The sequence below is a fragment of the Aquarana catesbeiana genome, linkage group LG09 (genome assembly GCF_042186555.1).
Source record: "Aquarana catesbeiana isolate 2022-GZ linkage group LG09, ASM4218655v1, whole genome shotgun sequence".
Lineage (NCBI taxonomy): Eukaryota > Metazoa > Chordata > Amphibia > Anura > Ranidae > Aquarana > Aquarana catesbeiana.
Genome location: NC_133332.1, coordinates 35,794,143 through 35,934,563, shown reverse-complemented (window position 1 = coordinate 35,934,563; position 140,421 = coordinate 35,794,143). Strand labels below are relative to the sequence as shown.

At 44.4% G+C, this 140,421-nt stretch overlaps 2 protein-coding genes across 2 annotated transcripts; both read right to left on the bottom strand.

Moving 5' to 3' along the window:
* Positions 1–76,931: 76,931 nt before the first annotated feature.
* Positions 76,932–82,327, bottom strand: LOC141107513 (vacuolar protein-sorting-associated protein 25-like). Its single transcript, XM_073598291.1, has one exon. It carries the CDS (start codon positions 81,831–81,833, stop codon positions 81,306–81,308), a length of 528 nt encoding a protein of 175 aa, XP_073454392.1. The 5' UTR covers positions 81,834–82,327; the 3' UTR covers positions 76,932–81,305.
* Positions 82,328–82,892: 565 nt separating this feature from the next.
* Positions 82,893–137,458, bottom strand: LOC141107511 (major histocompatibility complex class I-related gene protein-like). Its single transcript, XM_073598289.1, has 6 exons — positions 137,329–137,458; positions 128,664–128,915; positions 97,570–97,854; positions 95,825–96,103; positions 92,269–92,385; positions 82,893–83,396 (listed from the first exon to the last, which is right to left on the bottom strand). Exons 1-6 carry the CDS (start codon positions 137,393–137,395, stop codon positions 83,392–83,394), a joined length of 1,005 nt encoding a protein of 334 aa, XP_073454390.1. The 5' UTR covers positions 137,396–137,458; the 3' UTR covers positions 82,893–83,391.
* Positions 137,459–140,421: the final 2,963 nt, after the last annotated feature.

Sequence of the window (140,421 nt, the reverse complement as noted above, 5' to 3'; positions counted from 1 at the left end):
AAGTTTTCACTTGCCATTCAGCCTCACACAAAACGCTGTCTAGAATAGATCTTGTCTATGCCTCAGGCCCTGCGTTACAATATGTACATGGCCTATCTGTGCTTCCCAGGGGACTTACAGACCACGCACCTCTGTGCTTGACACTGATACTGTCTGTTCCACCAGGGACTCGCCTATGGCGCCTATCCAGATTTTGGGCTAATGATGAGAGGTTGCTGGAACCCCTAAGGCTTCCATCTGCAATTTCTGGACGGATAATGCCGAGTCGGCTGCCCTTACTGTTGTATGGGATACATTTAAAGCTTGGGTGCGAGAGGAATATGGGTATAGTATCGCTCGACTTAAGCGTGACTCCACCCACTCCATAGAGGAACTGGAGGCACAGGCGGGTAGACTAGAAGCTGAATATGTTTCCGCTCCTGGAGAGGACCGATATAGGGCGTGGAAGAGGGCTCTACGAGACCTATCCACCACTAGGATGACCCAGACGAACAAGGCCTTGCTGTATTCCGCTCAACGTGTGTTTGAACATGGTGGAAAGAATGGGAGGCTCCTTGCATGGCTGGCAAAAGGGAACATACCTTCAACACCCATAGGCTCCATTAGAGACGCTACTGGCCAGATCCTTACTGCCCCTGGTAATATCAATGACCGTTTTCGAGAAGGTTTACTCCTCTAGAGACGCCGCATCAGACTCCTTCATGCTTTCTTTTTTTGATTCCCTGTCTATTCCTGTTTTGTCTGAGGAAGCGAGGGAGGACCTGGAGGCCGATATCACCCTTGAGGAGATCCAGGTCGCCATGGGACTCCTTAAGGGAGGGAATGCTCCGGGTGCAGACGGGTTACCATCCGAATTCTGCTCCAATTTCTCTGAACTCCTAGCTCCTAAGTTGACTTCAATACTCTCTAAATTTGCAACACTACAGGCCCTACCTGACTCAATGAATGGGGCAATTATTGTACTGGTTCCTAAGCCTGGTAAGGACCCCCTTGACTGTGGATCGTACAGGCCCATCTCTTTACTTAATGTGGACGCCAAGATCTTTGCGAAGGTCTTGGCCACCCGATTACCTCATGTAATAGAAGACCTGGTGGGCATAGATCAGATGGGATTTATGCCAGGCAAGGGCACAGATATAAATATTAGACGTCTATTCCTTAATTTAGCTGTATCACACGACAACCCGGGGTCCAGAGTTATTGCATCTTTAGATGCCGAGAAGGCTTTCGACTCCGTGGAATGGAAATTTTTATGGGAGGCTTTACGTAGATTCGGATTTGGTTCCAAATATATTCATGGAGTACGATTGCTGTACCGTTCTCCCCAAGCTCGGGTTCGTACTAACAACTGGGTCTCAGACCCCTTCGACCTGTTTTGTGGTACGAGGCAGGGCTGCCCGCTCTCCCCCAGCCTGTTTGCCCTAGCACTGGAGCCCCTGGCAATTACCATTAGGTGTGCACCGGACGTCCTGGGCTTGCGGGTGGGTATGTTGGAAGAGTGCCTCTCCCTCTATGCAGACGACGCGCTGCTGTATTTAAATGATGCTGGGCCCTCTCTTCAGGCTGCCCTACGAATTTTTGATTATTTTGGGGGACTTTCGGGGATCAAAATCAATTGGATCAAGTCTGTCCTATTCCCTATAGATGACGGAGCTAACTCTGGACCCATCTCCTCCCCGCTACAATGGGTTAGGGAATTTAAATATCTGGGAGTTGTAATCACAAGAAATCCTTCTGATTTCATTGAAAAAAACCTGGCCCAGGGGGTGCATGCGCGGCGCGAACCAAGGAGGAAGCAAGGGCTGAGAGCTCCGTGAGCCACGGAGACTAACGGCACTTCCCCGGGGCGATCAACACAGGTATTTCACCCAACTCATCCCCGCACCCCCGGCGGAACACTCAGCGCATGACGGGCACTAAAAATCGCCATGGAAAACCGGCCCAAAGATCCTTAACGACCTATTTGTTAAGAGAGAAGGAGAGGAAAATGCAGGCCCAAGATGGCGCCCGGAAAGCACAGTCACAGGCACATTCTCCTACAGCAGCCTCCTCACCACCACACTCCCAGGGAGACAGTGAGTACACATTTCAACTTACTAAGGCTGATCTGGATGAGAGTCTAACTTTAATGTATGACAAGATTGCCCAGAAATTTCAATCAGAGCTCCACAAATCTACTAACACACTGTCCCTGGAGATTGCAGCCCTGGGTAGTAGAACTGATTTACTAGAGACAAAACATGATGAGCTCACCTTGGTGTATTCTGACCTAAGAAAGGAGCATGAGTCCCTATCTGAAACGGTCCTGCAACTCCAAGCCCACATTGAGGACCTCGACAACAGGAACCGCCGCAACAATCTTAGGGTGCGCGGAGTGCCTGAATCGGTCACCGATCTGCTACCCACGGTGCAGAAGATTTTCCAATCCCTCTTACCAGACCCCCCACTGTCGGCCTTCTCCTGTGATAGGATTCATAGGGCCCTTCGCCCCCCCCCCCTCCCCCAGAGAAACCACCAAGGGATATAGTGCTCTGCCTTAAGGACTTCCTGATCAAAGAGGAAATACTTAGAGCCTCAAGGAACACCCCTAATATCCGTCTGGAAGGCACCCCGATTCAAATTTACCCGGATATCTCCCCTACCACCCTGGATAAGCGCAGGAGGATGAAAGAGGTTACATCTGTTCTTCAAACTGCCAGTATTCGCTACCGCTAGGGCTTCCCCTTCAAGCTGCAGGTGCCCCACAACGGCACAACCTACACCGTAACCACACTAGCAGAGGGAAAGGAATTACTGGTGAAGATGGGCCTCCTTGATGCGGCTTCCCTGCCCAGATTACCCTCCACTCCACGTCACTCAGCTATTTGGGCAACCCCTCCACCTAGAAGAGACCGCCGAGATCAACGCCGTGACTGACAACAAGACACACTTTTCTTTTTTCTCTTTTTTTTGTATTTACTTTTTCCCCCTACCCTTGTTTTTCTCACAGGCTACATTCTTTAAAGAATTTTTTCAGACCTTGGATAGGTTCCACTCCCCCCACATGTTAATCGGAGGGGATTTTAATTTAGTAGCCCATTCAGGACTTGATAGAAGCCGAACATGCCCGACATCTAAGGCCTTTCCTAAATCCCTTCAACATTCTCTAAAATCCTCTCAACTCATAGATATTTGGAGAGCCCACAATATCGGCTCTAGGGAATATACGTTCTATTCCCACCCCCATGACAGTTATTGCCGCCTAGATTATATTTTTGGCACCCCCTCCCTGACAATAAACTCTACTACAGCCAACATACATGTTTGCCCCTGGTCGGACCATCACCTTGTATCCACCCATATCTCTTGTTTAGGCCTCCCACATATAGCCAGGTCCTGGCGCCTTAATGACGCACTACTTACTGATCCTGTGATTATGGCTCAGTTGATGGAACATCTCAAAGAATATTTTAGGCTTAATAATGTAGAGAACATTTCTCCTATCTCTCTATGGGCAGCCCATAAGGCTGTGATGAGGGGCCACCTGATCGAGATTTCCACGACCCAAAAACGTCAAAAACAACAGGACACTCACAAACTCACCCTAGAATTGGAACAACTATATCATAGACACACTCAGACCCCTACGCAGGAGTTGCTCCTCCAAATCACTGAAAAAAGGAGAGCCCTAGATGATATACTGTCAGGTCACATTGAGAAATCCCTTAGATGGTCTAAAGCTCGCTTGCTCCTTTACAGTAACTCCGCTTCCATGATGTTTGCGCGAAAGCTTAAACAGTCCACCCAACCGACCCACCTTTACAAATTAAAAGATTGCCACGGCAACTTCACCTCTCATCCAAAATATGTGCTGCAGATTTTCTCCTCCTTCTATCAAAAACTTTTTTCTGGCCCAGACCCTTCGAACCCTCCCCCCATGCAGTCCTGGTTGGATGCCCTCTCGCTTCCTCGACTTTCGGAGGAGCAATTGGGTATCCTAAATGCCCCTTGTTCATCTGAGGAAGTTGCCTCTATTATCTCCTCTCTCAAACCCTCCAAAGCCCCAGGCCCTGATGGCTTCTCTCCTGTTTATTACAAAAAATTCGCTGAATCCCTACTCCCCACACTTACTAATATGTACAATCAAATACTTAAAGGACAGTGTTTCCCTGAAGAAATGCTACTAGCCAACATGTCCCTCATTCCCAAACCCGGCAAAGATCATACCCTCCCCCAAAATTTTCGCCCCATCTCGGTTATAAATAATGATCTAAAAATATTTGGGAGGATTCTGGCTGACAGATTGGCCAAAGTTATTATAACCCTGATATCACCCGATCAAACTGGATTTATCCCATCGAGGCAGATCACAGATAATATCCGTTTAGCCACTAATATCCTACAGGACGCCCATATGAACTCAAACTCAGTATTGCTTTTGAGTTTAGACATAAACAAAGCATTCGACAGTGTCCTCTGGACATATTTGGATACAGTCTTATCTAAGTTTGGTTTTAGTGGGGCATTTATTCATGGCTTCAAAGCCCTTTACCATAACCCGAAAACCCGAATTAAGCTTCCAGGATGTTACTCAGATTATTTTTCTCTGAGGTGTGGCACTAGACAGGGGTGTCCTTTATCCCCGCTTCTGTTTGCGCTGGCTATGGAGCCCCTGTCTAGATCCATCTCTAATGACCCAAACATCAAAGGCTACAGAAAGGGGGATCAGGAATTTAAACTTAGCCTCTACGCGGACGACGTACTGCTATTCATTTCAGACCCCCTACTCTCCCTCCCTAACCTCATGTCCTCCCTTGACTCTTTCTATAAATTATCAGGCCTGGGCGACATCCTCCCCAAACTCCTATTCCTCTTCAGATCCCTACCCCTATATGTTTCTCGATCAGTCCTACAGAAGGTTCAGATGGACCTGCTTAGGTTTATATGGCAAAACAAAAAGCCACGAATGGGACGTGGACTGATGTATAGAGCCCAGAGAAGGGGTGGCTTGGGATGCCCGGATTTATGGAAGTACTTCCTGGCATCTCGGCTTATCCAATTGGCACAGTGGCATTCCATCCCTGCCTCTATACCATGGCTACAATTTGAGCGGGTCTCGGTGACCCCATACTACCTCCCCGGTCTTCTCTGGTCCCGCTCAATCTCCCCCAAAGATATCACCCCATTAACCACTTGACAACTGGGCACTTAAACCCCCCTCGTGACCAGACCAATTTTCAGCTTTCAGCGCTCTCACACTTTGAATGACAATTACTCAGTCATGTAATACTGTACCCAAATGAATTTTTTGTCCTTTTTTTCATACAAATAGAGATTTCTTTTGGTGGTATTTGATCACCTCTGGGTTTTTTATTTTTTGCGCTATAAATGAAAAAAGACCGAAAATTTTGAAAAAAAACGCATTTTTCTTTGTTTTTGTGATAAAATTTTGCAAATTAGTAATTTTTCTTCATAAATTTTGGCCACAATTTATACTGCTACATATCTTTGGTAAAAATAACCCAAATTAGTGGATATTATTTGGTCTTTGTGAAAGTTAGAGAGTCTACAAGTTGTGGTGCAAATCATAAAAAATTGATCACACCTGATGTACTGGTGGCCTATCTCATTTCTTGCCACCCGAACAAGTCAGGAAAGTACAAATACCCCCCAAATGACCCCTTTTTTGAAAGTAGACATTCCAAGGTATTTAGTAAGATGCATGGTGAGGTTTTTGATGTTGTCATTTTTTCCCACAATTCTTTGCAAAATGAAGATTTTTTTTTTTTCCCCCCACAAAATTGTCATTGTAATAGTTATTTCTCTCACATGGCATGTATATACCACAAATGACACCCCAAAATACATTCTGCTACTCCTCCTGAGTATTACGATACCACATGTGTGGGACTTTTTCACAGCCTGGCCACATAGAGAGGCCCAACATGCATGGAGCGCCATCACGTGTTCTAGGAGCAAAAATTACACATCTAATTTGTTGACTACCTATTACACTTTTGAAGGCCCTGGAGAACCAGGACAATGACATGTGACACTGACGTGGCACTGATGACAAATGGCACTGATACGTGGCACTGATGTGGCACTGATGACAGATGGCACTGATACGTGGCACTGACACTGATGTGGCACTGATGACAGATGGCACTAATACATGGCACTGATGACAGATGGCACTAATACATGGCACTGATGACAGATGGCACTAATACGTGGCACTTATGACAGATGGCACTAATACATAGCACTGATGACAGATGGCACTAATACATGGCACTGACAGATGGCACTAATACGTGACACTGATGACAGACGGCACTAATATGTGGCACTGATGACACGTGGCGATGATGACAAATGGCACTGATGACAGATGGCACTAATATGTGGCACTGATGAAAGGTGGCACTAATACGTGGCACTGATGACAGATGGCACTAATACGTGGCACTGATGACTGATGGCACTGATACGTGGCACTCATGACACTGATGACAGATGGCACTGATACGTGGCACTGATGACACGTGACACTGATGACAGATGGCACTATGTGGCACAGATGACAGATGGCACTTATATGTGGCACTGGGGACAGATGGCAGTGGGGACAGATGGCAGGGACATGACAGCAGGGACAGATGGCACTGGGGCAGATGGCACTGGGGCAGATGGCTGGGGCAGATGGCACTGGGGCAGATGGCACTGGGGCAGATGGCTGGGGCAGATGGCAGGGGCAGATGGCACTGGGGCAGATGGCACTGGGGCAGATGGCTGGGGCAGATGGCAGGGGCAGATGGCTGGGGCAGATGGCAGATGGCTGGGGCAGATGGCAGGGGCAGATGGCAGGGGCAGATGGCTGGGGCAGATGGCTGGGTAGGAGCAGATAACTGTGCTGACACTTTTTTTTTTTTCGTTTTTTTTTTCCCTGTTTACTCACCGCCGCAGCGGTTCCGCTCTCCCTGCTCACACGCTGTCTCTGTGTGAGGAGGGAGAGCCGGCGATGAGAGATGATCTCATATGTTTACATATGAGATCATCTCCCATTGGCAGAGCGATCGCACTGTAAACGGCCGCTGTCATTGGCCGTTTACGGCGATCTGTCACTGGCTGTGTCCGAGGGACACGGCCAGCACAAAACTTCCGCGATGCGCGCCCGCGGGAGCGCGCAACGCGGAAGTAAAAGGGAGGACGTCCAGGGACGCCCTCCCGGCAATTGGAGTCCGCGCTGTAGCCGTCTTTCGGCTATAGCGCGGACGCCTAGTGGTTAAACAATATTGTAGGCCAATCACTTTATTTATGGTCTCCCTACCACAAAAAATTTAAACTACAATCAGATGTGCCCCTTTTATCCTCTTTTTTGGGAGAACCCTCATTCTCCCCAAGCTTTTCCTCCTGTTTGCCATATCTTAAATGGATTGAGCTGGGCTTGGTGAACCTCGCGTCTCTGCTGCAGAACGCCTCCTTTTGTTCCTACACTCACCTGCAGCAGACATATAATATGGGCAGATCCGGGTTTCACCAATACCTGCAAATTCGACACTTCTACTCGACTCTTATGATGGGCGGGGTGGAGATGTCGAAAACTCCATTTGAACTTTTATGTGGCGAAGCGGCGAGGGATAAGGGGACCATCTCCGTACTTTATAGATACCTTAATGACTATAACTCCCCTCAAAAATCCTTAGCAATGGTGGCATGGGAGGTAGAGATGGCCCAAGAGGTCCCTGACGGAGAGTGGCAAGACATGATAGACAACATGCACAAAAGCACTCGATCGGTGTCAATTAAGGAAATGGTACTCAAACTTCAAACTAGATGGTACTACACTCCGGACCGTCTTCATAGAATGTATCCCCTGGTCTCTGGCACATGTTTTAGAGGATGCCAGGACAGGGGTACATTGCTGCACACGTTCTGGAGCTGCAAAGCCTTAGACACCGTTTGGCACAAGACTACATCTCTCATTAGGCTTCTCTCCGGAATATCGCTTACTCTGACATGTCAAATGTGTCTGCTGTTTGCGGAGCTTCCAGATGTTCCCCTCCCCCTACAAAAATTAATCCACACACTTTTTAGTGCGATTCATTGAGCAATAGCATTGAACTGGAAGCGCCCCCAAGTATCCTGGTCACAGGTGATTTCTCGTATGGAGTCCATCAGGTCTATGGAGAGAATACATCATACTCTCTTAGACTCCATGCATATATTTGACCGAAAGTGGAACATCTGGACAGCCCATCTGCTTAGTAACAGTCTGGAGGACCCCTCGGTACCCACGGCTGACCCTCATTAATGCAAATCTTAATTCTACTTGTTAGAACATGCCGATGGGATACTCCTGGGCCTTCACAGCATATTTGATCTTTATGATAATAGAAACATCATTTTTTGTTCCCTGACAGTAAACTCATTTTATTAGAAGTGCACATTTATCACGATTGTATGCCTCCTGTTTTTTTTTTTTCTTTTTTCTTTCACTGTCTGTCCTTTTATTTCCTTTTTGTTTTACTACCTCTGTTTTATGGGCTTATTTAGTACAATTATGAGAACTATGGTTCACACTGTGTGTGATATAACATTTCTCTGTTGTGGGCTTTCTAGCCATCTTGATTCATGTCACCACAGTGCCTGTACACCCAGATGTTATATTTTCCTACAATAAAAGTGTTTGAAAACGAAAAAAACCTGGCCCCTGTTCTAAATGTACAAAATGTGCTGCCTGGGAGAACCTGCCTCTAAATCTATTGGGTCGCATTAGCCTCCTTAAAATGATAATACTGCCTAAATGTAACTACTTGTTCAGGAACTGCCCGGTCTGGGTCGCCGTTACGTTTTTTAAGGATATCAACCGTATAGTGGGATCCTTTATTTGGTCGGGGGGAACCCTAGATTGGCACGCTCTACGTTGTGGTTGCCTGTGGATTTGGGTGGACTTGCCCTCCCCAATTTTCAGACATATTTTTGGGCGGCTATGTTGGTGACAGTACAGTGGTGGTTTCAGGGCTCTAGATCCAATGCTGCAATCTGTCTCGAGGCGAATGTCTTGGGCTCCCTGACTGACCTTCGCAACTTTCCCTATAGAGGACCCAAGGCATACTGTAAGGTGCCTGGGCCTACTGGGGCGATTTGGAAGGTATGGGAGGCGGCTAGGCGAAGATATCTAAAACCTGACCAATTGTCTCCAGCTCAACCTTTATGGGAGAACCCACGGTTGAAACACTTCCGTATGATACCAGACCCGCAGGTCTGGGCCAGATATGGAATAACCATGTTAGAACACGTAATGGCTGGGGGACAACTGCTCCCCTTACAGGAGCTTACAGCTAAATTTGGTCTACCCCGATAGATGTGTTTCCGATATTTACAGCTGAGACATGCGGCCAGGGCTCAATTCCTGCAAACCCCCCTGCTACAAACAGACCCCATTGAAGACCTCCTGTCTCCTGGAGATTTGACTAAACCCCTATCCTCTATTTACACTGCTTTACTGGGAAGAGATTCCCCCAAGATGAATGAACTATGGGAGAGGTGGCGGGCTGATATACCTTCGCTGGATAGGGAGGGATGGGAGGACTGTCTAGAATATGGCCCAAAACTAGTGATAGCATCTAAGGACAAACTGATTCAGGTTAAATTTATACATAGGACATACTATACCCCACAGAGACTACATCGCATATTCCCTGAAAGAGACCCCATGTGTCCTAAATGCAAAGTGCACATAGGTACATTTATACATATGTTCTGGGAGTGCCCGGTTGTTGCAATATTTTGGACTAAGATAGTTGAAGAAATCAACTCCAGGCTGCAAACCTCTATTCCACTCCTACCAGCCATGGCGTTGCTGGGGATACATGATGACGATGAGCAGAGGCCCTATCACCTTAAAATACTAATTTCTTTCCTTCTTTTCTATGCCAAGAAAGAGATACTCATGAAATGGATAGATTCTTCCCCTCCATCTTTCTAAGCCTGGGAGGCACAGATTGAGGCAGTAATTCCCATGTATAAAATGACATATATAAACCGTGGTTGTCCATGGAAATTTGAAAAAGTGTGGGCTCCGTGGATGGCCTCGTACAGGTACACAGCTTACTAAGATCATCTGATTTAAGAGGGGGGATTTTGGAGGATGAGAGGGTGGACGGTATTTCCTGTGAATGGTACTATTATCCCTGTGTACTAATTGTGGATTTTGTACATTATATAACCTATCCTTAAGTTTGTATTCTATGAAGGAAGTGTATTGTACTGTGTCGATTGATATTCTGTAAATCCAATTTATTTTTTACAACAATAAAGCACCACTGTTTGTTAAAAAAAAATATATATATTGTACAGGGAACGCGCACTGGGGCGGGGATGGTAGAAGGATGATTAGCATTCGGGGGAGAGTAGAAGGAGCGGCAGTGCAGAGGGCTGGAGAGGCGGAGTTCCGATCTCAGCCGAGAAACAGGGGGAACAGATTTCGACAGGGAAACCATTCTCGGCACAACGCCGGTACACGCGGGAGAGAGCGGGTATTATATGTGATCTGCCTGAGCGGGAGGATTATTAGAAAAAAGCGGATAACAGTGAAGGAGATGATCACATTCTCTGGTCTCACATGTGACCTAAACTTATCTAGTGTAATCATAAAATGTAATGCATGCCAGAAACCTGTGCAGATACAGGCACTGCCCCTTTTGCATCATCCAGGAGGAAACTGCTCTGCATGTTTTCTGGGAATGTCCCTTTGCACAGGACCTGTTGAGGGCCTTGGAACCTGAACTCAAAGACTTTGTGCAACAGACTGCTATCACACACTTTGGTGTGTTGAACGGACTCTTCTGTGGAACTCATTCACAGGAGGACATTTACGGTGCCTGGCGGGTGCTGTGCTGCTTTAAGGACGCTTTATGGTGCGCCAGGAAGCGCCTCATCCACCAGCGGGAGAGGATGTCCATCGAGGACTGTCACAGACTGGTTCACAGTCTGCTCAGAGACTATCACTTGATGGACTTCAAGGAGGAAGAGGAGGTCTGAAGATTTCCCCATCTCCCCCCTCTCCCCCATGTATCCTTTGGCAGTTCAAATAAAGCTTCGGGCCTGTGAACTATTTACTCCCTCTCCTACCCCACCTTCTCCACCCCCCATCACACCCTTTGCCCATTTGAATGTTATGACTGGACTTTTTGTGAAATATTTTTGAAGTACTGCTTTCAGGGTAATGCGGCATCATGCATGATGTGAGGTTTCAGGGTATTATTACTCTGCACAGCACATTAGGCATCATACCGCAGGATGAATGTAATCTATTTGTATGCTTGGCAATGTATTGTTATATAGTGTATTTATGCGCTGCGTCGCAGTACAGATTGGAATGTACCCTGTTTAAGTATTTGTTTTTTGTATATTTTCTTGCAAAATAAAGTATACATTTTCAATCAAAAATCATAAAATGTACTAATGTTCAATAAACCAAAATTCATACAAAGTGCAAATAATAAAAATGGAACTACATTTAACCACTTAAGGACCAGCCTCCTTTTGGATTTTAGGTGTTTACATGTTTAACCACTTCAGCCCCGGAAGGATTTACCCCCTTCCTGACCAGAGCACTTTTTACAATTTGGCACTGCGTCGCTTTAACTGCTAATTGTGCAGTCATGCAATGCTGTACCCAAACGAAATTTGTGTCCTTTTCTTCCCACAAATAGAGCTTTCTTTTGATGGTATTTGATCACCTCTGCATTTTTTATTTTTTGCGCTATACCCGGAAAAGACCGAAAATTTTGAAAAAAAATTATATTTTCTACTTTTTGTTATTAAAAAAATCCAATAAACTCAATTTTACTCATACATTTAGGCCAAAATGTATTCGGCCACATGTCTTTGGTAAAAAAAATGTCAATAAGTGTATATTTATTGGTTTGCGCAAAAGTTATAGTGCCTACAAACTAGGGTACATTTTCTGGAATTTACACAGCCTTTAATTTATGACTGCCTATATCATTTCTTGAGGTGCTAAAATGGCAGGGCAGTACAACCCCCCCAAATGACCCCATTTTGGAAAGTAGACACCCCAAGGAAATTGCTGAGAGGCATGTTGAGCCCATTGAATATATTAATTTTTTTTGTCCCAAGTGATTGAATAATGAGGAAAAAAAAGAATTACAAAAAGTTGTCACTAAATGATATATTGCTCACACAGGCCATGGGCATATGTGGAATTGCACCCCAAAATATATTCAGCTGCTTCTCCTGAGTACGGGGATACCACATGTGTGGGACTTTTTGGGAGCCTAGCCGTGTACGGGGCCCCGAAAACCAATCACTGCCTTCAGGATTTCTAAGGGCGTAAATTTTTGATTTTACTCCTCACTACCGATCACAGTTTTGAAGGCCATAAAATGCCCAGATGGCATAAAACCCCCCCAAATGACCCCATTTTGGAAAGTAGACACCCCAAGATATTTGCTGAGAGGCATGGTGAGTCCATGGAATATTTTATATTTTGACACAAGTTGCGGGAAGGTGACAATTTTTTTTTTTTTTGCACAAAGTTGTCACTAAATGATATATTGCTCACACAGGCCATGGGCATATGTGAAATTGCACCCAAAAATACATTTAGCTGCTTCTCCTGAGTATGGGGATACCACATGTGTGGGACTTTTTAGGAGCCTAGCCGCGTACGGGGCCCCGAAAACCAATCACCGCCTTCAGGATTTCTAAGGGTGTAAATTTTTGATTTCACTCTTCACTGCCTATCACAGTTTTGGAGGCCATGGAATGTCCAGGTGGCACAAACCCCCCCAAATGACCCCATTTTGGAAAGTAGACACCCAAAGCTATTTGCTGAGAGGCATGGTGAGTATTTTGCAGCTCTCATTTGTTTTTGAAAATGAAGAAAGGCAAGAAAAAAAAATTTTTTTTCTTTTTTCAATTTTCAAAACTTTGTGACAAAAAGTGAGATGTGCAAAATACTCACTATACCTCTCAGCAAATAGCTTGGGGTGTCTACTTTCCAAAATTGGGTCATGGGGGGGGGGGGGTTTGCCACCTGGGCATTCCATGGCCTCCGAAACTGTGATAGGCAGTGAAGCGTGAAATCAAAAATTTACGCCCTTAGAAAGCCTGAAGGCGGTGCTTGGTTTTTGGGGTCCCGTGTGCGGCTAGGCTCCCAAAAAGTCCCACACATGTGGTATCCCCATACTCAGGAGAAGCAACAGAATGTATTTTGGGGTGTAATTTCACATATTCCCATTGCATGTTTGAGCAATATATCATTTAGTGAAAACTGTGCAAAAAAAAAAAAAAATTGTATCTTTCCCGCAACTTGTGTAACAATATAAAATATTCCATGGACTCGACAAGCCTCTCAGCAAATAGCTTGGGGTATCTACTTTCCAAAATGGTGTCATTTGGGGGGGTTTGAACTGTCCTGGCATTTTATGCACAACATTTAGAAGCTTATGTCACACATCACCCACTCTTCTAACCACTTGAAGACAAAGCCCTTTCTGACACTTTTTGATTACATGAAAAAAAACATTTTTTTGCAAGAAAATTACTTTGAACCCCCAAACATTATATATTTTTTTAATGCAAATGCCCTACAGATTAAAATGGTGGGTGTTTCATTTTTTTTCCACACATTATTTGAGCAGCGATTTTTCAAACGCATTTTTTGGGGAAAAACACACTTTTTTAGATTTTAATGCACTAAAACACACTAGATTGCCCAAATGTTTGATGAAATAAAAAAGATGATCTTAGGCCGAGTACATGGATACCAAACATGACATGCTTTAAAATTGCGCACAAATGTGCAGTGGCAACAAAATTAATACATTTTTAAAAGCCTTTAAAAGACTTTACAGGTTACCACTTTCAATTTACAGAGGAGGTCTCCTGCTAAAATTACTGCACTCGATCTGACCTTCGCGGTGATACCTCACATGCATGGTGCAATTGCTGTTTACATTTGACGCCAGACCGACGCTTGCGTTCGCCTTAGCGCGAGAGCAGGGGGGACAGGGGTGCTTTTTTTTTTCTTTTTTTTTTTTCTTTTTTATCTTATTTTTAAACTGTTCCTTTCATTTTTTTTTTTAATCATTTTTGTTGTTATCTCAGGGAATGTAAATATCCCCTATGATAGCAATAGGTAGTAACAGGTACTCTTTTTTGAAAAAATTGGGGTCTATTAGACCCTAGATTTCTCCTCTGCCCTCAAAGCATCTGACCACACCAAGATCAGTGTGATAAAATGCTTTCCCAATTTCCCAATGGTGCTGTTTACATCCGGCGAAATCTAAGTCATAAAATGCTCGTAGCTTCCGGTTTCTTAGGCCATAGAGATGTTTGAAGCCACTCTGGTCTCTGATCAGCTCAATGGTCAGCTGGCTGAATCACCGGCTGCATTCTCAGGTTCCCTGTTGAGACAGGAGAGCCAGAGAAAAACACGGAAGACGGTGGGGGAAGGGGGGCATTCCCTCCCACTGCTTGTAAAAGCAGTCTAGAGGCTAATTAGCTGCTAGGATTGCTTTTACATGAAAGCTGACCGCTGGCTGAAAAGAATGATACCAAGATGATACCTAAACCTGCAGGCATCATTCTGGTATAACCACTCAAAGTCGTGAATGGCGTACCTGAAGACAAAAAAATGGTTAACAATAAAGCACAGTAAACGGTAAAGTATAAAAAATTGCATACCTGAAAAGCAAACATGATAAAACATAATAACCATAAAACATTGCTAAATAGAATACAGTAAAAAAGAGCAGAACAATAGAGAGAGAATAGAGAGAGAGAGGGAACAATAAAACGACAACTATTTTTTTTTATTTTATATTTTTGTTTGTGTGTTTTTTTTTTTTACACTTTTTTTTGTAACTAACTTTTATAACTGTAACCGGTTCCAGGTTCGGGTCTCTCAAAATGCGATGGCATCTTGGGAGACCCTGTGAAAGTGTGCCTAGTCTGTGCAATGCTGTACCCTACGCTAATACTCAACTAGTGTATGGTAGCGTTCAAAACATTCAACAATGCAAAGACCAGGATTGTCAGGACAGGAGGGACAATAATAACGGGTGTCACGACTATATCTGCGCTTGCTGCAGACACGACATCTTTTTTGGGGGGTTCGCTGGGTAGGGGTACTCGGGAGGACATAAAGAAAATGCCTCTCATGTAGCCGACTGCATTTGGTTGGGGATGTGAATGGAGGAAGTACGGGCGCTGCAGAAGCGGTGGGTTCCCAATTAGGATTGGCGAATGCAGCAGGAAGGGCATTATGGGCACGACGGGCCTGTGTTTGTCTTTTTGGTGGCAGCGGGACACTACTTGTGCTTGCCACCTCACCAGCTTGAACTGCACTTATGGGACTCGCCACGTCACCAAGTGTTACTGCAGTGCTGATTTGACTACGACCGGGGTGTCATAGGCCGCTGGCGCTTGCCAGTTGACCAAAACGCTACCAAAAAAACTGTTATGCCCCGTACACACGGTCGGACTTTGTTCGGACATTCCGACAACAAAATCCTCGGATTTTTTCCGACGGATGTTGGCTCAAACTTGTTTTGCCTACACACGGTCGCACAAAGTTGTCGGAATTTCCGATCGCCAAGAACACGGTGACGTCAAGCACGTACGACGAGACTAGAAAAGGCCAGTTCAGAACCAAGCGAGGCACCCTTTGGGCTCCTTTTGCTAATCTCGTGTTAGTAAAAGTTTGGTGAGAGACGATTCGCGCTTTTTCAGACTCGTGGCTTTCAGATCGTTTTCTGCCGTTCAGTTTGTGCTTGTGGGTTTGTATCTGCTCTTCAGTGCGTGCAGTCAGTTCGTATTGGAGTTTTCTGTGCGATCTTGTCCGCTCGTTGCTGTTTTTCAGGTCGCTCTTCACAGGCCTTGCTGTTCTTCAGTGCGTTCTGTTACTTCGTTTTCTAGCCGACCGCTTTCTAGCCATGTTTCGTATGCGTACTCCTCGTAGAGTTCGTGCTGTGCGGGGGCTTGGTGTTGGGGTCCTGACCTTGACACAAGTCCAGTCCATGAACAGGGTGGGGAGGAGTTCATGGACCAAGAATTGGTTGCTTCAGCGTGACCAGTTCTGTCACATGCCTTTGCTCCGTGAGATCCGTGAGAATAATCCTGATGATTTCTGGAACTTTCTCAGGATGACGGACCCCGTATTTCACCGTTTGTAGGCTTCGCTGACCCCCTATATCAGCAGGCAGGATACCTGCATGAGGCAAGCTATCACTCCAGGGCAGAGGTTGGTCGCTACCTTGCGGTATTTGGCCACAGGGAGAAGCCTGCAGGACCTCAAGTTCTCGACAGGCATCTCCCCCCAGGCTCTGGGGATCATTATCCCAGAGACCTGTTCTGCCATCATCCAGGTCCTGCAGAAGGAGTATATGAAGGTAAGATTTTTATCCTTTAATATCACATTTTATTGTATTGAATGTTTGATAATATATTGTATTTCTTTCCTCATGCCCTAATTACCATGATTGTAATATGATGTGAATGTCCCCTTTGTCCTCATGCATGCTGGATTTTTATGTAATTATTATTTTAGGTCCTTCATACATATTTGCCCTTCAATAACCTCCCCAGCATGGTGTCTCCTGCCCTATATTCACCTCATGTAGTCACTTAACAATGTATTTTATCAGCTCCATAGTAGTGCTTTACCCCAAACACCCCATAAAATGTTTTGAAATGTTATTTTTGATTTAAATTCAGGCAGAGGGCCAGAGGCTTTTTTTTGTGGTGTCCCCAAATTTTTTGTAACCCTCCCTCCCCCCAACTGCTAAGTCAGCTTATCACAATTCTCTATCCTCAATCATCTATCTGCTGACTTTGCCAAACCCATACACACTATACCCACCTCTTTAGTGCTCAGATTTATGGATGAATTCCCCAAAGCATGTAGTGCAAGGGCCTGCCTGTATACTTTCCAATGGTACTGTTTAAAGTTCTTGTATCCTATTATGATCTTGATAGGTAATAGCAGAATGTCCAAATGTGCTCAAATGTGTACAGTGTGTATTTATATCTTTGTATTATGACACTTCTTACCTGTCCAGTGGGCTGCCAATAGTGTAACTAAGGAGGGGCTGTTCCAAGTAATACCCTGTATTTAGGCATTCATCTCTCAATGAAGTGAAGAGGGTTACCTGTCCAAGAGTTCCCCCCCTATAATGTTAGAAATGGCCCATGAGAGGGGGGGATATGATAGGTGTACCTTATACTTTGTTGTTGTTAAATTCCCCTTAATAAATGCTATCTGGAGGTTGACCCATAATGTTTGTGTCTAATCTGCTTGCCAGGTTTCTGTGAAAAAATAGTAATGTTTATTGTTTTTTCCTCAACAGTTTCCTTCCACGCCACAGGAATGGCAGACTGTGGCCTCCCACTTTGCCCAGCGGTGGGACTTTCCTAACTGCGGAGGGGCAATTGATGGGAAACACGTCCACATCGTCCCACCACCCAACTCGGGGTCGTACTATTATAATTACAAGGGGTTTAATAGTATAGTGATGTTGGCGGTGGTGTCGGCTAATTACGACTTGTATGTGGACGTGGGGAAGAATGGCCGGATGTCCGATGGTGGAGTGATCGCCCAGACGGAGTTCTACAGGCGTCTCCAGAATGGCAGCTTGGACTTGCCACCTCCAGAGGACAATGTTGAAGGTCTCCCATTTGTGTTCGTTGCTGATGAAGCATTTGCGCTGGGGGACCACCTGATGCGGCCATTCCCGATGAGGACTCTCACCCCGGAACAGAGGGTTTTTAATTACTGGCTGGCCAGAGCCCGAAGAGTGGTGGAGAACACATTTGGAATCCTGGCCAGCCGGTTCCGATTATTTATGACACCCATCCATATGGCGGAGTATAAACTGAACCATATAATACTTGCCTGCTGTGTTCTCCATAATTTTCTACGAAAACATTCAGCCAACTATGCTGGCTCAGTTGGGCCTGAGGCCGGAATCCCAAATACTTCAACAATGACGGCACTTGAAAGCGGCCGTCCTGGCTTGCCCTCCCTGAATGCCCGTGATGTCCGGTTACGATACCTGGAGTTCTTTGCGGGTAGGGGGGCTATCAATATGCCAGACAATCTGTGACACCTTTTTCAAATAAAAAACAACCAAAAGAAATTCTTGGTGGACATTTACTGCTTGTGTTTGTTTTAGCTGACCCTGACAGAAATGTGTTGAGTGCAGAAAATGTCGCGATTGGGTAACCTTATAAAAAACAGTGTTGGCTGGTACTTCCTAAATGCAAAAACACATTTCACTACAAGTGCACTTGCAACTGCACTGAACCTGCACTTGTAGTGCAAAGAGGATTTGCCCTTAGGAAATAACCCCCATTTGTGCATAAAACAACAATTACATCACCCCAAAAGTGTTGTAGTGTTGAGACAATAATCCACACATTCTTGAGTAAGGCACTTTTTTTATACCTGCACAATCACATGCGCATTTACCAAAGGTTTTTAAAACAAACCAACATGTTTGTTGTATAAAATGTTTGCAGTAGCATTATGAAAAATCAAAATATCCATTTCAGATAAAACAGGCCTGTGTAAAACCAACAAGAAAGCCAAAAAACTAGAACTTACAAAGTTCACATTAGGTAAAACCTGAAGGCTATATCAGACATCAGTATTTAGGAACTGGGTTTGATATAGCGGTCAGATGGGGGGAAATCACCCCTGGAAAAGCCAAATTTGGAAGATGCACACCAATTTACAAATGTCCACATGTGCTATCTGCCATCAGGGGGGATCAAGGGACGTGTTTTGGGGGAGCAAGCCCTTCCTCAACGCTACTTTATAATTGAGGAAGGGGTTGCCCCCCCAAAACGCGTCCATTGATCTCCCGTGATGGCAGATAGCACATGTTGGCACACTGTGTGCATCCTCCAAATTTGGCTTTTCTAAACATTGAAAAAAGTTTGGTACGATAAAACAGGTGATTTTGTGGGGTTTAAATTCGCCCCAAAACATCAATGATGTTATTATTTTTTTTAATAACATCACTGATTTGTTGCTGGATGTTTTGCAATTGGAGATTACACCCCATGATCTCCCCTATCAGTATCTGGGCACTTTCAGATGTAAATCGTTCTGGATCCCTCACATCACGATCACCTAAAAAGAGATAAAGAACAAAAAAAAGTCTCAAAAATCTGCCACCAGCCATCTCTTTTACCTGAGTCTGTGGTCGCAGACACTCACCTGTTGTGGTGCCAATCTCCACCACGTCTTCTTCTTCCTCCTGCTCAGCTTCTTGGGTTGGTATTTCCCCTTCTTCCAGAGAGGGGGGGTCTCTGGTCTCCTGGGATGAGGGGTGTCCGAGTCTTTTCTCCCCTATGTAAAACAAAAATGGTATACTTAGCACACAGATATTTGATGGCAGAACTATAGAAATAGGAAACATTGCTTGGAAGTGGGGTACAATTGTCTATTTTAGCCGAGTTCCAAGATGTATATTTTTTATTGCCCTTTGTCAAGCTGCAATACTTTACCTGTTTGGTACAAGCTTCACAGATGGAGACCCCCCTATAGTATACACTGGAGCACCTGTGTGGCCCCCTAATAAAAATGGTGTTCTGGGGTCCCACACTAGTGCTCCAGTGTCCTCTCCTTACACACAATCTAGTTTGCATTTCATTCTAGTAACAAACCCATCTACACAAACAAATATTTGGCATCCAAGTAGGCCCCCAAAAATGTGTGAAAATGCATATGGCCTAAACAATGGTGTTCTAGAGGCCGAAAGAAAAATGTTTGATACGAACGAATAATGTGCCCATGAACATTAAAGTTGACCTTTGGAAACGTTACAACTAATCAAAGCATATGGAGCAGAACGAACGTAATAAAGACAGAAAGAATAGAAACACAGCACAACTACTTACTTTTTTGCAGCACTCTCCAGATCTTTCGGTACTGCTCTGGCTCTCAACTTCAGGTCCGACCACCGCTTCCTGAGCTGATCTTTAGACCTTCGTACCCCGAAATTCCGCTCGAGACTCCTGACCACTTTCGCCATGATTTTGGCCTTTCGGATGTTGGGGTGGGGGTAAGGCCCATATTTTCCGTCATAGTCGGACTTCCTCATGATGTCGACCATCTCCAACATCTCCCCAAACGACATATTTGTGGCCTTAAAACGTCTCCTTCTGGATCGGGACGTGCCTGGATCTGCCCTTTCCTCCTCCTCCTCGTTGCTACAATTAGCCCGCACCTGCTGTATGTTCGCCATCATGCTCTTCCCCCACTGCGCCGAACGAAAAGGGGCGGGGAATACACTAGAAAGAACGTCAGGGGCGGGCGGAGTTACACGCATGCGCAGTGTATATAAAGCGTAACACGCGTGCGTATTATGTTTGATCTGTGAGCGGAGGAAGGAGCATTGAACACGGCGATCGTAAGAACGAAGGTAAGAGACAAACTTGGGCCTATACTGCTTCTATAGATTGAGGCCTATATTGTAACAAGATTAGGAGAGTTTGGTGTGACATTAGGCTTTGTCTTGTGTTGTGTCTTGCAGTGAACATGGATATGGTACTGGAAGATAAGGACTTCATTTCAGTCTTCATAGAGATGCTAAGGGAGCTGCCCTGTCTGTGGGAGATTAAACACCCCCATTACAAGAACCAAATAAAGAGGAAGGCAGCACTGGAGCAATTGTTGGAAATTGTGAAGCAGGTGATCCCCACGGCAGACATCACTTATTTAAAGATCTTCATTGGTGGCCTGAGGAGCACATATCTGAGGGAGCGCAATAAAGTCCTTGATTCGCAGAGATCCGGAGAAGCAGATGACATCTATGTCCCCAGGATGTTGTACTACGACAGGCTGCACTTTCTGGCAGGCCAGACTGAACCCAGGCCATCCCTCTCCAGTCTTCCTTCCACGCTTCCTTCCCCCCCAGCTGAGGCTTCTGACGCCCAACCTGGGCCTTCCAGGCCACATGTGGAGGAGCCCAGATTGAGCCAGGTATAGCATTCCTCTAAATATTTCTGCTTGTCCAATCAATGATGTTAACTAGATGTTAGTTGGGAGTAGTAATTTAGGATTGTGATTGATGATGCCAAAACTAAAACCATGTCCCTTTTTCATACACAGGGAAGTCTCAGCCAGGAGGTGGCTGATCTGCAGGTCCCTCCACCCCCCCTGGAAACAGAAAGTGGCAGTAGGAGGAGTACCCTAGAGGAGGCGGCTATCAGATTTTTTTGTAGGGCTACAGAGGTCCTGGGAGCACCACACACCAGGCAGGAGAACCTTGCTGCATTCATAGCCTATAAAATGCAGAGGATGGAGGAGGGCCAAAAAGCCATGTGTGAGGCCCTCATATCAGAGGCTCTGGCGAAAGGTGTGAGGGGGCAACTTACATCTCACACACAGGTTTGGGATGGTCCTCCTCCTCCTCCTGCAGGTCCTACTCTTCCTCCAGGTCCTACTCCTCCTCCTGCCACATCTCCAACTGCACAGCCACAGCCCGGAAGGAAGTGTGAAAGGAAGACCAGAGAGTGATTGCCCTGGATCCAGTCTGGTCGGCCAAAAGATGCAGCCTCTTGTGGTACCACAGCCTGGGGACACTGATGTCATCTGCTGCTATCCGGATCTCTGTGAATCCCGGACCAGACTGCCCTCCCTTACATATGGACTCCTCAGGCCACCAATTTTGAGGTTTAAGAATTGATGTCTGCCGTGGGGGTCCCAGGCTTCACTAATTTCTCTTGTTGATCCAGTGTTGCCTTCCTCTTTGTTTGGTTCTGAGCCCTTAATACAATTTTTGTTTTGAATTATACTCTCCTATGTGTTTTACTTCAAAAATGATGGTTTGTTTGTGAGGGTTCAGGTACATTTCTAATATACAATGTGAAATGAACAAGGGACACCAACAACAAAAAATCTCATGGAGATTAAATAATAAAAGATATCAATGGTGTTGGGGTAACTTGCCACACAAAACACACACAAAAATATTCTGGAGTAAAAATAAAAATAACATTGAACAAAGATCAGCCTTGGAAAAAATCCAAACATTAAAGAAAAAAAAAGGCTTAAAAACAAAAAAAAAAACATAAAAAATATAAAACTGTCAGATGTGACAACTAATAACAATATATTGAGGGAATCCCACTAAAAAAACACAAATAAAACTTTGTGAGAAGTGTGTGTGAATATGAGCAGCAAAACTACTTAATTCTTGTCACATTATAAAGAAGAAGAGAGTGCACTGTATTAAACCATTTTTTACATTGTAGCGTGACGAAAGTGCTGTATCCATTGCGAACGCTAAGTTTACCAGAACGAGCTGTCCCGTGTCGGAATTTCTTCTGAGCATGCGTGGCACTTTGTGCGTCGGAACAGGCCACACACGGTCGGAATTGACGCGATCGGATTTTGTTGTCGGAAAATTTTATCTCCTGCTGTCCAACTTTGTGTGTCGGAAAATCCGATGGAAAATGTCCGATGGAACCCACACACAGTCGGAATTTCCGACAACACGCTCCGATCGGACATTTTCCATCGGAAAATCCGACCGTGTGTACGGGGCATTAGTGATCGCAGGGATCAGGCCTGACTCTGCAAACGCTGCAGTTATGTGTTTAGTGTTTTGTAAGTGACAGTGATCGATCGATACTGCACTTGGGTGGGCTGGGCTAGGCCGGGCGGAGGGGCAAAACGCAGGTGCTAGCAGGTATCTGAGCTGATCCCGCTAACACTGCGTTTTTGGGAACCCTAAACTGCTGGAGACGCCAGTATAGATCTGATCGGATCAGATATTGATCCGTTCAGATACTATACCACTAAGGGAGGTGTACGGTGCGTGCGTGGGTGTTAGCAGTACTGGCACTAACCTGGTGCTGCCTGGGGCTGGTGCTTGCCAGTTCACCAAAACGCTACCAAAAAAACTGTTAGCGATCGCAGGGATCAGGCCTGACTCTGCGAACGCTGCAGTTATGCGTTTAGTGTTTTGTAAGTGACAGTGATCGATCGATACTGCACTTGGGTGGGCTGGGCTGGGCCAGGCGGAGGGGCAAAACGCAGGTGCTAGCAGGTATCTGGCTGATCCCGCTAACACTGCGTTTTTGGGAACCCTAAACTGCTGGGGACGCTAGTACAGATCTGATCGGATCAGATATTGATCCGTTCAGATACTATACCACTAAGGGAGGTGTACGGTGCGTGCATGAGTGTTAGCGGTACTGGCACTAACCTGACGCTGCCTGGGGCTGGTGCTTGCCAGTTCACCAAAACGCTACCAAAAAAACTGTTAGCGATCGCAGGGATCAGGCCTGACTCTGCGAATGCTGCAGTTATGCGTTTAGTGTTTTGTAAGTGACAGTGATCGATCGATACTGCACTTGGGTGGGCTGGGCCGGGGGGAGGGGGAAAACGCAGGTGCTAGCAGGTATCTGGACTGATCCCGCTAACACTGCGTTTTTGGGAACACTTAACTGCTGGGGACGCTAGTATAGATCTGATCGGATCAGATATTGATCCGTTCAGATACTATACCACTAAAGGAGGCGTACGGTGCGTGCGTGCGTGGGTGTTAGTGGTACTGGCGCTAACCTGACGCTGCCTGGGGCTGGTGCTTGCCAGTTCACCAAAACGCTACCAAAAAATCTGTTAGCGATCGCAGGGATCAGGCCTGACTCTGCGAACGCTGCAGTTATGCGTTTAGTGTTTTGTAAGTGACAGTGATCAATCGATACTGCACTTGGGTGGGCTGGGCCAGGCGGAGGGGCAAAACGCAGGTGCTAGCAGGTATCTGGGCTGATCCCGCTAACACTGCGTTTTTGGGAACCCTAAACTGCTGGGGACGCTAGTACAGATCTGATCGAATCAGATATTGATCCGTTCAGATACTATACCACTAAGGGAGGCGTATGCTGCGTGCGTGGGTTTTAGCGGTACTGGCACTAATCTGACGCTGCCTGGGACGACGCATATCACTGCCGGGCGATCAGGGGGCTAAACCTTTATTCGGTAATAAACGGCGGGTGCCCTGACACTATAAAAAATAAACGAACTAACCAGTGTCACCCGTAGCGGTTATACGGTGATCAGTGGTGAAAGGGTTAACTAGGGGCAATCAAGGGGTTAAAACCTTTATTAGGTCGTATATGGGGGTCCCTGTCGCTATAAAACGCTGACGGTGAACCTAAATATTTACCTCCCTAACTAGCGTCACCAGTGACACTAATACAGCGACCAGAAAAATGATCGCTTAGCGACTCTGGTGAAGGGGTTAAAACTTTATTAGGGGGGGTTAGGGGGTACCCTAAACCTAAAGGGGGCTAATACTAACTGCCCTACCACTTCTAACTGTCAAAAACTGACACCATGCAGTAATCAGGAAAAAAAAAAAAACTGCTTGGTGTCAGTGTGACGGGGGGGGGGGGGGGGGAGGGGTGAATAGGGGGTGATCGGGAGGCGATGGGGGGGGGATCGGGGGTGTAAAGTATGCCTGGCATGTTCTACTGTGAGGTGTAGTGTTGTGCAACTCACTCAGATGTCTTCTCTCCTCGGCGCCGGAACGGAAACTGCCGAGCCGAGGAGAGATGACATCACATCCCCTGCCTGTGTGTACTACACACAGGCAGGGGATGATTCTCATTGGCTGGGAGCGATCGCGAGGGGGGGCCACGAATGGATGGCCTCCCCCTCATCTCTGAACGCTCCCAGACCAAAGCCGATCGTCTCGGGCACCGGGGGGGGTCCAATCAGACCCCCCGCCTGCGGGAAGGCAATCACGTACCAGGTACGTGATTTTGCCTGCCCGTGCCATTCTGCAGACCTATATCTGCGTGAGGCGGTCGGCAAGTGGTTAAAACAGTTTTTTTTGCTAGAAAATTACTTAGAACCCCCAAACATTATATATTGTTTTTTTTCTAACACCCTAGAGAATAAAATGGCTGTCATTGAAATACTTTTTTTTGCACCATATTTGCGCAGCGGTCTTATAAGCGCACTTTTTTTGGAAAAAATTCACTTTTTTGAATAAAAAAATAAGACAACAGTAAAGTTAGCTCAATTTTTTTTTTTTTGTGAAATATAATGTTACACCAAGTAAATTCATACCCAACATGTTACGCTTCAAAATTGCGCCCGCTCGTGGAATGGCGTCAAACTTTTACCCTTAAAAATCTCCATAGGCGACATTTAAAAAATTCTACAATTTGCATGTTTTGCGCTACAGAGGAGGTCTAGGGCTAGAATTATTGCTCTCGCTCTACCGGTCACAGGGATACCTCACATGTGTGGTTTGACCACCATTTTCATATGCATGTGCTACTCGCGTATGCGTTCGCTTCTGCGCGCGAGCTCGTCGGAACGGGGGGGTTTTAAAATTTTTTTTTTAATTTTTATTATTTATTTTACAATTTTTTTTTATTTTTACACTGTTTAAAAAAAAAATGGTGTCACTTTTATTCCTATTACAAGGAATGTAAACATCCCTTGTAATAGAAAAAAGCATGACAGGTCCTCTTAAATATGAGATCTGGGGTCAAAAAGTCCTCAGATCTCATATTTGGACTAAGATGCAAAAAAAAAAAAAAAGTTGGAAAAAATGACATAAAAAAATATGCCTTTAAGAAAAGTGGGCGGAGCTGACGTAACGACGTCGGTTCAGTCATCCAATGGTATGGAGACGGGTGGCAGCCGTCTTAGCCTCACTCGTCTCCATACCCAGGCACTGAAAGGTCCCGATCGCCTCTGCCGCTACCGACGGCTCCGGTAAGCGGCGGAGGGTGCAGGAGAGCGGTGGAAGGGGGGGGTGGCACCTCTCCCGCCGCCGATAACGCGATCTCGCGGCGAACCCACTGCAGAGACCACCATTATCGTACACAGAACTGGCTCCTGTAAAGATGGATACCTCGGTTGTGGCAGCAGCTGCTGCCGTTACCGAGATATCCATCTTCAAAGTGCCAACGTATATGTACAGGAGCCGGTCGGTAAGTGGTTAAAAGGAAAAAATCGTATGCACTGCCCCTTTAAAAAGTGCTGGGTGGAAAAAAAAAAACTTATAACAAGAAGGAAGTGTATGCACATATAAAAAACACTATGTCCAGGGCACCTAGAACTTTATTTAAAAGGGGTAGTGCACAGTACTAGTCAGGGCCGTTGCTACTACTAGGGCAAACTAGGCAGCCGCCTAGGGCGCACTGCTGCCTAGGGCGTCAGGCCACTGGTGTTCCTACTCTCTTCTCTCAGCAGCAAGCAACTAAGTCCCAGCATCAGCAGAAAGCCGCCGCTCCGTTCGCACATAGTGTCAGAGGCACAGCAGCGGTGGAGGACTGTATCTGTGTCCCGACTCCCAAATGAATCAAAGCAAGCAAACATTCATTGATAGGCACTGGTGAGGCTGCACTGATGGCACTGGTGAGGCTGCATTGATGGGCGCTGGTGAGGCTGCATTGATGGGTGCTGGTGAGGCTGCATTGATCGGTGCTGGTGAGGCTGCATTTGATGGGCGCTGGTGAGGCTGCATTGATGGGCGCTGGTAGGCTGTATTGATGGGCGCTGGTGAGGCTGCATTATTGGGCACTGGTGAGGCTGCATTTGATGGGCGCTGGTGGACTGCATTGATGGGCACTGGTGGACTGCATTGATGGGCACTGGTGAGGCTGCATTGATGGGCACTGGTGAGGCTGTATTGATGAACGCTGGTGAGGCTGCATTAATGGGTGCTGGTGAGGCTGCATTTGATGGGCACTGGTAAAGCTGCATTTGATGGGCGCTGGTGAGGCTGCATTTGATGGGCACTGGTGAGGCTGAATTCGATGGGCACTGGTGAGGCTGAATTTGATGGGAGCTTCATTAAAAAAGTAGGGTATACATAGACAGGGCAAAGGGGTTGGGGCCAGGGGGGGGCAAAATGAGGTTTTGCCTAGGGTGTCAAAAATCCTTGCACCAGCCCTGGCACTAGTACACACAATATACGTTAATACTGGGCAGCGCCCAATGGCGACCCTAGGGGGGGCAGAGGGGGCCCTGACCCCCCAACATTATGCTGGGCCCCACCATGTGCCCCCCCAAATTTTTTTTTTTTTTTTAATTATTTTTTTTTTACAAAAAGGCAATTTCTTTTTGTTTGTATTCATATCGGATGTGCCGCATCTTACTCGGGCCACCGCTGGGGTAACACAGTCTCTATTGAGAGGGAGAATGTCCCCAGTCAGCTCCTGCGGGTGATTCCTCCCCCCTCCCTCTGCTCGCTGACACTGCATAATGCGAGCGCTCACACAACCACGGCCACCCGATCTGCTCCTTCCCCTGCATCCTCATTGGCAGGGAGAAGAATGAGTTGCAGGAAGGACTCCACCAGGACTCTCAGTTACTGAAAAAACAGACTGATTTCTCCCGGCTAGACCAGTGCTGTCAATAGCAGGGGCAGGACAGCAAGAGCAGGCTGGGGAACCCCACAGTGGCAGAACACCAGGGCCCGGTGGCAAGACAACCTTTGCAACCCTGATAGTTCTCCCACTGCTTTGGACCCTTATTTTTTTGGTATGCTGGTGACATATATCTCTTGTTCTCTGTCACCCTGGGGGGGCCCCAATACAGTAGGAAGGGAGCTCACTGCAGAACATGTGAAAGGGCCGTTGTGGGATTGTAGTAAAGGGCCCCAGGATAGATAGATAAATCTATCTATCTATCTATCTATCTATCTATCTATCTATCTATCTATCTATCTATCTATCTATCTATCTATCTATCTATCTATATTTTATCTATCTATCTATCTATCTATCTATCTATCTATCTATCTATCTATATATATATATATATATATATATATATATATATATATATATTTGCATTTTATATTGCCCCCCTATTTTTGTCCCTGTCCCCCCATGTGCCCCCCCCCAAATATGAAAGCTGGAGTTTGGGTCCTAAGACCCCTTTCACACTGAGGCGTTTTTCAGGCGCTTTTGGGCTAAGAATAGCGCTAGTAGGCTGCATTGATGGGCGCTGGTGAGGCTGCATTGATGGGCGCTGGTGAGGCTGCATTAATGGGCGCTGGTAGGCTGCATTGATGGGTGCTGGTGAGGCTGCATTGATGGGTGCTGGTGAGGTTGCATTTAATGGGCGCTGGTGAGGCTGCCTTGATGGGCACTGGTGAGGCTGCATTGATGGGCGCTGGTGAGGCTGCATTAATTGGCACTGGTAGACTGTATTGATGGGCGCTGGCGAGGCTGCATTAATGGGCGCTGGTGAGGTTGCATTTGATGGGCGCTGGTGGACTGCATTGATGGGCACTGGTGGACTGCATTGATGGGCACTGGTGAGGCTGTATTGATGGACGCTGGTGAGGCTGCATTAATGGGCACTGGTAGACTGCATTGATGGGCACTGGTGAGGCTGCATTGATGGGCACTGGTGAGGCTGTATTGATGGATGCTGGTGAGGCTGCATTAATGGGTGCTGGTGAGGCTGAATTTGATGGGCGCTGGTGAACTGCATTGATGGGGACTGGTGAGGCTGTATTGATGGACGCTGGTGAGGCTGCATTAATGGGCGCTGGTGAGGCTGCATTTGATGGGCACTGGTGAGGCTGCATTTGATGGGCACTGGTGAGGCTGCATTTGATGGGCGCTTCATTAAAAAAGTGGGGTATACATAGGCAGGGCAAAGGGGGTGGAGTCAGAGGTGGAGCCAAGGGGGGCGGCAAAATTAGGTTTTGCCTAGGGTGTCAAAAATCCTTGCACCAGCCCTGAGCATATATCAATGAAGGAGAAAAATGACCTGTTTGCAAACTTTTATATCAAACTATGAAAAATGTTTTGTTTTGTTTTTTTTTCAAAATTTTCCATCTTTTTTTGTTTGTTTAACAAAAAATAAAAACCCCAGTAGTGATCAAATACCACCAAAAGAAAGCTCTATTTGTGTGAAAAAAATTATAAAAATTTCATTTGGGTACAGTGTAGCAATTGTCATTCAAATTGTGACAGCGCTGAAAGCTGAAAATTAGTCTGGGCAGGAGGTTGGTTTAAATGCCCAGTAAGCAAGTGGTTACAGGTAATTAAAGCACTACACCTAGATGGAGGCGCCCTCTTGTGTTTGTTTTTTACATGTGCATTAGGATCTCAAGACCTAATTTGAGAGACGCTGCATCCATTTTACCTGGTGTTCCCTACCACTCTCCTGGTCCTTTTATGTGCCCCGTTCAATGATTTGGGTTCCAGTCAGCGCAATACCTTATTCTTTTTTCTTTGCTACAGTATTTGTAGCTGGTGACTTTTAGTTTTTTTGGGGGGAGACTGAAGCTCCTCTTTAAGCTGTAGATTTTCATAGAAATGTTTACACGAAAACTCTCATCATTTATTAATGATATCAGAGACTTGACAAATTTTTTTAACATTCGATTTTGGAATAAATAGAATTTCTCAAAGGGAAACTGCATTCACTATAAGAATTTTGTTCTTTTGAGAAACAACCTTTCCATCCTGCCCCAAAATCACTGAGGTCGAATATGAACCTCGGTTTGACCCTATTAACCATTAAAAATTGAATGAACGTTCCAAAAATAAAAATGTACAATTGAACTCCAGCCGTGTATGGCCAACTTAACACCTATGCTCATTGGAAGAACCCCCTTCCTTATAGATAGCTCAAAAAATTATTGGTTTCATTGGTTACTTATATGGCGGGGTGTTGCTGGTCAGTTTGACTGCTTGGGAAACTCCGGGAGGTTGTGCACTATTGGACGCCTATATGAGTGGTGAAAAATTGCTGATTGCTCAAGAAACCACAAAACAACCTCTCTAGGTACCCTAGGGATTCCACACAACCCTGGTTGAGAAAGGCTGGAATAGACTAATCTAGCAACACTGTCATGCCCCGTACACACGATCGGATTGTTGGCCAACAAATCCGTGGAATTTTGTCCGAAGGGCGTTGGCTCAAACTTGTCTTGCATACACACGGTCACACAAATGCTGGCTAACAAATACAAACGTAGTGACGTACTACGTGGTTTTTCAGCTCTTTAGCGCCACCCTTTGGGCTCCTTCTGCTAATTTCGTGTTAGTAGAAGTTTGGTATGTGTTGATTCGCGCTTTTCAGTTTGCGCTTTTCAGTTTGCGCTTTTCATTTCGTGTTTTTCAGTTTGCGCTTTTCATTTCGTTTCTGAATGGCCATTCGTCAACCAGCCATGTTGCGGAATCGGAGGAGATAACGTGTTATTTATTATTGGCCTTGGAGTTATTGCTTTGACATTATTTTTCTGGTTGAATAATGAATAGATTTGGTATAATTTTGGATGCATAGAATGCACTTTTTGGTTAAGTTCTATTGGTAGATAGCATGTCTAATTTTATTTGTTTTATTTTTTTAATGCACAATAAAAAAAAGTTGTGTAGATTAATACTTGGCTATGTGTTTTACTTCAAATGACAGTTTGGGAGTAGGCAGTTACATTTTAAAAAATACAATGTAAAATAGACAAGGGAAACCAACAGTTGTATTTTTGATCTTAAAAACTACAGGATAATGGTGTTGTGGTAACTTGCCCAAATAAAAAAAATAAAAAAGCATAATAATATTATTCTTGATATCACTAGAAAAAAAAGCCTTTGAAAATTTATTTGCAATAAGTCCATCAGTATCACCAGCAAAGCAGCTTCATTATTATCCCATTAAAGAAGAAGAGAATTGTGTGCTGCATTTGGAGATTTCATAATTTGCAGCGTCACGAATGTTATTTTAGATTACGAACGCTAGTTTACAGGACCGATCGCTCCCGGCTCGTCCTTGCTTCTGAGCATGCATGTTTGTACTTTGGACTTTTGTCTGACGGACTTGTGTACACACGCTCGGAAAATCCGACAACGTTTTTCAGGCTTATCACCAACAGCCTGATATCGAACATTTCCCGTCAGAAAGTCCGATCGTGTGTACGGGGCTTAAGGCTGATAAATTATGAAATGCCCTTAGACCGCTTGCATTTAAAAAATATATATATTAATCTGCCTGGAAACAAAGCTTTAATCTTACATTGCTGGATTTATTTAGTAGTTTGTTATCATATCTTCAGAAATGATATTTAGCGTTGTCATTTTTATTTTATTAAGATGAAAGGCATAGACTATTATTGTCGCCATTTTGAGGTTTGTTTCTTGGAAAGCCCATAAAATGTCAAAGTTATGAAGAAACTGAAAGTAGGTTGAAGTTTTAGGTTGGCAAACGTCCAGCATCCGTTACAGCGTGCCTGAATTAATAATGCTGAGCAACAACACATAAAGCAGAAGGGGGGAGGGGGGAGCTAATCTGAGAGACCTACTAAAGTCTTATTCTGAAATGACTCCGGGGACCCGGCATGTGACCAGATGACTTCTTCTTTAATAAGTGAAAGGTAAAAAAAAAACTTGCATACCGTGCATGGGCTGGGCATATTTCATATGAAACCTTTATCATTTTTTTCACACAAATAGAGCTTTCTTTTGGTGGTATTCAATCACTACTGGGCTTTTTATTTTTTGCTAAACAAACAAAAAAAAAAAACTTGGTGAAGATCCTCTTTAAAGAGGAGTTCCAGCCTGGGGGGGAAAAATAAAGTCAGCAGCTACAAATACTGCAGCTGCTGACTTTTAATATAAGGACACTTACATGTCCAGGGAGTCCGCGATGTTGGCACCCAAGCCGATTCGTCCATTGGCTTCGAGTGCAGGTGCCGGCATTGCATGTAAGGGAAGCTGGCAGTGAAGCCTTCAGGCTTCACAGCCGGTTACCTACTGCGCATGCGCGAGTCGCTTTCTGAATGGTCCCGTGGTCTTCTGGGACACACACAGGTCACAGAAGGTGGCGGGGAGGAGGAAAGGGCTGGATGCAACCGCAAAAGTGATGTACCTCACCGCAGCGACATATGAGGGAAGACCTGAAGAAAAAATACAAAAAAGGTACGAAAAAGAAAAAAAAAACAAGGGGAGTGGGGTGGTCAATTGTTTAAAACAGAGTTCTCTTTTTGCCTGAAACTCCACTTCAGGGAGGAGTATATTTAAAAAAAAACTAATTGCAGAGTGAAATGGCATGTACATTTATTCTGTGCAAATGAGGGCAAAATCAAATGTCATTATGCTATTTTCTCTCCTGGTTGAATGCTATTCATTTATACAGTATAGTGTATCAAAGAAATACCACAATATGGCCACTAGATAGAGCTGAAGATCAAACCAAAAAAGTATTTCCTGACAGACTCCATGGCAGCCTACGTGTGGGTTAACCCCGCCTCCTCTCCAATGCTATAGGACCCCATTCCCATAAATGAGTGCTCACCACTAGCTACTGCGTTCCTTTTTTGTCCTCCTCTATGGACCTACATGCTGTTCGCATCAAGATTGATTGAATCCAAGATTGGCATACCTGTGCGGTGCAGCTCAAAAAGCCCAGCTATGAGCGGGCGAGTAGCTTAAAGAGGCTTGAATGTTCCCCCTTGGTGGATGGGTGGTCGCCTCTGTATGCCCGGCGGACAGTTCTCAGCAACGGCTGGCAAGGTCTGTGGCTGTTTTCTCATACTCCATGGCAGTATTTCTATGTGTTGTCTGTATTTTCCCTGGTGGTCCAGTGTGTCCTATCCCCCTCATGGCGGCTGGTTCGCGTGCGTTCCAGCCCGCCACGGCACTTCCGGGTTGCGGCAGTCTCCGCCGCTGGCACCTGCGCTGTAGCCACCCTGAGAGCGAGGTTTGGCTCGCGCATGCGCAGTACGGCGGTTCGTTCGTCGTCCGCGCAGGCGCCGTACGGCGGTTCCCCTTTGCGCGTGCGCAGTAGGGGATAATGATGTCACGGGCGGGGAATTTAAATTCCGCCCTCCTGTCCTGTTGAGTTGGGATCTCCCTTGGTAGGGAAAGGAGGAGCGGATCCCTGCTGGTCTCCAGGTGAGTGGTGGAAACCTCTGCAAAAAAAAAAAAAAGAGCAAAATAATGGAAAATGTTCTTTTATCATCATATATGTTTATCTAAATATATATACTTATGCGGCTGGAAGTTGTTTTTCCTTTGCCTTGAATATACATTGGTACATGCTTTGTGCATATTAAAAAAAAAAAAAAAATGAGGCAAGCAGAGTTTTTTCTTTTCTCTAAAACCTTTTCATATTTGATGCCTAGGTTTTCTTAGACCATTATCCCTGCAGACTATTAAAGTGACATTTCGTGTCCCTGGTTATGGACAATTCACCGCCTTTAAGTGGCCAGCCCTCACGCACAAGGTATGTGCTCGTGAGGGGAGGGGATGAGATTTATGCACATTATTGTCGTGCTGATACCATGTTCTGCCTTTCTTCTCTCCCCTTCCCCTATTTTTTCTCTTCCCAGCCCTTCTAGGTCGGACCCGCTAATTGCGGTCCAGAATGCCAATGACCTTGCCAAGCCACAATACAATTCATCTTCATCCAGACGAGACTCACAGTCCGGATCCCACCAGAGGAGACGCTCTCGTTCCTCCTCAAGACACCGCTCCCACCGCCATGACAGCCGCTCAGACCACAGAGCCTGCTGGGGATGTAGGACACGAGTTCCGGAGGGCAAGTCCTTATGTGACCGTTGTTTTGCCCGTGCGGTTGGGGAAAAAGAGACGGAAAACCAGCGTTTAGAGTCTCTTGTGAAACGAGTGGTACAGCAATCCCTAATGGAGAGGGAAGCACCTCGCACATTGAGCCAGTCTACCACTGCGTCTGGCCCGCCGGCGGAAGAGGCCCGCGATGATCCGGGTACTTCGCAGCCCTATATTACCTCTCCTGACTCCTCAGAGGATGAGTCTATTAATGAGGAGGTCATTGGAGGGTTCGACTTCGCGATGGTTTCCCCTTTAATCAAAGCAATCAAGGAAGCCTTGAAGTGGGAAGACCCTTCCACTCCCCCAGCCAAGCAGAAAAAATTCTTCAAGCACCTGGGGAGAGAACGCGCAAACTTTCCGCTCCTTCCAGAGCTAAAGGAAATCATTGAGGAAGAATGGAGTAAAACAGAGAAAAAATCCTCCATGTCTAATAAAACCTCCAGATTGTACCCCTTCAAGTCAGAAGAAGTAAAGAATTTGGAGAATACTCCCCTTGTGGTCGCAGCTCTTATGCGTCTGGCCAAACATGTGACTCTTCCTCTAGAAGACGCAGTATCTTTTAAAGATGGGCTCGAGAGGAAGATAGACCTAGATCTAAAAAGAATCTATGGGCTCGCGGGTATGGCCTGTAAACCAGCCCTGGCATTAGCGGCCATGTCTAAGGCCATGGAGGCCTGGACGGAGAACGTGGAAGCCTTCCTTAAAGGCGTGTCAGAAGAACTGGCTGGAAGTTCAGCAGCCGCAGAGCTGAAGCTTGCAGCGGTCTTCCTGGGGGAGGCGTCCATTGACCTGATCCGCCTTCTGGCTCGTATTATGCTGTCCTCAGTTACGGCCAAGAGAGCCCTCTGGTTGCGTCCCTGGCTTGCGGACCCTAGTTCTAAGCAAGCGTGGTGTAAAATCCCATTTGAGGGGTCCTCACTGTTTGGCAATAAGCTTGACGATGCCATTACGCGAGCCACAGGTGGCAAATCGGGTTTTCTTCCCCAGGACAGGCGCATGCTGGGTCGAAAGAAGCCCCAGTTCAGAAGACGAAGTCCGGAGCGCTCCAGGGAAGCACGCTCCTACAAGGGACTTTAGGAAGAATTGGAGCAGAGGGCAGTCATCCTTCCGCAAACCCGTTAAAAATCAAACGTCCAGTGCTCGTGATCAGGCTAAATCTTTTTGAGGTTACGCCCGCCCAGGCGGGCCGGGTGGGGGCTCGTCTGCTCCTCTTCCGGCACGTCTGGGTGGCCTCGATCTCAGACTTCTGGGTCATAAGGACGGTCTCGTCAGGCCACAGATGGGCCTTTTCCAGGACTCCGCACCCAAGGTTCGTCTCCACTCTTCTCCCTCGGGCAGAGGATCAGAAACAAATTTTGCTGTCCTATATGGACCTCCTGAAAATTCAAGGAGCAGTAGTACATGTACCACAGGACGAATGGTTTCAGGGGATATACTCCCCTCTCTTCCTAGTTCAAAAAAAGGGGGCTCTTGGCGCCCAGTCATAGACCTCACATATCTCAACGGATTCATAGAGAATGGAAGGTTCAAGATGGAAACCTTGGTGACCATTCAGAGAGCCATACAACCAGGCGACTGGATGATATCAATCGACCTGAAGGACGCTTATTTCCACGTTCCAGTGGAAAAAGAATTTCACAAATACCTCCGCTTTCACATTGGGTCAGATCATCTTCAATTTGTTTGCCTCCCCTTCGGGCTGACAACATCCCCCCGGGTCTTTTCAAAGGTCCTCCTAGCTACGGTGGCACTAATAAGATCCAAAGGGGTACGTCTTTACCACTACCTGGACGACCTGCTGGTGCTGTCCCAGAGCAGGGAGCAGTTGCTGGTCCACCGGGATCAAGTAATCTCCACTCTGTCCAACTTCGGGTGGCTCCTAAACATAGAAAAGAGTCAACTGAGCCCAACTCAGCGTCTAATATATCTGGGATCCCAGTTCGATACAGTGGCAAACACTATCTCCCTTCCACTACAGAAAATTCCTACAGTTCGAGACAGTGTCTCCCGGGCTCTACATGCACGGCAAATGAAAGCCTCTCAGTGCCTGAAAGTCGTTGGCACGATGGTTTCTACGACTCCCATGGTCAAATGGGCCTTATGGAGATTGCGTCCCTTCCAGTCAGGCCTCCTACGGCAATGGAAGTCACGGGACAAGAATCAGGTCATCCGCATAACATCTACAATGAGAAACAGCCTCTTCTGGTGGCTTCAGCGCAAGAACCTCCTGACTTGCCACTCCATCGCTCCCATCTCCTGGGTGACGGTCACGACCGATGCCAGCGGTACCGGTTGGGGAGCCCTTTGTGGGTCAAACCTGGCCCAAGGCAAGTGGGAAACATGTCTCCCCAACCCAGGGTCGAATGTCTTGGAACTTCGTGCGGCCTGGTGTGCCCTACAGTTCTTCTCTCATCTCCTGATGGGGGAGTCAGTGCTGTTGAGAATAGATAACACCACAGCAGTATCATATGTGAAGAGGCAAGGGGGTACTCGGAGTCCCACACTCCTTCGGGAAGTCGAGCCCATCCTATCGTGGGCGCAGAAATACCTTACCAACATCTCGGCAGTCTTTGTCCCAGGCGTCCAAAACACTCAAGCAGACTTCCTGTCACGGACCGAGTTGGACAACAACGAGTGGTCTCTCCACATAGAGACGTTCAGGTGGATCTTGTCGCTAAAGACCGATCCCGAAGTAGATCTGTTTGCTTCCCCCTGCAATCGCAAGCTGAAGAAGTTCTACACCCGGGGGCTCTGCAGTCAAGCCATCGGGACAGATGCCTTGACGGATCAGTGGAGGTTCAAGCGGGCATACGCCTTTCCGCCACTGCCAGTTATGCTGAGATTCCTGCAGAGGCTCAGAGCGGAGCGAGTGGAAGTGGTGACAATAGCTCCCTACTGGCCGAACAGGTTTCGGCACTTTTGGCCTTCTCCGGCACTTCATGGGCAGTTCATCCTCTGGTTAGACAATTTTTCCGAGGCGCATCGAGACTCAAGCCCCAGAGAAAGCCTAGGTTCCCCAAATGGGACCTTCCATTAGTCCTTGACTCGATCTCTGGACTCAGTACTTCGGGGCCCTCCCCGCTCCCTATCAAGGTCTTTTCAGCAAAGGTGGCCTTCTTAGTGGCCATTACCTCAGCCAAAAGGGTCTCTGAAATTGCATTACTTGGTCACGAAGAACCCTTCCTAACGTTTTTCCCGGACCGGGTAGTCCTAATTCCTATGCTGGGTTCCAACCCAAAAGTGTCTTCAGTATTCCACGTCAATCAAGAGATCGTTTTACCTACATTTAGGACCCCAGGGTTCACTGAGAATCACCCTCTAGATGTGGGCGAAGCTATTAAAGAATATCTCAAAGTTACTTCTCCCTTTAGATGTTCTAGTCATCTCTTCGTGCTTCACTCAGGCAGCAATATAGGGAAGAAAGCCTCAACCAGGACTATCGCGTCCTGGATCGTACAGACCATACAACAGGCATATAGGGCTAAGGGCTTGGCTCCTCCAAAGGCGGTGACAGCCCATTCCACCAGAGGAATGGCAGCCTCCTGGGCAGCGGCTCGACATGTGGCTCCAGATACCATCTGCAAGGCAGCTTCATGGGCTTCTATTAATACCTTCATGTTGCATTATTGTATAGAGCCTGCCTCTCTATCCTCTGTAAACTTTGGGTTACAAATCCTATCGACCGATAGGACAAATTAAAATTTATGTTTTGATCATGCATACCCACCCGTGTGGTTGGCTAGTTATTTCCCACACGTAGGCTGCCATGGAGTCTGTCAGGAAAAAGGAAAATTTATTATCAAATACTTACCGTAATTTTCCTTTCCTGATGGACTCCATGGCAGACGGAGTTCCCACCCCCTAATCTACATGCAGGGCGCTGCACGCACGGATGGGGTTTTTTTTTTTGAAGCACATGATTAGAGCCTGAAGCTCTAATTGGCTTCAAAAAAGGGTGGGCTCGGGGCGCAGAGCATGGTGCCCTGAGCCCACCCTATTGTGTATCATTAGTGAATTAATATTCGCTAATGTCTTCCTGTTTCTACTCCCAGGCCAATCAGGAAGCGGGTCCTGAGACCCCATTGGCCGGGAGTCCTAAGACCCCATTGGCCGGGAGTTCTAAGACCTGATTGGCCTGGAGGAAGAGCCATGGCTGGGACACGGAGGAGATGGAGGGGGGAAGCTGCTGCCGCCGCCTTCACCTCTATGGAGTAAGTGCGGCTCTGAAGCGGGCCCTGGTGGGCCAACGGGTGAGTGAGCGAGCTGGCGACCAGGGGGTGGGTGGGGGGGCGGGTATGGTGTGCAGTGGCAGGCTTAAGCCATGGGGGGGGCTAGTGTGGGGTGGTGGGCTGGAGCGACGGGGGAGGTGGATGTCTGTGGTCAGGTCCGTCTGCCGCCCCCCCCCCCGACCGATGGAGCACCAGTCACCTCTGCTGTATCCTTGTAAAGCATACCTCACAACTTTTTGAGATGGGAATGAGGGAAACCTATTAGCAAATGTATGTAGGCATAGGACACACCCCCTGCCACACCCCCTTAAAGGAGAATTGTAGGTAAAAACTGAGTTAACCCACAAGTGATTTTTTTTACTACTATTATTCCTTTATACCTGTTTTGAAATTTACAAATGTAGCAATTAAGAAATTGGCTGAAAAGTTTAGCACTGGGAAACACTTTTTGAAAGTGCATTTTATATACAACTTTAGAGATCAGACCAAATGAGGGACAAATGAGGAGGAAAGAGGGACAGGGGGACATTGTTGCAAATCAGGGACAGTTGGGAGCGATGTTAAAGGTGAACTATATAAATCCTGCATAATAATAATAATAAAAATGAGACCTCAGGGTAACAGTGTTCTCACTTTTAGGAACCTACTGAAGGAACGCTCCTCATAGACCTGAGAAATGACAGAAGAAATGAATGACACAGCTGCGGTACCGCAGTTCACTATGTGTGATCAATCAGACACCCTGGAACTGCAGCCAATCAGCAAGATCTGATAATGCCATGTGACATCAGAACTTTGCTGATTGGCTGTAGCTTCAAACGATCTGATTGGCTACAGCTTGTGTGTGCACTTTACTTTACTGGATCTATTTAGTAGTTTGTTATTATAGCTGCAGAAATTATATTTAGTGTTGTCATTATTTTAAATGGCAAGGAGAATGAAGGGATTTTAACGGTGCAGACAGACAAGACAAAGAAAATTTAAAAAAAACAAATTTTTAATTTAACAATTAAGGTTAAAAAGCATATAATTTGTACATAATTCACAAATGTTGCAATATCGATACAATTACAGTGGTCAGACAAGATATGAGTGTATATTTATTTCAGAAGATGATATGGTTGCATACTAGCCCGACGTGTTTCGCTGTGTCGCTTTTTCAAGGGATATGCAAGCTGAAAGGTAATATCCTCCAACACTCTTATAATTTCTAGATAGAAAATTACAAAATAAATAACATACATTACAATCAAAAAGAATGAAAATGAAAAAAAATAATTTTCAACAGAAACAAGCGCAGTGTCCTCTCTGAAATAGCACAAATAAAGTGCTTACCCCTGTGTAACCCTTGGCTCGGTCAGTCCCCACATGAACCATCCACTAACACTGAAAAACTGACTTGGCCATGTAGTGCAGTCACAGGGGATAGAAAGGTAAAACTGTAGATGGGGCAAAAAATACAATGTATCAAAGACAGGCTATTTAATAATATAAAGGGTAAATATATATCTGAATTTGTATAAACAAAGTAAAATAATTAATTATAGAGACACGCAAAAGGCAGATAGTTAGCTCACAAAAGGCTATTGGGTACTTACTCTATATTATTTAGACAAAGCCTGTGGAAGGGTGGCGGTCTTCAACACACCTGCTGAAGACTCTATAATTAATTATTTTACTTTGTTTATACAAATTCAGATATATATTTACCATTTATATTATTAAGTAGCCTGTCTTTGATACATTGTATTTTTTGCCCTCTCTACAGTTTTACCTTTCTGTCCCCTGTGACTGCACTACATGGCCAAGTCAGTTTTTCAGTGTTAGTGGATGGTTCATGTGAGGACTGACCGAGCGAGGGTTACACAGGGGTAAGCACTTTATTTGTGCTATTTCAGAGAGGACACTGCGCTTGTTTCTGTTGAAAATTATATTTTTTCATTTTCATTCTTTTTGATTATAATGTATGTTATTTATTTTGTAATTTTCTATCTTTTTAGAAATTATAAGAGTGTTGGATGATATTACCTTTCAGCTTGCATATCCCTTGAAAAAGCGACACAGCGAAACATGTCAGGCTAGTATGCAACCATATCATCTTCTGAAATAAATATACACTCATATCTTGTCTGACCACTGTAATTGTATCGATATTGCAACATTTGTGAATTATGTACAAATTATATGCTTTTTAACCTTAATTGTTAAATTAAAAATTAGTTTTTTATAATTTTCTTTGTCTAGTCTGTCTGCACCGTTAAAATCCCTTCAATTTTCCTTGCCATTTATAACCATTTTCAGGGATGTGGTGCCTATCCAAAAGGGTGTTTCACCATTAATCGGAACCAAAACTTTCTTGTCATTATTTATTTTGTTAATTACAACATGTTCAGAGTGAACATTTTTTTTTTACAAGGCTTCCTGGTGAGCTGTTTGTATCATCCGCCATTTTGAGTTTTGTTCCTCAGAAAGTCCATAAAATGTTGGAAACTGAAGAAACTGAAAGCAAGTTGAGGTTTAAGTTGGCAAACGTCCAGCATCCATCACAGCATGCCTGAATTTATAATGCTGAGCAGCAACACATAACAAACCACACACAAAGCAGAAGGGGAAGCTGATCTAAGAGAGCCACTAAAGTCTTATTCTGAAATGACTCTGGGGTTCCGGCATGTGACCAGATGACTTCTTAGGCTAGGTTCACACTTTGGGGGTTATTAATGAAAGGCAAATCTACTTTGCACTACAAGTGCAAACTACAAGTGCAAAGTGCACTTGAAATTGCACTGCACTGCATGCTTTCTTGCTCTGCTGTTATCAGAGGCTCATGCCGCGTACACACGGTCGGACTTTTCGTCTACAAAAGTCCGACAGCCCGTCCGACAGACTTTCGGCGGACTTTTGGCGGACTTGCGGCGGACTTGCGTCAGACTTTCTAACGAACGGACTTGCTTACACACGATCACACAAAAGTTTGACAGCCTAGTACGCGGTGACGTACACCAAGTCCGACAAGACTATAAAACGGAAGTTTAATAGCCCGTACAACACCCTTTGGGCTCCTTCTGCTAATCTCGTGTTTATCTCGTGTTAGTAGAAGTTTGGTGAGAGACATTTCACGCTTGTGAGACTCGTATTTTTCAGTTCGTTTTAACTGTTGTTTAGTCTGTGCTTGTGAGGTTTGTATCTGCTTTTCAGTGCGTTTGGTCAGTTGGTATTGAGAAATCTTTGTTTTATTGTCCGCTCATTCCTGATTTTCAGGACGCTCTTCACAGGCCTTGCTGTTCTTCAGTGCGTTCTGTTAAGTGCATTCTGACCAGCCGACCGTTTTGAAGCCAAGTTACCTGTACGTACTCGTTGTAGAGCTCGTGCATTGTATGTGCTTGGTGCTGTAGTTCATTCTTCAGCCCAAGACCAGTCCATGGACAGAGTGGGGAGGAGTTCATGGACCAAGAATTGGTTGCTCCAGCGTGACCAGTTCTGTCACATGCCATTGCTCCGTGAGATCCGTGAGAATAATCCTGAGGATTTCAGGAACTTTCTCCGGATGACAGACCCCGTTTTTGACCGTTTGTTGGCTTTGCTGATCCCCTATATCAGCAGGAAGGATACCTGCATGAGGCAAGCCATCACTCCGGAGCAGAGGCTAGTTGCCACGTTGCGGTACTTGGCGACAGGGAGAAGCCTGCAGGACTTGAAGTTCTCAACAGGCATCTCCCCCCCAGGCTCTGGGGATCATTATCCCAGAGACCTGTTCTGCCATAATTCAGGTCATGCAGAAGGACTATATTAAGGTAAGAATGTTTTTCTTTTATTAGCATCACATGTTATTTTATTTAATCTTTGATAATGTAATGTATTTCTTAACTCAAACACTACTTACCATCATTGCAATATAGTGTGAATGTCCCCTTTTTCTCCTCATGCATGCTGTAATTTTTTCCTGTTCTTTTTTGTCATGCATGTATATTTGCCTTCACTAACCTCCCCAGCATACAATGCTGGGCACATATCCACCTAGTCTACTCAGTTTGAATGTATTTAGTCAGCTGCATTGTATTTTGTTTCCCCTAAACTCCATCCAAATAGTGTGTGTGTCATTAACTAGATTTCCAACCCCCCCCTAAACTCCATCCAAATAGTGTGCGTGTCATTAACTAGATTTCCAAACCCCTCCCCCCAAACTCCATCCAAATAGTGTGTGTGTCATTAACTAGATTTCCAAACCCCCCCTAACTCCATCCAAATAGTGTTCATGTCATTAACTAGATTTCCAAACCCCCCCCTAAACTCCATCCAAATAGTGTGCGTGTCATTAACTAGATTTCCAAACCCCTTCCCCCACCTAAACTCCATCCAAATAGTGTGCGTGTCATTAACTAGATTTCCAAACCCCCCTAAACTCCATCCAAATAGTGTGCGTGTCATTAACTAGATTTACAAACCCCTCCCCCCCTAAACTCCATCCAAATAGTGTGTGTGTCATTAACTAGATTTCCAAACCCCCCCTAACTCCATCCAAATAGTGTGCGTGTCATTAACTAGATTTCCAAACCCCCCTAAACTCCATCCAAATAGTGTGCGTGTCATTAACTAGATTTCCAAACCCCTTCCCCCACCTAAACTCCATCTAAATAGTGTGCATGTCATTAACTAGATTTCCAAACCCCTCCCCCCCTAAACTCCATCCAAATAGTGTGTGTGTCATTAACTAGATTTCCAAACCCCTTCCCCCACCTAAACTCCATCCAAATAGTGTGCGTGTCAATAACTAGATTTCCAAACCCCTCCCCCCCTAAACTCCATCCAAATAGTGTGCGTGTCATTAACTAGATTTCCAAACCCCTCCCCCCTAAACTCCATCCAAATAGTGTGCGTGTCATTAACTAGATTTCCAAACCCCTCCCCCCCTAAACTCTATCCAAATAGTGTGTGTGTCATTAACTAGATTTCCAAACCCCCCCTAATAATTTGCTATAATGTTCTGTGGTGTTGATTTTTACAAAGCAAATATATGTTGCACTTTGCAAAATGCATTTGCACTCTGCAAGTGCATTTGCTCCAGGGCTTTAGTAAATGAGCAGAAGCGCTGCTGATTTCCATCATCCAATCATGTGCAAGCCACAAAGTGTTTGGATTAATTGCCCTTGCATGTGATTGGGTACTCCTTGCAACATGAAGCCTTTTTACCTTACCTCATTTACTAAGCTGTGGAGCAACTGCACTTGCAGAGTGCGACAACTAGGGATGAGCTTCGAGTTCGAGTCGAACTCATGTTCGACTCGAACATTGGCTGTTCGCAAGTTCGCCGAACAGCGAACAATTTGGGGTGTTCGCGGCAAATTCGAATGCCACGGAACACCCTTTAAAAGTCTATGGGAGAAATCAAAAGTGCTAATTTTAAAGGCTTATATGCAAGTTATTGTCATAAAAAGTGTTTGAGGACCTGGGTCCTGCCCCAGGGGACATGGATCAATGCAAAAAAAAGTTTTAAAAACTGACGTTTTTTCAAGAGCAGTGATTTTAATAATGCTTAAAGTCAAACAATAAAAGTGTAATATCCCTTTAAATTTCGTAGCTGGGAGGTGTCTATAGTATGCCTGTAAAGGGGCGCATGTTTCCCGTGTTTAGAACAGTCTGACAGCAAAATGACATTTCGAAAGAAAAAAAGCCATTTAAAACTACTCGCGGCTATTGCATTGCCGGTCCGACAATACACATAGAAGTTCATTGATAAAAACGGCATGGGAATTCCCCACAGGGGAACCCCCAACCAAAATTAAAAAAAAAAATGACGTGGGGGTCCCCCTAAATTCCATACCAGGCCTTTCAGGTCTGGTATGGATATTAAGGGGAACCCCGTGCCAAAAAAATAAAAAACGGCGTGGGGTCCCCCCAAAAATCCATACCAGACCCTTATCCGAGCACGCAACCTGGCAGGCCGCAGGAAAAGAGGGGGGACAAGAGAGTGCCCTGCCCCCTGAACCGTACCAGGCCACATGCCCTCAACATTGGGAGGGTGCTTTGGGGTAGCCCCCCAAAACACCTTGTCTCCATGTTGATGAGGACAAGGGCCTCATCCTAACAACCATGGCCGGTGGTTGTGGGGGTCTGCGGGCGGGGGGCTTATCGGAATCTGGAAGCCCCCTTTAACAAGGGGACCCCCAGATCCCGCCCCCCCGTGTGAAATGGTAAGGGGGTACAAATGTACCCCTACCATTTCACTAAAAAACTGTCAGAAATGTTAAAAATGACAAGAGTTTTTGACAATTCCTTTATTTAAATGCTTCTTCTTTCTTCTATCTTCTATCTTCCTTCATCTTCTTCTTCTTCTGGTTCTTTTGGCTCTTCTGGTTCTTCCTCCGGCGTTCTCGTCCAGCATCTCCTCCGCGGCGTCCTCTATCTTCTTCTCCTCGGGCCGCTCCGCACCCATGGCATGGGGGGAGGCTCCCGCTCTTCTCTTCATCTTCTTCTATTCTTCTCTTCTTCTCTTCTTCATTTTCTTCTCCGGGCCGATCTGCATTCATGCTGGCATGGAGGGAGGCTCCCGCTGTGTGACGGCATCTCCTCGTCTGACGGTTCTTAAAAAGGGGGGGCGGGGTCACCGGGTGACACCTGGTGACTTGACGGGACTTCCCTGTGATGTCACGGGGAATGCCACAGGGAAGTCCCGTCATGTCCCGTGCGTCAGAGGGGGGCGGGGTCACCGGGTGGCCCAACCCCCGTTATTTAAGAACCGTCAGACGAGGAGACGCCGTCACACAGCGGGAGCCTCCCAACATGCCAGCATGGATGCGGAGCGGCCCGGAGAAGAAAATGAAGAAGAGAAGAAGAGAAGAAGATGAAGAAGAAGATGAAGAAGAGAAGAAGATGAAGAGAAGAGCGGGAGCCTCCCCCCCATGCCATGGGTGCGGAGCGGCCCGAGGAGAAGAAGATAGAAGACGCCGTGGAGGAGATGCTGGACGAGAACGCCGGAGGAAGAACCAGAAGAGCCAGAAGAACCAGAAGAAGAAGAAGAAGATGAAGGAAGATAGAAGAAAGAAGAAAGAAGAAGCATTTAAATAAAGGAATTGGCAAAAACTGTCTCTTGTCATTTTTAACAGTTTTTTAGTGAAATGGTAGGGATACTTTTGTACCCCCTTACCATTTCACACAGGGGGGGCCGGGATCTGAGGGTCCCCTTGTTAAAGGGGGCTTCCAGATTCCGATAAGCCCCCCACCCGCAGACACCCACAACCACCGGCCAGGGTTGTGGGGATGAGGTCCTTGTCCTCATCAACATGGGAACAAGGTGTTTTGGGGGGCTACCCCAAAGCACCCTCCCAATGTTGAGGGCACGTGGCCTGGTACGGTTCAGGAGGGGGGGCGCTCTCTCGTCCCTCCATCTTTTCCTGCGGCCTGCCAGGTTGCATGCTCGGATAAGGGTCTGGTATGGATTTTTGGGGGGACCCATGCCGTTTTTGTTTTTTTTGGCGTGGGGTTCCCCTTAAAATCCGTACCAGACCTGAAGGGTCCGGTATGGAATTTAGGGGGACCCCCACGTCATTTTTTTTTTAAATTTTGGCCGGGGTTCCCCTTAACCACTTGAGCCCCGGACCATTATGCTGCCTAAGGACCAGAGGTCTTTTTCCAATTTGGCACTGCGTCGCTTTAACTGCTAATTGCGCGGTCATGCAATGCTGTACCCAAACGAAATTTGCGTCCTTTTCTTCCCACAAATAGAGCTTTCTTTTGATGGTATTTGATCACCTCTGCGGTTTTTATTTTTTGCGCTATAAATGGAAAAAGACCGAAAATTTTGAAAAAAAATGATATTTTCTACTTTTTGTTATAAAAAAATCCAATAAACTCAATTTTAGTCATACATTTAGGCCAAAATGTATTCGGCCACATGTTTTTGGTAAAAAAAATGTCAATAAGCGTATATTTATTGGTTTGCGCAAAAGTTATAGCGTCTACAAACTAGGGTACATTTTCTGTAATTTACACAGCTTTTAGTTTATGACTGCCTATGTCATTTCTTGAGGTGCTAAAATGGCAGGGCAGTACAAAACCCCCCCAAATGACCCCATTTTGGAAAGTAGACACCACAAGGAAATTGCTGAGAGGCATGTTGAACCCATTGAATATTTATTTTTTTTGTCCCAAGTGATTGAATAATGACAAAAAAAAAAAAAATATTTACAAAAAGTTGTCACTAAATGATATATTGCTCACACAGGCCATGGGCCTATGTGGAATTGCACCCCAAAATACATTCTGCTGCTTCTCCTGAATATGGGAATACCACATGTGTGGGACTTTTTGGGAGCCTAGCCGCGTACGGGGCCCCGAAATCCAATCACCGCCTTCAGGATTTCTAAGGGCGTAAATTTATGATTTCACTCTTTACTGCCTATCACAGTTTCGGAGGCCATGGAATGCCCAGGTGGCACAAAACCCCCCCAAATGACCCCATTTTGGAAAGTAGACACCCCAAGCTATTTCCAGAGAGGCATATTGAGTCCATGGAATATTTTATATTTTGACACAAGTTGCGGGAAAGTGACACATTTTTTTTTTTTTTTTTTTGCACAAAGTTGTCACTAAATGATATATTGCTCACACAGGCCATGGGCATATGTGGAATTGCACCCCAAAATACATTTAGCTACTTCTCCTGAGTACGGGGATACCACATGTGTGGGACTTTTTGGGAGCCTAGCCGTGTACGGGACCCCGAAAACCAATCACCGCCTTCAGGATTTCTAAGGGTGAAAATTTTTGATTTCACTCTTCACTGCCTATCACAGTTTCGGAGGCCATGGAATGCCCAGGTGGCACAAAACCCCCCCAAATGACCCCATTTTGGAAAGTAGACACCCCAAGCTATTTGCTGAGAGGCATGGTGAGTATTTTGCAGCTCTCATTTGTTTTTGAAAATGAAGAAAGACAAGAAAAAACTTTTTTTTTTTTCTTTTTTCAATTTTCAAAACTTTGTGACAAAAAGTGAGGTCTGCAAAATACTCACTATACCTCTCATCAAATAGCTTGGGGTGTCTACTTTCCAAAATGGGGTCATTTGGGGGGGGGTTTGTGCCACCTGGGCATTCCATGGTCTCCGAAACTGTGATAAGCAGTCAAGAGAGAAATCAAAAATTCACGCCCTTAGAAAGCCTGAAGGCGGTGCTTGGTTTTCGGGGTTCCGTACGCGGCTAGGCTCCCAAAAAGTCTCACACATGTGGTATCCCCGTACTCAGGAGAAGCAGCAGAATGTATTTTGGGGTGTAATTTCACATATTCCCATGGCATGTTTGAGCAATATATCATTTAGTGACAATTTTGTGCAAAAAAAAAAAAAATTGTCTCTTTCCCGCAACTTGTGTCGCAATATAAAATATTCCATGGACTCGACATGCCTCTCAGCAAATAGCTTGGGGTGTCTACTTTCCAAAATGGGGTCATTTGGGGGGGTTTTGAACTGTCCTGGCATTTTATGCACAACATTTAGAAGCTTATGTCACACATCACCCACTCTTCTAACCACTTGAAGACAAAGCCCTTTCTGACACTTATTGTTTACATGAAAAAGTTTTTTTTTTTTGCAAGAAAATTACTTTGAACCCCCAAACATTATATATTTTTTTAAAGCAAATGCCCTACAGATTAAAATGGTGGGTGTTTCATTTTTTTTTTTCACACAGTATTTGCGCAGCGATTTTTCAAACGCATTTTTTAGGGAAAAAACACACTTTTTTAAATTTTAATATACTAAAACACACTATATTGCCCAAATGTTTGATGAAATAAAAAAGATGATCTTAGGCCGAGTACATGGATACCAAACATGACATGCTTTACAATTGCGCACAAACGTGCAGTGGCAACAAAATAAATACATTTTTAAAAGCCTTTAAAAGCCTTTACAGGTTACCACTTTAGATTTACAGAGGAGGTCTACTGCAAAAATTACTGCCCTCGATCTAACCTTCGTGGTGATACCTCACATGCATGGTGCAATTGCTGTTTACGTTTGACGACAGACCGCCGCTTGCGTTCGCCTTAGTGCGAGAGCAGGGGGCGACAGGGGTGCTTTTTTTTTTTTTTTTTTTTTTTCTTTATTATTTTTTTGCTTTTTTATCTTATTTTTAAACTGTTCCTTTCATTTTTATTTTTTTTAAATCATTTTTATTGTTATCTCGGGGAATGTAAATATCCCCTATGATAGCAATAGGTAGTGACAGGTACTCTTTTTTGAAAAAATTGGGGTCTATTAGACCCTAGATCTCTCCTCTGCCCTCAAAGCATCTGACCACACCAAGATCGGTGTGATAAAATGCTTCCCCAATTTCCCAATGGCGCTATTTACATCCAGCGAAATCTAAGTCATAAAATGCTCGTAGCTTCTGGTTTCTTAGGCCATAGAGATGTTTGGAGCCACTCTGGTCTCTGATCAGCTCTATGGTCAGCTGGCTGAATCACCGGCTGCATTTTCAGGTTCCCTGTTGAGACAGGAGAGCCAGAGAAAAACACGGAAGACGGTGGTGGGGGGGCATTCCCTCCCACGGCTTGTAAAAGCAGTCTAGAGGCTAATTAGCCGCTAGGATTGCTTTTACATGAAAGCCGACTGCTGGCTGAAAAGAATGATACCAAGATGATACCTAAACCTGCAGGCATCATTCTGGTATAACCACTCAAATTTGTGAATGGCGTACCTGAAGACAAAAAAATGGTTAACAATAAAGCACAGTAAACGGTAAAGTATAAAAAATTGCATACCTGAAAAGCAAACATGATAAAACATAATAACAATAAAACATTGCAGAATAGAATACAGTAAAAAAGAGCAGAACAATAGAGAGAATAGAGAGAGAGAGAACAATAAAACGACAACTATTTTTTTTTATTTTATATATATATATTTATTTTTTTTTTACACTTTTTTTGTAACTAACTTTTATAACTGTAACCGGTTCCAGGTTCGGGTCTCTCAAAATGCGATGGCATCTTGGGAGACCCTGTGAAAGTGTGCCTAGTCTGTGCAATGCTGTACCCTACGCTAATACTCAACTAGTGCATGGTAGCGTTCAAAACATTCACCAATGCAAAGACCAGGATTGTCAGGACAGGAGGGACAATAATAGCGGGTGTCACGCCTATATCCGCGCTAGCTGCAGACACAATATCTTTTTTGGGGGCGTTCGCTGGGTAGGGGTACTCGGAAGGACATAAAGAAAATGCCTCTCATGCAGCCGACTGCATTTGGTTGGGGATGTGAATGGGGGAAGTACGGGCACTGCAGAAGTGGTGGGTTCCCAATTAGGATTGGCGAATGCAGCAGGAAGGGCACTATGGGCACGACAGGCCTGTGTTTGTCTTTTTGGTGGCAGCGGGACACTACTTGTGCTTGCCACCTCACCAGCTTGAACTGCACTTATGGGACTCGCCACGTCACCAAGTGTTACTGCAGTGCTGGTTTGACTACGACCGGGGTGTACTAGGCCGCTGGCGCTTGCCAGTTCACCAAAACGCTACCAAAAAATCTGTTGGTGATCGCAGGGATCAGGCCTGACTCTGCGAACGCTGCAGTTATGCGTTTTAGTCTTTTGTAAGTGACAGTGATCGATCGATACTGCACTTGGGTGGGCTGGGCTGGGCCGGGCGGAGGGGCAAAACGCAGGTGCTAGCAGGTATCTGGGCTGATCCCGCTAACACTGCGTTTGTGAGAACCCTATACTGCTGGGGATGCTAGTATAGATCTGATCGGATCAGATATTGATCCGTTCAGATACTATACCACTAAGGGTGGTGTACAGTGCGTGCGTGGGTGTTAGCGGTACTGGCGCTAACCTGACGCTGCCTGGCGCTGGTGCTTGCCAGTTCACCAAAATACTACCATAAAAACTGTTAGCGATCGCAGGGATCAGGCCTGACTCTGCGAACGCTGCAGTTATGCATTTAGTGTTTTGTAAGTGTCAGTGATCGATCGATACTGCACTTGGGTGGGCTGGGCCGGGCGGAGGGGCAAAACGCAGGTGCTAGCAGGTATCTGGGCTGATTCCGCTAACACTGCGTTTTTGGGAACCCTAAACTGCTGGGGACACTAGTATAGATCTGATCGGATCAGATATTGATCCGTTCAGATACTATACCACTAAGGGAGGCGTATGCTGCGTGCGTGGGTGTTAGCGGTACTGGCGCTAACCTGACCCTGCCTGGGGCTGGTGCTTGCCAGTTCACCAAAATACTACCAAAAAAACTGTTAGCGATCGCAGGGATCAGGCCTGACTCTGCGAACGCTGCAGTTATGCGTTTAGTCTTTTGTAAGTGACAGTGATCGATCGATACTGCACTTGGGTGGGCTGGGCGGAGGGGCAAAACGCAGGTGCTAGCAGGTATCTGGGCTGATCCCGCTAACACTGCGTTTTTGGGAACCCTAAACTGCTGGGGACGCTAGTATAGATCTGATCGGATCAGATATTGATGCGTTCAGATACTATACCACTAAGAGAGGCGTATGCTGCGTGCGTGGGTTTTAGCGGTACTGGCGCTAATCTGACGCTGCCTGGGGCGACGCATATCACCGCCGGGCGATCAGGGGGCTAAACCTTTATTCGGTAATAAACGGCGGGTGCCCTGACACTATAAAAAATAAACAAACTAACCAGCGTCAACCGTAACGGTTATACGGTGATCAGTGGTGAAAGGGTTAACTAGGGGGCAATCAAGGGGTTAAAACATTTATTCGGTAGTATATGGGGGTCCCTGACGCTATAAAACGCTGACGGCGAACCTAAATATTTATGTCCCTAACTAGCGTCACCAGCGACACTAATACAGCGATCAGAAAAATGATCGCTTAGTGACACTGGTGACAGGGGGTGATCAAGGGGTTAAAACTTTATTAGGGGGGGTTAGGGGGGTACCCTAGACCTAAAGGGGGGTAACAGTAACTGTCCCAACACTGTAACTGTCACAAACTGACACTATGCAGTAATCAGAAAAAAAAAAAAAAAAAAAAACTGCTGGTGTCAGTTTGTAACGGGGGGGGGGTGATTGGGGAGGGATCGGGGGGCGATCGGGGGGGGGATCGGGGTGTTTTGTGTGCCTGGCATGTTCTACTGTGTGTGTGTGTGTTGGTGCACTCACATTGATGTCTTCTCTCCTCGGGCCGGAACGGAAATTACCGAGCCGAGGAGAGATGACATCATTTCCTTTGCTGCTGTTTAGCATACAGCAGCAAAGGAATGATTCGATTGGCCGGCGGCGATCGCGAGGGGGGGGCCACGAACGGATGGTCTCCCCCTCACCTCTGATCGCCGATGGACAAAAGACGACCGCCTCGGGCACCGGGGGGGGGGGTCCGATCGGACCCCCCACCCGCGGAAGGCAAATCACGTACCATGTACGTGATTTTGCCTGTCCGTGCCACTTTGCCGACGTACATCGGCGTGAGGCGGTCGTCAAGTGGTTAATATCCATACCAGACCTGAAGGGCCTAGTATGGAATTTAGGGGGACCCCCACGTCATTTTTTTTTTAAATTTTGGTTCGGTGTTCCCCTGTGGGGAATTCCAATGCCGTTTTTATCAATGAACTTCTATGTGTATTTTCGGACCGGCAATGCAATAGCCGCGAGTAGTTTTAAATAGCTTTTTTCCTTCTAAATGTCATTTTGCTGTCAGACTGTTCTAAACACGGGAAACATGTGCCCCTTTACAGGCATACTATAGACACCCCCCAGCTACAAAATTTAAAGGGATATTACACTTTTATTGTTTGACTTTAAGCATTATTAAAATCACTGCTCCTAAAAAAACGGCCGTTTTTAAAACTTTTTTTTGCATTGATCCATGTCCCCTGGGGCAGGACCCAGGTCCCCAAACACTTTTTATGACAATAACTTGCATATAAGCCTTTAAAATTAGCACTTTTGATTATTCATGTTCGTGTCCCATAGACTTTAACGGTGTTCGCGTGTTTGAACAAACTTTTTTCCTGTTTGCATGTTCTGGTGCGAACCGAACAGGGGGGTGTTCGGCTCATCCCTAGCGACAACTGCACTTTTCAAACTGCACAGTCTTGTAGCCTTTAGTCAATAAAACCCTGCGTCTCTTTAAACTTTTAATTTCTAATTTCACCACCCCCTAAAATGTAACAATGTGCCATCAGAGGGGGTGAGCAATCTGATAAGTGTGCCTTTCCATATTATTTATTCAAGAAGATTTCAATTATTTAATGTTATACTGATGCTGGGCAATAATGTTTTAAGTGTATAATGTTCTTGCAATGTACTTTTCTAAATTACTGAGTTTTGTTTTCTTGTTTGATTCCCCAGTTTCCTTCAACGTCACAGGAATGGCAGACTGTGGCATCCCATTTTGCCACCCGTTGGGACTTTCCCAATTCTGGAGGGGCTATAGATGGGAAACATGTCCACATCGTGCCACCACCCCATTCGAGGTTATACTATTTTAATTATAAGGGGTTCCATAGTATTGTCTTAATGGCGGTGGTGTCGGCACAATATGAATTTCTCTATGTGGACGTGGGGAAGAATGGCCGGATGTGGGATGGAGGAGTATTTGCCCAGACGGAGTTCTGTCAGCGTCTCCAGAGTGGTGGCCTGGGATTGCCACCTGATGCGGATAACGTGGAAGGACTCCCCTTTGTCTTCATAGCAGATGAAGCCTTTGCTCTGAGCAAGCACCTCATGAGGCCATTCCCCCCAAAGAACCCTCACCCCGGAGAGGAGGGTTTTTAATTTCTGGCTGGCCAGAGCGAGAAGAGTTGTTGAGAATACTTTTGGGATTCTGGCCAGCCGGTTCCGCCTGTTTCAGACATCCATTAACTTGGCAGAATACAAACTTAATTTCATCATTTTAGCGTGCTGCATCCTACACAACTTTTTGAACAAACATTCTACAAATTATATTGTGCCAGTTGGGCCTGAGGCCGGACTTATTAGTGACAATCTGACGGACCTGGATACTGTCCGTACTGGCTTGGCCCCCTAAAGTGCCCGTCAAGTTAGAGAGCAATATGTCAATTATTTTATGGGTAGGGGGGCCATTGCAATGCCCCAGGATATTTAATTTCTCAAAATAAAAAATCTTGATGAAATATTGAATTATATTTATTGCTTGCCTTTCTTTTTGGCTTTCTCCTAGGTAATGGTAGAGCACTTGTAGTGCCAAGTGTATTTTCCTTGACTAAATAAGCACCATTGTCACTGTAAACAACTATTTTAAATTTAAACAAACTGATACTGAGCATTGAAATAACAAACCACACATTTAGTTAATTACTAAACAGATGTTTTAATATTCTGGATACATTCACTTATGCATTTGTAAAAAATGTTGATAGTCAAAAAAATATCTATATATTTACAAATTTGGAACAATATAATTAGGTCATTTTTTTTTCTACTATATCATTTTTTTGGGGGTTTTAACAAACAGGCCTCTTTTTTTTTGTTTTTTTTTTGATTTTTTAAAAACAGGCCTCTTTTTTATTTTTTTTTGGTTTTTTTAAAAACAGGCCTCTTTTTTTTTTAGATTTTTTTTAAAAACAAGCCTCTTTTTTTTTCTTTGGTTTTTTAAAAACAGGCCTTTTTTTATTTTAGATTTTTTTAAAAACAGGCCTCTTTTTTTTAAAAAACAGGCCTCTATTTTTGTAAAAATTTTTTTTTTTTTTTGGAAAACAGGCCTCTATTTTTATGTTTTTTTTTTTTTTTTTCAAAACAGACCTCCATTTTTTTAAGAATTTTTTTTTTTTTTTAGTTAAACAGGCATATAATTTATACCAAATAAAAAAGAGAAGGCCCAGAATGGGGTCAGCAAACAAGGAAATGAAGAACATGATCGATGTTTTTTGGGTTGAAAAAGGGCATTTAGATTCGACCCAAAACATCGATCGTGTCCTTCATTTCCTGCTGCATACGATTCAGCCGATTCCGCATTTGATCAATCTCCCCATTCCAGGCCATTATTTGAGCAATTAGTCGTTGAGTACTGTCTGTTGTGAAATTGTCACTCGGACCTAAAATTGAATGAAAAAAAGATGTGTTTAGAAATATGCAGACATACATAGTTTACCTTACCATAAGCTGGTGTCTCAGACACTGACCTGGTGGGATGCCCATGTCGCATACTTCCGAAACATTCTCGGGGGTGGCGCTGTTGCTTGAGTCAAGCACAACCAGATCAACTAAAATAGAGTTAAAAATTTTCATCAAAAAATATGCAGCCATGCATAGATTACCGTAAGCTGGTGTGTCAGACACTCACCTGGTGGGGTGCCCATGTCGCCCACCTCTCCTTCCTCCACATCCTCAGTGGGGCTTGGGCTGATTTCCCAAGTATGTTCTTTCGGTTGGGAGGGACTAGGTTCATCTTGGCTGAGTCTTTTTTCCCCTATGTGAAAAATTAATATACTTAGCACACAGATATTTTAGTACATAGTAATCTTTGAACATTGTAGTGAAATTGTCTGTTTGTGTAGAGTTCCTAGTTTAATAAATTTTTCGAGCGCCGTACCCCAAAAGAAAGATGAATGTCTTCACCACCTTCGCCATTATTTTGGCTTTTCTAAAATTTGGCCGGGCGTACGGTCCATACTTCCCATTATAGTCCTTATTTTTCAGAATTGCCACCATTTCCACCATCTCTTTAAAGGACATATTGAAGGCCTTAAACCTCGGCTTCCCAGATCGTAACGTTTCGGCCTCCGGGCGTCCGGGCTTTCGTCGCTACCTGAGGTAGTACACACCTGATGTGTCTCCGCCATTATTCATCCCACTACGCACCGTAGAAAGAATGGGCGAAGAATATGAATCAAACGTCAGGGGCGGATGACGCAGGCGGAGTTTCACACATGCGCAGTGTATAAAGAGAGGTATTGCGCACGTGTCATACGTACGTTCTGTGCGTAGAGTCAAGGGGTGGAGAATATGAGTTAAAATCGAACGTCAGGGGCGGGCGACGCAGGCGGAGTTTCATACATGCGCAGTGTATAAAGAGGAGTCTTGCGCAAGTGTCGTACGTACGTTCTGTGCGTAGAGTCAAGGGGCGGAGAATATGAGTTAAAATCGAACGTCAGGGGCGGGCGACGCAGGCGGAGTTTCACACATGCGCAGTGTATAAAGAGGGGTCTTGCGCACGTGTCACACGTACGTACGTTCTGTGTGTAGAGTCAAGGGCGGGGTATATGTGTAAAGAAAAAGAACGTCAGGGGCGGCCCAAGCAGGCGGAGTATTACGCATGTGCAGTGTATAAAACGTTGTTACGTATTGTGTTGTACGTACGTTCTGTGCGTAGATGATAGTGGACCGGGACGCTACAAAACAAAGGTAATTTTAAATTTAGAAATTTGGTCTAAACTTTGTAGCAAGCAGCCTATATGGCTTGACAGATTGATGAGGCCTACATAGGGATAAGATGATGAGGGTTTAGCAGAAACATAAGTGATTTTTGTCTTGTGTCTTTATCTTTTACAGACATTATGAATGCCCAATTTAAAGAGCCAGAATTTTTGTTGGCTTTCATTGACAAATACAGAGAGATGAGGAATCTGTGGGAGGTCAAACACCCCCAATATTATTTGAAACATGTCAGGAAGTCAACGCTGGAGAGACTTCTGACATTTGTCCAGACGACCATCCCGGAAGCAACAATGGAGATGTTGTTAAAGAAAATTGGGATCTTGAGGAACATGTATAAGAGGGAGCATAACAAGATCCAGGATTCCATGAGATCAGGAGCATCAGCAGATGATTTTTTACGTACCCAGGCTGTGGTACTACAATAAACTACGGTTTTTTGATGACCAGACTGAAGCCAGGGCATTACTTTCAACCCTTCCCTCCACCCTTCCCTCCACCCTTCCATGCACTCTTCCATGCACCCTTCCCTCCACCCCAGCAGAGGCTGATGAGGACCAAGCTGGGTCTTCCATCCTGGAAGAACCGGATGTGACCATCTGGAGTCAGGTAAATTAATTTAAAAAATATTTACTGTCCTAATATCAATGATATTAACTGGATGTTATAATTGATTAAAATAATTTTCTCCTAAAAATGATGTATACATATCAATTGACAGTAGTGGCCAAATATGTTTGTTACCTGCTTAAAAAAATTATGGTGTCTAAATTCTAGACTCTTTTATTAAGAGATGTATTCATATTGAATTTGCAAGTCATGAGAAGCAAATTGTGTGTCATTGATGAACCCAAAAAAAACCCCTAAAACTATGTCCCTTTTTTATACACAGGATGAGGGCAGCCAGGAGGAACGTGGGGAAAGTGGCAGGCAGGAGGAGGCCGGGCCCATGGACAGCCTGGAGGAGGCCGGATCCAGTGTCATCCTGGAGGAGGCTGGACCATTGTCATCCTGGAGGAGGCCGGACCCAGTTTCAGACAGGAGGTGGCTGGTCCTAGTAGGAGCCTGACACAATCACAAGTGCCTCCCCTCCGCCTTCCAAAAAAAAGGGCCAAGAAGGGGACGGTGACACAGGAGGCATCCCTGCGCCTCATGCGAGAGGCCACCCAATTTTTTGAGGAGCCCCCCGAAGCTGAAGAGGCCTATGGGTTCTACTTAGCCAGCAGGCTGCTTAAAATGGAGTGGGGCCAACGCCTCATTTGTGAGAGACTGTTTGGGGAAACAATACACAAGGGGCTGCAGGGCGAGCTAACCAGCAACACACAATTACATGAGGCAGCCCCCCTCCTCCTCCTCCTCCTCCTTCTCCTCCTCCTGCCACAACTCAAACACCAGAGCCACAGCCTCCAAAGAAGGCTGCAGGGAAGGCTGCAGGGAAGGGTGCAGGGCAGCGTGGAGGAAAGGCTGCAGGGAAGAGAAGAAAGTGATGACCTGGGTTCAGTCTGGTCTGACAGAAGACGCAGGCTGTTGTAGTACCACAGTCTGGGGACATCTATATCATCTGCTGCTGCTGTTGATCTCTGGGATTCCTGGACCAGATTGTGCTTCCTCTTATATGGACTCCTCAAGATCCCAATTTTTTTGTCCAGAGACTTTTTCCAGCATTGACTTCCTCTTTATTTTCTTTTGACCATAAATAAATGGATATTTGAGTTTATGAAAAGACTTTCTGTGGGTCATTTACTATAACTCCAGGAAGTACTGGGCACTATGGCAAATAATAGCACCCATTTTAGCCAAATGGAACCAAAACGGCGAATTTGCACATGAAAATTAGCGATATAAGCGGGGAACAACTGTTTGTAAATTCTAAATTGCCGCTAATTAGCGCTTCCGCGTATATACAAATGCCAATTCTTATCAAGTTGTTATATAGCACTGTACTGTAGCCATGATCCATGTATGTGAAAGAAACATTTTTATCAGAGATGTGCTCTAGTTCCCGTTCTATTGATTTATATTGCAATTAGTATTCCTAGTTTTTTTTCTTCTTTTGCTAAGAAATGCAGTTCTGAATGATTATTACATAGTAATGTCTGCTATTCTGTAAAGTTACATGTATTAATCATTTAGGTTACCTATTTGTTGTATGTTGTTTTTTTCATGTTTTTGATTTATTATTTATTAATTTAGTTGAATATAAAGAATTAATTATTTATGTTCATTCTTTAATAATACTACACTGTTATGCAGGTCTTGTACTTAGCACAATGGCTTAGTGGTCTGCTTTGATATCTCCACACCACTCATGGTATGAGTTCAAACAACAACCAACCTACCATCCACCAGCTGTGTTTATTTTTTCAGTACAAGTGAATTAAAATAAACAAACAAAGAAATGTAAACTGCCCTTTAGCTAGTGTGTGGTGTTTGGAATGTCACATCATAATATAATTGAATACTTACATACCATTGCATGCATTTAAAGAGTTAATACAATAAAATCATTCACATCAAAGTGCATTGGCTATTTGGCAATCACCTATTTTCAGTATATATATATATATATATGTATATTTGTGTTGCTTTGGCTAATTGGCATTCTCCTTTTCCCACCAATGCAATCCTTTAGGATTTTTCTGTGAGATTTGAACCCATGAGTCTTTCAATACCTGAATGTTTGAAAGTAGAGGTGCTAACTGCTAGCCTATTGGGCTGAGCACAATTATACATACAAAATACTTTTACTAGTGTTCAGGAGAGGACTGATAACTCATGGGGCCCCCGGGCAATAGGAGATTATGGAGCCCCCAGGCAATCAGAGATTATGGGGCCACACAGTATACACACACACAGTATACAATCACACAGTATACACATACATGTACACACAGTATACACAGACAGATGTAAAAAAAACACAGATTTATACATACTGTCCCTGGTTTTACTGAGGCTGGCAACCCTGATGGGGCCCCCTAGTGGCCCAGGGCCCTCGGGCAGTGCCCGAGTGGCTCAATGGTCAGTCCGCCCCTGCTAGTGTTTGATGTGTTATATACTATACAATAAAGTTTATCAAATGTAAACTGCTTGTTAGCTAGTGTATGGTGTTTTGGAGATTCACACCATAATATTAGTGAAGACTTATTTATTTTTATTTAAGGTACTTCTATAGTGTCGTCAATTTACGCAGTGCTTTACATATACATTATACACTCACATGGGCCCCTACCCTCAAGGAGCTTACAAGCTAAGGTCCCTAACACACATTCATATACTAGGGCCAATTTAGACAGAAGCCAATTAACCTACCAGCATGTCTTTGGAGTGTGGGAGGAAACCGGAGTACCCGGAGGAAACCCACGCAGGCACAGGGAGAACATGCAAACTCCAGGCAGGTAGTCTTGTGGTGTGGTTGGGAATACGAACCAGCGACCCTTTTTACTGCTAGGTAGGGATGAGCCGAACACCCCCCTGTTCGGTTAGCACCAGAACATGTGAACAGGAAAAAAGTTTGTTCAAGCACGCGAACACCATTAAAGTCTATGGGGGTCATTTACTATAGCACCAGGAAGTACTGGGCACTATGGCAAATAATAGCTCCCATTTTAGCCAAATAAAATTTCAACAGGCGAATGTGCGAATGAAAAATTAGCGCTATTAGTGAGAAACACATGTTAGTAAATTCTAAGCTGCCGATAATTAGCGCTTCCGCATATATGCAAATGCCAATTCCTACCAAGTTGTTATATAGTACTGCACTGTAACCATGATCCATGTATGTAAAAGAAACATTTTTATTTGAGATGTGCTCTACCTCGTGTGCATCTATTGATGTATGTTGCAATTAGTATTCCTAGTTTTTTCCTTCTTTTGCTAACTAATGCAGTTATGAATGATTATTACATAGTAATGTCTGCTATTCTGTAAAGTTACATGTATTAAACATTTAGGTTACCTATTTGTTGTATGTTGTTTTTTTATTTTTTAATTTAGGTGACTATAAAACGGTAATTATTTATATTCATTCTTTAATCATACTACACTATTATGTAGGTCTCATACTTAGCACAATGGCTTAGTAGTCTGCTCAGATGTCTCCACAGCACTCACAGTACAAGTTCAAATACCAGCCAACCTACCATCCCCCAGCTGTGTTTATTTTTTCAGTGCACAAGCAAATTAAAATAAACAAACAAAAAAATTTAATCTGCCCATTAGTTAGTGTGTGGTGTTTGGAATTTCACACCATAATAGTATTGAATACTTACATATCATTGCATGCATTTGAAGAGTTAATATAATAGAATCAGCCAAATTTAAAGTGCATTGGCATTCACCTATTTTCAGCATATGCTGCTTTGGCTAATTGTCATTTGCTTTTTTTTCACCAATTCAATTTTTTAGTATTTCTCTGTGGGATCTGAACCCATGAGTTCTTCAAGGTAGACGTGCTGACCGCTAGCCTATTGGGTGTAGCACAGTCATACATAGAAAATACATAGAAAATACATTCACTAGTGTTTGATGTTTCTTCTCCCCGAGCTGTCTCTCCTGCTGCCACCATCTTCTCCCGCTGATGTGTTCTTCATCGCAGCCGGTTACCCACTAATAAAAAAAAAAGCCGCTCTTCTTGTGGCGGTCTTCTGTGGCCATCCCATAATGTCACCCGGAGAGTCCACTCCATGGCTATGTAAGAGACGCCACACAGCGGGTGACAACACAGCGGAGGAAGACCACCATGGAAGAAGAGCAGCTTTTTTTTTTATTAGCGGGTAACCAGCGGTGCGGAAGAACACAGCAGATGGAGAAGATGGCGGCGGCAGGAGAGACGGCTCTGGGAGAATACAGCTCAGGGAGAAGATGGAGGAGGGAGAGACAGCGTCTGAAGAAGATGGCTCAGGGAAGAAGACAGCTCGGAGTTATTTTACAATAAAGGACTTGTCAAAAATCGGCTATTGATTTTTTTACATTTCACTGCTTTTTTTGGTGAATGGGTAGGGGTTACCTCATACCTATTCACATGGGGTAGGGGTTACCTCATACCTATTCACATGGGGGGCAGGATCTGGGAGCCCCATTATTAAAGGGGGCTTCAAGATTCTGATAAACCCCCTGCCTGCAGACCGACAACCACTGACCAGGGTTGTCGGGAAGAGGCCCTTGTCCCCATCAACATGGCAAAAAGGTGCTTTGGGGCATGTGGCCTGGTAAGGTTCAGAAGGGGAGGGTGCTCACTCATCCCCCCTATCCTGACCTCCAGGCTGCATGCTCGGATAAGCGTCTGGTATGGATTTTGGGGGGGGACCCACATCAAATTTATTTTACATTTTGGTGTGGAGTTCCCCTTAAAGTCCATACCGAAGGGCCTGGTATGTACTGGGGGGACCCTACAACATTTTTTTCCTTGAATTTTGGAGTTCCATACCATAATATTATTGAATAAGTACATACCATTGCATGCATTTGAAGAGTTAAAATATGGAATAAAGCAAGCTGATGTGCTTTAGCTAATTATGCTTCTGAGTACAATGCACACTTCCAGGAGGTGATGCTGTTAGTGGGATTTGAATTCATGGCTTGAACTTTTGGGGGCAGCAGGGTATACCGCTATGCTACAGAGCTGAGCACATACCTATGGAGAAAATACATTTACTAATGTTTGATTCTATACAATAATGTTTTGCATTTCAGGCATTAATATTATAGTAACAACCATGCTCATGCCGATGTGGCATTGGCTAATAGGCATTCGCCTCTTTTCAGCATATGCTGCTGAGTACAATGCAAGCTTTCAGTAGGTGATACCATCTGTGTGATTTTCAGCCATTTGAGCACAATTATATTGAGAACATACGTTTACTAGTGTTTGATGGTGGGACTACTTTATATTCTAGGTATAAAATAGTACTCAGCACAGTGACTTGTGCGACCTGAAAGTTGCGAGATTTTAATGCGACTTTAAGCAATGCCTGTGTAATCTTGAGGTCTATGGATGCAGGAGTCGCAGGGAAAGACACACAACTTTCCCATGATTTTGCATCAGCAATTTTGCCGCAATTCCAGGGAATGCCTGTGTAAACTTGAGATCTAAGGACCTCAACTCACATCAAAGTCAGACCAAAGTAGTACAGGGACTACGTTGAAATCAGTGTTACTTGAAGTCGCACAGATATGAATGGTACACATTGAAAATCATGGGGTATGACTTGTCATACGACTCTGATGTCCAAAGTTGCACAAGTGTGACTCAGCCCGACTTTGTCAGCGATTTCAGAGACATCAGTGCACTTTCCTGCACAGATGTCTAGTGAAATCACATAGGTCCCAATTGTTCTGCTTTAAGAAGGTGTCCTATGCCTACCTACTTTTGCTAATAGGTGTCCCTTATACCCATCTCAAAAAGTTGGGAGGTAAGAAATCGCCCCCTGAAGTCGCCCAAAGTAGTGCAGGAACTACTTTTGGGAATCATTGTGGCGTCGCACCAATTCGGACAGTTCCATTGCCATCAATAGGCGCTGATTTGGCCTACAATTTGACATGTCAATTCAGAGCTATGTGAACATGGGTGAAGTTGCATAGATATTAGAGCTGCACGGTTCTGGCCAAAATGAGAATCACAATTTTTTTGCTTAGAATAAAAAGATCACAATTCTCGCGACGTAAAATCTTTCATATCCCACAAGAAATTGGGCTAACTTTTCTTTTTTTTTTAAAATTCATTAACCACTTACCAACCGGCCCATAGCCGAATGACGGCTGCAGGGCGGTTGGAGAAACGGTCCCGTGCGCCCCCCCCGGGCGCGCACATGGGAACATCCGTGTTCGCCGGGTCCACGGGACCCGGCGCAACACGGATCGCAGTAAAGGGCCAATGACAGCAGCCCTTTACCATGTGATCGCTCCATCCATTGGACGGAGCGATCACAAATGTCAACAAAGGCTGTGCTGCAGGGTCAGCAAAAGTTCATCGCTCTCCTCTTCTCACACCGATGCAGCGTGAGAGGAGAGCTTCATAGTGACGAACAGTGAGTTTTTTTCTATTACCAGTGCCCAGCAGTGCCACAGCAGTGCCCAACAGTGCCCCAACAGTGCCACAACAGTGTCATCTGTGCCACAAGTGCCATCTGTGCCACATCTGTGCCACCTGTGCCACATCTGTGCCATCTGTACCATCTGTGCCACCTCTGTGCCACCTCTGTGCCACCAGAGCCACACCAGTACCACCAGTGCACACCAATGCCACACCAGTGCCCATCAGTGCCACCTGTGCCCATCAGTGCCACCTGTGCCCATCAGTGCCACTTGTGCTCATCTGTGCCACTGCAGTACCACATCAGTGTTGCCAGTGCCCACCAGTGCCGCCTGAGCCCACCAGTGCCACCTCTGTGCCACCAGAGCCACACCAGTGCAACCAGAGCCACACCAGTGCCACTACAGTGCACACCAGTGCCACCTGTGCCCAACCAGTACCACCTGTGCCCAACAGTGCCACCTGTGCCCATCAGTGCCACCTGTGCCCATCAGTGCCGCCAGTGCCACATCAGTGCCGCCTGTGCCCACCAGTGCCACCTGTGCCCACCAGTGCCGCCTGTGCCCACCAGTGCCACCTGTGCCCACCAGAGCCACCTCTGTGCCCACCAGAGCAACACCAGTGCAGCCAGAGCCACACCAGTGCAGCCAGAGCCACACCAGTGCCACCTGTGCCCATCATCTGTGCCACATCAACCTCACCAGCTACCAGTATGGCAAAAATATTATTTACGGCTGAGGAGGCCTACCAGTGTCTCAGCATGACCGATGAGAGCAGCGGGGAGCTCTCTGAGTCTCTGTCCGATTTGGATTCGGCCTATGAACCCGTGACAAGCAGCGGGTCCGATACAGAATCAGAAGAGGAACGTGTGCCCGTGAAAAGAAGGCGTTCTGGCGTGGAGCAGCAGCCTACTACCACCTCGAGAGCAGTGCCGTCCACCTTCAGGGCAGTGCCGTCCACCTCAAGCGCAGTGCCGTCCACCTCAGGCGAAGAGCCACTGCAACAAAGGCCAGGCACCAGTAGGGTGTCATCTCAGCCCCAAAGGGATAGAGGCCATGGCAGCCTACCCTATGCCCTTGAAAACCCCCTGTGGCTTCCCCCTAATTCCGGAGCAGCAAATATCCCCCCTTTTACCGCCCAGCCAGGTGTCCAGGTGAACACCGATAATTTTGTCATGCTTGATTTTTTTTATTTGATTTTCACCGAAGACTTTCTATCGTCCATTGTGTCCCAGTGCAAACTTTACGCACAGCAGTACATCGTAAGTAACCCTGGCTCTAGTTATGCCCATCCCTTTGAGTGGAGAGAGCTTACCATAGCGGAATTTAAAATTTTCTTAAGCCCAACTTTTACAATGGGTCTCACAAAAAAAACGAAATGTACTCATATTGGTCAACTAACCCCGTCCACCACATGCCACTCTTCTCTTCAATAATGCCAAGATCAAGATACCTTATGATTTTGCGCTTCCTTCACTATAATGACAACACCCAGTGCCCTCCCCGAAATGACCCAGCATTTGACAAATTATTCAAACTTCGGCCACTCCTAAATTATTTCTCTGAAAAATTTCCCCAGCTATATACCCCCGACCAGAATATTTCTGTTGATGAGTCCCTTGTAAAATTTACAGGCAGGCTTGGCATCAAACAGTTTATCCCCAGCAAAAGGGCCCGATATGGGGTTAAAATGTATAAACTTTGCGACTGAGCCACGGGGTACATTTACGCCTTCCGGGTGTATGAAGGGAAGGACACCCAACTGCATCCCCCTGAATGTCCAGAATATATTGGAACCAGCGACAAAGTTATCTGGGAGCTCATTTATCCACTGCTTGGAAAGGGGTACCACCTTTATGTGGATAATTTTTATATTAGCTTGCCCCTCTTCCGCAATCTTCACCGGAGGGACACCCCAGCATGTGGTACTGTAAGAACCAATAGAAAAGGCTTCCCGCAAAAACTGGTCAATGAAAGGCTACGCCGAGGGGATACGGTGGCTTTGCGGAACCAGGAGCTATTGGCTGTCAAGTGGTGGGACAGACAAAACGTCCACATGCTGACGACAATCCATAATGACACCTACGTGGAAGTCCCAAGAAGAAACGGCCCAGTCCAGAAACCTGCTTGTATTTATGATTACAATTTATTTATGGGGGGAGTGGACTTCAACAATCAGATGATTGAACCCTACCTTCCCACAAGAAAATCCCGTCATTGGTATAAAAAAGTGTCCATTTATTTTTTCAGTTTGAACATGTATAACACTTACGTAATTTACCAAAATTCTACCGAGACCCCCATATCCTATCTGCAATACCAGGAACAAGTAATCTCCTCCCTTTTGTACCCTGAAAGCCCACCAGAAAATATTCGCTCTGATTCCGTGAGCAGACTCCACGAACGCCACTTTCCTGACAAAATCCCCCCCCCGTGAAACAGGCCGCAGACGTCAGAAGAAATGCTGGGTGTGCTCCAGAAGAGGAATTAGAAGAGACACCACGTATTATTGTCCCGATTGTCCTTCCCAACCAGGCCTCTGTATAAGTGAATGTTTCCGCCGTTACCATACTTCTCTAAATTATTAGGGAAGTATGGTAAACGTAATTCTCATTTCCTGTCATTTTCCTCCACACCCCTTATGCCACTGCACTGAACCTGATTTACCTTTACCTTGTCTGGAACCGACCCTGGCCTGTTATATGACCAAGCTTCTGCCTAACACTAAAACTGTACCTACCTCTGCCTTCTCCGGAACTGACCCTGGCCTGTTATACAACCAAGCTTCTGCCTAACGATAAACATACCTCTGCCTTCTCCGTAACTGACCCTGGCCTGTTATAAGACCAAGCTTATGCCTAACGCTGATTTGTACCTACCTCTGCCTGCTCTGGAACTGACCCTGGACTGTTTGACCACGTTTTTTTGCCTGCCTCTTTGACTGATCATTTACCCTGCTATGCTAGTGGGAACACAGGGGTCTCACATATGTGAGGGGCTCCAGAAATGTTTTTCTGGATGAAGAAATCTAATTTTTTAGTTTTCTCATTCCCAGATTTAGGGTCTGGAGACTCAGAGGCTTCAAAGAGATTTGGGTGGGAGAAGCCTCTACCCCTGTCCCCATTCTTTCCTGGTCTGCTACTTGGACCATGTTCTTGCTTACTACCAGGACCAATATTTTGGCACTGCTGGCAATGTCTCTACTTGCACTGACCCTGGAATGTACAAGGACATTATCCCTGCCTGTACTATGGACAATATTCCTGCCTGCTGCCTGGACAATTCCATTCACTGTGGCTGACCATGTCCCTGCCTGCTGCCTGGATCAGGGCTCTCCTCCTGTGGACAACTGCACTACTAAAACCACAGGTAATCTTTTGTTTACCCTTTGCTCAGCAGAATGTATTTTAGGGTGTAATTCTTGGTATGTTCATGCTATGTGTTAGAAATATGAAGGGCCTTCAAAAATGTGATAGATTGTAAGGAAATTAGATGTGTAATTTATGCTCCTAGAACGCCTGAATGTGCTACTTCAATGTTGGGCCTCTGTATGTGGCCAGGCTGTGTAAAAGTCTCACACATGTGGTATCGCCATACTCAGGAGGAGTAGCGGAATATATTTTGGGGTGTCATTTTTGCTATGTACATGCTACGTGTTGGAAATATCTTAGAAATGGACAACTTTGTGTAAAAAAATATACATTTTCATTTTTTTCCACATTTTCCAAAAACTTCTGGAAAAAAATGATCCATTCAAAAGACTCATTATGCCTCATAGATTATACGTTGGGATGTTTGCTTTACAAAATGGGGTCACTTTGTGGGCATTTCCATTGTCCTGGTGCTCCAGGGCCTTCAAAAGTGTAATAGGTGGTTGAGAGATTAGATGTGTAATTTATGCTCCTAGAACGCCTGAATGTGCTACTTCAATGTTGCGCCTCTGTATGTGGCCAGGTTGTGTAAAAGTCTCACACATGTGGTATCGCCATACTCGGAAGGAGTAGCAGAATATATTTTGGGGTGTCATTTTTGCTATGTACATGCTATGTGTCAGAAATATCTTAGAAATGGACAATTTTGTGTAAAAAAAATGCGTTTTCATTTTTTTCCACATTTTCCACAAACTTCTGGAAAAAAATGAACCATTCAAAAGACTCATTATGCCTCATAGATTATACGTTGGGGTGTTTGCTTTCCAAAATGGGGTCACTTTGTGGGCGTTTCCATTGTCCTGGTGCTCCAGGGCCTTCAAAAGTGTAATAGGTGGTTGAGAGATTAGATGTGTAATTTATGCTCCTAGAACGCCTGAATGTGCTACTTCAATGTTGCGCCTCTTTATGTGGCCAGGTTGTGTAAAAGTCTCACGCATGTGGTATCCCCATACTCAGGAGGAGTAGCAGAATATATTTTGGGGTGTCATTTGTGTAATGTACATGCCATGTGAGAGAAATAACCTGTTATGATGACAATTTGGTGTGAAAAAAATAAAAAATAAAAAAAATCTTCATTTTGCAAAGAATTGTGGGAAAAAATAACAACTTCAAAAAACTCACCATGCCTCTTACTAAATACCTTGGAATGTCTACTTTACAAAAAGGGGTCATTTTGTGGGTATTTGTACTTTCCTGGCTTGTTAGGGTCTCAAGAAATGAGATAGGCCTCAGTACATCAGGTGTGATCAGATGTGATCAATTTTCAGTGATTGGCACCATAGCTTGTAGACTCTATAACTTTCACACAGACTAAACAATATCCACTAATTTGGGTTATTTTTACCAAAGATATGTAGCAGTATAAATTTTGGCCCAAATTTATGAAGAAAAATTACTTATTTGCAAAATTTTATAATACAAATGAAGAAAAATGCATTTTTTTACAAAATTTTTGGTCTTTTTTCATTTATAGCACAGAAAATAAAAAACCCAGAGGTGATTAAATACCACCAAAAGAAAGCTCTATTTGTGTGAAAAAAGGACAAAAATTTCATATGGGTACAGTGTTGCATGACTGAGTAATTGTCATTCAAAATGTGAGAGCACCAAAAGCTGAAAATTGGTCTGGTTAGGAAGGGGGTTTAAGTGCCCAGTTGTCAAGTGGCTAAAGTAATTTTTTCCAAAAAAATTGCATTTGAAAGGCGCAAATACAGTTGGACATAAAATATTGTAACAACCACCATTTTATTCTCTAGGGTCTATACAAAAAAAAATATATATATATTGTTGGATGGGTTTAAGTAATTTTCTAGCAAAAAAAAAATGATTTTAACCTGAAACCAACAAATGTCAGAAAAATGTTTAGTGTTTAAGTGGTTAAACTTTCCTCACTTACACAGAAGTCTATTTCATTGACAAATTGTTACAAGGTTTCTAGTTAAGTTCACTGATAAAGAATGTTCTAATTCTTGGCAGACTTCCTGGTTTTTCGGCTATGGCTTCAGAAGAGCAGAGAGAGTTCTTTGCATAGCAAGAATCGTGAAACGCTTTTTTCAAGATCGTAAAGGGGAAAAAATCACGATGACGATTAATCGTGCAGCTCTAATAAATATGCATGGAAATCAAGGGGGACAACTTTTCATGTGACTCTGGGGTCCAAAGCTCCATGAAAAGTCACCCAAGTGTGAAAGTAACCTAATGCGATTAATTGATAACACCTTTGAATAAGGCCCTTGTGCGACCTTAAAATTGCACAGCTTTGTCATGACTTGAAGCAATGTCTGTGTAATCTTGTGGTGTATGGACCTCAAATTGCATCAAAGTCAAACCAAGGTAGTGCAGGGACGAATTTGCTACACTTTCAGGATGCACAAGTGACAATAGGGCCAAATTCAAAGGTGTTATCCTTGAATCTCATTCACACTGCTGCGACCTGAAAGTCACACTATTTTGCTGCCACTTTGCCGCTGCAACTTGGCCCCAACTTCTGGGAATGCCGGTGTAATATTGTACCCAATATACCTCAAGTCACACCAAAGTAGTACAGGGACTACTTTGAAGTTGGTGCGACTTAAAGTAGCACAGATATGAATGGTTATCATTGAGAATCATGTGGTACAACTTGTCATGCAACTCAGAGGTCCAAATTTGCTGGAAAATTTGCCCAGCTGTGAAACAAGTCATATATATTTTAATAAAAGGAGCTCTCATTTATACTTGCATAGTCCTTACTGATTTACATCAGCAGAACAAATGCAGAAAGTGATGTGTGCACATGGGATGGAAGCAAATGTGTGGTGATGCCAAACAAATCAATGAACCCCACCCACACCAAATCTAACTATGACATCCACCCCCGCATTGATTAAGTACAAGTACATATCCTACACTTACCCGGCCAATGAGCAGCACCTCCTCTCTGCTAAAGAGACCTCGCCATGTCCACCTAGATGGAGATCCTGACCAGCACAGGAACTTCCGGGTGCATACAATGACTAATTTCCAGGACAGAAGGTTTTTGATTGCAGCTGCGAATATTTGATCTCATCCATGATTAGTATTTTTTATTTTCAGATATGCAAATCTGTATTTCTACATATATTTGAAAGTAAACTTAAGGGAGTTTGATAACAAATGGTGTCCCTGGGTTAGCAGCAGGTGAATCACAAAGACAAAAGGCCCAGTTTGAGCCCTGGTTCACACTGACAGAGGGAGGAAATCGTTCAGCTGAACTCCCACAATTTCATTCCTGCATATCAGTCCCGACTGTGGGGGGCAACATTAGAGACATCAGTGCAGGCTTCTGCACCAATATCAATACAAACAGCAACAATTAGAACAGTGCAATTGCCACAGATTTGACATGTCAAATCACACCAATGTGAACCAGAACTGACACATTCAAACACTGCCTATCCACCAGCTGAATTCATTACCTGCAATTCTCCATAGCTGTTACATATAAAGATTCCACCGTTATCATTAACTTGCAGTTGTGCAGAAGTCTAGGTTTACATTGGAGCGATTGGTCATGCGATTTGAGAGATCAAATCGCATGACTATTGGCAATGGTACTGTTCCAAACGATGCAACATTTCTTTGTGGCACCGCACCAATTTGCTAAAGTAGTTCCTGAACTACTTTTGCCAATTTCAGGTGCGACTTCAATAGACATTTGTGTATGAAGCCACCTGAAATCACACTGACCTTGCTACTTTGAAATCGTGCTACTTCAAGTGAAGTAGTGCAATTTCTAAGTAGCATCAATGTGAACCAGGGCAAAGAGATTCGTTTTTTGGTGCACAAATACCTATTGAAATAAATAATAAGAGATATTGCACTTTCCCAAAACCACCACCCACAAAAACTAAAGAGAAAGAAAAGTAGAAGAAAAAAAAAACACCACAACAAAAAGCTCAATAATGTACTTTTATTTTACCAGCAGAAAAAATAAATTTACATTTACTAGCTTCAAAAAAATTGACAGGATATATGATGCTACATTTAGCAATGGAATTTTAAGGGCCCTGCTCATAGGAGCTTACAATCTAAAATTAGACAAAACCTTTGAGTGGACACAGCTTTAATTTCAGTGTATAGTGGGCAACACATCACATTATTATCTGCAAGATTATAGAAACATACTTAACAGTCATTCTTACAAAGCATTCCCACATAATATTATAAAAGACACCCACCACCAGCCCACAATCCACACATACATACATACATTGGTGACCATGTTCTGCTGCAAGCTGCATTTCGGTGTACACGATTAAACAACGAGATCAAAAAGAGTAGGTCATTCCTTCTCACAGCAAAAACCTGACCTTCTCAGGCCAAACAAACCCCCCTACTGCAGGCCTTTATATAAGAGAGGTTGTATTGTTAGCACACTGACACACCCAATAGAAGTACACGCCCACCAGTATCTTTCAATCTGTCTCTTCATGTATGTCTAAAATGATTGCACCTGATGAGCAGGAACACATATTACTATTTGCAACTGTGTTAGCCTTGGCTAGGTGCATCAAATCTCCAACTACAGGCCAAGATCAAAGTCCATTTGTATCCACATAAACAAAGCAACAGTTTTCTAAGCATATGTGCCCGTGCAGTGTAAACCCTAAAATTTGAAATGTCCAAGTCCCTGAGCATGATTAGTGCTAATAAACATTACCATCAGTCCCTGGCTGCAATGAGCTTCCAATATAAATTCTAAAATTAACTTTCTTACATTAGAACCTATTTCGACAGGAGGTAAATAAAATGCCAGCATGTCTTTGGATTGTGGTGAGAAACCCACACAGGGAGAACATATAAACTTCAACACAAGGATTAGCATGTTGGGGAATTGAACCAACATCCCAGGTGCTGCTAGACAGAACTGCTACCCACGTAGCCACCAGGCAGCCCCACACATGTTCTCTGCATCTCTGTGGTGTGAACCAGCCCTAAGTCCATAGCCATGCTCAGTGTCACAAGCAATATACAATATATTGGCCTAAGTATTGGGATGCCTGCCTTTAAATGCACATGAACTGTAATGGCATCCCAGTATTAGTATTGGGTTCAAAACTCATTTGGCCCACCCTTTGCAGCTATAACAGCTTCAACTCTTCTTGTCCACAAGGTTTAGGAGTGTGTCTTTGGGAATGTTTGACCATTCTTCCAAGTGCATTTGTGAGGTCAGGCACTGATGTTGGACGAGAAGGCCTGGCCTACAGTCTCCTCTCTAATTCATCCCCAAGGTGTTCTGTTGTGTTGAGGTCAGGACTCTGTTCAAGCCAGTCAAGTTCCTCCACCCCAAAATCACTCATCCATGTCTTTATGGACCTTGCTTTGTACACTGGTCCAAATGATTTGGTGAAGGGGGATTATGGTGCGGGGTTGTTTTTCAGGGGTTGGGCTTGGCCTCTTAGTTCCAGTTAAGGGAACTCTTAAGCCGTCAGCATACCAAGACATTTTGGACAATTTCATGCTCCCAACTTTGTGGGAACAGTTTGGGGATGGTCCCTTCCTGTTCCAACATGACTGCACACCAGTGTACAAAGCAAGGTCCATAAAGACATGGATGAGCAAGTTTGGGTTGGAGAAACTTGACTGGCCTGCACAGAGTCCTGGCCTTAACCCGATAGAACACCCTTTGGCTGAATTAGAGTAGAGACTGCGAGCCAGGCCTTCTCATCCAACATCAGTGCCTGGCCTCACAAATGCACTTCTGGAAGAATGATCAAACATTCCCATAGACACACTAAACCTTGTGGACAGCCTTCCCAGAAGCTGCAAAGGGTGGGACAAATCAAATTTTAACCCTACGGACTAAAACTGGGCTGCCATTAAAGTTCATGTGTGTATAAAGGCAGGCGTCCCAATACTTTTGGCTAAATAGTGCATCTGGAAAAGACTTACAATGGTAGTGGAACCCTCCTACACATAACTACTACATTTAGACATAATTATAGGACCTGGGAGATGAGACAACTTCTCTACATGAAGTAACATGGTTTGAACCCAGACACTCAGGGATGCTAAGCAGAATTCTAACCTCTAAGCCACAGAGCTGCCACATGTGAGAACCTCCTACACATAACTACACAAAAATACACATAAAAACACATAAATACTGCATTTCTATGGACATACAGGTGATGGAATTACATTACTCAAGAGTTATTCTTCTTGATTTATTCTGTGATATTTGGTGTTTTTTTTGTGGGTGAGAGTAGAATATTACCCTCAAATTTTTGGGAATTACATTTTGATTTCTGATGTTGGTACACATATCACATTTTTTGGGGCTCAAATTATGAATATTTGGAAATAATAAAAAGCACAAAAAATTGTGATTCATTTTAAATTTGCATTAGCAATGGTATTGTTTGTGGATTGTAAAGACACCTGTGTGAGTTTGGGGTAAAGATTGTTGTGAGATGAAGAGTAATAAGTGAAAATGACAGAGAAAAATATATTTTACCAAAACATCAAAACATTCCACATTCTAGTATTCTTAAAATCAAAATATTTTAAGTAGAAGCAACAATGTTGCAAAGGAAAATTTATTTCACAGAAAGATACATTTCATCTCAACATTAAAAGGTTTTTTTTTTGTGAAAGTTACAATTGTTCCATTAGAATCAATGACTGAAACTTCATTTGGACTAAAATAGAGCAGATTTTAACTCCCAAAAAGTGTTCTCTAATTAGCTCTCATTTTGGTATTTACTATAGCTCTGGGTAAAAAAGACACTTGAGTTAAAATGAGTTATTTTCAGGTCTGAGCATGCTCAGTTGTGTTGGCACCTAGTTGTCCAAAACGGGGAATTTTTCACTTTTCAGACTTTTAAAGATATTTCAGTGTAGAAATCACCTTTACACACAGTTTAAAAGCAGATTATCTTTAAATATTATACAGCATATTTCAGTACCATTTAGGCAATTATATCATGCTCTAAACATTATTTCCATGTGCAATTCTCTAGGTTTTAGCAGAGTAAGGGTTTGGGCACTATTTAGTTTCAGGGAGCTATAGTAAATTCGATTTTGGGAGAATTTTCTCACCAGCGCTATAGTGAATACCGCTTTAGCGCGAATTAGCGCTATTAGCGCTGATTCGCGCGAAATTGCTGCAAATTAGCGCTAGTTCGCGCGAATTAGCATCGTGGCGCTATAGTAAATGACCCCCACATTGTCTTTTGTTTTTTCTGTGTTTGTTCTATATAGCATAGAGTAACCAGAAAGAAATGAAATATAATCAATATATATATCAATGGTATTGTAATGCAAAATATGTCATTAATTCCGGTACTACTATGTACATATAACTGTGATAATCACAGTATAGGAGGAATACCATAGCTTTAGTCTATCAATAATCTTATTAAATGGAAAAAATCCTTGAAATCTCAGATAAAGAGAGGATCCCATGGGGACACACAAACAGGAAATGTATGAAAACAAGCTGACGGGGACATGCAGACCTGCTGGCAGGACATGATTACTGCTAGCAGCTATAGCAACCAGTAGTGATGGCATGCCAAAAATACAACAGGCTGGCTGTACTGAAGTTGAGTAATGGATTGAATCTTGGAGGGTTCCTGCTGAACTGGCTGAGAATTAATCCATCTATGACCTGCTTAAAACCATGTTTAGGCAATTAGTCAATTGTAATTTAATTATGAAATTGCAATTTAAAAGATAATACTTACCAGCACGAAGCAGAGGAAGGCTTTCCAGGAGGATAATGAAGCCAGGGACAGACGCCATTACATTGGTTACATATTACTCGTTGCATAAGAAAGGAAGAATGATTTGAAAATCTGGAGACCCATATCGCTCTTGAATGTTGATTACAAATTAATTGCGAAGGTGATTGCTGATTGTTTGCGCTGAGTGATTGACAAGAAGCTTGGGGAAGAGCAGGTATGTGTGGTGCCAGGCAGTATGATTGCTAAAAATTTGGTATGTTTAAGAGATGTGTTATGGTTTTGTAAGAATAGAAGGCAAGTGGCGGCAGTGTTAGCAGTAGATTTTGAGAAAGCGTTTGATAGGGTTTTGCGTTATTTTCTGTTTAAAGTAGTAAAAAGCATGGGTGTGCCTGAAAGAGTGGTGGGATGGATAAGATGTCTTTATAGAGGTATTGTGAGTCGGGTGCAAGTGAATGGAGGGCTGACTGAGGAGGTGTGTGTTGGGTTCTGGGGTGAGGTAAGGATGTCCTTAGTCTCCTATTTTGTTTGTCTGTGCAATTGAGACTTTGCATAGCATGTTGATAAATGATAAAGGAATGAGTGGGGTGGAAGTTCCAGGAAGTGGTGGGAGGTGTTTGAAGGTTATTGGATATAGAGATGATGTGACTGAAATTGGTAAAATAGTTGCTCGTTTAAGGAGAGTGAAACTGTTGATATTTTTTGTATGGTGAGTGGTTTTAGTGTAAACTTGGATAAAAGTGAGTGTAAATTTTTTGGGGTCTATGAGAGAGAGTGATCGATGCCAATGGAATACATGCAGAGGTAGTATAAAGATGATGGTAGTGAAATTTGATAGTGGATTCTATGGAAGGGAAAGTTGGAAGGTGTAGTGGATAAAGTAAAAAAGTGAACACAATTTTGGTCTTTAAGGACTCTTTCGATGGAAGGGAAGGTGTTGATAATAAAATCTGTATTAATACCAACTATGCTTTTTCTTTATTATGTTTTTCCAGCCCAAGATGGGGTTTTGAGGAGGGTTATAAAATGTTGTTTGTTTCTTCTGGGGATCAAGATTGGAGAAATTTAAGAAGAGTGAAAGTAGTGAAGAATAAAGTGTATGGTGGTAAGAGTATGGTGTGTATTGAACATTTTTTGATGATAAAGTATGTTGGTATGTGTGTGAAAATCAGTAGAAAGGAAAGTATGGCTGCATGTATGCTAAAATATGCATGTGGAAGTGTTCTGAGAAGGTTTATGTTGTGTGCAGTTGATTTGAGAAAGCCTTTTAGTTTTGGTGTACCTTGGTTCTACATGAGCATGAAAAGGTGTTAGGAAGTTTCAGTTGGTGGAGGTGTTGGGTGATGAATGGTGTGAAAGCAAGAAGGCGTTTGGAAAATTGGATATAAAAGGAAGAGATGGAAGGGATTGAGGGTTTGAGAGTGAGAGAATGTGAATGTGACAAAGAGTTGTTCAATAGATAGAGCAGAGGAGAACGAGGAATTCTGGAAGCCGCACACCGGTCTGATAAGTGCTTTTATTATTAAAAGCTGGATCACAAAAGTGTACAGAACATTACAGCAGAAGTGTACAGAGATCAACTGACGCGTTTCGCAATCATAGCGACTGCTTACTCACAGCTATGAGTAAGCAGTCGCTATGATTGCGAAACGCGTCAGTTGATCTCTGTACACTTCTGCTGTAATGTTCTGTACACTTTTGTGATCCAGCTTTTAATAATAAAAGCACTTATCATCAGAACGGTGTGCGGCTTCCAGATTTCCTCATTCTCCTCTGCTTCATCTTGCATCAGCCAGCACCTGGGACTCTTCTCTTGGACGGATTAATAGTTGCTCTTGTTTCTTTTACAAGTAAGTCTACCAGAGCGGTGGAGCTCTCTCTTGTTCAATAGATAGAAGGATATTTTTTTTAAGCCTGTGGTGTGTGAACACACTCCAAAAACTCCACCTGGTGCAAAAAAAGTGCACAGGGTGTACATATGGTCCTCCTCCGAAGAGAAGGGACCTTTGCCCTGATCCCTCCGGGGCGTTAGGCTCCAGACGGGGACTAGGGTACTTCACATTGTCCATCTGTCCGAAACCAGACGGACCCCGTTCTCTGGGAGGTCTGCCGAGACAGACCACCCCAAGTACTAGGTGGGGCTCCCCGAAGGGAGACCCCATGGGAGAGAGAGATCCAAGCCAGAAGGCCGTGTCCACCCCCTTCAGGGCAGGCCCGAGGACCTACACCCTACTGATCACCCCGGGTTCGGTTTGCACCGATACTAACCATCTAGGTACCATTACACCAGAGGATTTGCATAGCTACCACCCCAATCTCCACCATAGTTGGGGCACTAGCACCATGCCTCTTCTTGGCAACTGATAAGAACAGATTCTACACTTTATCTTAGCCAAAAGATATAGCTTTGATGGCAGTACACCAGCGCTTGCCCACGAGACAATTTCAAAAAAAGGAGGGGTTTGGTGGAAAGTGAGATATGGCCGAGAGAAAGGTGTGGGAGAGTGGAAGATGTGGAACATATTTACTGGGAGTGTGCATTTGCAAAAGCTGTATGGAAGACGTTGGAGAAAAGGGCTGACTGGTGTGGAAAAAGTTGTGTATGAAATGATGATGTACGGGATTGGCAAGGATGAAACAAGGGTGCTTTGGCTTTTGGTTAATTGCGTAAAAGAAAGTTTGTGGGATGTAAGGAATATTTTGATTTTAGGAAAGAATGTGTCGGGGTGAGGGAATGCGTTGCTATGATCCATGGACAGTTGTTTAGCGATAGGTATAATGATAATTTAAAGCTGGAACCAGAGAATGCCGAGAGAATCTGCCATTTTAAGTCCTGGAAAGAATGAAATATATCATTTGTTTTTCCTTTTTACGTGTCTTAATTTTTATAAAATGATAGCCTTTTGATATGCCATTTTTCTCACAGGTCGAGCATAGGTCGTATAAGTATCAATATGTAGCAATGTAGGATTATTTTGTTTGTGTATTGATATGGTAGAGGGACAAATTAGATTAGTAGATTAGGGGCATTTGTTTTTTTTTTTTGCATAATAATGAAGTGGGTGGATCTGGTTTCTTATGTACGGTAAACAGGGTGGTTCTTATGTAAATTGCCTTTGGGGAGGGATGCTGCATGTAAATAATGCCTTATTCTTTCTGCATTGGGGGATATGTTGTGGAAATGTATGTTGGCGGAGGGTGGAGTGGGATTTATGCAAATATGTTGTATGTTTAATCTCCTTTTAAATACTGTTTGGTTTTCTGGGATTTGGGGGAGGGCAGACGGATCATATGTAAATATTGTTATGTGTTTTTCCTGTATGTGTATAATTGTATTTTATTTTGCTTGTCATTTTTGTCAAATTTTTTTCAAATTTTTTGTCAAATTATTTTTTTCCGGACTCTGTATGTTATACGATGTTGAAATTTTTATATATATGAAATTTTAAGTAAAATAATTAAAAAATTGGTTTTATCAGTTAGTAAATTATCAGTGACTTTTAGGTGCATGGTCAGTTTGATAAATTGGTGAGTTTAGTCCAGGTTCAAAGATAAAATAATCTATACAGAGATGCAGGAAGAAAAAGACAGCATTCCAGTGTCATTTAAAATATATTTTAATTCAGTCACCAAGCTGTGAAAAACAGGCATATAAAAAGTGCAACACAATTGGTAAAAAAAAAAAGCAAGTAATGTTATACAGAAACTTATATACAACTTGCAGCAGTATATGGTGTAATTAAAAATGATATATACTCTATACGTTAGTGCACAGCAATAATTCAATTTAGAAGGATTAATAATAAATTATGTGAATAGATAAAAAAAAAAATATACAGAGGGCAAACATGAAATTCATGGCTGTACATAAGGTAATATTTTGGGTGAATGTAGGAAGGATTGCATATTAATATTTTGCATACTTTTTAAAGTTTTGGACTCTCATTTTTGATAGTAAAAAAACTAATGCTTGCAGATTGCAAGATAACATTTACACATGCAAATTACTCCTTCCTTATTGGACACCTCAGTCTGAGAGTTCAGTTAGACAAAGCCAACCAAAAGGCAGATGATCCTCATATGGGTTCTCATCAGTTAATCCATCATGCTTTGGGAATCCTTTCTGATTTGTCATATAATATTTTTATACAGGATTTATATAGCGCCAACAGTTTGTGCTGCACTTTGCAATATAAAGGGAGACCGTACAGTAACAATACAATTCAATACAACAATACAAGAGAGTTAGGAGGGGCCCTGCTCCCGAGAGATTATAATCTATTTGTAGAGCTGCGCGATTAATCGTTAAAGAACCGGGATCGCGATTCTACCCCCCTCACGATCTTAAAGCTGAGTTCCACCCAGATTTTTCACTCCTCACCATGCAGCAGTAATGTGCATCCTTAAAATGTATTGGCTGACCAAAATGGCACGGCACTACACATGTGTGAAATCATCTGGTGCATGCTGGGTAGCCAGCATGCAGGGAATCCAGGAAGAAGGACATTGTGGCTTCAGATGCCCACACTGGAGATGGCCGCTGTGCAGAACTTCACAAAGTAAGAAAACAACGCTGCACAGATAGAAAGCTGGGCATAGTTTACAGCATACCTTTGTTACATTGCATGAGGCATGAGTATTCTATAGGTATTTTTATCTTAAAAGTCATATTTTGGCCGGAACTCCGCTTTAACACAGCATTTTCCAGATTCAGCGCAGAGAGTTCTCTGCTCACTGCTGACAGCTGTCAAAATAAACTCCCAAAAAAACAGGCAGCCTGCCAAGTTTATGACAACATGGCTTAGACAAAAGAGAAACATTGTAACACTTTAACACATAATTTTAGATCAAAGGGATGAACTTCGGTCTGTAAATGAGGGAAGTTTAACCTCTTAAAGACTAAACATTTTTTCTGACACTTGTTGCTTAAAATCAGTTCAAAATCAGTATTTTTTGCTAGAAAATTACTTAGAACCCCCAAACATATATATATATATATTTTTAGCAGAGACCCTAGAGAATATAAAGGTGGTTGTTGCAATATTTTATGTCACACTGTGTTTGCACAGCGGTCTTTCAAAAGCAATTTTTTTTGGAAAAAACATACTTTAATAAATTAATAAAAAAACTAAACAGTAAAGTTAGCTCATTTTTTTGTATAATGTGAAAGATGATGTTACGCTGCGAGAATCGTGATCTTTATTCTAAGCAAAAAAATAGTGATTCTCATTTTGGCCAGAATCGTGCAGCTCTTTCTAATTGGGTAATAAAGGCTTGCTTAAAAATACAAAGGGTACATTTTTTGTGTATGTATACCTACTGCAAGAAGATCTAAATCATCAGTTTGACCACTTGCCGACCAGCCGCAGTAGTTTTACTGCGGCAGGTTGGCTCGGCAAGTTGACCTTACCTTACATCACTTCCCATTGTGGCCACTAGGGGGTGCACTCACGCCGCCGGAGCCGATGCGAGTGCCCGGCGGGTGTGATGACCGCCATGCACCCACAATCGCTTGTGACAGAGCGAGAAATGGGTTCTGTTTGTCTAAATTCACAGATCCCGGTCCTTTCAGGGGAGAAGAGACTGATCGTGTGTTCATACAAAGTATGAAAAGCAATCAGTCATCTCCCATAGTAAGTCCCATCCCCCTACAGTTAGAACACAGTGAGGGAACACAGTTAACCCCATGATCACCCCCTAGTGTTAACCCCTTCTCTGCCAGTGACATTTATACAGTAATCAGTGCATTTTTATAGCACTGATCACTGTATAATTGTCAATGGTCCCAAAAATGTGTCAAAAGTGTCCAATTTGTCCGCCGCAATATAGCAGTCCTGATAAAAAATCGCAGATTGCCACCATTACTAGTAAAAAATAAATAATAATAAAAATGCCATATATCTATCCTCTATTTTGTAGACGCTATAACTTTTGCGCAAACCAATCAATATACGCTTATTGCGATTTTTTTTTACCAAAAATATGTAGAAGAATACATATTGGCCTAAACTGAGGAAAAAATTTGTTTTTTTGAAAAAAAAGTGGGATATTTAATGTAACAAAAAGTAAAAAATAATGTGTTTTTTTTTCAAAATTGTCACTCTTCTTTTGTTTATAGTGCAAAAAATAAAAACAAATACCACCAAAAGAAAGCTCTATTTATGGGAAAAAAAGGACATCAATTTTGTTTGGGTACAACGTTGCACGACCGCACAATTGTCAGTTAAAGCGACGCAGTGCCGTATCGCAAAAAATGGCCCGGTCATTGAGCAGCCAAATCTTCCGGGGCTGAAGTTCTTAAAAACATGTAAACTTGTTTCCCTGTAAATGGCCTCTGCCTATATGTACTGTATCTACCTCTGAGCTCAGTTGGTACTACATATCTATGAAAGCTACATAAAAAAATAGATTTAAAGCAGAACTTCACCAAAAAAGGGCAAGTTCCGCTTTTTTTTTTTTAACCACTTCCCGCCCGCCCTATAGCGGATTGACGTCCGGGAAGTGGTTCTGTTATCCTGACTGGACGTCATATGACGTCCAGCAGGATAACATGCCGCTGCGTGCCCCCGGGGTCGCCCATCGTGGCGATCGGTGGAGCGGTGTGTCAGCCTGACACACCGCTCCATTGATCTTGGTAAAGAGCCTCTGGCGGAGACTCTTTACCACGTGATCACGGCTGATCACGCTGTCAATGGGAAGAGCCGTTGATCGGCTCTTCCTCACTCACGTCTGACAGACTCGTATCGGCGGCTCTCCTAGCAGGGGGGGTCTGCGCTGATTGTTTATCAGCGCAGCCCCCCCTCAGATCACCACACTGGACCACCAGGGATCGCCACTATGACCACCAGGGAAGGGGCAACATGTGGATGGCCAGGTATGTACCCCATGGCCATCCACATGTGCCCAATCTGTGCCAATCAGTGCCCACAAATGGGCACTGATTGGCACCATTATGTCTCAGATCTGCCCAGCAATGCCCCCAATGTTTTATCAGTGCCACCTCTCATTGCCCATCGGTGCCAACTGTCATTGCCCATCAGTGCCACCTGTCAGTGCCCATCTGTGCCCATCAGTGCCCATCTGTGCCCATCAGTGCCCACCTATCAGTGCCACACATCAGTGCCACCCATAAGTAACCCATCAGTGCCACCAATATGTACCAATTAATGCCACCTACGATTGCCCATCAGTGCCGCCTATGACTGCCCATCGGGGCCACCTATGAGTGCCCATCAGTGCCGCATACCAGTGCCACCTATCAGTGCCCATCAGTGCCGCCTATCAGTGCCCATCATCAGTGCCCGTCAGTGCCACCTCATTGGTGCCACCTCATCAGTGCCCATCAGTGCCACCGTATCAGTGCCCGTCAGTGCAGCCATATCAGTGCCCATCATTGAAGGAGAAAACGTACTTATTTACAAAAAATTTTATCAGAAACAAAGAAAAACTTGTTTTTTTTCAAAATTTTGGGTCTTTTTTTATTTGTTGCGCAAAAAATAAAAACCGCAGAGGTGATCATATACCACCAAAAGAAAGCTCTATTTGTGGGAACAAAAGGATAAAAAATTTGTTTGGGTACAGTGATGGATGACCGCGCAATTGTCCTTCAAATTGCGACAGCACTGAAAGGTGAAAATTGGCCTGGGCGGGAAGGTGTCTAAGTGCCTGGTATTGAAGTGGTTAAAAACTGATTTATTCTGTACATACCCAAAAAAAGTATTGTTGGGGAAAATCTAATCTCGCTTGAGCTCAAGATTTTATATTATTTATTTATACACACACAGACAGACATCCCATAACATATCTAAAGTTATATCTACCAAAACAGTTCCAAAATGGTTTTCAGCTTCCACCAATCATGTTTATCAAACATCCCATAGCCGATTTGAATTCTTAAAAAGGTGTGTAAAAATGAAATCCTGTATTATTAGGACAGCTAATGCCACCTAGAAACAGGTATGTAAGATTTATCCAAAGAACTTCACACCCTTGCTATCATTTAATGTGAAGATCTCTGCTTTGTGATCCCACTGAAGGGCTTCCAGGGATTTCATGAGCATGGATTCATCCAGACCCTGGAATTCTTCGTCTTCTGTGTCATTGCCATTTATCAGCTCATAGAAAGTAAACACGGAATTGGTCATTCCATGTTTCGATACCCAGCTGTAAATTACCTTTCCCCACTCATCTGGTCTCCTCCACATGATCAAGAATCTGGTTTTGTTTTTATCCAACCACTCCAGGTTACCTTTTTTCCTAAGTTCTTCTAAAATCACCTGAACGAACTCCAGGGGTAACGTTCTGTGGATTTTCTTGTTGTTAAACAAAGGATTTTCTTGTATTTCCATCACGTCCATTGTGTAAAGCTTATTGTGCTGGCAGTAAGACAGAACCAAGGAACTCCATGCTGAAAGCTGCTTCTGTCTGGTGTGAACATTAGGCTGCAACGTGTAGAAAGGGGGGAAGTTGTACTGCCACGGCCACTCGAAGCCCATCTCCGCGATCCGTCCTCTAAATCCTCAGGCAAGTTCCGCTTTAACCACTTCCGGACCACCCACCGTCGTTATACGTCGGCTGTTTGAAGAGGAGTATCGTTGTTATGGCAGCATCTAGCTGCCATAACCCTGGTATCCTCTTCTTTTATCGGCATCGGGAGAAGGCCCCCCTACCGCCGCGCTTCAGTGCCCTCTGCCGCTTACCGGAGCTGTCGGCAGCTGTGGAGGCAATCGGATCCTTCTTGTGGCCTGACATGGAGACGAGTGAGGGGAAGATGGCCCCCACCCGTCTCCATATCATTGCAGGGCTTAAGCGACATCAAAACGTCACTTCCGCCCATAGCTTTTAAAGGGCCATTCTTTTTTTCCATTTTTTTTTATTGCATTTCAGTTTAAATTTGAGATCTGTTCTTTTTGACCCCAGATCTCATAGTTAAGTGGTCCTGTCATGCTTTTTTCTATTACAAGGGATGTTTACAAAACAGTGTAAAAATAAAAAATTAAAATTAAAATAAATAAGAAAATCCAGACGAGCTCGCATGCAGAAGTGAACACATACGTCAGTAGTGACCGCATATGAAAACGGTGTTCAAACCACACATGTGAGATATCGCCGCGATTGGTAGAGTGAGAGCAAATATTCTAGCCCTAGAGCTCCTCTGTAACACAAAACATGCAACCTGCAGATTTTTTTAAACGTCGCTTATGGAGATTTTTAAGGGTAAAAGTTTGTCGCCATTCCACGAGCGGGCGCAATTTTGAAGTGTGACTTGTTGGGTATCAATTTACTCGGCGTAACATTATCTTTCACAACATAAAATATTGGGCTAACTTTACTGTTGTCTTATTTTTTCTTTAGGGTACTAGAAAAAAAAATGTATAATGTTTGGGGGTTCTAAGTAATTTTCTAGCAAAAAAAAAAAAATGTTTTTAACTTGTAAACAACAAATCTCAGAAAGAGGCTCGGTCCTTAAGTGGTTAAGCACTCTTCCCCCCTCCTATGCCACATTTGGCATGTAATTTTTTTTGGGGGGGGAATCAGGTACCCAATCCCACTTACGCTCAGGCCGCCTAGGCAATCCAAGTGGAAGTTCTCCTCCCCCCCTACAATCTTCTGGGACATGTCACAGGTCCCAGAAAATTGCATGACAATTGAGGAGGGGCAGTGCAACTTGTGGATGGCAGAGCACATCCGGCTGTGAAGCCGCAAGCCCAAACTTATAATGCTGGCACCGGGGAGACCATAGGGAGAGAACCGAGGGTTTGGGCGGCCATATCGCTGGATTGTGGGACAGGTCAGTGTGTGTTTATTAAAAGTCAACAGCTACACTTTTTTGTTAATTGACACAAAAATGACTGTAACTCCTCTTTAATATGCTTGCTATTGCACTAGTATTGCAAAATTGTTTATCGCAAGAAGTGTTATATTACATACAGCATAAAAAAGTATCACACTCACACCACACTAGAGTACTTGAAAGACAAATAAAGCAGAATGGTGGTCGAAGAGGTCTGTATAGTGCCGTCATAGGCCTGGTTTGGTGAATGCCTTGTTTTTTCAGCCTACACAGGAAAAGGAAACAGGTTTTCTTTTTATTTGCAATTTTAAAAGTATATCTAAAGCTAGTTTTGGATGGGGTATTGGAGGGTTAGAACCTCTGTCAGGTTTTGTTGTCTGTGACCCTGCTAGAGAGATTCACTCTTTATTTTTCCTGAGGACCATGGTCATCTGGATAGGAAATCCAAAATCTTGCACTAACAATGTATGCAGTGTTTTACTGAATGTTTTACATTCACATTAAGCAGCTCATACATAAGTCAGTTTTTTTTTTGTTCAGCCAGTGGGTTGAAAACGGACTTGATTCCTCCATCCACACATTCAATGCAATGTGGGGAATCCTGCCTGCTGAGCTATTGTACTCTAACAGTGAGGATCATTCCCTGCCATCAGAATACACTGATCTATGCTGCAGACTATAGCCTTTGGCGCTTATCGGGGGGGTAAAATCCAACAGGGTGGTTGCACAGAACTCGACTGGTAGATTGACTTCTGTAAAACCACTGTGCCCATACATGTATCGAAATTCAGCTGGTCCCCACTGAACCAGACGAGGATTGACCCATATATGGCTGGCTTTAGTCCCTGTCTCACATGCATACATACTACGGCTAAGTAATAACCTACCAGCATGTCTTTGGTATGTTGGAGGAAACCTATGCTAGCTCAGGGAGAACATGCAAACTCCATGTCCAGAAAGTGCCCTAATTGGGATTTGAAATGAGAGCCCCGGTGCTGCAAGGTAGGAATGTTCACCACCCAGCCGCTATTTTCCAATGGGGACATGTCTTTTGTTGACAACTGAGAGTGACACAATCACCCGGAAGTTAGATGCACAATACGAGGAGGGAAGCAGGGCGCTTGTGTTTTGATATCATATGCCGCTCGTTTGTGATATTGTTCTTTTGAGTAATGATTTAACCACTTGCCCTCCGGAAGATTTACCCCCCTTCCTGAGCAGGCCTTTTTTGTGATACGGCACTGCGTTATTTTAACTGACAATTGCGCGGTCATGCAACACTGTACCCAAATAAAATTTGTGTCCTTTTTTTCCCCCACAAATAGAGCTTTCTTTTGATGGTATTTGATCACCTCTGCAGATATTTTTTGCGCTAGAGACAAAAAAGCACCGACAATTTTGAAAAAATAAAAAACATGCGATGTGATGCTGCAAATCATGCTGTGTTTTGCAAACTGATTGTGGGGTCTTCTTAAAAGGGTTGTAAAGTAAGTCTCGAGTTTTTTTGCCTTAATGCATTCTAGGCATTAACAGACATCCCAACCTGCAAAAACTAATTTCAGGGAGGTGGCAAACTCATTTCAGGGAGGTGAGGCTTCACGCCAGCGCCGACCCCCCCCCCCCCCCATTAAATGCAGCTATACCAGTGCCCATGGAATACAGCCTGATCACACAGAGCTCTGAAACGGATTTGAATAACCCGGTGACAACTGTAACAAATTCCCACCTCCTATGATACATGTCACACTGATTCAATATATCATTGGATCAGTGTACTGTCTATCTAGGAGGCGGGACTTTGTTACAGTCCTCCACCTCGCACAGATGGGCATGTCATCACATCTGCTTGTCACTCAGCCACAGACAGAAGACAGAGCAGCCCGAGCTGCCGCCACAGCTGTACTCCATTCGACCACATTTAGACTGCTCTGTCTTCTGTCTGTGGCTAAGTGACAGACCCAGACTGGAGATCGCCCGGCACTCACGGGTGTCTGTGAGACCGCAGCCAAATGCGGGAAACTTGGGATGTCTGCATTAAGATGAAAAACCTTCTGTGCTGCAGCAATCCCCCAGATCCACCCTTTTACTTACCTGAACCCGATCATTCCAGCATCGAGGACGAGCCCAGCAGCTCCAGCCGCTGTCTCGGGTTCTCATTGGATAGATTGATATCAGCAGGAACCATTGGATCCCGCTGCTGTCAATCAAATCCAGTGACACAAGAGCCGGGGGCCGGGCCGAAACCTGCTGTCTGTGCCAATGGACCAGCAGCAGGACTCGGGTGTGCATCTGTACAAGTGCCCCCATGGAATGCAGTTTTCCGTGGGAGCACTTGATGGGAGGAGGATCCAGGAGCACTGCCCGGATACCCTTGCACAGAGGAGGTAACTATAACATGTTTGTTATTTTAAACAAAACAAAACAAAAAAAACCTTTACAATCACTTTAACTTAGCATACACTCCGCAATCGGTTTGCATGAACAGGTTGTAATTTTGATGCGGTGCAGATTTGCAGCAAATTTGCTGTGAATTTGCACTGCATCTAGTGTGAACTAGGCCTTAGGCCCATTCTGATGAAGTCCGCCTGTCAGTTTTTCAGGTGTACCTGATCAGAAACTCGATGCAGCTCTATGGGCAGGCTGATGTAAATGTGTCTATGTACACCTGCCTGCCTCCGCGTCCATCCAGGTCCAGAAAAAAAGGGCTGTGTCATTTTTTGTTTTTCCAGATCTAAGGCTACTTTCACACTGAGGCGCTTTACAGGCGCTACAGCGCTAAAAATAGCACCTGCATAGCGCCTGTAAAGAGCCTCACCTGTCTCTCCAGTTTGAAAGCCCGAGGGCATTCACACTGGAGCGGTGCGCTTGCAGGATGGTAAAAAAAGTCCTGCTGCGCTGCATCTTTGCAGCGCTGTAGGAGCGGTGTATACACCGCTCCTAAAGCGCCCCCTGCCCATTGGAAACAATGGGGAAGCGCCGCCAAACTGTCGGCAAAGCGCCGCTGCAGCGACGCCATGCGGGAGGTTTTAATCCTTTTTCGGCCACTAGCAGGGGCTAAAACCGCCCGCTAGTGGCTGAATAGCGCCGCTAAAATGACACTAAAAATAGCGCCGCTTTACTGCCGACGCCCACCCACCCCAGTGTGAAAGTAGCCTAAATATTATGGATGAGAGGTATCCTGAGGTAAAAGGACACAAACATCCCCTGCAGCAGCCAAGGGGAGAAGAGAGGAGGGAAGCCAACAGCACTGTGGGGCTGGTGGCCAACACAGGGGGGCAGTAGGGGGAATCAACACCACTTATAATGATTAGGGTGTGCCCAGGCACACCCCTTGCACACTCCTAGGCCACTGTGTAAATGCAGACACAAACTGAATAGAGCAAAATGACATCTGTCCTGCTTTGCTTATGGATATCCTGGTGAAGAGAGCAGAGCAGCTCCATGGCAAAGAGTACTAAGAGGGGATTTCCCTCACAGATATTTCCCTGTTGCATCTTTCTTTAGTAGAACAGTAGATGAAGGGAAATCTTGGCAATGGGACACAAACAGCAAAAAAATTTCTGACAGGTTCCAGCTCCTCTGTACTCTATCCAAAGAAAATTAGTTAGGTCTGTACACTTACTTCAAATTACAATTGCTGTAGATGAGGGGGCCTGAAAACACCAACATAGAGATCACAGGCATAGCTTCAACTGGATGGATTGCTACTGTCATTAAAGCTGGTCTCTAGATAAACAGCTAAGAACACAGTTTTGGGAGCCATTTTAGGGCTCATGTACACAGAGCAGTTGAAAACCCTTTCTGAACTCTGGAAACTGACACCTAATAACCTTTTTACAGCGTTTGCATACTGCGTTTATGTGAGGTTAGCAGCAGTTATTAGCATTTGAGGTTAGAAGCGTTTTTTAAAGTTAATCTCAGGAGACTCTGCCAAAAATTCCCACAAACGCTTATGAATGCAAACGCGCATAAACGCGGTTTACCTCGGTTACAAGCATTTGGCGTTTGAAATGCCAGTAAACTACATTCCTGAACAAGATTTTTCTGCTTTCAAAACAAATGCCTGTAACCTACTATAAACGACTGAGTGTACATGTACAGTACAGTAGTTGATGCTTGGGATAAACTACCATCAGAGGTAGTGAGACAGTCAACAGTAAATAGCTTCAAACATGCTTGGGATAAACATAGATCTATAGTCAGACAACAAAGTTACAAAAAAAAACCAATAAAAACAATAACAAAAACAACCCCCCATACTGGACAGACTCCTTGGTCTTTTTCTACCATCACTATGTCATAGAGGAGAGTTCGGGGGCTGCTGAAAAAAACACCCAACTGCTCCTAAACTTCAGTTAGTATATGAGGTGTTACCTGCCAAAGAATTTCTGAGGTTAAAGTGGTTCTAAAGGCTGAAAGTTTTTTTTACCTGCATGCATTCTATGCTTGCAGGTAATAAAGCTTCTGTATGCAGCTCCCCTCACAGCCCCACTAATACTTACCTGAGCCGGATTTCGATCCAGTGATGTGCATGAGAGCAGCCGCTTTCTGATGAGGTTACTAGTCTCTCTCCTCCCATTTGGATGTTCCCCGTCAGCACATGACACACAACAGGGCCTGATTGGCTCTTAATACAGGGAGTCCCGGAGTAAGGAGAGAAAGGGATGGACGGAGGGACGGCATGACAATGTGGACATTCCACAGTCATGCATTAGGCAGAAAATGTTGTCCCCTTTAAGGAAAGGGGGGTGGCCAGAACGGGGAGGTGCTGGTGTGCTGGAAGAGAGGAGAAGGGGGAAGTGACATCATTCAAGAGCGGCAGAGGAAGAGATTCCCACCCACCCTCCCGAGTTTTGGTTGAAAAAAATGAGGCTGTCAGGACAGCCCAGCAGTGGTGGGTCTTTGTAGGAGGAGAAGATGGCTGTTATCTATATATAACATAGACCGTGCTGCGGAGAGGCGGGGGAGAGGAGCGAGGCATTGGGCGGCCGCATCGTTGGATCGTGGGGACAGGTGAGTGTATGTTTATTAAAAGTCAACAGCTACACTTTTTGTAGCTGCTGACTTTTAATAAACTTAACAACCAGTGGAATTCAGCTTTAACATAAAATAGAAGTAACATCATCACTGTGCTGTTTGTAGGCTGCTCAGAGAACAGAGCTGTGGGATTAACCCAACAGGCCCCACCCACTGCAGGAGGGGGCGGTGACAAGACCAGTCACTCTGTGCAAGGAGAGAGAGCAGCAGTGTCCAGTCTTTATTACAGGAAGCTCCCACACAGAGGGAACGTCTCACACTAGATCACTGCATAGATCTGGAAGAGATACACAAAGTACACCAAGATTCTAGCTAGAATACACAGGACTCCTGCATTTTTGTCAATATTTGTTTATCCCAGAGTCCTGCTTTACCGATAAAACATTTTCTGCTTTATTTCGATTGATCCTGCTAGAAATCGAATGTCCTTGTATCTTCTTGTTCACTAAAATCACATGTTATCATCCTTCCAAGCTATCTTTTGTGAACTTCAAAACACCTCCCCCTATTTAATGGAGAGGGGGAGGTGTTTATCATCCAAATCAGGACAGCAGCCTAGGGTGACAATACTGCACCTTCATAAATACAGTACAGTAAGTGAGCATTGTTACTCTAGGACAGGAAGCACGTTACTTGCCAGATCACCAGGTGAATATAAAGAAAAACATTTGTTAGTAAACATATAACTAATGGTTTGTGTTTTTATATTCTGCTTAGAGTTCCATCCTAAAGCTACAAAAAAACTGTTACATTTAAGGACTCCTAGGTTAGATTATTGAAAAGGTTCACCTTTAGTAACATGTTACATTTCTATTAATGGTGTAACACAGGGCTCAACATTTCAGGTCGTGAGCTACTAGCCAGGCCTAAGGGTTACTCGCCACCAGTTGCCCCACCCAACTCCTACCCTGCCCCCCCTAATCCCGCCCCTAAACACGCCCTCACAAATTATTTCATGACAAGACACTTAAATGTTTTATGCAGAACTAAGTTACAAAAATATATATTAACAACAACTTTATCAGTGCCCAACAATGCAGCCTCACCTGTGCTCATCAATGTAGCCTCGCCTGTGCCCAACAATGCACCCTACCTGTGTCCATCAATGCCACTTCACCTGTGCCCAACAGTGCAGCCTACCTGTGCCCAACAATGCAGCCTACCTCACCTGTGCCCAACAATGCAGCCTCACCTGTGCCCAACAATGCAGCCTACCTGTGTCCAACAATGCAGCCTACCTGTGCCAATCAATGCAGCCTACCTGTGCCAATCAATGCAGCCTACCTGTACCCAACAATGCAGCCTACTTGTGCCCATCAATGCAGCCTACCTGTGTCCAACAATGCAGCCCACCTCACCTGTGCCCAACAATGCTGCCTCACCTGTGCCCAACAATGCAGCCTACCTGTGTCCAACAATGCAGCCTACCTGTGTCTAACAATGCAGCCTACTTGTGCCCATCAATGCAGCCTACTTGTGCCCATCAATGCAGCCTACTTGTGCCCAACAATGCAGCCTATCTATGCCCAACAATGGAGCCTACCTGTGTCCAACAATGAAGCCTACCTGTGCAGGGGAAGAGAGGAGAGGAAGAGGATTGCTGACCGGATCACCAGAGAGTGGGGAACATCGCTGTAACAGCTTTCATTTGCAGTGCCCTGTGTTCCTGCCACTTGCCATCACATACAGCCCCGCCTCCTGGCAGCCTACCTGTGCCCACAAATGCAACCTACCTGTGCCCAACAATGCAGCCTACCTGTGACCAACAATGCAGCCTACCTGTGTCCAACAATGCAGCCTACCTATGTCCAACAATGCAGCCTACCTGTACCCAACAATGCAGCCTACTTGTGCCCATCAATGCAGCCTACCTGTGCCCAACAATGCAGCCTACCTCAACTGTGCCCAACAATGCAGCCTACCTGTGCCCATCAATGCAGCCTACTTGTGCCCATCAATGCAGCCTACCTGTGTCCAACAATGCAGCCTACCTATGCCCAACAATGCAGCCTACCTAGAGGAAGAGGATTGCTGACCGGATCACCATAGAGTGGGAACATCGCTGTAACAGCTTTCATTTGCAGTGCAGTTCCTGCCACTCGCCATTACACACAGTCCCACTTCCTGACAGCCTATCTGTGCCCAACAATGCAGCCTACCTATGTAAATCAATGCCGCTTCACCTGTGCCCAACAATGCAGCCTACCTGTGCCCATCAATGCAGCCTACCTGTACCCATCAATGCAGCCTCACTGTGCCCATCAATGCAGCCTCACTGTGCCCATCAATGCAGCCTACCTGTGTCCAACAAGGCAGCCTCACCTGTGCCCAACAAGGCAGCTTCACCTGTGCCCAACAAGGCAGCTTCACCTGTGCCCATCAATGCAGCCTACCTGTGTCCAACAATGCAGTCTACCTGTGCAGGGGAAGAGAGGAGAGGAAGAGGATTTCCGGCCACATCATCATAGAGTGGGGAACATCGCTGGAACAGCTTTCATTTGCATTGCTGTGTGTTCCTGCCACTCGCCATCACATACAGCCCCGTCTCCTGGCCCAGGTACTTTGATATACGTCACACGTCCTGGGATTGGACGGGCGATCTGTCTATCAAGGTACCCGAACAAGGAGGCGGGGCTGTATGTGACAGCGAGCGGCGGGAACACACAGTAATGCAAATGAAAGCTGTTACAGTGATGTTCTCCTCTCTGATAATCTGGCTGCCTGCTCTCCTCTCTCTTCCCCTCGGCTCCCTTTCAACCCTGCCTGTCGGCGGTGCTCGCCCCCCCCCCCCCACTCCCAGGCAGCCCATGCTAGCCATCCATCATTTTCCTCTTGCAAAATACGAGTGGAAAATTTTGAGGGCTGGTGTAACATGTTACTAAAGAGCATTTGCCCGCAACCTTGGTCTCCCCCTGTGACAGCAGGCAGGGGATCCTCTCCTCTCCTTAAAATCAGCGTGGTTGTGTGAGGCTCCACCCACACAGCTGCATCATTTCTTCTCAAGGATCTGTGAGTGAATGAACTACAAGTCCCATCTGTAACAGCAGCAGACAGCTTCTAGTTCTCAATGAATTATAAGGGCATTGGCAAGCGCACTCGTAGTTCAGTGACATTTCCTACAGCTTTCAAACAGAAAGCCCATGCAGAAGTATGGGTTGAAAGCTGTAGGTAGTGTTTGCAGGAGCCTGACATTGCACCTGTGATCTTCTGGAAAAAAAAATTCCTTACCTGCAAAAATATGTCCATAATTTTTTTTTTTTTAAAAGGTGAACTTTCCCTTTAAAGGTATGTTCAGACCAGTGGTGGCTGGTGTTTTTTTTGGGGGGGCCCGGCAAACAACCACCCCCCCACTCCCGCTCGGTCGGGTCACCCGCACCCAGACCCCCCTGGGGGCTCTCGCGGTCGGTCATCCAGCCCCGCACTTACCCCATCTAGGTTACGGGCGGGCATTGCTCCTACCTGCGAAGGGACGGCCGTCTCCTCCTCTGCATCACAGTGGCTTCCTCACTCCTCTTCCTCCTAAGCGTCCAATAGGATCTCCTGTCCTTTCAGCCAAGCCGGTGACGGGGGTCTCAGGACCGGCCGGGGGGAAGATCAGTGTGAGAATAGTGAATTTTCATTCGCTACTGTCACACAACTGGGTGGGCTCAGGGTGCAGTGCTCTGTGCCCCAAGCCCACCCTTTTTTGAAGCCTATTAGAGCCTCTGGCTCTAATCACGTGCTTCAAAAAAAACAAAACACCCCCCCAATTGGAATCCATGTTTTCGGCACCCTGCTTGTAGATTAGGGGGATGGGGGGTCGGCGTCCGTGCACCCCTAATGGATGGTTCGCCACTGGTTCAGACATCCTGTTCTATCGGGTGTGCATCCGGGATGGAGTTTATATAACTTCTATATGTTTTCATGATTCTTCATGTGCTCCAGTTTCTTTGCCAAAATATATGGGTAGCATATTAGTAGTCTTCCTAAATTGGGACTGGCTAAAACCAAGCAGAATGTCACTACTGTACTACCCAAAGCTTACTACTTTATGTATCAACATTGGCTCAATAGTACTACACAGACAGACAATGAACTATGGGGAGATTTTCTATACCCACCTTTGATCTTTATATATACAGCAATGGAGACTAGTGACAAAAAAACGGCAATGGCTACAAAAAGGATGATCCATTTACGTGATCTTCTTTTTTCTGTAGATGAGATATGTTCAGCTTCTAGGCACAATGAATCACAAAGAAAAAATAAAATATACTGGTATAGAAGAATAGGGAGCATAATAGATAATTATATAATTCATTAAAAAAATGAAAAAAAAAAAAAAACATTCAGAATAAATTTGCCCTGATTAACCAATTTGCTGAATACCATGACCACTTTGGATCAAATCTAAGACAAATACCGTCTCTTTAATTGAACAAAAATGAACTGGTCTTTAAACTGTAATGTCACATTATGATGCAAACAAAATTTTAGAATTAACATCACGCTTCTATAGAAATTAAAGCTCAATTACTGAGTTAAAGTGGTTGTAAAGTGAGAAGGCTTTTGATCTTAATGCATTTGCATTAAGATCAAAAACCTTCTGTGTGCAGCAGCCCCCCTAATACTTACCTGAGCCCCATCTAGATCCAGTGATGTTGCAGGAGTGTCTCGGCTGCCTGGGACTCCTCTCATTGGCTGAGACAGCAGTGCGGCGCCATTGGCTCCTGCTGCTGTCAAAGTCAGTCAGTCAATGAGGAGAGAAAAGGGGTGGGGCCAGGGCACGGCTCCATGTCTGAATGGACAAACAGAGCAGCGGCTCAGCTTGGGTGCCCCCCATAGCAAGTTGCTTGCTGTGGGGGCACTCAGAAGGTGGGAGGGGCCAGGAGCACCAAAGAGGGACCCGAGAAGAGGAGGATCAGGGCTGCTCTGTGTGAAACCATTAAACAGAGCAGGTAAGTATAACATGTTTGTTTTTTTAAACTAAAAAAAAAAAAACAAGACTTTAGTATCACTTTACCTAGCCTATTTGACGCCTTGGCCAGACTTTTCTTTTTGTTTTGTTTTATTAATTCCCCCTCTATACATCAACATTCTTTTCAGTAATAATCATTGAATGAAATACTGACAATGGCCAGGAAAAAAACAGAAAAGTGTCTAAAATATCCTAACATGGGCTACAAATGGACAGTCATATACACTACTCAGGCAATAAGCAGTCAATTGTTACTACATGGGCAACAAACAGGCAATAGTTGTAGTACACAGGCAAAAATGGTCATGCGTGGATACATGATTGCAAATATATGAGCACATACGTTAGCAAACCAGGCCTGCAGTGTGCATATACACACAAGTGAACACACATTTTAAGATGTCCTGTCCAAACCACTGTCAGATCTGCAGTTATAAGAATATCTCACCCGCTCCACAAGTCTCTGCTGTCAATTGTTAAAGTGGTTGTGTCTTTTTTTTCTTCTGACCTGCAAGGTAAAGCCATAATGTGCTAGTATGCATTGCATAGTATGCATTGCATACTAGCACATTATGTGAAACTTACCTGAAAACTAAGCTTTCCAGCGATGAACTGTCGCCGCTAGAGGGCGCTTCTATCTTCACCCATCTTCCTTCCAGGTCCACGGACTCCGACTGTGTGACTGGCCGGGGCCGCGATGACGTCACTCCAGCGCATGCGTGGGGGAGCCGCTGTTTATGGCACAGGATTCTGAGGGAATGGTCGGATGGCTGTTCCTTCAGAGCGCATGCGCCCATGACGTCAAACAGCGCACGTTTAGGAGACATTTACAATTCCTATAGGTAAGTCTTATTATAGGCTTACCTCTAAGTACGAGTGAAAGATTAAAGTTTACAACCTCTTTAATAGGAGGGAGACATAGAAGGTCATCACTACTCACTTCCTTCACAGCTCTGACATTTTGCACCTCAAAAGGAAGAAAGCAGTGCAAGCACTTGTTTGCCGGCTCTCTGATAAATGACAGCAGGGACTCAGGGAGTGGGTGAGCTATTTTCAAATTTAGGACTCCTGTCTAAGAGTCTGGATGGGGCAGATGTGGCCCAAAAAAATTTCAGAGGGGCTGACCCCAGCCCAGGCCACCCCTGTGCCTGGCTGTGGCTGCACTGCCAGCTAACTGTACATACTGTAGGTAGGGTTGCCACCTGTCCAGTTTTGACCCGGACAGTACGGGTTTAGGAGGCTGTGCCCGGGCTTCCCTCTGCCTTACACCCAGGCACCATTTCTAGCTGACAGGGGGTACCATGGGACCTCCTTTTACGAGCCCCAGCACACAGGGGGACCCGGACTGCAGGGGGATTGGAGCGGTGGGCGGGGCAATTACATAGCAATCAAAAATAAGGGAGAGAGAGAGGCGACAGGAAGCTGCTGGTGCAGAAGTTTTTAATAAAATAAATGCTTAAAAACAATCCGCTCACTCTTAATGTCAGAGCTGTATATGTCAGTCTGTGAAGTCGGCTGTCCCATTCTCCCCTCCAATCCACGCTGCTCTTATCACTGAATCTCTGGAGGAAGCCAAGAATACAGAGCCGCAGGGAAACTGCAGTGAGCTGTCAGCCTGGGATGCTGTGGCCAATCAGAGTGTTCCGGAGGCTTAACCATCAGAGGCTGACAGTTCACATGAGTTTCCTGCGGCTCTCTGTTTCCTCCAGAGATTCAGTGATAAGAGCAGCGTGGATCTGTATTTGCACCCCCAATCTCTGTAATTGTCCCCCCTCCTCTGTAATTGCCCCCCACGCCCCTGCTGCTCCAAACCCCCTGCTGTCCGGGCCCCCCTGTGTGCTGGGGCCCCATGATACGCCCTGTCGGCTGCCATGGGGGTATTGGAGGAAGGAGGATTTGTGCTGGTAGTGGAAGAAGATTTGTAATAGGAGGTAATGGGGATAATGGCACCCCAATTGCAAAGCAAAATTTCTTTTGGGTGACAGGCATCCCACAATTCTGTTTACGTGATTTTGTTTGTCAGGTGACAATCGCGGCAAAATCGCACCGTGGTTGAGGTGCCATGCCATGCGCCAATAAAGTGTTCGGGTTTGGCTTGAAGAAAAGGTGGCAACCCTAACTGTAGGGTGGACTGCCCGGCCCCAGGTATGTCTTTGTGATATCAAGATTACATAAACAAAAACTATTAATTGAAAGTTTTACCCTCCTCCTGTTGCTTACAGAGTGTCAGTTATCATCCCTGAGCTTAAGGGGGTGATGGGCAGCTTCCATGGGAGTCTTACAGCCTGACACCGGGCTGACATTCCTGCTCTGAGAGGGAGCAAATACAATAAAATAACAACACACCCATGCTAGATAACTCGGCACTATCATACCTAAGAGCCTAGATTTTCTCTGCCTGCCTATGTCTTTCAGGTAGATGCTCATTTTTTTCCCCTTTGTGTACACATTTCGTTTTATTGTAACAAAGAAACTTGTACACTTTAACATTTAAAACTGAGCATTATTTCCTTTCCATTAAAAAAAATAAATAAAAAAGATTTACAATGTCCATTTCTGTGTCAGGGATAGATCCTCACTATTGCTGTTCCTAAACTTTGCTTATTTTAGCAGGTAGAATAATGTACTGTTATTAACATTGCAGGCAGATCATTACACACTGCATTACTGCCAACAGATCTTAAACTGTTAATACCTACCCAGATTCACACGGAGAATCTCATCCTCCAGACTGCTGTGATCCACATGACAGGAGTAAGTATCTCCCTCCCTTGTTGGCACTTCCACACTGACTCTGATCTGATAGGTACCATCAGGATGGGGAAGAATTGGACTCATTTCATCTGAAGGAAGATGGTCTGTCCCATTCCTCACCCACTTCACATCCACAGGTTGGGGGTGAAACCCGTACACCAGGCACTGAAGTCTGGTCATCCCACCCGACTGACGATGACCCCAAACCTTCACCTCTGGGGGCACTGAAAAACAACAAGAATCACTTTACACTGCAATAAAAATGCTTACTTTGTATTTTAAGCTCAAAAAGAAAAGAACCATACCTAGGAAAGTGGTCAGAAAACATACTGGCCAGGACATTCATTTTTTGTACTTCACTTTCATGGACTTTGTCCAATGTGGAGGGAGAGGGATCACTGTTCTAACTCACTTGTGTACATACAATTAAGCTTGAGCTATTGAGCTCTGTAAACACCAGGCTCTTTACTAAATTAAATAAAGTGAATCAGGAAACCATGTGAAAAGGAACTGAGAGCTCTACCTGCTGAATGGATATAAGAATACTAATATTCTTGTACAAGAAAAAAACAAAAAAATATGTACCAAAATATTATACATTCTCTGTAACTCATACTAGTAGTATTTGTCTGTAAAGAAACCCAGAAAACATAGCATATGTACACTATATAGCCAAAAGTATTGGGTTGCCTGCCTTTACACACACACAAACTTTAATGGCATCCCAATCTTAGTCTGTAGGGTTCAATATTGAGTTGGCCCACTCTTTGCAGCCATAACAGCTTCAACTCTTCTGGGAAGGCTGTCCACAAGGTTTAGGAGTGTGTCTATGGGAATGTTTGAACATTCTTCGAGAAGCGCATTAGTGAGGTCAAGCACTGATGTGGACGGAAAGGCCTGGCTCACAGTGTATGCTCTAATTCATCCCAAAGGTGTTCTATCAGGTTGAGGTCAGGACTCTGTGCAGGCCAGTCAGGTTCTCCACCCCAAACTCGCTCATCCATGTCTTTATGGACCTAGCTTTGTGCACTGGTCCAAATTTTGGTGGAGGTGAGATTATGGTGTGGGGTAGTTTTTCAGGGGTTGGGCTTGGTCCCTTAGCTCAATGAAGGGAGCTCTTAAGGCGTCAGCATACCAAGACATTTTGGACAATTTCATGCTCCCTGCTTTGTGGGAACAGTTTGGGGATAGTTTGGGGATGGCCCCTTCCTGTTCCAACATGACAGCACACCAGTGCACAAAGCAAGGTCCATAAAGACATGGATGAGTGAGTTTGGGGTGGAGGAACTTGACTGGTCTGCACAGATCTCAACCTGATAGAACACCTTTGGGATGAATTAGAGTGGAGACTGCGAGCCAAACCTTATCATCCAACATCAGTGCCTGACCTCACAAATGCGCATCTGGAAGAATGGTCAAACATTCCCATAGGCACACTCCTAAACCTTGTGGACGGCCTTCCCAGAAGAGGTGAAGCTGTTATAGCTGCAAAGGGTGGGCCAACTCAATACTGAACCCTACGGACTAAGACTGAGATGCCATTAAAGTTTATGTGCGTGTAAAGGCAGGTGTCCCAATACTTGTGACAATATAGTGTATCTAAGAAAAGAAAAATAATTTTTGTAGTATTTCAGAAGACAAATTTTGTTTGCCTGCAAAAGGCTTGCATCAAGCAAGAATTTATAATTACCATTTTTTGAAAAGGTATCCGTTTTCACACGTAGATAATCCTGCAGCCACTGAATACACGCCGTGTCTCTATAGTAGAGTTGCCTTTTGACAGTATTTGGTCTGCTGTTCCAATCTTCAGCTATCACCATTGCTTCATCCGCAGACGCCATAAACTTCTTCCTCTCGTTGTCAAAAAAGAGGAAATCTCTACCATAAGCACCAAACTCTTCTTCCCCACCCGTAGAATTATCCTCATAAATCCAGCAACCAAATTTCACTTGATAGACATATAGATCTGTGTAATCTGAAAAGGATATAAATAATTAAATTAATTACATTTTTTTTTACACAAAAAAGACCCAACATGAGGGATTATTACGGTACCATAGAGGAATTCATACAATAATACTTTCTAATAAATTTATTATACAAATAGAATATATACAAAAACATTTTAAAATCATGGAGAATGTTCTCTTGAGATTCAGCAGTTACAGTACATGTCAAAAAAGATGGTTGAAGCGTTTCACAAAATAGCGTCTTCAGAATCAAATATTTATTGACTCGTAACCAGAGAACCTTAAATTAGAAATATGGGAGAAAGAGATACCATTAAGCATATGCCTTGTATAGATTAAACAAAAAAAAAATTTATATATACCGTATTTATCGGCGTATAACACGCACCGACGTATAACACGCACCCCAATTTAGGAGGGAATTTTAAGGAAAAAAAAATGTTTAGGAGGGAAGTTGAAGGAAAAAAAACTTACATTTAAATGCCCATCATTGCAGCCTTCTCAGTGCAGCCTTGGCCCAGTGCAGCCATGTCAGTGCAGCCATGTCAGTGCAGCCTTCCCCAGTGCAGCCTTGTCAGTGCAGCCTTGCCCCAGTGCAGCCTTGCCCCAGTGCAGCCTTCAATCCTGTGATCCAGGACCCCTGCCATCCTGGGCTTCAAAATCGCCGATCGCGATTTGAAAATGGCGCCGCCGTTCCTCGGCTCTTCTCGGCGGCTCTCGTTCACTTTCGGCTGCACTCGTAGTCCCGCCCGGGATGGGCGTGACTATGAGCGGAGCTATCCGAACTTAGCCGAGCACACTCGGCTAGGTTCGGGCGGCACTCGAGTTAAACTGAAAGTGGCCGAGAAGAGCTGAGGACCGGTGCTGTGTATTTCAGCGCCGGCGGCGCCATTTTCAAATCGCGGTCTGCGATTTTGAACATATGGCAGCTCCGGATCGCAGGGGATCGGTGTATAACACGCACCCGCGATTTTCCCCTGATTTTAAGGGGAAAAAAGTGCGTGTTATACGCCGATAAATACGGTATATATATATATATATATATATATATATATATATATATATATATATATATATATATATATAAATACAATATTTGTGATAGTAATTACACATAGATGTAGTGTCCCAAACAGGACCCAGACATCAAAACTTACATGTTATAACCCCAAATAGTTGGACCTGAAGATTGGAAACGATGTATCCCCCCAAAAAGGAATAGAATGGGAAGAGTGGATGATATCCTAAGGATGTAGGACTTGGACCGAGATCCCTATATATACATCAATCAAAGAAATTATCCTCATTATAACCATATCCTAGAACATATAGGATCAATAATTGCATCATTAAAGCTAGAAGGATATACAAATAAGAAAGAGGGCTAAAGGAAAAGGGGAGGAACGTTATAAGAGTGATGGTAGTAATCATAACCGCCAAACTCACTATTAACAAATAGCCAACATTATCAGGACGGTAGTCAATAGATATCCTAAATACCCGGTGGCAATTCACTATCATGCAGACCACTTGCCTAGATAAATATGAAACCCCATTAATTAAAAGGTCAGGTTTCCAATCAAATATTTATACAGAGAAAGCAGAAAGACATTTAGTATGGCCAAATGATACCTGTAATTGACTGCCGAGGAGCCCACAGCCCCCCAAACACCAATGGTGGATAGCCTAGGAGCTGCTGCAAAATGGCCCAAATATCTTCTGGCTGGCTGAACTATCACTGTTTAACCACTTCAATACCAGGCACTTAGACACCTTCCCGCCCCTGCCAATTTTCAGCTTTCAGCGCTGTCGCAATTTGAATGAGAATTGCGCAGTCATACTACACTGTACCCAAACAAATTTTTTATCATTTTGTTCTCACAAATAGAGCTTTCTTTTGGTGGTATTTGATCACCTCTGCGGTTTTTATTTTTTGTGCAACGAATAAAAAAAGACTGAAATTTTTTTGTAAATAAGTACGTTTTCTTCTTCAATGATGGGCACTGATATGGCTGCACTGACGGGCACTGATACGGCGGCACTGATGGGCACCGATGAGGTGGCACCATTGAGGTGGTACTGATGAGGTGGCACTGATAATGGGCACTGATAGGCGGCACTGATGGGCACTGATAGGTAATCAGCAGAGAAACAAAAGGGGGGGTTTTCCGGCGCTCCGCAACATGTGATGTCTAAGGTAAATAGTACAATGGTAGCTATAATAGCACATTAAAATAAGGCAGGTAAATTCTAGAATGAGGAGGCAGCCATCCTCAGAGGGTGTCCATTACCTCTGTTGATAATCAATGTGGGCACTGATAGGTGGCACTGGTATGCGGCACTGATGGGCACTCATAGGTGGCACCGATGGGCACTAATAGGCGGCACTGATGGGCACTCGTAGGTGGCATCGATTGGTACATATGGGTGGCACTGATGGGTACTTATGGGTGGCACTGATAGGTGGCATTGATGGGCACTGATAGGTGGGCACTGATAGGTGGGCACAGATGGGCACTGACAGGTGGCACCGATGGGCAATGACAGGTGTCACTGATGACACTGATTGGTGGCACTAATAAAACTTATTGGTGGCATTGCTGGGCAGAACTGAAACATAATGGTGCCAATCAGTGCCCATTTGTGGGCACAGACTGGGCACATTGGGCACATGTGGATGGCCATGGGGTACATACCTGGCCATCCACATGTTGCCCCTTCCCGGGTGGTCCTAGTGGCGATCCCCGGTTTTCCAGTGTGGTGATCTGAGGGGGGGCTGCGCTGATAAACAATCAGCGCAGACCCCCCCATCAGGAGAGCCGCCGATCAGCTCTCCTCTACTTGCGTCTGTCAGACGCGATTGAGAAAAAGCGGATCAACGGCTCTTCCTATTCACATCGTGATTGACACCTGATCAGCCGTGATTGGACATGGCTGATCAGGTGGTAAAGAGCCTCCGCCGGAGGCTTTTTACCAAGATCGGTGGATCGGTGTGTCAGGTTGACACACCGCTCCACGGATCGCTGCGATGCTTTGAGGCTTATTGGGCTTTGAGGCTTATTAGGCCTCGGGACTTTATTGGTGTATTAAATTAACAATGTTCAGAACATATCAATTCAGAGATTATATTTTTGTTAAAACACAGAACTTTTATTTAACATCATTTAAAAGGTTGTATATGATCAATGAAGATACATAGATTTCATAAGGTGCAGTAATGCATTATGATAAAAATACCACTTTTCTCTCAACATGTTTCACTCGCTAGAGCTTCCTCAGGAGACCTAGCATGTGGCATCACTGTTGTACTAAAAGATTAAATTTCAATGGATTACACTCAGAAAAAGAGGTCCTAGAAATTGTGGATTCTACTCCATGAATGGCCTCCCCTAGTGGCTCAACGCCTCGCAATAAACGTTTGCAGAGATAATGCAAAGACGATCAGGATTGAAAGGGTCCCAGCTTAGCAATGTTAGTTGATAGAATCAATCATATCCAATGATCACATCCACAGTGGTGGTTGGACGCAAACACTTTCTAAAGAGGATGTGTGGGAATGATAAAGCATAGTGGATCAAGGATGTTGAGGGAAGTCTGGGAAGGGAGAGGGTGACGCCCGCTCAGTCTAAGCCAGACCCTCAATGTAGCAGTGGATGAGAAATTAGATGGAGTCAAGCCAAGGAGGGAAAACACCCTCTGTCTTGTTCTGAGTGTGTCCAGCTGAGTAATGAGAGTCATGTTTGGGACACTACATCTATGTGTAATTACTATCACAAATATTGTATTTATATATATACCGGCATATTTTTTTTGTTTAATCTATACAAGGCATATGCTTAATGGTATCTCTTTCTCCCATATTTCTAATTTAAGGTTCTCTGGTTACGAGTCAATAAATATTTGGTTCTGAAGACGCTATTTTGTGAAACGCTTCAACCATCTTTTTTTACATGTACTGTAACTATGACTGTTGAATCTCAAGAGAACATTCTCCATGATTTTAAAATGTTTTTCTATATATTCTATTTTGTATAATAACTTTATTGGAAAGTAGACATGTGCGCCGTCAATAAATTTGTTTCATTTCGTTACGTATTAGCCGTTAATTCGTATTTCGTAATTCGTGTCCGAAATTTAATTTGGATTCGTACGAAATATGAATTTTTGTTAGGTTCGTTAACTTTTCGTAACAATTACGAACGTTTTTTATGATGAATTTTCATTATGAGGGGCTCCCACCATCCCTGTGCTGTGCTGACTTCCTTGGATTTTCCCTTCATCAAAATAGAATAATCGTAATTAACGAACCTTCTTATTTTGTGCGTTCTGAATCTCCCATCGACTACCAGTACCAGTCTCCCACTCCCATATTAAAAAATTTTCTTTTTTTCATTTAATTTTCCCAACCCTCACTCAGCAGCAGAAGAAAACCTCTGATTGGTCAACAAAACACCAGTCACGTTTCCGTTGTAATGGAATTTGGATCCGAAATTTGTAAACAAAACTTCGTACAAAATTCGGAAGCATAGCAATTTGTATTTCGGATCCTCCCGAATGTACAAATTTACGGAAATTTGTACGAATTTTCGATTGGTACGAAACTAATAGCACATGTCTATTAGAAAGTATTTTTGTATGAATTCCTCTGTGGTACCATAATAATCCGTCATGTTGGGTCTTTTTTGTGTAAACTTTATCTTGGATGAGGTACCCCCATAGCCTTTTTGTTCATATATTCTATAGTGGCCAATACAAAGAGGGTATAATCCCTATATTAAAAGGGACCATAACATGGTAGAGCTGAGGGAGCTGACTTGTTTTTAAAGGTGAAAGGCCGATGCTGTAATCTTTGTTCTTTTCAACAATCCATTTATATTTTAAAGGAGATGTATAAAATATCCCATTAATTTCACTTCATTGTGAGCAAGTATTTGGCATTTACCACAGTAGAGAACGGACAGGCCGAGAGATCACTTTAATGCAGTTGACCAACTTGAACATACATTGCAATTTACTCCAAATCAGCCACACCATTATGATAGAGCTGCACGATTGTGGATAAAATGAGAATCACATTTTTTTTCGCTTAGAATAAAATCACGATTCTGAGGAATTTTTTTATTTTAAAAATTTACAACCCCTTAACATTAGGTTATCAAACAAGATGGAAATAAAATAAGACATAATACTCATTTTTTCCCACAAATAGAGCTTTCTTTTGGTGGTATTTGATCATCTCTGCGTTTTTTATTTTTTGCGCTATAAACAAAAAAAGAGCGACAATTTTGAAAGAAAAACTATATTTTTTTACTTTTTGCTATAAAAAATATCCCCCAATTTTTTTTTTTAAAAACAAATTTCTTCATCAGTTTAGGCCGATATGTATTCTTCTACATATTTTTGGTAAAAAATACGCAATAAGCGTATATTGATTGGTTTGCGCAAAAGTTATAGCGTCTACAAACTATAGGAGAGATTTAAGTGGAAAAAATATATATAAAACACAAAGCGCTGTGATGCTAAATAGCTGATAATTACACATAAAACCAAGTGAGGCTGCTATCAAAAGAGGGTGTTTTCAGAGTCACTTAAAAAGAATAAATAATGATATTTGAAGCGCTTCACAATGTGCATGAAAATGAATATATAAGAATAAATATAAATAGTCAAATAAATCCAGCGGTGAGTAAAAATTCCTAAAAAAATCCAGCAATCAAAATAGTGTAAAATTATAAAAAATTAGTGACACCAAATGTGTAAAAAAATTCACATAAAAAATCCACATAAAAATAAATATATAGGGATGTATTCAGAAGGTTCAATTATACAGGTGTAGAATCCTGATTGGTATAGAGCTTTTGATCACTAGCAAAGCTGTTTAAAAACACTTGCTTAATTAAGGTGCTATGAAGGTCAATGAGCACCTTGATTAAGCAAGTGTTTTTAAACAGCTTTGCTAGTGATCAAAAGCTCTATACCAATCAGGATTCTACACCTGTATAATTGAACCTTCTGAATACATCCCTATATATTTATTTTTATGTGGATTTTTTTATGTGATTTTTTTTACACATTTGGTGTCACTAATTTTTTATAATTTTACACTATTTTGATTGCTGGATTTTTTTAGGAATTTTTACTCACCGCTGGATTTATTTGACTATTTATATTTATTCTTATATATTCATTTTCATGCACATTGTGAAGCGCTTCAAATATCATTATTTATAGGAGAGATTTATAGCATTTTTATTGCATTTTTATTTATTCTTTACTAGTAATGGCAGTGATCTGTGATTTTTAGCGGTATTGCCACATTGCGGCGGACAGGTCGGACACTTTTGACACATTTTTGGGACCATTGACATTTATAGAGCGATCAGTGCTATAAATATGCAGTGATTACTGTGTAAATGACACTGGCAGGGAAGGGGTTAACACTAGGGGGCAATCAAGGGGTTAACTGTGTGTTCCCTCACTGTGTTCTAACTGTGGGGGGATAGGACTAACTAGGAGAGATGACAGATTGCTCTTTCTACTTTGTAGAAACACACGATCTGTCTTCTCTCCTCTGACAGCACAGGGATTTGTGTGTTTACACACACAAATCCCCGTGCTGGTGCTTGTGCACATGATCGCGTGTGGCCGGCGGCGATCCCACCCGTCAGCCACACGCTTCGGGTCCCCCGCTGTGCAGCGGGCGGCGCTCGCGCGCCCTCTGGAGGCTCTTCTGGGCAAAGCTGTATATGGATGAGATTTCGCACAGGAGAGCCATTCTGCTGCAGTATATCTGCGTGAGCCGGTCGGGAACCGGTTAAAGTGGTTGTAAACTCTGTTACACCACTTGTACCTACAGATAAGCCTATAATAAGGCTTACCTGTAGGTCCTGTAAATATCTTCTAGACTTGCGATGTCATCAGCGCATGTGCACTAAAGAAACAGTCTGCTGGTGCCGTTTCTTCAGGGCCCGTGCCGTGACCGGCGGCTCCCGCATGCATGCGCAGGAGTGATGTCATTGCAGCTCTGGCCAATCACAGCACCGGAGCCCACAAACCCAGAAATAACTCCGGTGAAAGATGTTGGCCGTGTACTTGGTGTGCCAGCGCCGATTCAGGGCATCATTCTAAGGTAAGTATTTCTTAATGAGTAAGTATGAGATGCATACTTGCTCATTATTCCTTTGTCTTGCAGGTTTTTTTTCCCCAGAGGTTTACAACCGCTTTAACAGCTTGCCGACCGCCTCACAACGATATACGTCAGCAGAAGGACTTGTACAGGCAGAATCACGTACCTGTGCGTTCCCCTTTAAGAGGCGGCCTGCGGTAAGCTCCGTGAGTCAGGTCCTGGGTCCCGTGGACTCAATGCCTGCGGGGATACCTGCGATCGTCTCACGGAGAGGAAGAACGGGGAAATGCTAATGTAAACAAGCATCTCCCCATTCTGCCTAGTGACAGGACACTGATCTCTGCTCCCTGTGATCGGGAGCAGAGATCAGTGACGTGACACACACAGCCCATCCCCCCTACAGTTAGAAACATTCCCTAGGACATACTTAACCCCTTCCCACCCCCTAGTGGTTAACCCCTTCACTGCCAGTGTAATTTACACAGGAATCAGTGCATTTGTATAGCACTGATTGCTGTATAAATGACAATGGTCCCAAAAATGTGTCAAAAATGTCCGATGTGTCCGCCATAATGTCGCAGTCATGATAAAAATCGCTGATCGTCACCATTGCTAGTAAAAAAAAAATTATTAATAGAAATGCCATAAAACTTTCCCCTATTTTGTAAACGCTATAACTTTTGCGCAAACCAATCAATAAACGCTTATTGCGATTTTTTTTACCAAAAATATGTTGAAGAATACGTATCGGCCTAAACTGAGGAAAAAAAATGTTTTTTATATATTTTTGGGGATATTTATTATAGCAAAATGTAAAAAATAATGTGTTTTTTTCAAAATTGTCTCTCTTTTTTTGTTTATAGCGCAAAAAATAAAAACCGCAGGGGTGATCAAATACCACCAAAAGAAAGCTCTATTTGTGGGGAAAAAAGGACGTCAATTTTGTTTGGGAGCCACGTCGCACGACCGCGCAATTGTCAGTTAAAGCGACGCAGTGCCGAATCGCAAAAAGTGCTCTGGTCTTTGGGCAGCCAAATGGTCTGGGGTTAAAGGTGCAAAAATATTAATAAACAAAGCAAAAAAGTTTTAATTATTATTATTAGTTTATAAAATAGAAGTACTGTAAATAAAAAAAAGAATCAGCAGGAAAATAATTAATTAAATGGAGAAGGAGAATAAGAAGTTAATAAGGCCGATTAGAGTAAATTAAGGGTTGATAAGGGGTTTAATAAAAACCAAAAAAATTAATTTATTTTGTTACTTGACAAAGTTGCTTTAAACTGACTTCATTTGCAGACCAAAATTCATCCCTTTAATCTGTAAGGCCCCATTCACACCTGAGCGTAGCGGATTTGAGCATTTTTCAGGCATTTTGTTGTGCGTTTCCATGCAGCGTTTTCCAGCGTTTTTGAGCTTTGGTGGTTTTTTTTATTAGCCAAAAGGAAAAACGATCATCTGTTTCATCATTTGTTGCTATGCTTTTAGATTTTGTCATCTACTTCCTGCTCCAAAAACACCCAAATCTGCCCGATTCGAGCGACAAAAAAGGGTCCAGAACTTGTTTGAGCTTCAGGCAACTTGGAGTGGAGATGTGTACCATGTCCATAGAGAATAATAGATTTTTTTCCCCTCAAGCGTTTTGTAGCTTCAGGTTTCAAGCTACAAAACGCTCAGGTGTGAATGGGGCCTTAATGAATAAACAGAAGGAAAGATAAAAAGATACAATGTTTCTTTCAGTGCTGAGCAATGTTGTTGATAAACATTGCTGGCTGCTTTTTTTTTTTTTTTTTTACAGCTGTGAGCAGGGGAACTGCTTGGCACTTTTTACAAGATTCATGGAAAAAGATTGTATGGGGGTCGAATCAAGATTAAAGATTAATCGCGCAGCTCTACGTTATGACCAATCACCATAACCCCTTCAGGCACGTACTAGACCTCTGAAAGTATTCTGTGGTCTCATGCACTACAGTGGCGTCTCCAGCTTTCATATTTAGGGGGGGCACATGGGGGGGACAGGGACAAAAATAGGGGGGCAATATAAAATGCAAATAGATATATCTATATCTATATATCTATATATTTTTTATCTATCCTGGGGCCCTTTACCCCTTTACTACGACCCCACAACAGCCCTTTCACATGTTCTGCAGTGAGCTCCCTTCCTACTGTATTGGGCCCCCCCCCCCCAGGGTGACAGAGAACAAGAGATATATGTCACCAGCATACCAAGAAAATATAAAGGTCCAAAGCAGTGGGAGAACTATCAGGGTTGCAAAGGTTGTCTTGCCACCGGGCCCTGGTGTTCTGCCACTGTGGGGTTCCCCAGCCTCCTCCTGCTGTCCTGCCCCTGCTATTGACAGCGCTGGTCTGGCATCTCTTGGAATTTACAGGCTGGTTCTCCTGTCCTAAGGACGGCAGAAATCAGTCTGTTTTTGCAGTCACTGAGAGTCCTTATGGAGTCCTTCCTGCAACTCATTCTTCTCCCTGCCAATGAGGATGCAGGGGAAGGAGCAGATCGGGTGGCCATGGTTGTGTGAGCGCTCGCATTATGCAGTGTCAGCGAGCAGGGGGAGGGGGAGGAATCACCCGCAGGAGCTGACTGGGGACGTTCTCCCTCTCAATAGAGACTGTGTTACCCCAGCGGTGGCCCGAGTAAGATGCAGCACATCCGATATGAATACAAACAAAAAGAAATTGCCTTTTTGTTAAAAAAAAAAAAAAAAAAAAAAAAAAAATTTTTTTTGGGGGGGGGGGGGGGGGGGGGGGCACATGGTGGGGCCCAGCATAATGTTGGGGGGTCAGGGCCCCCTCTGCCCCCCCCCTAGGGTCGCCATTGATGCACTAGCCTTCAGTAGCAAATCCTTTAAAGCAGGGGTCTTCAAACTATTGCCCTCCAGTTGTTCAGAAACTACAATTCCCACCATGCCTAGTCATGTCTGTGAATGTTAGAGTTTTACAACGCCTCATGGGACGTGTAGTTCCGCAACAGCTGGAAGGCCGTAGTCTGGAGATCCCTGCTTTAAAGGGTTAGTTCATATTTACCAAATAACTGTCTATGCAGATAAGGGGTGTCTGTAGATAAAAACAAACTGTGCGGCTTTTACTAAAGTTGAATAATACCCTTGCTATAGGTGTAGGCCATTTACATACCTGAAAACTCCCAGGATTGTTAAGCGAGGCCTATTTACTACTGTTCACCTTCACCATCACGGGAGTTATGCAGCTATTCCAACTCCAGTGGAAGCAGGGGAGGCATTGGGATTTTAACCACTTGCTTACAGGGCACTTAAACCCCCCTCCTATCCAGACCAATTTTCAGCTTTCAGCGCTGACGCACTTTGAATGACAATTGCGCGGTCATACAACACTGTACCCAAATGAAATTTTTATCATTTTTTCACCACAAATAGAGCTTTCTTTTGGTGGTATTTGATCACCTCTGCGGTTTTTACTTTTTATTAAAAAAATGTAAAAAGCTGAATTTTTTAAAAAATAAAATGTTTATTTTTTTATATTTTGTTATAAAAAATTTTAAACGGGTAATTTTTCTCCTTCATTAATGTACGCTGATGAGGCGGCAGTGATGGGCACTGATAGGCGGCAGTGATGGGCACTGATGGGTGGCAGTGATGGGCAGCACTGGCAGGTGGCACTGATTGGCACTACAGGTGGGCATTGATAGGTGGCACTTGTGGGCATTGATAGGTGGCACTTGTGGGCACTGTTAGGTGACACTGTGGGCACTATTAGGTGGCACTTTTAGGTGGCACTGATGAGGCAGATGTGCCTCTTCCACTTCGGGACCGATGTCCCTGACATCCGATCCGGTGATCGGCTTTTTTTTCCACTCGCGCTGTCAGCGTGAGTAAAAAAAAAAACAATTACCGATCTTTTGTTTACATCATGTGATCAGCTGTCATTGGCTGACAGCTGATCACATGGTAAGGGGCCGGGACCGGCCCCTTACACAGATCGGCAATCAGCCGAGTCTCAGTGACTCGGTGATCACAAGGCGCCCGGCGCGCGCCCTGCAGGGCGCGCGCAGGGAGCGTGCACAGGGGAGGCCATCATATGACGGCCTCCCAGGAATGTAGGTCCGCGCTGTGGCCATCTTTCGGCTATAGCGCGGATGTCTAGAGGTTAATAGACCCCATGAGGTCTCCATAAAGAGGACCTGTCACCTGCCAATGCCATCACATAAGGGACTTGTTAGTTGATAGCAATAAAGTTAAATGTAAATGTTTTTTTTTTAAAATATTTAATAGCATCTCCCCTCAACCCCGCACACACCCCAATGCAACTGTGCAGTGTAGGGCATGCACAGGTACTGTATATAAACATACAACTTCAATTCCAAAAAAGTTGGGATGCTGTGTAAAATCTACATAAAAACAAAATGCAATGATTTGCAAATCTCATAAACCCATATTTTATTCACAATAGAAAATAAAAATGTATCAAATGTTTAGACTAACAAAATGTACTATTTTAAGAATAAAATAAGGTCATTTTGAAATTGATGGCAGCAACATGTCTCAAAAACGGGACAGGGCCAAGTTTACCAAGGTGTAGCTTCCCCTCTTGTTTTTACCAACACTCTGAAAAAATCTGGAGACCGGTTGCTAGAGTTTTGGGACAGGAATGTTATCTCATTCTTGCCCGATATAGGCTTCTAACTGCTCAACAGTCCTGGATCGTATATTTTGTTTCAAGATTAGATCAATTGGTAAAAGACCAGTTAAGCACCCAGACTCTTTCACCACAACATGTATATAACATAATTTTTTGCTAGAAAACTACTTAGAACCCCCAAACATATTATATATATATACACATATATACACTGTATATATTTTAAAGCAAATGCCCTAGAGAATAAAATGGTGGGTGTTGCATATTTTTAAGCGAGACGGTATTTGCGCAGCGATTTTTACAACACAATTTTGTTTTATAAAAATACACTTTAACCACTTGCTAACAACCCTATAGCAATTTTACTGCTACAGGGCGGCAGCTGTGCACCTGATCACATATAAATATATGGTGTGAGGTGCCACCATTTAGGACGTTTTTCTCCGTTCTCATTATTATTGATGATATGCATATTTTTCACATTTGTATATCCCGGGAGGAGATCTGAGCTGTCTAGGCACGCTGTGATGAGGATTCATGTTCCCGAGGTATCCTGAGAGATATTACTACATGCGTGTGTGACTCTGTCATGGGGTCCATATCGTGAGTACCCGGGAGGAGTTCTGACTTGTCCAGGAACACCAGGAGGAGGAAGGGTTTCCCCGAGGTAACCTGAAAGATATTACTACAGACGTGTGTTACTCTGTAGTGGGGTCAACATTGGGAGGTGAGCAGGCATTCCAGCTAGAGGTGGTGGTCACTGCCTTTAAAAGTAATCTGGGTGACTTTTTGGCCACTCAGATTACTTTTACTGGCTTCAGAATCGCTGGACAGAAAGTGGTTAAGGTGTTCTAGGAACATACTGTAAATTACACATGTAATTTCCTGAATATCTATCACATTTTTGAAAGCCCTGGAACACCAGGACACTGCCTCTATTGACACTGGTTCTGATATGGCTGTGATCAGGACACCGGTATGGGGTATGGTGATGATCAGGATGTTGATATGAGGTATGGTGATGATCAGGATGTTGATATGAGGTATGGTGATGATCAGGATGTTGATATGAGGTATGGTGTTGATCAGCACACTGGTATGGGGTATGGCGATGATCAGGATGTTGATATGAGGTATGGTGGTGATCAGCACACTGGTATGGGGTATGGCGATGATCAGGATGTTGATATGAGGTATGGTGTTGATCAGCACACTGGTATGGGGTATGGCAGTAATCAAGATGTAGGTATGGGATATGATGGTGATCAGGACATTGGTATGAGGTATGGCGGTGAACAGGATGCTGGTATGGGATATAGCAGTAATCAAGATGCAGGTATGGGATATGGCAGTGATCAGGACGTTTGTATGAGGTATGGAGGTGATCAAGATGGTGGTATGAGGTATGGCGGTGATCAGAATGCTGGTATGGCATAGGGCGGTGATCAGGACGTTGGTTTGGTGGTGATCAGGACACTTGTGTGGCGAATGGCAGTGATCAGGATGCTGGTATGGGGTATGTCGTGATCAGGATGTTGGTATGGTGTATGGTGGTGTTACTGTGAGCACTGGGGACACTGAGACAGGTGACAGGGTGCTGGCTACATTGTTTATTAGTTCTACACTGGGGGCAGTGTTCAAGGACACTGGGGCAGCCTGTGAGTGTACATGAACTGTGGGAGGCTGCTATACATTCACAGGCTGCTGTACACCCACAGGCTGCAGCAGCGGTTCTCTCTGCTCTCACAGCCGATCTGTTTCCATGTTTCCATCTAGTTTCCTATGCTTACCATGTGATTGCTGTGATTGGGCACAGCAATCACAAGGTACAAGACCATGTGATGACCCAGACACATCGGTAATGTGATCTGATGTGTGGGGGACACAACGATCACCGGGGTCCTTGGTGCACGCTCTGTGAGCTGCGCAGGATCCTCTGATGTGAGGTGGCCTACAGGTATGTTTACTCACATTGGCACTGCTCCCGACCTGCCTTTTATATGCAGTGGGTGGACAGGAAGCAGTTAACATAGGTGTGAAAAATAAAAAAGAACTGCCCTGATAGATAAGTGGTTAAACCTGCACAAGATTTGCCACACCTACACAATATGCAGGTGTACATAAAAACCCTACACATGCGCAATGGCATCCTTAATGTCCACCCGGGCGGTGTGCGATGTCATCGCCCGGGTGAGAAGTATAAACCGATGCCTCCAGCGGCTATTTTCCTGGAGCCACAAGTGTGGCCTACACACCATACAAACATCGTCATAGATAACAAACCTCTGTTTTTGTCTTTCAGTATTAAACCAATGTTGGATATATTGTGCTGCAACTTGTTGAGGCTTAGGATGTGATTCCATGTTTTCTGGGTACTCTATAGTAAACTTTCTTTGATGGTGATGCTCTAATCACCAGCATTGGAATATAATTAATTATTAAGTTTTCTGTATATATGCATTCATATAAATGGGAGCACAGTAGAATTTTCATGGTAGTCATTTTTACACATTATTTTTCTTCCCTTTTATTTTTTAGTTTGTGTAAGGCTGGTTATTGCTCCTTGCTTAGGGATTAAGCGCCCTCATGTGACTATTCAGGATATTGCACATTGTCAGTACTCAGTCCACTATTGTTTAACAAAACTCAGTAATAAGTATAATTAGTATCTTGGAGATTTGAAATCCTCACACAATAACTATCTAATCATTATAGTTTGGTCCCGTTATACCTCCTGTGGTCACACAAAATTTCACTACCTAATGTGGTGCGGATAAGCCTCCTATTGGTTAACAACAGTGTGAAGGGTAAACATTAGATGGCCTGACATAGTGAGTAAATGTGTGAATGTATTATTTGTTGCTTTTTATTGTTACCACAGTAATTGATGTCTTATTTTCTGATATTGCTTCTAGATCACTAGCAGTTATCAAATCCCCTGAAGAAGCCCCAGTGGAAAAAAACATGTTGGGAGTCTATACCATTATACCGCTGTAGAAATGAATATAACAATGACCATGTAACAAATGTGTATACTTTTTAGGTTTTTTTTTTCTAATATTATAAATGAATAAACAATGAATTTTTAACCTTTAACTTTTTCATGTATTAATGTGTAAATTTCCACACCCTTCAAAAGTCCAATTTATTTTTCTGCTCTAATATCTCACTTTAAGGGATGTGGTGCTAAAAAATTGAGCTGTCATTTACCCACACTAAAAACCCATTCTGTTCATAAGCGGCCAGAAGATTCCAGGTGATTTCATTGACATTGAAGCGCAACAAAGCTAATAAAGGGTCTGGAGGATATTTAGTTATGAGGAAAGTTTGCGAGCACTGAACTTATTCTCTCTGGAGAAGAGACGCTTGAGAGGGGATATGATTTCAATATATGGTCAAACAGAGATTGTCCAGTCCCCAGTTGGGACACAGACAACAATAAAAACCTGGCAGAGGGTCTAACCCTTCCACACTTCACCCAAAACAAAGTGTTGTCTTTTCATGCGCATCAATGCATTAGTGTGAAAGCACATTACACACATCACTGGATAGAGCAGTGTTTCTCAGCTCCAGTCCTCAAGGTGCCCCAGCAGGCAGTGGTGGAACTACCACCATAGCGACACATGCAAGCGCTATGGGGCCTGCAGCTGAGTGGGGCCCGGTGGGGACAGGCGGCTCCGCGGATGAGAGCGGGTGGGCCCATGGGTGAGAGCGGGCGGCTCCGTGGATGAGAGTGGGCGGCTCCACAGGCCCACGGGTGAGAGCGCGGGTGGCTCCAAGGGCTGTCAGGCAGCTCGGTTGGTGAGACAGCTGGGAGGCTCGTGTGTGAGTGGGCTGGCCAATCAGGGAGTTGGCAGGCGGGGGCGCATAGAGATGACATCATCTCTCACCGCCCGGCGCCCTCCCTGCATCCCTGCAGTGCAGTTCCCCCTTTACTGTGCAGGCAGCCTCGGGAAGCAGAGAAATGACATTATCTCTCTGCTGCCTGACTGATAATCTGCTGCCTGACACAGCAGGAAAGTGACACAGCAAGTGACAATCCGTAATGTGTGACAGGTGAAGTGGCATGTGACAATCCGTATTGTGTGACAGGTGAAGTGGCAAGTGACAATCCGTAATGTATGACAGGTGAAGTGGCATGTGACAATCCGTAATGTGTGACAGGTGAAGTGGCAAGTGACAATCCGTAATGTGTGACAGGTGAAGTGGCAAGTGACAATCCGTAATGTGTGACAGGTGAAGTGGCAAGTGACAATCCGTAATGTGTGACAGGTGAAGTGGCAAGTGACAATCCGTAATGTGTGACAGGTGAAGTGCCAAGTGACAATCCGTATTGTGGCAAGTGATAATCCGTAACATGTGGTGGCAGGCGACGGGGCAAGTGATAATCCGTAATGTGTGGCAAGTTACAATCTGTGACATGGAAAGTGACAATCCGTAATGTCTAGCAGGTGACGTGGCAAGTGACAATCCGTAATTGTGGCAGGTGACGTGGCAAGTGACAATCTGGGACGTGGCAAGTGACAATCCGTAATGTGTGGCAGGTGACGTGGCAAGTGACAATCTGGGACGTGACAAGTGACAATCCGTAATGTGTGGCAAGTGACAATCTGTGACGTGGGAAGTGACAATCCGTAACATGTGGCAGGCGGCATGGCAAGTGACAATCCATAATGTGTGGCAAGTGACAATCTGGGACGTGGCAAGTGACAATCCGTAATGTCTGGCAGGTGAGGTCAGCAATGTGTGTCCTTCAGGGGCTGCATACAGTATACTGCATACTTTGTTGTTCAAAATTAATATAAGCTGTTGCATGGGTGTGGTAATCTGTTTTTCAATGGCATTAGTTCATTTTATTTGTGGGGGGCGGCTGTTTGCAGGGGGGGCCATACAACATTTTGCTATGGGGCCCTGTGATTTCTAGTTACGCCCCTGCCAACAGGTCATGTTTTCAGGATTTCCCGCAGTTGAAACGGCCGTGGTAATTACTAAGGCATTGAAACTGATCAAATCACCTGTGCAAAATAATGGAAAACCTGAAAACATGACCTGTTGGGGCACCTTGAGGACTGGAATTGAAAAACACTGAGATAGAGAAAGGGTCAAAGTTAAAAGTCTACCTAGAATTTCCATTCAATGCCACACAACAGTATGGCATGTTCTTGAAAACTGTCTGCATATGAAGCTGTAAAAGTGGCAGTTACTGCACGCATTGCATCCTAGTTCAAAAAAGGAACTCTCCTGCACTCAGATATTATGCTAAAGGGAAGGAAATCTGTATCTGTTATGCAGCGTACACATGAGCGGACTCTTGTATCGGACTGGTCCGACGGACCGAGTCCGGCGAACAATTCGATTGTGTGTGGGCTTCATCGGACCTTCAGTGGACTTTTCCAGTCGAAAATCTGACGGACTTTAGATTTGGAACATGCTTCAAATCTTTACGTCATAACTCCGCCGGACCCAGAAATCCACTCATCTTTATGGGTAGAGCTCCAAAGGGATGAAGCTAAGGGGAAAATAATACTTGGAGTATGCTATAGGCCCCCTAACCTGAGGGAGGAAGTGGAGACAGATCTCCTATCACAAATTGGATTAGCAGCAAGGACAGGAAGTGTTATAATAATGGGGGATTTTAATTATCCAGACATAGACTGGGCAGAGGGAACCGCGCATTCATTTAAGGCTCGCCAGTTCCTTAAGGTCTTGCAGGACAATTTTATGGGTCAGATGGTAGACGCACCAACTAGAAATAAAACATTACTGGATCTACTGATTACCAACAATAAAGACCTGATCACAGATGTGGAAATACGGGGCAATTTAGGTAACAGCGATCACAGGTCAATTAGTTTCAGTATAAATCACACAAATAGGAAACATGAAGGGAACACAAAGACACTGAATTTCAAAAGAGCCAACTTCCCTAAACTACAAACCTTGCTAAAAGGCATAAATTGGGATAAAATATTAGGAACAAAGAAAACGGAGGAGAGATGGGTTTGCTTTAAGAGCATATTAAATAAGGGCATTAGCCAATGTATCCCATTGGGTAATAAATTTAAAAGAGTGAACAAAAATCCTGGATGGCTTAACTCCAATGTAAAAATGCATATAAAAGCAAAGGAGAAGGCCTTCAAAAAATACAAGGTTGAGGGATCATCCTCAGCATTCAGACTTTATAAAGAATGCAATAAGAAATGTAAGGGTGCAATTAAGACGGCTAAGATAGAACATGAAAGACACATAGCGGAGGAGAGCAAAAAATCCCAAGAAATTCTTTAAGTATGTAAACAGTAAAAAAGGGGGGACAGACCATATTGGCCCCATAAAGAATGAGGAAGGACATCTGGTTACAAAGGATGGGGAGATGACAAAGGTATTGAATTTATTCTTCTCCTCAGTCTTCACGAGTGAATCAGGGGGCTTCAGTAACCAAAACTGCAGTGTTTATCCTCATGACACAACACAGGAAGCACCTACATGGTTAACAGAGGACGGAATTAAAATTAGACTTGAGAAACTTAACATTAATAAATCACCGGGACCAGATGGCTTGCATCCGAGGGTACTTAGGGAACTCAGTCAGGTGATTGCCAGACCGTTGTTCCTAATTTTTACAGACAGTCTATTGACTGGAATGGTACCAGCTGATTGGAGAAAAGCCAATGTAGCACCAATATTTAAAAAGGGCCCAAAAAACATCCCTGGGAATTACAGACCAGTTAGCCTAACATCAATAGTATGTAAACTCTTGGAGGGGATGATAAGGGACTATATACAAGATTTTAGTAATAAGAATGATATCATTAGCAGTAATCAGCATGGATTCATGAAGAATCGTTCTTGCCAAACCAATCTATTAACCTTCTATGAGGAGGTGAGTTGCCATCTAGATAAAGGAAGGCCCGTAGACGTGGTGTATCTGGATTTTGCAAAAGCATTTGACACAGTTCCCCATAAACGTTTACTGTACAAAATAAGGTGCGTTGGCATGGACCATAGGGTGAGTACATGGATTGAAAACTGGCTACAAGGGTGTGTTCAGAGTGTGGTGATAAATGGGGAGTACTCAGAATGGTCAGGAGTGGGTAGTGGGGTTCCCCAGGGTTCTGTGCTGGGACCAATCCTATTTAATTTGTTCATAAACGACCTGGAGGATGGTATAAACAGTTCAATCTCTGTATTTGCAGACGATACTAAGCTAAGCAGGGCAATAACTTCTCTGCAGGATGTGGAAATCTTGCAAAAAGACCTGAACAAATTAATGGGGTGGGCGACTACATGGCAAATGAGGTTCAATGTAGAAAAATGTAAAATAATGCATTTGGGTGGAAAAAATATGAATGCAATTGATACACTGGGGGGAGAACCTCTGGGGGAATCTAGGATGGAAAAGGACCTGGGGGTCCTAGTAGATGATAGGCTCAGCAATGGCATGCAATGCCAGGCTGCTGCTAATAAAGCAAACAGAATATTGGCATGCATTAAAAGGGGGATCAACTCCAGAGATAGAACGATAATTCTCCCGCTCTACAAGACTCTGGTCTGGCCGCATCTGGAGTATGCTGTCCAGTTCTGGGCACCAGTCCTCAGGAAGGATGTGCTGGAAATGGAGCGAGTACAAAGAAGGGCAACAAAGCTAATAAAGGGTCTGGAGGATCTTAGTTATGAGGAAAGGTTGCGAGCACTGAACTTATTCTCTCTGGAGAAGAGACGCTTGAGAGAGGATATGATTTCAATTTACAAATACTGTACTGGTGACCCCACAATAGGGATAAAACTTTTTCGCAGAAGAGAGTTTAATAAGACTGGTGGCCACTCATTACAATTAGAAGAAAAGAAGTTTAACCTTAAACTACGTAGAGGGTTCTTTACTGTAAGAGCGGCAAGGATGTGGAATTCCCTTCCAAAGGCGGTGGTCTCAGCGGGGAGCATTGATAGCTTCAAGAAACTATTAGATAATCACCTGAATGACCGCAACATACAGGGATATGTAATGTAATACTGACACATAATCACACACATAGGTTGGACTTGATGGACTTGTGTCTTTTTTCAACCTCACCTACTATGTAACTATGTAACTATGTATGCTAGTCCAATGGACAAAAACCGACGCTAGGGCAGCTATTGGCTACTGCCTATCAACTTTCTTATTTTAGTCCGGTGTACGTCATCACGTACGAATCCGTCGGACTTTGGTGTGATCGTGTGTAGGCAAGTCCGTTCATTAAAAGTCCGTCGGAAGTTCCCCAAAAGTCCGTCGAAAGTCCGCAGGAAAGTCCGTCGGACCAGTCCGGTTGAAAAGTCCGCCCGTGTGTACGTGGCCTCAGTCCTTTAAGCCACACTTTCAGTCTTGCTGTCCTCTCAGGACCATGGGTATCCAAAAGTACTAAAAGACAATGAAAAACAAGAGAAGGGCACACCGACCTAGTGCAATTCCATTAAAAATATTTATTAAAAAGTGACACAGAACATACTCACAAATATAGATGGTAGATGTGCATGTCAAAGCACAATATCAACCGAACGCCTCCAGGACTGCTGGAATACTAAAAACGTGCAAGGAGAGCAGAATGTGTCCTAGCCATAGCCATCACGGACACATTCTGGTCCCCTTGCACGTTTGGAGTATTCCAGCAGCCCTGGAGGCATTCGGTTCATATTGTGCTTTGACATGCACATCTACCATCTATGTTTGTGAGTATGTTCTGTAAAGGGAGGCAGGGAGTAGGGAAAGCCGCAGTTCGCTGCTTCTGTCGGCAGATGTCCCAACCCCCCACACACAGGAAAAAGGAGGGAGAGGGAGTCCCTCTGGATCGAGCGACTCAACGCCACCACCCCGCCTGGCCTGAACGAGTCGGTGTCCTATAGGGCCTTCTTATGAGATCATGTTCTACTCCCCTCCCCTTCCCCCCCCCTTCTCACCCCCTTTTTTCCCCCCCTTCCCCCCTTTTTTTCCCCTCCCTTCCTCCCCTTTCCCCCCCCCCCCTTTTTCCTCCCCCTCCCCCTCCCTTTCCTTTTCCTCCCCCCTTCGCCCCCTTTTCCCCTGTTCCCTATACCTTCTTGGTCCCCTTTTCCCTTTTGTCCCCTTTTCTTTTCTCTTCTCTTTTTCCCCTTCCCCCCCCTTCCCCCCCTTTTTTTCCCCCCTTTTCTCCCCAGCCCCCCCTTCCCCCCCCTTCCTTTCCTTTCCTCCCCCCTCTCTTCCCCCCCTCCCCCCCCTCCTTGTCCCCCTTTTTCCCCCCTTTCTCCCTCCCCTCCTTCCCCCCCCCCCACTCCCCCACCTCGGCACTCCTAGGGCCGAGTATCAATGAATTGACCATGTCTGCCTAAGATTCATCCTCAAAAGTTATGGGTGGCTGACACCCCCATATAATTTCACACAATGTTTGTATATAAATTCCTTTTATTTTTATCTTTATTTCACCATGCTGTATTATGCTGTTCTACTTTGTTGCTGTTCAAGGTCAGGCTCCCATCCCCCATTATCAGACTCTGTTGGTGGGTTCTGCCCCGATCCTCTCCTATGCGATGGACACATGCTCGCCCTGGCAGCCTTTTGACTGCTTGCGTCTCCTTGTTTGGGAACTAGATTCCCTTTGACAGGAGCGCGCGCTTGCGCAGTAGCACTCACAGTGCACCTGCGCAGTGCGGGCGAGCAGACCCGGTGACGTCAGGGACCGCCCTCGCTATGCCGTCCCTGACTTCCGGGTTGGGGTGCTTTTATAGCGGCCGGACACGGCCGCTGTATGAGCCTACAGCCCTCTGATGTCGCGCTAAACGAGGAGCAGTACTTGGGGTAAGTCTTACCTCCCCCCTCTTTTTTCCCTCCCCTTCCCCTCCTTTTCCTCCTTTTACTCCTTCCCGGTGGTCGTTCTCTCCCCCCTGCTTCTCCTCCCATCCATGCTGGGCTTGGTTATCATTGCCTCCACACACAGTGGCTGCCTGCAGCGTCTGTGCTTGTTCCTCTGCTGGTATTTTAATATCTCTTCCTCATTGGGGACTACATATAATCTGTTATCCTGACACCTCTTGGTACTTGCTACCTATTCTTATTACCTATGTTGGTACTCTTTATTCTATTGAGCTACCGCTATTGTCCCCCTCTGCTTTGTGGGTAATCCTTTTTCCCCCCCTCCCTCTCTATTACTGCGGAGTGTAAATTTATCTTAATCTATTACAGCTGCTGCGGTGATTATTCCTTTTGCGCATATCATTGGCTCCAGCCCTGGGGAGCTTTCATCATTAGCCCATGAGCGCTTGGATCGTTTAAACCATATTAAACCATTTTATACCACGATCCCCATCACTGTATGCTCCTCTTTTACTTCATTCCACCCCCCCTCGTTGATCAATGCTGTAGGGGTAAGTGATGGCTCTTATTACCTGTGTGCATTTTCTTTCTTCCTTTTCAAGTCTCACCTATTTTTTACCTGGATCTAAGTTATAGGTCCTGCTTACCACTCAATCCTCACTACCCTTTTTTTCCCTTTTTTCCCTGTTTCTCCTTCACCCCCCCCTCCTTCCCCCTTCCCCCCCCCCTTTTCCTCCCCCCCCTCCCCGCTTTCCTTCCCCCTCCCCCCCCCCTCTCCCTTCCCCCCCCTCTTTCTTCCTCCCCCCTTCCCTTCCCACCCCCTTTCCCCCTCATCCTCCTCTCCTTTCCTATCTTACTCCCCCCCTTATTCCCTGGCTCTCTCCCCTTCCCCCCCTTCTCCTCCCTCCTCCTTTTCCTTCCCCCCTCTCCCATCCTCTTCCAACCACTAAATTCTAGTTTCTCTCCCCTGCACACTGGGTTCCAAACCTAGAGCTACTTTATGGGTACCCCTATACTTTACCACGTTTTGCTCTGTCTTGTGGTTTAGTGACCCACACTAAATCAATTACTTAAATATTTTATCCACCAGAGGCTGTTCTGTTATCCCCTGTGTTCGTCGCAGGGGGAATTGTATGGGGCCCCACATACCTACAGAGAATACCTGAACGGGTGAGCCTGTCCTTTCTATATTCAACTTGTACACTATTATTTAATGTATTATTCAATGACCTCGCTGCAACCACCACAAAAACTTTATGCATCTGTGAATTTTTGTATATTTATTATTTGTTCTCTATGCTACATTATAGACTTTACTCTCCTGAGGAAGCGGTGAATACCGCGAAACCGGTCGAGAATCCAAGTCATTTTTGCAATCTCTGCTATTACTGGATGCAATTCATATGGTTGTATATATTGCCTTGTCCTGTATTACAACTGTATATATTATTGTAATATTTAGATATATATATCTTTTTTAAAATGGTTTTCTATTAAAAATATAGTTTTTATCTTACCACCTTCTTTCCACCTTTTTGTACTAATACCCAACTATCTTCAGTACCGAAATAGTCCCCTGTGTTTTTTCCTGTGTGTGGGGGGTTGGGACATCTGCCGAAAGAAGCAGCGAACTGCGGCTTTCCCTACTCCCTGCCTCCCTTTGTAGTAGATTTTCGGGATGATGGTACTTTACATTCGGTAACCTAACTATTTGATCGTAGGCGCTCTCTCCTATTGTATACACAGGGTGGATAACACACCCATAACTTCTCTGGACCTCAGGGTGAACAGCAACACCCTCTGACACGTCCTCATTAATAGCGCCTGTATTTGTATATTTTCTTGATTTTACTATTAACCGTACTCTATAGTTTTTTGCATTGTGTCAGCACAACATACTTTAGGGATTGCCGCCGGCAGCCTGGTACAATATGGAGGTTCTAGGCACAGACTGGACGGGCTTTATGTCCAACCTGAAAAACACCTGTCTGAATGAACATAAAACTGACGATGACATTTCAACGTTCTTTGCGCGAATGTTCAAACTCCTTAAACGTAAGTCCCATTTACATTGGCATATTGAATACTTTAAACTCTATGTCAGTGAAAAAGTCTGCCCCTTGGGTCTGAGAGGTCAGATCTTCCCTACCCTTAAGGACCCCTCAGTGGACTTTAAAAAAACCTGGGAAGATATCCTAACCAAAAATAGTCTGGAATTAATCGGATTACTGATTACCCAATACACCCTTGATATGACCCTTCTTGACAGTGATATTGAGCGACTCAATTCCGAATACTCTCACTTGACTGACAATACTGTTTTCAAAACCAAGTGGAAAGACCTTAGAGAACGCTTGGAAATTATGAATAAAGATATTATTGTCAAGAAATAGATTAAATTTGGAAAGGACAAAGCTGCTTTCACTGAGGGTTTGGCCTATCGCTGGCCTGGGAGAGGCCGAGGTAGACGAGGCCCCCCCCGCACCAATAATAGAAACTTCACCACCGACATCGAATCAGACTCATCACTGTCCTCTACGGTATCCTCTCTAAATACCACTCAACCCACTACTTCATCTGCACTTAATGCTTCACGGAAGAGACTCCGCTTTGGAGGCAACACCCCACCCACAAACCCTAAAAAAGATAAGAAAGGCCCTAGAGGCCCTAGACCTACCCAGGCACCTCCTACACAAACTTCACAGGATACCAATACCCCCGTGGAAGGGGCAACTGGTTATTCCACATTACACGGCACTATTCCTAAAATTTTGAACTCGGGTTTAATGAACAATAAATACACTAAAGTTAATGAAGATGCTATTTTTTTAGATCTAAAAAAACAACAGAGCAATCTAGATGCGTATGTCCTAAAACCCCCACCGTCTCAATAGCACCTTCCTCCTCACATCACACTGACCGTAATGTCATCAACCTTACCCCCTACACACTTAATAATGAGGAAATTTCGATACTTCAATTAGGACTGGGCTTTTGTCCCCTTGATGCGCTTAAGGTTACTGAAACAATTAAAGATCTTTACCTATTTGCACGTAATTTAACCTTCAGATTTATGTATGATAAAGATCGCATCAACCAGGGACTGGAACGCGAGCTCACGGAGTGCACCAAGGGTTTCTCGATGGAGGAATTCAGGGCACTCCGCGATCTAATGCTCCTCTTCGACGAGGGAGATACTGGAGACCCCGCAGCCTCACAGGATAGCATGGATCGTGTTAATGTCTCCCCAAATGTATCGGTAGCAGGGACAGACGTACCTGCCCTCCCTGCACCTAATAGGTGTGACCCTCCGGTCGACCACAGACACATACCCTTGCCGAAACCCTTTCGTCTGCGATCTCGCAGGTTCCCCGACCTCAATACCTGCCCCGAGATATGGGCCTTTTTGCGAGCCACAATCAGTGACCTCAAAAAACAAAAATGGCCCGATTTCTCCCCAAACCTCGATCCTAGTCAAACTCGAGCCCTTCGGTCCCTACAGCAACGTTCTGATATTGTGATCAAACAATCAGACAAGGGTGGGAATATTGTCCTCATGACCAACCATCAATATCAATCTATGTGCCTTGCTATTTTGAACAATAAACACTGGTATAGACCCATTTCCCCCACTCACGTTCTGTCCTTTGCACAGGAACTCCGGGCTCTTTGCACTGAGGCCTACTTCTCAGGCCTCATTGACAAAGACACCTTGGAGTTCCTGGTCCCCAAATTTCCCCGCACCCCTACCTTCTATTCTCTACCCAAGACTCATAAAGATATACATCGCCCTCCCGGAAGACCCATAGTGTCGGGGATAGGCTCCTTAACAGACAATGCAAGTAAATTTGTTGACGCTTTCCTAATGCCCCATGTCTGTAGCCTCCCGTCGTACATCAGGGATACTACTGACCTGCTACAACATCTTGAAGGTATCCAGATCCCTCCGAACGCCCTGCTTGTGGCTGTTGATATTGAGGCTCTTTACTCCAGTATCCCCCACGAGCAGGGCGTACGGACGGCTGGATCCTTCCTAGCTGAACAAGATACAACGACCTGGCCCCTGAATCAGTTTATATTGACACTACTGTACTTTATTTTAACCAAGAACTACTTTACCTTTAATGATCAATTATTTTTACTAATACAGGGTGTTGCAATGGGGACGTCCTGCGCCCCAGCATATGCCAACTTATATCTAGGGGGCTGGGAGCGACAGATTCATGCTCATGACCAATACACGGAGTTTCTAAACGATATCTTGGTATGGTATCGTTTTATTGATGACCTGTTCATGGTCTGGTCGGGCCCCAGGGAAAAACTTTTACAATTCCTACGTCAACTTGATAACAATGATCTAAACCTTAAATTTACCTTCAAAATTGAGACGGAACAAATCCCCTTCTTAGACCTACTAATCATTAAACAACCTGATGGTACCTTAGGAACGGACCTGTATAGAAAACCCACGGCGGGGAACACCCTGTTGTTTGCCACGAGTGCCCATCCCAATTCCTTGATACAGAGCATACCTTATGCCCAATACCTACGACTACGCAGGAATTGCACACACGACAGTGACTTCAAACGCCAGGCTAAAGCATTGCGCGACCGCCTCCTACGACGAGGCTATTCCTCTACCACTCTGCGTAAAGCTTATCACGAGTCTTTGTCACGTTCACGAACCTCTCTCCTCTTTAAAGATAGGAAACCGTCTCCCCCCACAGAAACTGTAAGATTTATTGCCACCTATTCTGCACACCACCACGTGCTGCGGAATATCCTAGCCAAACATTGGCACCTCTTGGCTAAACATCATACCTTAACCAAATACATCAGACACACACCGGAAGTGGTCTTCCACAGAGCTCGATCACTACGTGATCAACTAACTGCCAGCCACTACAACCCCACCAAACCTGTGCGCAGTGGCCCCAATGGCACATTCCAATGTGGGGAATGCCCCCGGTGCCCTTGGGTCCACGAAAGCAGAACAGTGACCCTACCTAATGGAGAAATTCTGGTTCCATGGACCTTCGCGAACTGTGCCACAAAGGGGGTTATCTATCTCATGAAATGTGTATGCAAAGCCTTCTATGTGGGCAAAACTATTAGGGAACTTAGGCAGAGAATCGGTGACCACCTCTACGACTCAGAAAACGGTAAACTGACTACTATTGGCCGACATATCGGACTTTATTATAGATTCGACAATTCCGTGGCCAAATTTCTGGTATTAGAGGTGGTGAAACCCAGTCCTAGAGGTGGCGACTGGGATCGCTCGATATTGCAGAGGGAGTCCCTCTGGATCGAGCGACTCAACGCCACCACCCCGCCTGGCCTGAACGAGTCGGTGTCCTATAGGGCCTTCTTATGAGATCATGTTCTACTCCCCTCCCCTTTTCCCCCCCCCCTTCTCCCCCCCTTTTTTCCCCCCCTTCCCCCCTTTTTTTCCCCTCCCTTCCTCCCCTTTCCCTCCCCCCCTTTTTTCCTCCCCCTCCCCCTCCCTTTCCTTTTCCTCCCCCCTTCGCCCCCTTTTCCCCTGTTCCCTATACCTTCTTGGTCCCCTTTTCCCTTTTGTCCCCTTTTCTTTTCTCTTCTCTTCTTCCCCGCCCCTCCCCCCCCTTCCCCCCCTTTTTTCCCCCCCTTTTCTCCCCAGCCCCCCCTTTCCCCCCCCTTCCTTTCCTTTCCTTTCCTCCCCCCTCTCTTTCCCCCCCCCCCCCCCCCCTCCTTGTCCCCCTTTTTCCCCCTTTCTCCCTCCCCTCCTCCCCCCCCCCACCTCGGCACTCCTAGGGCCGAGTATCAATGAATTGACCATGTCTGCCTAAGATTCATCCTCAAAAGTTATGGGTGGCTGACACCCCCATATAATTTCACACAATGTTTGTATATAAATTCCTTTTATTTTTATCTTTATTTCACCATGCTGTATTATGCTGTTCTACTTTGTTGCTGTTCAAGGTCAGGCTCCCATCCCCCGTTATCAGACTCTGTTGGTGGGTTCTGCCCCGATCCTCTCCTATGCGACGGACACATGCTCGCCCTGGCAGCCTTTTGACTGCTTGCGTCTCCTTGTTTGGGAACTAGATTCCCTTTGACAGGAGCGCGCGCTTGCGCAGTAGCACTCACAGTGCACCTGCGCAGTGCGGGCGAGCAGACCCGGTGACGTCAGGGACCGCCCTCGCTATGCCGTCCCTGACTTCCGGGTTGGGGTGCTTTTATAGCGGCCGGACACGGCCGCTGTATGAGCCTACAGCCCTCTGATGTCGCGCTAAACGAGGAGCAGTACTTGGGGTAAGTCTTACCTCCCCCCTCTTTTTTCCCTCCTTTTCCCCTCCTTTTCCTCCTTCTACTCCTTCCCCGGTGGTCGGTCTCTCCCCCCTGCTTCTCCTCCCATCCATGCTGGGCTTGGTTATCATTGCCTCCACACACAGTGGCTGCCTGCAGCGTCTATGCTTGTTCCTCTGCTGGTATTTTAATATCTCTTCCTCATTGGGGACTACATATAATCTGTTATCCTGACACCTCTTGGTACTTGCTACCTATTCTTATTACCTATGTTGGTACTCTTTATTCTATTGAGCTACCGCTATTGTCCCCCTCTGCTTTGTGGGTAATCCTTTTTCCCCCCCTCCCTCTCTATTACTGCGAAGTGTAAATTTATCTTAATCTATTACAGCTGCTGCGGTGATTATTCCTTTTGCGCATATCATTGGCTCCAGCCCTGGGGAGCTTTCATCATTAGCCCATGAGCGCTTGGATCGTTTAAACCATATTAAACCATTTTATACCACGATCCCCATCACTGTATGCTCCTCTTTTACTTCATTCCACCCCCCCTCGTTGATCAATGCTGTAGGGGTAAGTGATGGCTCTTATTACCTGTGTGCATTTTCTTTCTTCCTTTTCAAGTCTCACCTATTTTTTACCTGGATCTAAGTTATAGGTCCTGCTTACCACTCAATCCTCACTACCCTTTTTTTCCCTTTTTTCCCTGTTTCTCCTCCCCCCCCCCCCTCCTTCCCCCTTTCCCCCCCCTTTTCCTCCCCCCCTCCCCGCTTTCCTTCCCCCTCTCCCCCCCTCTCCCTCCCCCCCCTTTCTTCCTCCCCCCTTCCCTTCCCACCCCCTTTCCCCCTCATCCTCCTCTCCTTTCCTATCTTACTCCCCCCCTTATTCCCTGGCTCTCTCCCCTTCCCCCTTTCCCCCCCCCTCCTCCCCCCCCTTCCCCCCCTCCTTTCCCACCCCCACTTACCCCCTCCCTCCCCCCCTTTCCCCCCCCCTTTCCTCTTTCCCTCCTCCCCCTCTCCCCCCCCTTCCCCTTTCCTTCTTCCTTCTCCTCCCTCCTCCTTTTCCTTCCCCCCTCTCCCATCCTCTTCCAACCACTAAATTCTAGTTTCTCTCCCCTGCACACTGGGTTCCAAACCTAGAGCTACTTTATGGGTACCCCTATACTCTACCACGTTTTGCTCTGTCTTGTGGTTTAGTGACCCACACTAAATCAATTACTTAAATATTTTATCCACCAGAGGCTGTTCTGTTATCCCCTGTGTTCGTCGCAGGGGGAATTGTATGGGGCCCCACATACCTACAGAGAATACCTGAACGGGTGAGCCTGTCCTTTCTATATTCAACTTGTACACTATTATTTAATGTATTATTCAATGACCTCGCTGCAACCACCACAAAAACTTTATGCATCTGTGAATTTTTGTATATTTATTATTTGTTCTCTATGCTACATTATAGACTTTACTCTCCTGAGGAAGCGGTGAATACCGCGAAACCGGTCGAGAATCCAAGTCATTTTTGCAATCTCTGCTATTACTGGATGCAATTCATATGGTTGTATATATTGCCTTGTCCTGTATTACAACTGTATATATTATTGTAATATTTAGATATATATATCTTTTTTAAAATGGTTTTCTATTAAAAATATAGTTTTTATCTTACCACCTTCTTTCCACCTTTTTGTACTAATACCCAACTATCTTCAGTACCGAAATAGTCCCCTGTGTTTTTTCCTGTGTGTGGGGGGTTGGGACATCTGCCGACAGAAGCAGCGAACTGCGGCTTTCCCTACTCTCTGCCTCCCTTTGTAGTAGATTTTCGGGATGATGGTACTTTACATTCGGTAACCTAACTATTTGATCGTAGGCGCTCTCTCCCCCTGAGTATGTTCTGTGTCACTTTTTACTTTTTAATAAATATTTTTAATGGAATTGCACTAGGTCAGTTTGCTCTTCTTTTGTTTTTCATTGCATCCTAACGACCATAACAAGTGGTTCGAATTTTGTGCTGCAATTTTGCAGGATATGGAAGAGGACAATTTTTCCAAACTACTTATTTTTTCCAAATGAATCAAGATTTCATCTCTTTGGCAGGTTAATCGCTACAATGTTAGAATTTGGGGTTGGGAAAATCCTTGTTTAGTCAAACATGAAAGAGACTTTCTGTAAGCAAAGTCTATGGACTTTTCTGTTTTGCCGAGCAAACTGTGACAGGATTTTCATATCTGGACATACTACAAGAAGATTTTAATGACTTCCTTTTCATGCAAGATGGTGCCCCGCTCACTTCCACTTGGAGGTCTGGCATTATCTGAACACCATTCCAGGACAATGGATTGGAAAACATGGACAACAAGATCTTTTTCATTGTCTGTGGCCTCCCAGGTCACCAGACCTTATCCCCTGTGATTTTTATCTGTTGGGTACATAACAGAAAGAGTGTTTGTCCCACCTATGCCTGCTACTCTTCAAGATCTGAGACATCGAATTGTTTAAGCTGTGAATTCAATAACCAGCGACCAGATAATTCATGTGTGGTAAGAAATGGTCTACATTTTTAATGTTTGTCACACAACACATGGTGCTCATGTTGAGTGCATTCAACCTCAAGGACCATAAAACTAAATCTTCCTCTATCCAGAAATGTGAGGAATGTGCTTCTATCCCTTACAGTTTGTTTGAAATAAAAAGTTGAAATCTGCTCCATCTTTTTCAAATAACCCTGTATTTAGTTGAAATTTGCAGCATTTGCAGTTGAACAGTTCAATAATTTGCCTGTTTTATGAAGAAATTCCCTCACTGCTAGTCCTAACTGTCAGCTGTAAACATTGAGGTCATTAGCTAACATCAACTTTAAATTCTGTTCTTCTGAACAAAAAGTTGCCAATGTATTAGTTTAGTTATAGCTTAGAAAATAAAGCATGGAAGTTGGGTGACTTTTTTGCTTACTTTGTGGTGGTCTCAGACGCTGTATTTTATGTTGATGCCGCTGTTCGTAGTACTTTGCACTTTCCTCCAGAGCTTCCCAGTGTTTAGGATCAACATTTTCCAGCCAGTCAGCGAGACGTTGCAGTTTTCTGCTGCTGTTGTTGTATTTTATAATCGGTACATCATCCAGAAAGGCAATTATTTGGGTTTGTGGTGGGGTTGATTCTTTTGGGGACCAGATGGTTGAAAAGTAGAAGTTCAGTCTATGACTGTCTGTGGGGGACACAAAAGAATACAAGAAATTTGAAAAGAAAGTACAGTGCAGCCAGGTCACCAGCACCAAGGTAACACTTAGAGACAGGAACCATGCAGAACAAAAATGTCACAAGGGATTATTATGTAACATCCTAAGCTGTCTGCTAATAGAGCCTGGTTCTCATAATTAACCAGGGCCGCTGATAAGGCAGTACAACCAGCCCTCCTGTACTGGACCCAGGCCTCATCAGTTCAAAAGAGGGGCCTGGGCACCTGCCAAGCAGGAGGCCCAGCAGTAATGTCTTATTGCAGACACTGTGACTCTTGTGCAGTGCTACCAGCTTCTACTTTTCTTTTCTTCCTCTAGCTGCACTGCAGCAAGATTTGTTCTTGTATCTGCGCCCCCTTCCCCCTGCTGCCTGGGACCCCTGTGTGCCTCTTTCCCTGCAGTGTTGCCATTTTCCCTCCTCTCCCACTGACAGCTGCTGAGGGCACACAGGCGGGTTCATTCAGGATGGTGAAGGGGGGGGATCACCATTCTGAATGAATGCCCCTATGCCGCTATCCACTTGAATAGGTCTTCTTCAACGGGGGTATAATTTCTGCCATGGCTGCAAAGCCAAGCATCGCAGGCGTGGCATTTTAGAAAAAATATAATTTTATATTTTTGGAGGAGGGGTGCCCTGTCAGATAGGCTGCACGGGGCCCAGTGATTTCTATCAGCAGCCCTGCCACTGACCATAAGTGTACATCTAAATATGTCAAAAAGGGGAAAACAGAGCCTCAATTTTCTTCAGAATATCTTTTTGTATAAAATTACAGGCTATAAAAGTATCTAGCCTACCTGAGTAGAAAAGCCTGTCTAATGCCAGCATACTGTAGAAAAGGACCCTTGCTCTCTGTGAAAGCAAAGGTCCAACATGCCCCCTGCTGAGTCAGAGCCAGAGTTCTCCATTAGCCGGAGGTGAAAGCTTGGTGATTGGTGAGCTCTAGCTCTGACTTTGCAAGGAGTGTGTCAGACTTCTCCAGGGAGACCACTGCTTCTACACAGTGAGCAAGGGTCTTTAGGTACAGCATGCTGGCAAGACACAGGTTTTTCTGTTCTGGCAGTGGTTACTTTCTAAAGAAACAAACTGTAAGACAGCTTTGTATTAATGCAACTGGAATGTATTTAGCAGATTTAAACTGAAAGTTCAGTTTGGTTTTCTAAAACATATCAATTCTCCAGTAAGGAATCATGCACCCTACTCTTATAAATGGCGATGCTTTTGTGCACCAGCGTTTACCCAAGCAAGTGCACTGTTGTAATTCTGAAATGTGAAAACTCCTGCATTCGGGAAATACATTGGATGGGCATACACTGACAAAAGCAGTTGCAAAGAAGCATTAGCGTTTACAAGAGTACACTCGCACTCAGCTATATACTTGAATGGCTCCTGCGGGAAAGCACAGGGAAGTATACTGTATGATGTTATTATTGCACAATTATCACTTTCTGTATTAATAGCACCACTCACATGCTGATGTGGGTTTTTTTTCATATTTACAGTTGTAGTTAATTACTGATGAGTATTCTGCTCATTGGGCTACTGTTGTATTTTTGTTAATTGCTATATTTTAGAGAGGAGTAGTATACTTTCTATATTTTATAGCACGAGGAACCACTTATATATTCTTTGCACTTTAGAAAAATTTTTTTTTTGCACTTTATTTATTTTTTGAGCTTTATTTCTAATCACATATTATGTCATTTATGATCATTTTGCACATTGTGTCACTTATTATTATGTGTTTTGTTTATTGCATCAGGAATTGCACTCTGCACAAGACACTTTATTAGTATATGCATATTTAATAAGCAGATTCACTTGTCTATTGGTACGCAGGGACTTTACTGTGGCATATTCTAAGATTTAAGCACGGTGCACTTACTAGATTGAAAGTCGTATACTATTATTATTGTGATAATAACCTGAGTTTTTTCCGGTTTCTGGAGTGGTTATGAAGGTATACTGCTATACACCTATATTTATAATAGGAGGACTGTACGTATATTGATTGTTACAGCACTGGCGATTTTGTTTCCTGCAGTTTGGTATTGAAGGTTAGAGGAGCGCCACATATTTTACCTGATTTTATTACTATTTAATGGGGTGTGGGAGTGCACCCATCTATGTGGGCAGCTTCTCATCTGTTACCATTTTTTAATGCTTAGGTTGTTTTTTACATCAATGAGGTTGTGGTTTTGCGCATTAGTCCTTGTACTCTTATACTGTATGCTAGGCATAAAAAAGTCCTATAAATATGTGTGTGCATGAAACCTAATACTAACCTTCACTGTAACACTATCACCCTAATCCTTCTACTATCATAATACTATTCCTCACAATAACCTTTCCTAGTAGAAACTGAAATCCTTGTTTGCGTTCCCCATTGCCTGGATACCCTGCACTGAAGACCATTGATTCATGCATCGCATATCAGTTCCAGGATGCCGATGGCAAAATATACTATATGGATATATGCCCACGTATATACGAGTGTGTATACATAGATATTTCTCCCTTTTGGGCTATCAATGTGTTTGACTGTATTTATGGCTTCCTTTGGGGACTGACCTCCTTTGTATAGAATATTTTGTTAATACCCTCTTTATAAACCATCCTTCTGTAGCAGATCAATTATATCAAGGAGAAATTAAAACTGACAAAAATGAATGTACCTTATTATTCACGAATACATCATTAACCACTTTTTGATTGTGTCACGCAGATATACTGCGGCACAATGGCTCTTCTGGGTGAAATCTCGTGTGGGTACATCCTACCCATTTTCGGCCACCAGAGCACGGCGGGGGGACCTGATGCGCGTGGCCAGCGGGCACGATCGCCGGCTACCACGCGCGTGCACCAGCGCCAGCACGGGGATTAAACACACAAATTCCTGTGCTATCAGAGGAGAGGAGCCATATGGTTTCTTCCTAGTAAGTAGGAAAAACTAAAACGATATGGCTCCTCTCCTAGTCACTCACATCCCCACACAGTTAGAACATGCTGAGGGAACACACATTTAACCCCTTGATCGCCCCCTAGTGTTAACAACTTCCCTGCTAGTGACATTCACACAGTAATCAGTGCATTTTTATAGCACTGATCGCCGTATAAATGTCAATGGTCCCCAAAAAGTGTCAAAAGTCTCCGATCTGTCACTCGCAATGTCGCAGTACCGCTAAAAATCGCAGAACACCGCCATTACTAGTAACAAAAAATAAATAAATAAAAATGCCATAAAAATGCCATAAATCTTTCCCATAGTTTGCAGACACTATAACTTTTGTGCAAACCAATCAATATACGCTTATTGCGATTTTTTTTTTACCAAAAATATGTAGAAGAATATATATTGGCCTAAACTGATGAAGAAATTTGTTTTTTATAAAAACTTTTGGGGATATTTATTATAGCAAAAAGTAAAAAAATGTTTTTTTTTTCAAAATTGTCGCTTTTTTTTGTTTATAGCGCAAAAAATTAAAACCGCAGAGGTGATCAAATACCACCAAAAGAAAGCTCTATTTGTGGGGAAAAAAGGACGCAAATTTTGTTTTGGGTGCAGCATCAAACGACCGCGCAATTGTCAGTTAAAGCGACGCAGTGCCAAATTGTAAAAAGCGCTCTGGTCAGGAAGGGGGTAAATTCTTCTGGGGCTGAAGTGGTTTTAGTGTTTGTTAACCACCCCCCCAAAAAAAAAAGAATCCTGTTCCTTTAAAGCATGTTATACAGCACAGTGCTTGTGCTGTGTAATTTGGTCCCCTTGTATCACCTGAAATACCTGGCTAATCCTGCCTGGCTATGCCCTCCCCCAGGGCTTTTTTCTCTGAGAATATGTGCAGGAACTCCCCCCGTCTGAGTCGCCCCTTGTCTCTGCCCCCTACCCACCTCTGACCACCGTCCCTTGATTCCACCCCCTACCCACCTACCAGTACTGCCCCTTTTAGAGAATACAGAACCAAGTATCATTTTGTGGTGCGAAATCATTTGTATAGAACATGGTAATGATAAAAAGAAAAGCAGTAAAATAGATCCCCTGCAGCCAGCAACAATAGATTTCCAGCAATAGATCCCCACACAACAATAGACTCCCCCAGCAACAATGGACTCCACCCCAACAACAATAGATCCCCTGCAGCAACAGTGAACCACCCACAACAAAATATCACACCCAGTAACAAAATATGCACCCAAGCAATATTAGATCCTCCCAGCAGCAACAACAGATCTCCCAGCAGCCAGCAACATAAAACCCCCCAGCAACAATAGATTCCCCATCAGCAACAATAGACCCTCACACAATATCAGATTCCCACCAGTGACAATAGATCCCCAGCAGACAACATCAATAGACCCTCCAGCACACCCGACACCCCATGCTATTACATACATTCAGTGCTGGAGGTGCCAGAACTGGGTTCCCTGCGTTCCCGATGAAAAAAAGCCCTGCCCTCCCCCCTGTAAACTGACCATGGTTTATCATGGCTGCTGAGCCCTGACACCGTGGTCAGTTTACGTGCCTCTGTCAGCTTCAGGTCTCCTATCCTCCTCTGTCCTTTCCCCCCTCCCCTCCCCACCTGTCTGCTGTTGTGTCAGTGCCCGCCCCCCCTCCTGCTGCTAAAATTACTTTTATAGTCCTATATATAATCCTCCTTGTTTCCTATTGACAGGTGCTCCTGTCTCTGTGTTTTATAAAAGTGTCTCCTGGCGCTCAGGTGACCAGCTGATTCTCTCTCTCCTCCTGACTGACGTCAGCGGGGGAATCTTGGCCCCACCCGCTGCAGCTGTCAGACAGGGAGAGGAGAGAGCCGGCCGGTTACGTGAGCGCCAAGAGATGCTCTGAAATGAGGCAAAGAACCTGTCATTAGGAAACAAGGAGGATTATATTAAGTTGTCAAACAGCACATAGGAGCAGATCTGAGGCTGCCTATCACTGGCTGCAGTTCCCTCCCTTGTGGCCTTTTTTTCTCTTGGTGTCAGGAAAACCTAAAGTGGTTGTAAAGGCTACAGTTTTTTTCACCCCCATGCATTCTTTGCATGAAGGTAAAAAACCTTCTGTGTGCAGTAGCCCTCCCTGCCCCCCCCCCAATACTTACCTGAGCCTGATCCAGCGATTTGCGCGACAGCCTCGGCTCTCCGGGGACTCTCCCTCCTCATTGGCTGAGACAGAGCCAATGGCTCCCACTGCTGTCAATCACAGTCAGTGAGCCAATGAGGAGAGAGAGGGGGTGGGGCTCAGCTCTGCTTTGTTCTGAATGGATACGCAGAGCAGCGGCTCAGGAGCCCTCCATGCAAGCTGCTTGCTGTGGGGGCACTCGGCAAGAGGGAGGGGCCAGGATGGCCAGCGGAGGACCCGAAAAGAGGAGGATTGGGGCTGCTCTGTGTAAAACCATTACACAGAATAGGCAAGTATTATTTTTCTATATAAAAAAATTGCCTTTAAAAGAGAAGTATGGGATTTTTTAATTTTAGTTTCATACTTACCTATGTGAATGCAGCATCAGACCGAAGCTGCAGCTGTCCTCCGCTGTCTCTGCACTGAGAACCAAGCCACCGAACATCGGCGATGGCTCGGTTTTCACAGATCTCCGAGAGGCGAGCTGCTGACTGTCAGTCAGCGTCTCTCCTCTCTGCTTCTCCACACTCACTGGAGCGCTAAGCTGTGGAGGGGCGGGGAACGGCCATCTCAGCATCTCAGCAGCTTGCTGAGACTGCCATCAATCAAGGCAGCTTGCAGGTCAATACTTGGAAGTCGGGATGATACGCTGCCTCGACTGATTCCTGTGACGTCAGAGGAGAGCGGAGTTCAGACCGCTCTCCACTGAAAACGGGTCACAGGAGTGCAAAACAAATTGCACTTCTGTGACCCATAGGAGAAGCCCAGCCTAAAACGCTCAGGCTGGACTTCTCCTTTAAAGTGGTTGTAAACTCTGTTACGCCACTTGTACCTACAGGTAAGCCTAAAATAAGGCTTACCTTTAGGTACTGTAAATATCTCTTAAACTTGCACCATTCAGGAGATATTCACTTTATTTGCTGCTGCTGATGTCATCGGCGCATGCGCACTGAAGAAACGGCCCGCTCATGCCGTTTCTTCAGTACCCGTGCCGTGACTGGAGGCACGGGTACTGAAGAAATGTGTGCGGGAGTGACGGCAATCACAGCGCTGGAGTCCACCTACCTGGAAGTAACCCCGGTGATAGATGTCAGCTGTGGGAGCGGAGTGCGGGTCGCACTGCAGGGAATCGTTCTAAGGTAAGTATTTCATAATGAGCTAGTATGCGATGCATACTAGCTCATTATGCCTTTGTCTTACAGGGGTTTTTTTTTTATTTATTTTTTCCCAGAGGTTTACAACCTCTTTAATACAAGTGATTCGTGCTGATAGCATAGGAAGGAGGCAGCAGAGAGAAATTATACTTATTGCTCTGGATTGAGACAAGAACACACTATAGAGGGATATGCTTTGTTCATATTTCATGTCTGAAGTTTACAACCCCCCAATGAAGATTTGATGAACATGAACTCTAACCATACTATTCGAGGTACAAACCAGCCACTAACAAATAATTTGTCATTGATTTGGCAAATTTAAGATATGTTATCAATACACATATATAGAATAATTACAATTTAAGGCTGGGTTCACACTTGTGCGATGCGGGAACCTGCGCGATTCCTGTGCGGGCCAGAATCGTCTGCGGTTCACACTGACATCTGCGAACCTCTGCGGGTGTCAATGCAAAGTTAATGACACCCCCAGATCGGTTCCCAAATCACAGTGCGAACTGTGAAATGGTGCAGGAATCGGACTGCGTAGGTGTGAACACCCATGCAATCCGATTCCAGTGCAGACCAAAAAAAGGGTCCTGCACCATTTCAGTGCCAATGCGATTTCAGCCATACAGTTTTTAATGGCTGAATTTGCATCATACAGACATCGCCATGTGATCTTCACAGCAATGCGGTGCAAATCACATTCAGTGTCTGTGATTGCACAAGTGCGAACCCAGGCTAAAAGATACCTGTTATGCTGCATTCACACGATCAGATTTTCCGATGGGAAATGTCCAATGACAGGCTGTTGGTGGAAAATCCGACCGTGTGTATGCTCCATCGGACAATTGTTGTCGGACTTTCCGATCGTGTGTACACAAGTCCGTTGAACAAAAGTCCAAAGTACAAACATGCATGCTCGGAATCAAGGACGAGCCGGAAGCGCTTGATCATGTATTGTATGTAACAGCGCTCAAGTCCAATGGCATAGGTAACAACAATAGTCCAATGCTGTTTAATGGAAAAGTATATAGTAAAAGTCTATTGTAAAAGTCTATGGATAGTCCGTGATTGAAAATGGGTATAAAAACCAAGGGGATCTCAATGAACACAGCACTGAGGGCAGCTTCCTGTTGAGTGAAGTCAGCTCTCCATAGCAATCATAGAAAAAACAAAAAGAAAGTGCCTCTGAGTACAAGTGTTTAATTTAAAATAAAAAGCACATATTCACACTTACATAGAGATGTATGAATGTCAGCTTCCAATGAAAACTATATCCAGGGTAAGTCAAAGGTCCATATGCGTGAAGCTTCGATATAAATCCGAGGGGATGGCCGCGGACCTCCGCATGGAGAAGCCGGCTGCTGGGCTGGATCGACACTTCCGCGTTCCAGCGAGGCACTCGAGAACGTATGACGTCACCCGGATAGTTCAGATAGACAGGGATACACTACGCGTTTCTGAGCATGCGCGAGACTCCCAGCGGGCATGCGCGCTCCTTTGTCAAGTGTTTTGACAAACACTTGACAAAGGAGCGCTTGGTCTTGTAAAACTAGTGTTCGTAATGGAGATATCACGTACGTCTTGTACGTCATTACGTTCGTAATTGTTGGCCAACATTTGTGTGACCGTGTGTATGCAAGACAAGTTGGAGCCAACACCTTTCGAACAAAATTCAACGGGTTTGTTGTCGGAAAGTCCGATTGTGTGTACGGGGCTTTACTGTTCAAACCAATTAACAAATATTCATCAACTATGAGTCACGCAGAATATAGATTACGATTGTTGGATTACTTACATTACAACCATTCTATAGGCAAATGTTAGTTTCACTTTATTAAACTGGACTGGAGATAAACAGATGTTCCCAATATAACAGTTTTCATGAAACAATACAAAACATTACTGAGCAATGTAAACATTGCTACACAAGGAAAAACAGGATTAGGACAAAGAGTTTAGACTTGTTTCAACTTTCAGCTTGATAATGTTACTCTTTATCGGTCCTTTTGACTTTTTCCGAAGAAACTATTTCAAATTTACAGCCAAGATGTGGTTTACTTTTAATAGATATTCAAATAAAATGACAAGCCAAGAATAGCACTTACCGGCATAGACTACAGAAGAGGAAAGAAGACCTTCCAGGAGGATTAACAGGCCAAGAATCAAACCCATTTCACTGTGATCAGTTGAAGCTGTTGGTGTGTATGATACAGGAAGCACAGCGAGCACAACGCTTCTATAATGCTTTTCCTGGAGCGAAGTACAAGTGCTGCCACCACCTGATCTTCCGCATTCATACCTTTTACAGCCTGTAATGTTTATTTCTGTTTACAGAATCATAAGAATATATCTCACAATGCGGCGAGGACTCTAGTCCTGCATCTCTAAGTTTTAAACAAAGTTTTATTCAGTTAAATTAACTCCTATAAAAGAGGATAAACTGTACAATAAAAACAGCATAGTAACAGAATAAAACAATTTACAGTGCCTTGAAAAAGTATTCATACCCCTTGACATTTTCCACATTTTGTCATGTCACAACCAAAAATGTAAATGTATTTTATTGGGATTTTATGTGATAGACCAACAAAAAGTGGCACATAATTGTGAAGTGGAAAGAAAATTATAAATGGTTTTCAATTTTTTTTACAAATAAATATCTGAAAAGTGTGGCGTGCATTTATATTACATATAGTTACATAGTAGGCGAGACTGAAAAAAGACAAAAGTCCATCAAGTCCAACCTATCTGATTTTATGTCAGTATTACATTGTATATCCCTGTATGTTGTGGTCATTCAGGTGCTTATCTAATAGTTTTTTTTAAATTATCAATGCCTCCCGCTGAGACCACCACCTGTGGAAGGGAATTCCACATCCTAACCTTACAGTAAAGAACCCTCTATGTAGTTTAAGGTTAAACCTCTTTTCTTCTAATTTTAGTGAATGGCCATGTGTCTTATTAAATTCCCTTTCGCTGAAAAGTTTTATCCCTATTGTGGGGTCACCTGTATGGTATTTGTAAATTGATATCATATCCCCTCTCAAGCGTCTCTTCTCCAGAGAGAATAAGTTCAGTACTCGCAACCTTTCCTCATAACTAAGATCCTCCAGACCCTTTATTAGCTTTGTTGCCCTTCTTTGTACTCGCTCCATTTCCAGTACATCCTTCCTGAGGACTGGTGCCCAGAACTGGACAGCATACTCCAGGTGCGGCCGGACCAGAGTCTTGTAGAGCGGGAGAATTATCGTTTTATCTCTGCAGTTGATCCCCTTTTTAATGCATGCCAATATTGTGTTTGCTTTGTTAGCAGCAGCTTGGCATTGCATGCCATTGCTGAGCCTATCATCTACTAGGACCCCCAGGTCCTTTTCCATCCTAGATTCCCCCAGAGGTTCTCCCCCCAGTGTATAGATTGCACTGATATTTTTTCCACCCAAATGCATTATTTTACATTTTTCTACATTGAACCTCATTTGCCATGTAGTCGCCCACCCCGTTAATTTGTTCAGATTTTCTTGCAAGGTTTCCACATCCTGCGGAGAAGTTATTGCCCTGCTTAGCTTAGTATCGTCTGCAAATACAGAGATTGAACTGTTTATCTCATCCTCCAGATCATTTATGAATAAATTAAAAAGGATTGGTCCAAGGACAGAACCCTGGGTGACCCCCACTTTCCACCCCGGACCATTCCAAGTACTCCCCATTTATCACCACCTTCTGGACTCACCCCTGTAACCAGTTTTCAATCCATATACTCACCCTATGGTCTAACAGGCCTTATTTTGTACAGTAAATGTTTATGGGGAACTGTGTCAAATGCTTTTGCAAAATCCAGATACACCACGTCTACGGGCCTTCCTTTATCTAGATGGCAACTCACCTCCTCATAGAAGGTTAGTAGATTAGTTTGACAAGAACGATTCTTCATAAATCCATCCTGATTACTGCTAAAGATACCATTGTCATTACTAAAATCTTCAGCCCCTTTATTCTGATACCCCTCACTAAAATCTAGTGGAACCAATTGCTTTAGAAGTCACCTAATTAGTAAATAGAGTCCATCTGTATGTAATTTAATCTCAGTATAAATACAGCTGTTCTGTGAAGCCCTCAGAGGTTTGTTAGAGGACCTTAGTGCACAAACAGCACCATGAAGGCCAAGGAACACATCAGACAGGTTAGGGATAAAGTTGTGGAGAAATTTAAAGCAGGAATAGGTTATAAAAAATTATCCCAAGCTTTGAACATCTCACGGAGCACTGTTCAATCCATCATCTGAAAATGGAAAGAGTATGGCACAACTGCAAACCTACCAAGACATGGCCGTCCACCTAAACTGACAGTCCGGGAAAGGCCATTATGGCTGAAACTTCTGCTGTGCATATTTATCTTTTATGGAGTTACAATAAATTTGGACTTATTGAAGAGCATGTATGGAGCTCAGGAGGATCTCTATATAATCTGGGGTAGTAGCACCTTTTTCTTCTATTAACTATTAGTCGTGCACTCCACAAATCTGGCCTTTATGGAAGAGTGGCAAGAAAAAAGCCATTGTTGAAAGAAAGCCATAGGAAGTCCCGATTGCAGTTTTTGAGAAGCCATGTGGGGGACACAGCAAACATGTGGAAGAATATGTTCTGGCCAGATGAGACCAAAATGGAACTTTTTGGCCTAAAAGCAAAACGCTATGTGTGATAATACCATCCCCATCATCAAACATGGTGGTGGCAGCATCATGTTGTGGGGCTGCTTTTCTTCAGCAGGGACAGGGAAGCTGGTCAGAGTTGATGGGAAGATGGATGGAGCCACATTCAGGGCAATCTTAGAAGAAAACCTGTTAGAGTCTGCAAAAGACTTGAGACTGGGGCGGAGGTTCACCTTCCAGCAGGACAACGACCCTAAACATACAGCCAGAGCTACAATGGAATGGTTTAAATCGAAGCATATTCATGTGTTAGAATGGCCCAGTCAAAGTCTAGACCTAAATCCACTTGAGAATCTGTGGCAAGACTTGAAAATTGCTGTTCACAGACACTCTCCTTCCAATCTGACAGAGCTTGAGCTATTTTGCAACGAAGAATGAGCAAAAATGTCACTCTATAGATGTGCAAAGCTGGTAGAGACATCCCCAAAAAGACTTGCAGCTGTAAAGGAAAAAGGTGGTTCTACAAAGTATTGACTCAGGGGGGCTGAAT

Excerpts from the sequence above, each read along its gene's own strand:
- LOC141107511 (XM_073598289.1), bottom strand. The coding sequence starts at position 137,395 with ATGGGTTTGATTCTTGGCCTGTTAATCCTCCTGGAAGGTCTTCTTTCC. Across the intron at positions 128,916-137,328 it reads CTCTTCTGTAGTCTATGCCG|ACAGTCATAGACTGAACTTC; the intron begins GTAAGTGCTATT and ends TGTCCCCCACAG. Across the intron at positions 96,104-97,569 it reads GGATACCTTTTCAAAAAATG|TGCCCCCAGAGGTGAAGGTT; the intron begins GTAATTATAAAT and ends GTTGTTTTTCAG.
- LOC141107513 (XM_073598291.1), bottom strand. The coding sequence starts at position 81,833 with ATGGGCTTCGAGTGGCCGTGGCAGTACAACTTCCCCCCTTTCTACACG.